Source organism: Macaca thibetana, chromosome 3 (genome assembly GCF_024542745.1).
Source record: "Macaca thibetana thibetana isolate TM-01 chromosome 3, ASM2454274v1, whole genome shotgun sequence".
Taxonomy (NCBI): domain Eukaryota; kingdom Metazoa; phylum Chordata; class Mammalia; order Primates; family Cercopithecidae; genus Macaca; species Macaca thibetana.
This window is the reverse complement of record NC_065580.1, coordinates 145,091,724-145,203,372: the sequence shown is the minus strand read 5'-3', so window position 1 is coordinate 145,203,372 and position 111,649 is coordinate 145,091,724. Positions and strand designations below refer to the sequence as shown.

The 111,649-nt window shown below is 46.0% G+C and overlaps 3 protein-coding genes across 3 annotated transcripts; 2 read left to right on the top strand and 1 right to left on the bottom strand.

Moving 5' to 3' along the window:
• Positions 1-26,622: 26,622 nt before the first annotated feature.
• LOC126950502 (E3 ubiquitin-protein ligase RNF216-like) lies at positions 26,623-52,351 on the top strand. The gene is given in 11 exon segments (XM_050784141.1): positions 26,623-29,826; positions 30,966-31,130; positions 35,116-35,230; positions 39,431-39,570; positions 43,436-43,446; positions 43,448-43,484; positions 45,192-45,311; positions 48,096-48,244; positions 49,156-49,234; positions 51,100-51,166; positions 52,266-52,351. Coding segments are annotated over 11 exon segments (1,101 nt in total). The 5' UTR covers positions 26,623-29,667; the 3' UTR covers positions 52,325-52,351.
• A 2,988-nt stretch (positions 52,352-55,339) lies between these two features.
• LOC126950514 (putative speedy protein E7) lies at positions 55,340-65,008 on the bottom strand. Its single transcript, XM_050784153.1, has 7 exons — positions 64,179-65,008; positions 62,988-63,206; positions 61,968-62,026; positions 60,670-60,755; positions 58,066-58,309; positions 57,843-57,946; positions 55,340-56,992 (listed from the first exon to the last, which is right to left on the bottom strand). The coding sequence occupies exons 1-6, from the start codon at positions 64,312-64,314 to the stop codon at positions 57,863-57,865; spliced, it is 828 nt and encodes a 275-aa protein (XP_050640110.1). The 5' UTR covers positions 64,315-65,008; the 3' UTR covers positions 55,340-56,992; positions 57,843-57,862.
• Positions 65,009-71,940: 6,932 nt separating this feature from the next.
• On the top strand, positions 71,941-99,258 carry RBAK (RB associated KRAB zinc finger). Its single transcript, XM_050783967.1, has 8 exons — positions 71,941-72,089; positions 72,336-72,471; positions 74,085-74,143; positions 83,594-83,720; positions 83,983-84,078; positions 89,799-96,250; positions 98,407-98,542; positions 98,959-99,258. Exons 3-6 carry the CDS (start codon positions 74,129-74,131, stop codon positions 91,706-91,708), a joined length of 2,148 nt encoding a protein of 715 aa, XP_050639924.1. The 5' UTR covers positions 71,941-72,089; positions 72,336-72,471; positions 74,085-74,128; the 3' UTR covers positions 91,709-96,250; positions 98,407-98,542; positions 98,959-99,258.
• The last annotated feature ends 12,391 nt before the right edge of the window (positions 99,259-111,649 follow it).

Sequence of the window (111,649 nt, the reverse complement as noted above, 5' to 3'; positions counted from 1 at the left end):
CTTGGAACCCTTGGGGGCTGATGGAGGGAAGAAGCCTTCCATGCCAAAGACATGCCAGCCACACCTGGGGAACCCAAGGATTGGTCCACAGATTGAAGGCCCTTCCTTTGCACGCACACTTCACCCTCCTTCCCAAGCCCCAGCCCCTGTTCCTTTTTATTAATATAGCAATGCTTTATTTGAGATCTTGCTGAACATTCAGAAGATAACCCCACCCAATCCCCCTGCCCCCAGGGAGCTAGGACCAGAAGTGGGAAAAAGACAAAGGACTTCATCTTGTTTTCTTTTTTTTGAGATGGGGTCTTACTCTGTCACCCAGGCTGGAGTGCAGTGGCGCCATCTCAGCTCACTACAACCTCTGCCTCTCAGGTTCAAGTGATTCTCGTGCATCAGCCTCCCAAGTAGCTGGGACTACAGGCATGCACCACCATGCCCAACTAATTTTTGTATTTTTAGTAGGGATGGCGTTTCACCATATTGGCCAGGCTGGTCTCTAACCCCTTGACCTCAGGTGATCCGCCAGCCTCAGCCTCCCAAAGTGTGGAGATTACAGGTGTTGCTGACTCCATCTAATTTATTTTGGTATTCCCGCTGGGGAGGACCAGAGGGTTATAAGTAGATGCCTTCAGAGGCCACGGCAGGGCTGAGGGCTAGGGGTGGGATGGGGGATGGCTGAGCTGGGGACCAGAAGAGGGGTCAGGAATGCTTAGGAGGCAAAGCCCACCAGACCACCCTGATGATGGATTAGAAGTGGCAGATGCAGCCAGGCGTGGTGGCTCACGCCTGTAATCCCAGCACTTTGGGAGGCCGAGGCAGGCGGATCACGAGGTCAGGAGATTGAGACCATTGTGGGACTATAAGTCCCAGCTACTCAGGAGGCTGGGGCAGGTGAATCACTTGAACCCGGGAGGCGGAGTTTGCAGTGAGCCAAGAACACACCACTGCACTCTAGCCTGGGTGACAGAGTGACACTCCATCTAAAAAGAAAGAAAGAAAGTGGTAAATGGTCTCTTTCTCTCCTGGAGCCGAGACACTCTTCCACCCTGGGACATGAGAACTCCAGGTTTTCCAACCTCTGCCTCCAGGATCTCAACCTCCGTCCCAGCCTCACATATCTATCTATCTATCAATGTATCTATCTATCTATTTTTTTAAGCCAGTCAGGGCAAGCCACTGCTCATGCCTGTAATCTCAGCATTTTGGGAGGCCAAAGCAGAAGGATTGCTTGAGGCCAAGAATTCAACACCAACCTTGGCAACATGGTGAAACCCCATCTATACAAAAAATTTTAAAATTGGCCAGGCATGGTGACATGTGCCTATAGTCCCAGCTCCTCAGGAGGCTGAAGCAGGAAGATCGCTTGAGCCCAGTAGTTGGAGGCTGCAATGAGCTATGATGGCACCACTGCATTCCAGCCTAGGTGACAGAGTGAGACTCTGTCTCAAAAAAAAAAAAAAAAAGACAAGGGCCAGGCGCAGTGGCTCACGCCTGTAATCCCAACACTTTGGGAGGCCAAAGCAAGTGGATCACCTGAGGTCAGGAGATTCAGACCAGCCTGGCCAACATGGTGAAACCCCACCTCTATTAAAAATAAAACAAATGAGCTGGGGGTGGTGGTACACACCTGTAATCCCAACTGTTTGGGAGGCTGAGGCATAAGAATCGCTTGAACCAGGGAGGTGAAGGCTGCAGTGATTGTGCCACTGTCCTCTAGCCTGGGTGATAGAGCAACACTCTGTCTCAAAAAGAAAAACAGAAGAAGAAAGAAGAAGAAGCAAAAGAGGAGGAAGAGGAGGAGGAGAAAGAGGAAGAGGAGGAGGAGGAAGAGGAAGAGGAGGAAGAGGAAGAGGAGGAAGAGGAGGAGGAGAAGGAAAAGGAAGAGGAGGAGGAGGAAGAGGAGGAGGAGGAGGAGGAAGAGGAGGAGGAGGAGAGAGGAGGAAGAGGAGGAGGAGGAGGAGAGGAGGAGGAGGAAGAGGAGGAGGAGGAGGAGGAGGAGGAGGAAGAGGAGGAGGAAGAGGAGGAGGAGGAGGAGGAGAGGAGGAAGAGGAGAGAGAGGAGGAGGAGGAGGAGGAGGAGGAGAGGAGGAGGAAGAGGAGGAAGAGGAGGAGGAGGAGGAGGAAGAGGAGGAGGAGGAAGAGGAGGAGGAGGAAGAGGAGGAGGAGGGAAATGAAACAGAAGAAATGACTTTTTAGGCATTGGTGCATAGTGAGGAGGAGTCACATTCTTTAAGCCCTGTTTCCGCTGTGCGTCTGGCATCTGCATTTTCGTGTCCCAGCTGGGATGCTGTGCATCACAAGTCACGAAACAAGTGAGACCTGGGGTAGGACAGACAGGTGCCTCCTATCCCCTCCTGCCAGTGAGGGAAACTGAGGCTCATGGTCTGGGGACCTTCCCAAGGCTGATTTCCCGACACAGAACTCCTGCTCTGGTGATTTCTCAGACCTCCAGGAGATGGAAGTCAAACAGAAGTAGTAAGCAAAGTCAAATCCTGCATACCATGGCGTCTGCCCTGACCTTGACCTCTATGGCCCTTGCTCTGACCCCGCAGGTCCAGACCTCACTGTCCACTGCACCGGGACACACCTGTCCCCAGGTACCAGCGACACCTCTGCCCCAGCCAGGTCCAGGCAGCCACTGGTACCCACAGCTCCCAGGAGGCTGGGGCTGGGCCTGTCCAGCGTCCACGGCCTGCCGCCCTCTTCCTGGCCCCAGCCTGCTGTTGACCTTCAAGCAGACCTTGGCAGTGGAATCTTTAGGGCCCCAGAGGGGACCCCCGAAGTGAAACTCAAGCCTAGAAATGGATTTTCTTTTTCTCCAAGAGCAAAAGAAGTTGAATAAAAAATTAGTTACTATTTTTACTGCCGGGATCCAGTTGTTATGGCAACTGAGAGCCTGACTCCTGCTCAGGAGGAGGCGAGGTTGGAGTGTGATGAGGGAGAAGGCAGGGATGGGGCTCGGGGCAGGCACTAGCTGGGGGACAAGCCTGGGGCAGGCGGCAGGTCTGCCCCTCCAGACAGAAGTCTCCCCCTCTGCTCTCCTGATTGTGCTTACCTGACTGTGTTCCTAATGACCCTGTCTCCCTTTAGCCACACTCACCTCCTGCCACTTCTGAGGGCTCCAGCTTGGCCCAGCCTGGTCACCTCAGCTTCTCTCTCCACTACCTCTGGGAGTGGGTGACTGTGCCTTCATTTCCAGGTGAAAACCGAGGCCCCTGCCTCAGGGGCAACTCACACTGAGTAGATCAGCTCCATCAAACTCATCTGGCCAAAACCCTCCCTCCATCCCTGCTCTCTGTCTCAAGGTAGCACCAGTAGCCACCAGGGCCAGGTTGATGGCAGCTGAAAGTTTTGCAGGTTTGCTGGGCGTGGTGGCTCACACCAATAATCCTAGCACATGGGGAGGCCAAGGTGGGAGAATTCACTTGAGGCCAGGAGTTCAAGACCAGCAGCATAGTGGCGCCCCATCTCTGCAAAAAATTAAAAATTAGCTAGATGTGGTGGTGCACACCTGTAGTCCCAGCTACTTGGAAAGCTGAAGTAGGATCACTTGAACCCAGGAGTTTGAGGCTGCAGTGAGCTACAGTCGTGCCACCACACTCCATCCTGGGCAGCAGAGCAAGACCCTGTCTCTAAAAAAATTAAAGGCCAGGCACAGTGGCTCACACCTGTAATCCCAGCACTTTGGGAGGCTGAGGCAAGCAGATCACTTGAAGTCAGGAGTTTGAGACCAGTCTGGCTAACGTGGTGAAACCCCATCTCTACTAAAAATACAAAAAATTAGCCAGGCATGGTGGTGTGCACCTGTAATCCTAGCTACTTGGGAGGCGGAGGCAGGAGAATAGCTTGAACCTAGGAGGTGGAGGTTGCAGTGAGCCAAGATCACGCCACTGCCACTCCAGCCTGGGCGACAGAATAAGGCTCTGTCTCAAAAATAAATAAACAAATACATTTTTTGAAAAGGAGAAACATGGAAAAGGGAGAGGGTGGATAGGGCTCAGGAGGATCGGGGAGTGAAAAAGCATGAAGCAGGCATTGGTCCACGTGAAACCATCTGGGTTTGGGTTTGCTAACGTGCTTATCAAAGTTAGGTTCCTGCCCTCCCACGGAGGCTGGGACACAGGGGTCCTCTCGTCCTGTGTTGTTGGAACAAACTGTAACTTCTGGCAACCTTGAGCGTTCTCAGGCAGGCACTTTACGAGGGACAGGGGCCATCCTAGGGATGCAACCTTGAGCGGCTGGAAACGAGGTTTGTGTTTGTTCAAGTCTTTATGGGCCAAGGCTGAGGCCCAGCCAAGAAAGGCTCAGAAGAGCCTGGCTGGAGTTTGGCCAAGGAGAGTGTCTTTGCCGGGGGTCTGAGGGTGGCCCCAGGATGGGGAAACAACGTTGCCTGGGGTATTAGGGTCTGAAGGAAGTCAGGGAAGTCTTCTCAGCTGAGAAGGCAGGAGGACAAGAGGGGGCAAGTGAGAAAAAGGCATCCAGGTGAGGAAGTGAGTTCCAAGTGAAGGGAATAGCATCGACAGCACCTGTGGGCAGGCATGGTGGCTCACTCCTGTAATCCCAGCACTTGGAAGGCCAAGGCAGGCGGATCACTTGAGGTCAGAAGTTCAAGACTAGCCTGGTCAACATGGTGAAACCCCATCTCTACTGAAAATACAAAAATTAACCAGGCATGATGGCAGGTGCCTGTAATCCCATCTGCTTGAGAGGCCAAGGCAGGAGGATCACTTGAGGTCAGGAGTTTGAGACCAGCCTGGCAAACATGGAGAAAACCCATCTCTATTAAAAATACAAAAATTAGCTGGGTGCGGTGGCACGTGCCTGTAGTCCCCCCAGCTACTTGGGAGGCTGAGGCAGAAGAATGGCTTGAATGCTTGAACCTGGAAGGCAGAGGTTGCAGGTCATGCCACTGCTCTCCAGCCTGGGGGACAGAGAGAGACTCCATCTCAGAAAAAAAAAAAAAGAAACGAAAAAGAAAGAAAACAGAATACCACATTTGTGTCAGGTTATGGCATACAGAACCTGAACTGACACTGATACTAAGTATAATAGTCTAACTCCTCCCACCCATTTTTTTGAGACGGGGTCTTGCTCTGTTGTCCAGGCTAGAGTACAGTGGCATAATCATGCCTTACTGCAGCCTCGAACTCCTGGTCTCAAGCAATCCTCCCACCTCAGCTTACCAAGTATCTGGGATTACAGATGCACACCATGACACAACGCTAATCTTTTAATTTTTTATAGAGACAAGGTCTCACTATGTTGCCCAGGCTGGTCCCAAACTCCTGGGCTCAAGCAATCCTCCCATCTCGGCCTCCCAAAGTGCTGGGGTTATAGGCATGAGCCACCCCGCCTGGCCTTGACTCCCTTTTTGATGTTTAACTGCTTGTGATATTGTTATATAATAAGAAATATATATTTGGTTCCTGCCCTTGGTTCCTGAGGCAGAGCTTCTAAAACCTTTGTAGATGGGGGCACTAGGAGAATCTTTAGTTCTAATATTTGATACTTGACTGTTACCTGACACAGAGTTCCTAAGATCTCCGTAATGTCCTGAGTGATAGGAGCATCTTTTGTTCTAATGTGGTGACTCCTGGGTGGGCTCCTGGGTAGCCTCAGGATGTGGGGGCTAGTTGCCAGGTGAACCAACCATATGATTAGAGGGTTAGAACGTTTACTCCTGCTGACTTCCAGAGAAGGCAGAGGGACTGGCGGTTGAGTTCATCACCAATGGCCAATGATTCAGTACATCATGCCTATGAAATGAAGCCTCCAAAAAACCCAAAAAGGGCCAGGCATGGTGGCTCATGCCTGTAATCCCAGCACTTTGGGAGGCCGAGGTGGGCAGATCCCCTGAGGTCAGGAGTTTGAGACCAGCCTGGCCAACATAATGAAACCCCGTCTCTACTAAAAATAAAAATAAAATTAGCCAGGCATCGTGGGGTGTGCCTGTGGACCCATTTAGTGGAGAGGCTTAGGCAGGAGAATTGTTTGAACTCAGGAGGTGAAGGTGCAGTGAGCTGAGGTCATGCCACTGCACTCCAGCCTGGGCAACAGAGCAAGACTCTGTCTCAAAAAAACAAAACAAAACAAAAAAGGACAGCACTCAGAGAGCTTCGATGCTGAACATGTGGAGGTGCAGAGAGGATGGCATGCCCAGAGAGGGCATGGAAGCTCCACCCCTTCCCATAAAACTTGCCCCATCAGCCTTGGCATCTGGCCATTCCTCTGCATTTTTTGTAATGCCCTTTATAGTAAACTGGTAAACAGGTCGGCCATGGCCATGGTGGCTCACGCCTATAATCCCAGCACGTTGGGAGGCTGAGGCAGGTGGATTACTTGAGGCCAGGAGTCCAAGACAAACCTGGCCAACATAGCAAAACCCTGTCTCTACTGAAAATACAAAAATTAGCCGGGAGTGGTGGTGGGCACCTGTAAACCCAGCTACTCGGGAGGCTGAGGCAGGAGAATCGCTTGAGCCCGGGAGGAGAAGGTTGGCTGCAGTGAACCGAGATCACACCACTGCACTCCAGCCTGGGCGACAGAGCAAGACTCCGTCTTAAAAAACAAACAAACAAAAAAAAAGTGCTTTGTGTTAAGTATTGAGGGGTGTGAGAATAGGCAACACACTTTGGTCTTATTTTATTTTTATTTCAGAGACAGGGTCTGGCTCTGTCACCTGGTATGATCATAGCTCACTGTAGCCTCAAACTCCTAGGTGCAAACCGTCCTCCCACCTCAGCCTCCCTAGTAGCTTGGGCTACAAGTGCACACCATCATGCCTGGCAATTTTTTTTTTTTTTTTTTTTTGGTAGAGAATGAGGGTCTCACTGTGTTGCCCAGGCTGGTCTCAAACTCCTGGCCTCAAGTGATCCTTGTGCCTCAGCCTCCCAAAGTACTGGGATTACAGCCATGAGCTACCACACACTGCCTATTTTTATTTATTATAAAAAAAAAATTTTGGCCGGCCATGGTGGCTCGCACCTGTAATCTCAGCACTTTGGGAGGCTGAGGCAGGTGGATCACTTGAGAACAGGAGTTCAAGACCAGCCTGGCCAACATGGCAAAACCCCATCTCTATTAAAAGTACAAAAATTAGCTGGGTGTGGTGACACATGCCTGTAATCCCAGCTACTCGGGAGGTTGAGGCATAAGAATCACTTGAGACTGGGAGGCAGAGATTGCAATGAGCCGAGATCATGCTGCTGCACTCCAGCCTGGGCAACACAGAGAGACTCTGTCTCCAAAAAAAAACATATATATATATATATATTTTTTTTTTTTTTTTTTTTTTTTTGTAGAGAATGAAGTCTTACTTTGTTGCCCAGGCTGGTCTCAAACTCCTGGTCTCAAGTGGTCCTCCCACCTCGGCCTCCCACTGGGATTACAGTCATGTCAGTGTACCCAGCCTATTTTTATTTTTTTGTAGAGACAGGGTCTTGCTATGTTGTCCAGGCTGGTCTCAAACTCCTAGTCTCAAACAATCCTCCCATCTCAGCCTCTCAAAGCACTGAGATTATAAGTGTAAACCACCATGCCTGGCTTTGTTCTATTTTTAAATCTTTTTTTTTTTTTTTTTAACAGAGTCTTCCTCTGTCACCAGGCTCGAGTGCAATGGTACGATCTCAACTCACTGCAACCTCCGCCTCCAGGGTTAAGTGATTCTCCTACCTCAGCCTCCCGAGTATCTGGGACTACAGGTGTGCACGACCATGACCAGCTAATTTTTGTATTTTTAGTAGAGACGGGGTTTCACCATGTTGGCCAGGCTGGTCTTGAACTCCTGACCTCAAGTGATCCACCCACCTTAGCATCCCAAAGTGCTGGGATTCCAGGTGTGAGCCACCGCGCCTGGCCAAATCTTATATAGTGCTGAAGGCTTTTAAGTATCATTTTCCCTCTTCCCCTGTGACTGACACCTGGGGAAATTGATAAGAAGCCTCAGTGCTCCCTCCTTTGCCGCCAAGGGGAGGTTTAAACCACACAAGACCCTGAGCGCACACAAACCCTCACCCAGTTGCACCCACCAACCACCATAAAAACCCAAAGCCAGTCTCCTTTCCCTGTTCTCGCAAGACATTTTTTTTTTTTGAGACAGAGCCTCACTGTCACCAGGCTAGAGTACAATGGTGTAATCTTGGCTCACTGCAACCTCCACCTCCCGGATTCAAGCAATTCTCTTGCCTCAGCCTCCAGAGTAGCTGGGATTATAGGTGCCCACCACCACGCCCAGGTAATTTGTGTATTTTTAGTAGAGATGGGGTTTCTCCATGTTGGCCAAGCTGATCTCGAACTCCTGACCTCAAATGACCTGCCCATCTCGGCCTCCCAAAGTGCTGGGACTACAAGCATAAGCCACCACGCTAGGCCAGTTTTATTTATTTATCTATTTAGGTTTTTTTTTTTTTTTTTTTTAATGATTTTTCTTTTAGACTTCTAGGCCAGCAGTAAGTTTTTAAAAATAGAGACAGGGTCTCGCTATATTGGCCAGGCTGGCCTTGAACTCCTGGCCTCAAGCAATCCATCAGCCTTGGCCTTCCAAAGTGCAGGGATTAGAGGTGTAAGCCACCATGCCTGGCTCCAGATGGCATTTGATTTTGTTTTTGTTTTTGCTTTTTGAGATAGAATCTTGCACTGTTGCCCAGGCTGGAGTACAGTGGCAAGATCTCTGCAACCTCTGCCTCCCAGGTTCGAGAGATTCTTCTGCCTCAGCCTCCCGAGTAGCTGGGATTACAGGTGCATACCACCATGCCCAGCTAATTGTTTGCATTTTCAGTAGAGACAGGGGTTTCACCATGTTGGCCAGGTTGGTCTCAAACTCCTGACCTCAGGAGATCCACCCTCCTCGGCCTCCCAAAGTGCTGGGATTAGAGGCATGAGTCACTACACCCAGCCTAGGATGGCAGTTTTTGGTGTTCCTTTGATTGAGAGAGAGCTCTGCAGCAGGTTCTGGTGTGCTCCAGATGGCCCCGCTGCCTAAAGCCACATTATGTGGTATATCCCACAATGCCACATATACCCACAGAACATGCCACGGTGCTAGAGATAACAATGGTACGTGGAGTCTCTGGCACGCTCTAATAGAAAAGCTGCAGCTCTGGGCGTGGGGCTCACGCCTATAATCCAGCACTTTGGGAGGCTGAGATGAGAGCACAGCTTGAGCCCAGGAGTTCAAGACCTGCCTGGGTAACATAGGGAAATCCTTTCTCTACAAAAAAATACAAAAAATTAGCTGGGTGTGGTGGCACATGCCTGCAGTCCCAGCTACTCGGGAGGCTGAGCGGGGAGGATCACCTAAGCCCAGGAAGTGGAGGCTGCAGTGAGCCGTGATTTTACCACTGCACTCCAGCCTGGGGGTTGGAGTGAGGCCCTGTCTGGAAAGAAAGAAAGAAAAGAGGAAGGAGGGAAGGAAGAACGGGAGGAATGAGGGAAGACAGGAAGGCAGGAAGGCAGGGAGGGAGGGAGGGAAGGAAGGACGGAAGGGAGGAAGGGAGGGAGGGAGGATGGAAGGAAGGAAGGGAGGAGGAGGGTAGGAGAGGGGAGGAAAGGAGAGGGAAAGAAAGAAAAGAAAGGCTGTTGCCACAGTGGAGATGCCGAGGATTATAGAACAAAAGCCCCATTCTTTAGCACATTTATGATTCAAAATGCAGCTCTTTGCATGCCACAGGGTCCTGGTGGAGACTAAGCACTTGACCATGGGGCATCAAGAGACAACCAGACTGCAGCTGTGTGTTACCAGAACCATCAAATTATAATGTTGAATGAGCAAAGCAGCAATCCGTTATGCAATGGAGATGGCATATTCTACGTAAGGCCTCTGTCCAGAGGGCAAAGTAAGTTACATTTGTAGGGAACCTGGACCTCCATGTCATTTACCTTCATTGAAACAATGCTTCTCCAGGCTGGGCATGGTGGCTCACACCTGTAATCCCAGCACTTTGGGAGGCCGAGGTGGATCACTTGAGGTCAGGAGTTCAAGACCAGCCTGGCCAAAAAAAAAAAAAGAAAAAGAAGAATATCAGTTTCTCGAATTCTAATTTCCCATGACTATACTGATATGCGCACAAACAAATGATCAGTAAAACACAATCCAATTACTTTGGCAAGAAATAAGCCCCAAGAGCATCCAAATGCAAACAGGTGCTTTCCTCTCTCCATTAGTTAGGCTTTTTTTTTTTTTTTTTTTTTTTTTTTGAGACAGAGTCTCGCTCTGCCACCCAGGCTGGAGTGCAGTGGCACAATCTCGGCTCACTGCAATCTCTGCCTCCTGGGTTCAAGCAATTCTCCTGCCTTAGCCTCCCAAGTAGCTGGGACTACAGGTGTCCATCACCATGCCCGGCTAATTTTTGTATTTTTAGTAGAGACGGTTTCACCATGCTGGCCAGGCTGGTCTCGAACTCCTGACCTTATGATCCACCCTCCTCGGCCTCCCAAAGTGTTGGGATTACAGGCGTAAGCCACCGCGCCCAGGCTAAATGGGCTTTTTCAACAAGCAAATGAAATTTCCCAAATTGAGAGGGGCCAATCCCACCGTCTGGTACCCACAAAAGACACTCACTAAAAAGACACTCACTTGCGGGACACACACACAATTACAAACAAGCCCCCCAGAACGTCCAAACTGAAACAGCCAGGGTGCCTCCCTCTCTCAGTCAGCTTGGGTTGATCAACTTGAAAATGAAAATTCCTTAATTTTTTTTTGTTTGTTTTTGTTTTTGAGACAACGTCGCACTCTGTCACCCAGACTGTAGTGCAGTGGCACAATCTCAGCTCACTGCAACCTCTACTTCCTGGGTTCAAGTGATTCTCGTGTCTCAGCCTCCCCAGTAGCTGGAACTACAGGGACATTCCACCACACCCAGGTTATTTTTGTATTTTTAGTAGAGACAGGATTTCACCATGCTGGCCAGGTTGGTCTCGATCCTGGCCTCAATTGATCTGCCCGTCTCAGCCTCCCAAAGTGCTGGGATTACAGGCGTGAGCCACCCCGCCTGACCCCTTGGCTATTGTTTTAGGCTACTATTATCATCTTGCTTATCAAGATAGTGCTCAGGGCTTCCCAGATGCCTGGAATTTTCCTTGAAGGAACTCAGAATTTTTCTTTATTTCCATACTTGGGGGACTCAACAACCCCTTAAGGGGAGGCCTGCTTGGTCTCAGCTCTCATTGGCCAAACCCAACCAGAATCCACAGGGCCCTGAAGCCAGATGACATGGTAGTGTTCACATGCTGGCCTCCAGTGTAGACAACAAGGTAGAAAAAGGTTGAGAGTGGATCTGGAGGGACAAATGGTAGCTATGGAGGACGTTCAACCCAAAAAGATGCACATGTACACTCATAAGGTGCATTAGATGAAATGCACACAGGTGGTCGGGTGCAGTGGCTCACACCTGTAATCCCTGCACTTTGAGAGACCAAGGCGGGTGGATTGCCTGAGCTTGGGAGTTCAAAACCAGCTTGGGCGATATAGTAACATCCCCGTCTCTACAGAAAAGTTTTAAAAAAATAGCTGAGGCTGGGCAGGGTGGCTCATGCCTGTAATCCCACTTATTATTATTCTCACTTATTTGTGGGACCTAAATATCAAAACAATTGACCTTATGGGCATAGGGAGTAGAAGGACGTAAAGTTATCACAGGCTGGGAAGGGTAGTGCGAGGATGGGTAGGGAGTGGGGATGGTTAAAAGGAACAAAAAAATAGAAAGAGTGAATAAGACCTAGTATCTGAAAGCACAACAGGGTGACTATAGTCAATAATAACTTTTTCTTTGAGGCGTAGTCTTGCTCTGTCACCCAGGCTAGAGTGCAGTGGTGCAATCTCGGCTCCGTGCAGCCTCTGCCTCCCTGGTTCAAGTAATTCTCCTGCCTTGGCCTCCCAAGTAGCTGGGATGACAGGCACACGCCACCACGTGGCTAATTTTTTTATTTTTAGTAGAGACAGGGTTTCACCGTTGGTCTCAAACCTCTGACCTCAGGTGATCCACCCACCTCAGCCTCCCAAAATGCTAGGATTACAGACATGAGCCACCGCACCCAGCCTCTTTTATTTATTTATTTATTTATTTATTTATTTATTTAGAGACAGAGTCTCACCCTGTGGCCCAGGCTGGAGTGCAATGGTGCGATTCCGGCTCACTGCAAACTCTGCCTCCTGGGTTCAAGCGATTCTCCTGCCCCAGCCTCCCGAGTAGGTGGGATTACAGGCACCCTCCACCCAGCACCACGCCTGGCTAATTTTTTGTATCTTTAGTAGAGACAAGGTTTCACCATGTTGGCCAGGCTGGTCTCGAACTCCTGACCTTGTGATCCTCCCGCCTCGGCTTCCCAAAGTGCTGGGATTACAGGCATGAGCCACCGCACCTGGCCTCTTTTAGTTATTTTTAAATGTACAATTCAGCCGGGCATGGTGACTCACGCCTGTAATCCCAGTACTCACTATGTTGCTCTCATCAAAATCAAGAGACTCCATGTCTACTAAAAATACAAAAATTAACTGGGTGTGGTGGCGCACGCCTGTGGTCCCAGCTACTTGAGAGGCCTAGGTGGGAGGATTGCTTGAGCCTCGGAGGTTGAAGCTGTGATGAGCCGAGATTGCACCACTGCACTCCAGCCTGGGCAACAGAATGAGACCATGTCTCAAAAAAGGGAAGGAAAGAGGAGAGGAGAGGAGAGGGGAGGGAGGGGAGGGGAGGGGAGGGGAGGGGAGGGGAGGGAGGGGGGAGGGGAGGGGAGGGGAGGGGAGGGGAGGGGAGGGGAGGGGAGGGGAGGGGAGGGGAGGGGAGGGGAGGGGAGGGGAGGGGAGGGGAGAAAAACGTGGCATAGGACAGCCTTGGAAAATGAAAAATTAAAAACAAAATTAAAAAAGGAAATGAAAAGTAAGCCAGAGGAAATGTATGCAATACTAAAATCTTACATCCAAACTATAAGAAGAATGCTTACAAGTCAACTATGAGAAGAGAAAAAAAAATTCAATTTTTAAAATGGGATTTTAAAAATTTGAACATAAATTTCACAAAAGAAAATATACAAAAGGCCAGGGCTGGGCACAGTGGCTCACACTTGTAATCCTAGTGCTTTAGGAGATCAAGGTGGGAGAATCGCTTGAGGCCAGAAGTTCAAGACCAGCCTGGGCAATATAGCAAGACCCCATCTCTACCAAAAAGAAAAAAAAACATATAAATTAGCCAGGAGTGGCAGCATGTGCCTGGAGTCCCAGCTACTCAGGAGGCTGAGGTGGGAGGATTGCTTGAGCTCACGAATCCAAGGCTGCAATGAGCTATGATCATGCCACGGCACTCCAGCCTAGACAATGCTGTGTCTAAAAAGGAAGATATTCAAAAGGCCAATAAGCACAAGAAAAGATGCTCAACATCATTAGCCACCAGGGAAATGCAAATCAAAACCACAGTGATATACCATCACACATCCGTTACAACAGCTGAAATTAAAGACTAGAGATACCAAGAATGGCAACTGGACTCTCATTCAGCACCAGGGGGAAAGTAAACTGATGTACCAGTTCGGGAAACAGTTTGGTTCTTACCATATGATTTAGCAATTCCACACTTAGAGAATGAACATGTACTCACCCAACAACTTGTACATGAGTGTGCATAGCAGTTTTATTCATAACTGCCCCAAAATGAAAGAAACTCAATGTGCATCGACTGGTGAATGGATGAACGGTGTCATATCCTTATGGTCAAATACTACTCAGCAGTAAAAAGGAATGAACTACTGATACACATAACATTGAATAATCTCAAAAGCATGAGGAGGCCAGGCACGGGGTTCACGCCTGTAATCCCAGCACTTTGGGAGGCTGAGGTGGATCACTTGAGCTCAGGAGTTCGAGACCAGACTGGGCAACATAGCAAAACCTCGTCCCTATTAAAAATAAAAAAAATTAGCCAGGCATGGTGATGCGTGCCTGTAGTCCCAGCTCCTCAGGAGGCTGAGGCAGGAGGATGGTTTGAGTCTGGGAGATCAAGCCTGCAGTGAGCTAAGATCATACCACTGCACTCCAGCCTGGGCAACAGAGTGAGACCCTGTCTCAAAAAACAGAAAACATGCTGAGCAAAAGAAACCAGACACAAGAGTGCATGCCATACGATCCCATGTATGTGAAACTACAGAAAGAGAAATTCTAGTCTAAAATGAGAAAAAGGGCCAGGCACGGTGGGTGGCTCACGTGAGCCTGTAATCCCAGCACTTTGGGAGGCCAAGGCAGGCAGATCACCTGAGGTCAGGAGTTCGAGACCAGCCTGGCAACTTTAGTTGGCCACCTTTTTAGTAGAGATGGCAAAACCTCATCTCTACTAAAAATAAAAAAATTAGCTGGACATGGTGGTGGATGTCTGTAATCCCAGCTACTTGAGAGGATGCGGCAAGAGAATCGTTTGAACCTGCGAGGCAGAGGTTGCAGTGAGCCAAAATCATGCCACTGCACTCCAGCCTGGGCGACAGTGAGACTCCATAACACAAAATAAATAAAATAAAAATACAAAAAATTAGCTGGGTGTGGTGAGGGGTGCCAGCTACTCAGGAGGCTGAGGCAGAAGAATCACTTGAACCTGGAAAGTGGAGGTTGCCGTGAGCCCAGATCGCACCACTGCACTCCAGCCTGGGTGACACAGCGAGACTCCATCTCAAAACAAATAAATAATATAAAGTGACAAAAGGCAGGTGCCCAAAAGCAGGTGGTTGCCTAGCGCCAGGGATGGGGGTTATGGATGGACTAGAAGGAACAGGAAGGAATAGTTTGGGGTGATGGAATTAATCTCTATCTTGATTGTGGGGGGTTATGAGGATGTATAAATTTGTCAAAACTGATAGAAACGGGGTGCCTAGTGCCACATATAAATTACACCTCAATAACATTGATTTTTTTTTTTTTTTTTTTGCAAGTGATGGGCCAAAATGGCAGGAAATTACTTCTTCTGAAAGCAGACTGAGTTTGGGAATAATGTCCTCTATGACAACATCAGCACACCGTCATGTAGATATGGCTGATGACAGTTCTTGGGAACAAAATGATGATGGGCAAATTTTGAATAACGGCGGTCCTCCACTACCGTCCATGATTTCACAGGTCAGATGCACATTAAACTAACTGTAACCAGAAAATGCAACGAAGCCATGCTGTGATGACTCACAGGGCGGGGAGTTACAGCCTCGGCTCTCTGGCAGGCTCAAGGGGTGAGCGCATGTTGCACGCCTTTGGCCATAACTGCACGGAATTACAGCCAGCATGGATCATATGGATTTTCATAGATGGAACTTCCATGCTCTTCCCAGGAAAACAGCAAAACATCACTTGTCGACAATAGTTTACTCTGCAGGTAGCTATCTTGCCCTTTCTGATTGTTGGTGCTGGTTAACATTAAGACAAAGAAAACAGGCTGGGCACGGTGGCTCTCGCCTGTAATCCCAGCACTTTGGGAAGACGAGGCAGGTGGATCACCTAAGGTCAGGAGTTCAAGACCAGCCTGACCAACATGGAGAAACCCTGTCTCTACTAAAAATACAAAATTAGCTGGGCATGGTGGCACATGCCCATAATCCCAGCTACTCGGGAGGCTGAGGCAGGAGAATTGCTTGAACCTGGGCGGCAGAGGTTGCAGTGAGCCAAGATCACACCATTGCACTCCAGCCTGGGTAACAAGAGCGAAACTCCATCTCAAAAAAACAAACAAAAACAGGCCAGGTGCGGTGGCTCAAGCCTATAATCTCAGCACTTTGGGAGGCCGAGGCAGGAGGATCATTTGAGGCCAGCAGTTTGAGACCAACCTGAGCAACACAGGAGACCCCATCTATACACAAATATTAAAAAATTAGCCGGGCGTGGTGGCACACACCTGTATTTCCAGCTACTCAGGAGGCTGGGATGGGAGGTCACTTGAGCCTGGGAGGTCAAGGCTGCAGTGAACTATGATTGATTGAGTCCCTGCACTCTAGCCTTGGTGACAGAGTGAGACCCCAACCCCACCCCCCCCCCACAAAAAAAAAAGAAAAATAGGGCTGGGCACAGTGGCTCATGCCTGTAATGCCAACACTTTGGGAGGCGGAAGCAGGCAGATCACCTGAGGTTAGGAGTTTGAGACTAGCTTGGTCAACAATGGTGAAACCCTGTCTCTACTGAAAATACAAAAATTAGGCGGATGTGGTGGCAGGCACCTGTAATCTCAGCTACTTGGGAGGCTGAGACACGAGAATCACTTGAATCCGGGAGGCAGAGTTTGCAGCGAGCCAAAATCATGCCATTGCATTACAGCATGGGCGACAAGAGTGAAACCCTGTCTCAAAAAAAAAAAGTCAGAGGCTTCAAAATTAACCAGAATGATCCAGACAACCTAGAAGGAGGGAATAGCTTACTCTCGCCCTCACTGGGAAATATGCAGAGATAGGATAATTGTCTTTATGACTCCGAAAATGCTTAAGACACGAACAACTCCTTCGAGAGCTTCTGAATTCACACATGATCCCATTTCATCCTTGCAACAACACTGGGCAATAGATAATATCTTAAAATTCCCATTTTACAAATAAAAATTTCCCAGGCAGAGGTGGCAGTTCACACCTGCAATGCCACCACTTTAGGAGGGCAAGACAGAAGGATCACTTGGAGCCAGGAGTTCGAGACCAGACTCGGCAACAAAGTGAGATTCTGTTTCTTTTTTTTTTTTTTGAGACAGGAGGGCGTTGCTCTGTCGCTCAAGCTGGAGTGCAGTTGCATAATCTCGGCTCACTGCAAGCTCCGCCTCCTGGTTTCACGCCCTTCTCCTGCCTCAGCCTCCAGAGTAGCTGGGACTACAGGTGCCCACCACCACTTCTGGTTAATTTTTTTTTTTTTTTTTGTATTTTTAGTAGAGACTGGGTTTCACCGTGTTAGCCAGGATGGTCTCGATCTCCTGACCTCATGATCCGCCCGCCTCAGCGTCCCAAAGTGCTGGAATTACAGGCGTGAGCCACTGTGCCCAGCTGAAAGTCTGTTTCTATTATTATTATTATTATTATTTTTTGAGACAAAGTCTTGCTGTGTTACCCAGGCTGGGGTGCAGTGGCGCGATCTCGGCTCACTGCAACCTCTGCCTCCTGGATTAAAGTGATTCTCCTGCCTCAGCCACCTGTGTTGCTGGGACTACAGGCGTGTGTCACCACACCTGGCTATCTATTAATATTTTTTTAAATTAAACTTCAAAATAAAGGCTTGGCATGGTGGCTCACACCTGTAATCCCAGCACTTTGGGCCAAGGCAGGCGGATCACCTGAGGTGAGGAGTTCAAGACCAGCCTGGCCAACATGGCGAAACTCCGTCTCTACAAAAACTATTTTAAAAATTAGCCGGGTGTGGTGGTGGGTGCCTGTAGTCCCAGCTATTCGGGAGGCTGAGCCAGCAGAATCACTTGAACCTGGGAGGCAGAGGTTGCCATGAGTCGAGATCGTGCCACTGCACTCCAGCCTGGGTGATGGAAGGAGACCCCGTCTCAAAAATAAATAAATACATACATAAATACATAAAGTCTCTCTTCTCATTGCCATCATGTCTGAGTCAGAGTCTCCAAAGAGCCCAAACAAATAAAAAATTCAAGACTCAGAGAGGTTACTCGAGCTTACTTGCCTTGGATGTGACACCAACCACAGAGGGGTTCAGGGGTCCAGAAAGAACCTTGCACTCCTGCTAAGATCACCAAGCTCTCCTTCCAATACTGCCTTCTTCCAACATCTCAAAGGGCTTATGAGGACCATCCTAAGAAGAAGGCTGTAACTGACAGCGATTATCCACCTCCCCCAAGAGGACCAGCATGGAGAATAAGCTCATCAAGGCCAATGTCCTCGTTTTAGATGCCTTCCAGATTATTCCAGGATCTCATCTCAGATAAGTGTCTATCTTAAGCTCTCTCTCCTGTTCACCATCTAACGTCTCCCATGCACTGCACCCTCTAACTCAGGGCCTGACATCTGTAAGATCCCTAGATCCTCATCCTGTTCTGTAAGCAGCCCTTCAATTTTTTTTTTTTTTTTTTTTTTTTTTTTTGAGATGGAGTCTCGCTCTGTCGCCCATGCTGGAGTGCAGTGGCCGGATCTCAGCTCACTGCAAGCGCTGCCTCCCGGGTTCACGCCATTCTCCTGCCTCAGCCTCCGGAGTAGCTGGGAATACAGGCGCCCGCCACCTCACCCGGCTAGTTTTTTGTATTTTTTAGTATAGACAGAGTTTCACCGTGTTAGCCAGGATGGTCTCGATCTCCTGACCTCGTGATCCACCCGTCTCAGCCTCCCAAAGTGCTGGGATTACAGGCTTGAGCCACCGCGCCCGGCCCGCAGCCCTTCAATTTCTACTTCACCGAAACATGACTATTCCCTCAGGACACTGCTTCCCCAGAGCACTGTAAGCAGTGGTCTTTTTCTGTCCCATGCAAGCCCCCATAAGCCACACTCTACTGTCTTAAAGAAGGAACACACATTGCCACATCAAGACTCTTGTTCCTCTCATTTCCCTGTTTTGTTTTTGTTTGTTTCTTTTGAGACAGGCTGTTGTTCTGTCATCCAGGCTGGACTGCTGTGGTGCGATCATAGCTTACCGCAGCCTCGGACTCCTGGGCTCAAACAATCCTCCTGCCTCAGCCTCCTGAGTAGCTGGGACTACAGGTGCACACCACCATGCCTGGCTAACTTTTATTTTTGTACAGCTGGGGTCTCACTCTATTGCCCAGGATGGTCTCAAACTCCTGGCTTCAAGCCATCCTCCCACCTCTATTTCCCAAAGTGTTGGGATTACAGGTATAAGCCACTGTGCCCAGCCCAGACTCATTTATCTAATTACTGACTTGACGACATCTCTACTTAAAGGTGTACTTGGCAATTTTTTTTTTTTTTTTTTTTTTTTTTTTTTTTGAGACACAGTCTCACTCTCTTGTCCAGGCTGGAGAGCAGTGGCCTGATCTTGGCTCACTGCAACCTCCCCCACCTGGGTTCAAGCAATTCTTGTGCCTCAGCCTCCCTAGTAGCTGGGATTACAGGCACGCTCCACCATGCCCAGCTAATTTTTGTATTTTTAGTAGAGACGGGGTTTCACCATGTTGACCAGGCTGGTCTCGAACTCCTGACTTCAAGTGATCCGCCTGCCACAGCTTCTTCCCAAAGTTCTGGGATTACAGATGTGAGCCACCACACCTGGCCAGCAATTATTTTAAGAGTTGGGGTCTTGCTATGTTGCCAAGGCTGGTCTTGAGCTCCTGGCCTCAAGCGATCCTCCTACCTTGGCCTCCCAAAGCACGGGGGTTATGGACATGAGCCACTGTGCCCAGCAGGAGCAGTATTTTAGTCAGTTATTCACTTGCCCACTAAAACCTAAACTTCCTGAGGCCAGAAGCACATTTCTCTCTCTCTCTCTCAATTTCTCTCTCTCTCTCTCTCTCTCTCTATATATATATATATATATATATATTTTTTTTTTTTTTTTCTTTTTGAGATGTAGTGTAGCTCTGTTGCCCAGGCTGGAGTGCAGTGGCACCATCTTGGCTCACTACAATCTCTGCCTTCCCAGTTCAAGTGATTTTCCTGCCTCAGCCTCCTGCGTAGCTGGGATTACAGGCATCCGCCACCAAGCCTGGCTAATTTTTTTATTTTTGGTAGAGACGAGGTTTCACCACGTTGGCCAGGCTAGTCTCCAACGTCAGACCTCAAGTGATCCGTGCCTCGGCCTCCCTAAGTGATGGGATTACAGGCGTGAGCCACTGTGCCCAGCCACGGGACCCACTTTACTCTTAATTTCCCCAAATCCTAGAACAGTGCGTGGCCCACAGGAAATCCACAGAATATATCTGCAGAATGAATGAATGACTTGCCAAAGCAATTAGGACAAATAAGTAGATATCGAGTAAACGTCCACAACCACCTGCCCCATACCCTTTTAAGCTCTGGGGAGACGGCGGCTCCTGTGGGTTCTGGGATGGGGGAGTCAAGGCTCCGCAAGCGGAGAGCCCGGATGCAGGCGCGGCTAGGCGGCCCTCTCTATGGTGAGCCCCCGGGTCGCTCCTCCACAGCACCCGTAGTGCCTCTATGGTTCTTCCTGTCCTTAGTCGGGAGGGGGCGCTGTGCGCAGGAGCGAGGTAACGGCGCGGCAGGACCGCAAGGAGTGTAGCTGCTGATTCAGCGGCGGCGATGGAGCTTGCCGCTGCGGCTTCTAAAGAGTAAGCGGCGCGGTAGGGAAAGCCGCTGAACCCACCTGGCTAGCCGGCGAGTTGAGTGGCGAGTGAGTGTCGGTCGCGGGGCGCACTCGAGCTCCTGGGCGGGTCTGTGAGGCGAGGCGGCCTCTCTGCGGGACGCCTCCGTGGAGCTGAGGGGCGCGGGCCGAGGTCCGGGCGGGATCGGGCCAAAGGACTGGGCTGGGCGTCTCGAGCCCCGTGCGGAGGCGAGGCGGGAGCGACAAAGGCGCTGAGCGGCCGGGCGACCCCCTCCCGCCTCTTCGCGAAGTTTCGCGGGCCGGCCCTTTGGGTCGGCTGCGCGAGCGCGACAGCCCGGGAGACCCCGCTTCCCTCCCCAGGGCCCGAGGCTGCCACGCAGGCGGGGTCCGTGCACCCGAGCGCGGCCTGGAGAAGCGGCGGGAGGCGGCCGGTCCCTGTGAACCCCAGCCCAGGCGGGCGGCGTTTTTCCACCTCTCCCCTCACATCTGGAGCGGGTGTTGTTCCGCGAAAGTTGGCGACTGTCACCGGGCACTCGCGAGGGCGCCGCAAGTGCGTCAAACCCTTCTACGGGGCGCTGGGGGCTGGCCCGGCTCGGGTGCCCGGGCGCTGGGCAGGGAGCGAGGCCGCTGTCCCCGCGTCGAGGTGGCCCGGCTCCCGGTGTAACGGGACCAGGGATCCAAGACTTTGGGCCACTTGCAACCAACCCTGTAGCGTGCGCGGCGTGCGGGTTACAGAAATTTCTGACAAATCCGCCAGGGCTCTGTGCATACCTGAGGGCCTGGATAGCAGTTGTCCCAGGTACTTCGATCGTGCAAAGAGAACGTTCTTTTTTCTTTCTTCTTCTTTTTCTTTTTTTTTTTTTTTTTTTTTGGAGACGGAGTCTCACTCTGTCGCCCAGGCTGGAGTGCAGTGGCGCGATCTTGGCTCACTGCAAGCTCCAGCTGCCGGGTTCAAGCGATTCTGCCGCAGCCTCCCGAATAGCTGAGACCACAGGCGCCCGCCACCGCACCCGGCTAATTTTTTGTATTTTTTGGTAGAGATAGGATTTAACCATGTTAGCCAGGATGGTCTCGATCTCCTGACCTCGTGATCCGCCCGCCTCGGCCTCCCAAAGCGCTGGGATTACAGGTGTGAGCCGCCGCACCCGGCGTTTGTATGTGTGTTTTTAATAGAGTTGGGATTTCACCGTGTTGGCCAGGCTGGTTTCGAACTCCTCACTTTAGGTAATCCATCCGCCTCGGCCTCCCTAAGAGCTGGGATTACAGGTGTGTGCCACCGCACCTGGCTGTATTTTTTAATTTAATATTTAAATATAATGTATTTTAAATTTGTGTAAGAATTTACATAAATGGTATCACACTTGTTTTCATTTAACATTAGTTAATTTAACTGTGTTGTATCCTCATATGAATTTTATTTATTCCTTTACTGATGTCCAGTAAGGCCATTTCAAGTTGCTTTTATTACATATTTGCTGTAATGACCTTCCTTGTCCATGTATTCGATTATGCATATTTCTTGGAGAACACACAGAGGTTTCTTTAGCTAATATATCTGGAAGTGGAATTGCTAAGTCACAGGGATGTACATTTGTAATTTAGGGTGTATTGCTAATTGCTATTTAGAATATCTTTTCCAAGTTACTCTCCAAACCAGCAATGTAGAAGATTCCCCATTTCTTACATGCTTGCCTTTTTTGCCACACCAGTGGTTTGAAACATAATTCTTTTTTCTTTTTGAGAAGGAGTCTCACTCTGTTGCCCAGGCTGGAGTGCAGCCACGTGATCTTGGCTCATTGCAACCTCCGCCTCCCTGATTGAAGCGATTCTCCTGCGACAGTGTCCTGAGTAGCTGGGATTACAGGTGCGTACCACCATGCCCGGCTGATTTTTGTACTTTAGTAGAGCTGGGATTTCACCATGTTGGTCAGGCTGGTGTCAAACTCCTGACCTCGTGACCTGCCCGCCTCGGCCTCATAAAATGCTGGGATTACAGGCGTGAGCCACTGCGTCTGGCTGAAACATAATTCATTTTCTGATTTGCCTTTCCCTGATTATTAGTGAGGTTGAGCATCTTCTGTGTTTTCTTGTTTGTGAATTGCCTATTAGTACCCTTAGCCCATTTCTTTGTTAGCATATTTGTATGAAGATGTAAATTATCTGTCTGTACTTTGTCTGTTTAATATGTGTATTTTAAAAATATGTTTTAATGACATACGTCTTGAGTTTTTGTGGGTTTTCTTTTTTTTTTTTTTTTTTTTGACGTACTTCCTTGGATGTGTTTTCCCAAGGAATGTTTTCAGCATAAGCTTCAGATGTTCCCTGACCAGATACATGGCAAGAGTTTTGATACTCGCGCTTTCTTACTGTTCCTCTTTGCTTCCTTTTCAGACCTTTTGAAACAGATGGTCACCATGTTTAGATATTAGCAGTCCTGTATGTGCAGGTCTGCGTTTGAAAATGGCAGAGGGAAACAGCAATGAAGAGGTGATTCACTTGAACAACTTTCACTGTCATCGGGGACAAGGTAAGTTGTTTGCTCTCACTTTATCCCTTTACCTATGGCTTTTTCTTTTAGTATCACAGTTATTTCTTTTGAAATGATCCTATTTTGTACCATTTAGAATCCAGGGACATTTCATTTTGAGACGTAAAAAGACTAGTTAGACCAGAATTATATCAGATAATGATATTGCTGGCATGAATGAAGTGTAAGACTCATTCATTACAACGAGATTAATAAGCTATTAATTTGCTGATAAGACGCTGTTAATGTGCAGTCATGGAGTCTTAAGAGAGAGTGTCAGCATCAATTTTTGAAGGCGTGTTGATTATAAAGGAGTGCTCCACTAGGCCTTTATGACCTGAAATACTACAGGTGATGCTGAACTGGTCTTGTCTTCCCATGATGCTTAATTTCTTTTTTGCCAGAAGATTCTGGCTTAGCCTTGAGGGGAATTTTGGAACATGTATTTTTTTGTTCTGCAGTTTTGTTTTGTTTTTTTCTTTTTTTGAGATGGAATTTCACTAAATGCCCAGGCTGGAGTGCAATGGCATAATATTGGCTCACCTCAACCTCCGCATCCCAGGTTCTAGTGATTCTTCTGCCTCAGCCTCTCAAGTACCTGGGATTACAGGCATGTGCCACTACACCCTGCTAATTTTGTATTTTTAGTAGAGATGGGGTTTCTCTATGTTGGTCAGGCTGGTCTTGATCTCCTGACCTCAGGTGATCCACCTGCTGTGGCCTCCCAAAGTGCTCGGATTACAGGTGTTAGCCACCGCGCCTGGCCACATTTCTTAATTTTCATTATAAAAGGGATAAATATGGGCCAGACACATGGCTCACACCTTTAATCTTGGCTCTTTGGGAGGCTGAGGCAAGAGGATTGCCTGAGTCCAGGAATTCAAGGCTGCCATGAGCTATGTTATGCTCCTGCACTCCAGCCTGGGAGACAAATAGACTCTTTCCCCTCCTTCTGATCTGCAGAGGTGAAATAGTTGTAAATTTTTTTTTTTTTTTTTGGAGATGGAGTCTCGTTCTTTTGCCCAGGCTGGAGTGCAGTGGTGCAATCTTGGCTCACAGTAATCTCTGCCTCCTGGGTTCAAGCAATTCTCCTGCCTCAGTCTCCTGAGTAGCTGGCATTACAGGCGTGCTCCACCGCACCCAGCTAATTTTGGTATTTTTGGTAGAGACAGGGTTTCACCATGTTGGTCAGGCCGGTCTTGAACCCCTGACCTCGTGATCCGCTCACCTTGGCATCCCAAAGTGCTGGGATTGCAGCTGTGAGCCACCGTGCCCAGCCTGGTGGTAAATTTAAACAAAATAGACGGTTCACTAAACACCTTTCCTCTGAGTTCCTATCTTATAGTGTAGTTCTCAGTCAGGGGTGCAGGTGGGTTTCTTCCCTGCCAAGCTGAGAAGGAAGGACCCTTTTCCAAGTGCATAACCCAATGTAGGTACTTTTTTCTAATTTGTACAATGACTCTGTTGGAGCCAGTAGTGGCCTTGTCTGATCCCACCTCTGTACAACCACTGTCATCAGATATTTACTTATTTATTTATTTTTGAGATGGAGTCTCACTCTGTCACCTAGGTTAGAGTGCAATGGTGCGATCTCAGCTCACTGCAGCCTCCATCTCCCAGGTTCAAGTGACTCTTCTGCCTCAGCCTCCCAAGTAGCTGGGATTACAGGGATGCGCCATCATGTCTGGCTAAATTTTGTATTTTTAGTAGAGATGGAGTTTCCCGTGTTGGCCTGGCTGGTCTTGAACCCCTGACCTCAGGTGACCCACCTACCTCGGCCTCCCAAAGTGCTGGGATTACAGGTGTGAGCCACTTCACCTGGCCTTCCCTTAATCTTTATCAATTTTACTTAACATGCTTCTCAGTAAGGCAAAACCATTAAGAGTATATACTACCAGGCCATAGATTGGTGATATTGTCAGTTCTGGAAATTTTGTAGCTGTTTCCTGTCTTCTGTAACTCTTCTCCCACAATCTCTATGTCTCTAAGTCCACCTCTTTGTCTCTGAGATGTATTCTGGATAATTTCTTCACAGGTGTCTTCTAGCCCACAAATTTCTCTTCAGCAGAGTGTAATCTTTTAACTCATCCACTGTGTTACTGTTTTTCAGTTATGATGTTTTAGCTTTTAATTCTCTTGGTTATTTTCCTCGAGTTTTGCTCTTTGACTTTATTTTTAGTCTTTTTTTTTTCTTTTATCTCTTTAAACAATAAGCCTAGTTTCTTTGTGAGTTTGATTGTTCTGATGTGTTAAGTTCTTGGGAATCATATTCTGTTCTTCCTGCTGGCTCCCATGGTGCCTCATTTTCTTGTTTGACTCTAAGCTCATGTCTTGAGTTCTTGATATAGTTGGTTTCTCTTTTTTTTTTTTTTTTTTGAGACGGAGTCTCGCTCTGTCGCCCAGGCTGGAGTGCAGTGGCGTGATCTCGGCTCACTGCAAGCTCCGCCTCCCGGGTTCATGCCATTCTCCTGCCTCAGCCTCCCGAGTAGCTGGGACTACAGGCGCCCACAACCGCACCCGGCTAATTTTTTGTATTTTTAGTAGAGACGGGGTTTCACCGTGGTCTCTATCTCCTGACCTTGTGATCCGCCCACCTCGGCCTCCCAAAGTGCTGGGATTACAGGCGTGAGCCACCGCGTCCGGCCGGTTTCTTTTTTTTTTTTGAGACGGAGTTTTGCCGTTGTCGCCCAAGCTGGAGTGCAATGGCATGATCTTGGCTCACTGCAACCTTAGCCTCCCATGTTCAGATGATTCTCCTGCCTCAGCTCCCGAATAGCTGGGATTACAGGCATGTGTTACCTCACCCAGCTTGGATTACCCAAGCATTTTTTATTTTTCAGTGAGAGACTCTACCTGGGTATTTAACCTTCCATACAGTGAGGAAAGAAAGCCATTTTGTTATTTACATGCCAGTTACTCACTCTTCTCAAGGCTTTCCACATATTCTTTATTGTGTATAGTTTTTAAACTTGGTTATTGTATACCAATGTGTTTATAATATACGTAAAGAAAAAAGAAAAATAAATAAATTAAAGATGCACAGCTCAATAATTTATCACAATCCAAAAATTTATGTAACCACAACCCAGAAATCTTCAAGAAATAGAACATTGCTATCCTCTCTGAACACTACATAAAGATTTTGTATAGTCTATAGTCTTTTGAGTCTGACTTCTTTTCGCTCAGCATTATGTTTGTGAGGTTTATTCATGTTGGGTAGAACCATAGTTTATATATTTTTCATTGCTAAGTGGTATTCCATTTATACCACTTAGCAATGAAATTTTCCATCTACTTTTGATAGGGATTTGAGTTCTGACTGTCACAAATAATGTAGCTGTGAACATTCTCCTGCTTGTCTCCTGAACTCTACTTACCCCACGCCCTGGCATCCACCTTCCTGTTGGCTATGTTTGCTGTCTTCCAGCAGAATTGTTTGTTGGAGATTTTTTTCCCTCCTAAGCTTTTAAAGTACTTTCTTTTTGGGCTTCTAAGTGGCATGATAATAACTACATTTTTTAAAATTACTAAGCTTCATTTTTTAGAGCAGTTTTAGGTTTACAGGAAAATTGAGCAGCAATGACTACATTTTTACAATGAAAACTTTCTCGTAGACTTCCACTCATTTAAAACAACTTAAATGTGTGAATTGCTTTAACAGCTCTTCGACATTACTGAGTTATGATGTTATTTTTTGTAGTTAACTAGGGTAGGCATAAAGTAGCATAAGTGACGTTTCTTTGATAATTGGCTGTGTTTTTCATATATTTGTTTACTAATTGTATTTCCCTTGTGTGTGAATTGTTTACATCTCTCTTCTCTTTGAATTCCTTTTTTTTTTGGTTAATGTTTTCCTGGCTATGAAATGGAATACTGGTTTATTCATTACAGAAAATGTAAATGATAGAGAAAAGTATAAACTTAGCTCATTTATAGAACAATGATTTGAATACCAGATACCATATTTTAGTATTTTTTAACAATTTAACCTCATCAAAATTGAGTATACTTCAATGTTTTTCTCTCCTTCTGCAAATGAACATCATGTTTAAATATATCTTCAAGATTGTCTATAAAAATCACTAAAATGTAATCAAATTGACACCTTCTGTTACAGTTCTGTTCTCCTACTTCCTGAGTCTCACACGTGTACTTATTTTTAGGGACTTGCTGACCCTCTGTGCTTTTTGTGTCACTCAGAAGCAAATATTGATCCTTAAACACATAAAAATTCTTGTGAAATCCAAAAAGCAGGGGAATGTACAGTCCGTGTATTGCTTTTTTTCAAGCCAATCTTGTTTTCCTGAGACTGCTTTCCTTTCCATTAGTCTCTGGACTCCTAGGGCAATGTTAATTCCACAACTAAACTAAAATGTTAATGGAAACTGGAAATAAGACCCAAAGCTGGGTTGAGCAGCCTGGGATTTTCTTGTAGCTCAGTCTCAGTTGCTTTATTTGTGTGTCTTTAAATGGCCTTCAAATGGAATCATCTGGACACTTTAAGCAGGAAGGGCCTGTGGAGAACCACATGGCAGGTAATCTACTCTGGCTGGTTAACTTAGACCTTTCACTCACACGGGGTCAACTTCAGTTGGATGAAGGCAGCAACAGCTATCTAAGGGTTGAAAGGTTGGAGTACAGCTGGGTGCGGTGGCTCACGCCTGTAATCGCAACACTTTGGGAGGCCAAAATGGGCGGATCACGAGGTCAGGAGATCGAGATCATCCTGTTTAACACGGTGAAACCCCGTCTCTACTAAAAATCCAAAAAATTAGCCAGGCGTGGTGGCAGGTGCCTGTAGTGCCACCTACTCGGGAGGCTGAAGCGGGAGAATGGCATGAACTTGGGAGGCGGAGCTTGCAGTGAGCTGAAATCACACCACTGCACTCCAGCCTGGGCAACAAAGCGAGACTCCATCTCAAAAAAAAAAAAAAAAAAAAAAAAGGTTAGAGTACTAGCCTGGCTTACTTTGCAGGAGTGCCCTCTTTAGATCTGCTAGCATGTCAAATCAGCTTAAGCGTGACATCATATGAAGAGGTGGGCAGATTGAAGTCTGACAGGCTTCCCCACTGCTTTTGCCCCAGGGTGCAGATATTAGAACAGAGGCTACCACTTGTTTCTGTCCTTCATTTGTCCTGTCCTTTCTTTGTCCTTCATTTTCTGGGCCTCCAAATATCACTTAACCTCCAGAACAGTTCTGTTGGTAAGCATAATGAAGGGATTAAACTAGAAATGAATTCTTACAGTTTATAGTGAGAGCTTCTGATTTCTGCCATGTGGAACTTCGCATCTGTAGCATTTCAGTGTTTGAAGTTCTTAGTATTGTTGAAAATATAAAATGAATTGGGGAGAGATGAACCTCTCAAACATGTTTGTTTTTTCAAGAAATCATATCTGCTGTTCCACCTGTATTTCATGTAGAGGTGTACTTATGTATCGTGTACTTAAGAAAACATGTGAACACAGACCATTTTAAAGCTAGTTCGTGTCTGGTTTGTCGCCACGTTAAATATGCACATGTAATGAGTTGTCTAGAACTCAGGACTTTCCCTACAGACAGGATTTTTGCTGGTGGCTAATTCTCAGGTCAGCCTTCAAAGGTTTGCATAACCTCAGTGCACACCAGTGAATTCTAGGACAGAGAATTACCACTGATTACAATGGTTTTAAAGGAAAATGTACTCTGAATTCTTGTCTCCCTCTGTAATAGGAGGAGTTTCCTGCTTTTTTTTGCTCTCTTTGGGCCTCTAGTGTTGTGTACCATAGACTGGGCAGGCTGTGGTGGTAGGGAAGCGGGGAGCTTAGAGACAAAAAGTGTATGGGACTCCCAGAAGTAATGGCAAAAGGAAATGCAGTGAGATGTCAGGATGAGCGAGAGCACTTTGATATGGGTCCCCGGCGGGGGTTGCAGAATAAACGAACCTGTGCAAACCAGTCCCCAAACACTGGCACCTGGGTGAGAAAAGGAGCCAGAGCTGGACACTTTTTCTCTGCCCTCTTTCTGCCAGACCTCCTGTCCTACTATTATAGGCCTTACTATTGACATCTGGCAAAAGAGAATCAGTGGAAAGGAGGTGTGTGAGAATTGCAGGTATAGCACCTAGGGGTTCATCCTAGGAATCTACTGGAGCAAGAGAAAGAACAGAGAAAAGGGGAAGTCCCCATTAACCTCTGAGCAAAGGAACTTCCTTGCTACTGAATGTGGCTAGAGCTGTACCCCACTCACTCTGTCTTCACTACTGTGCAGTCATTCCAAGGTGGTTGTCTGATTTGGCTGTGAAGAGCCTGAATAGTTAACATTTGTTGGGTCTGGGTGGTGATACGTCAATGTGTGTTATCTCACTCTATATATCCTTACTTTGGAAGTATTTCATGATGATAGTAGACAAAGCTAATGGGTTTGGTGTGTAGAGTGTCTGTTCGTAGGAAAACATGGTCTGTTCATCAGTCTTGCTTAACAGCTAGCTAAATAAACTCGAGTATAACTCAGTGGCTCATAGAGCTTTATATTACTGTAGAGATTTATGTTACCAGAGGGGTATAAAAAGTATTAATGAATTAACAGAAGATCTTTTATATTTCATTTATTTATTTAATTTCTTAGCAGACTGTTTTTTACTGTAAATGTGAATAGTTTTCCACTTCTTACTTGTTCATAGTTTTCTTGACAAAGAATAGCTACTTTTCTTACAAATTTTCCAATTTTGAAGTTTAACCAATAATAGTTTCAGTGACTTCATTACATTAACACCTAACTGATACATAAACTTCAGAGGAGTTTGCCTTAATCAGTATGTTCATTGCTTTTTAAATTTTTTCTCTTCCACAAAGATAGGAATTCAATGCACTTGTTTATTTATCTGTTTAGTTTTTCTGGGCTGCACACATCTTAATTTCTTGATAGGCCAGTTGTAATGTGTGATTAAGGACTATATTCTTCAAACATTGCATTTGAAGCAATGGGCAGGTGTGGGATTTGGAAGCAGTATGAAAGTAACATCATTTGTTTTTGCGGACTTTGTAATTTTCTTCTGGAAAACCCAGATTATCCAAAGAGAGAAGATAGAATCATCATAAATCCCAGTAGCAGTCTGCTGGCCAGCCAGGATGAGACAAAGGCAAGTGTCGTGTTCTTGTTTTGCAGTCGCTACCTGGAAATGCCCTGGTTTTTTGTTGTTGTTGTTGTTGTTGTTGTTGTTGTTGTTGTTGTTATCTGTATGGGAAGAAAGTGCTTTGTTGGGACAAGTTTTTAAAGACTAGCAGAGGGACATAGGATTTCAGAATATGTCTATACTTCAGTGCGATCTCCCATTCTGAGCCACTTTGAATTCTGTCTTTAACTTCTATCTTTCCTTGTAATTCTTATCTTCCTTTTCCCACAAAGAATTAAACGAATCCTCCATATCTTTAATCCTACAAAGCAAATTCCAAGAATTGGCCAGGACACTAACATTTTATTATGAAAATTTTCAAACCTACAGAAAAGTTGAAATATTTTACGTCGATCACCTATATCCCTACCACTGGTACTACTAGAAAGTTAACAGTTTACTCTGTCCTCTTTATCATACATATGTCCTCTGTCTGTCCATCAGCACATCTTTGTTATGTTTCATTTCATTATAATGCATTTCAAAGTAAATTGCAAAAACATCAGTACACTTCCCTGTAAATACGTCAGCATGCAGATCGTTACCTAGAGTTGAATATCTTTTTTCTTCTAATGTGAGATTTGTATACAGTGTATACTATACATCTAATTAACCAGATCTCATATCAAGATGTAAAGAGTTTGGTTTTTAAAAACTTTAATCATTGTCATTATTTGTGATCCAAACTGGCATTTAGTGTATTATATGGTAAAGTATGGTTGAGAACTAACTTTATTAAGATCTGTTGCTTGATCTTCCAACTCCCCATAGATTCTTTGATTATATCTCTTACATATTCTATAATAGAAAAAAATAGTTGTTTGTAAATATGTTATGGAAAGAAGATGGCTGAAATATTGGTTTAAATCCCCAACTATACTTCTTTACTAGTTATAACTAGTAAAACTAGTCTGTCGGCTCCAGACAGGTTCGTTTAACCTCTCTGAGCCACCATTTTCTCATCTCTCTTATAGGGCTGGTAACTTCCTTATAGAGTAATTAGAACAAACGTTATTCTTTTCTACACATGTAATTCTTAAAATGATTTCACTTACATGGGAAATGTACTGCCTGGCCTCTGATTTTATGCTTCTCTCTCGTTTCAGTTGCCTAAAATAGACTTTTTTGACTATTCTAAATTGACTCCTCTTGACCAGCGCTGCTTCATCCAAGCTGCTGACCTCCTCATGGCAGACTTCAAAATGCTCAGTAGTCAGGATATCAAGTGGGCCCTGCACAAGCTCAAAGGACACTATGCAATCACCCGAAAGGTGCTCTACTTGGTCTTCCTCTTGGGGTCACACCTCTTGGCTACATCTTCCCATGATAACAGAATGAACAGTCCAGCTTGTGGAAATTGGGATGGTTTATGATTGCTAAGGAGTTAGGGTGAAAATAAATAGGTATTTGCTGGTCATGAAGGGCTAAATGAAAAGAAATAATAGATAGATGAGAAGCAGAGAAGCTCTAGTTTGACCATAAAAACATGGAGGGTAATACATTCTACTGTGGAACGCAGGAGTATGAAAGATGCGTTCTAATCCTGCTCCTTCCTGATTTGCTTTCCGACTTGGGACAGGTCACACGACCATCCATCCCCCAGATGGCTCAGTTATCAGTGATAGGACGTAAGGTCTGTAAAGAGTCCAGGAACAAGAATGGGCAGCTACTGACAGCTCCTAGCATTTTCCCCCCAGGATCCTAAAATAGATAGCACTTAAAGGCCTTTGTTAAGGGTGAGAAGGGTGCTGGTTCGTGGTGGGTAACACAGACATCTTCCATGAAGGACAGCACACGGTGCCCGCTTTGTAGCTGTGGCCAGAACAGGAGTGCATGCACTAGCAGAGACCTTGGCTTACTCCTCTTGGTCGCTCTTACTGCCATTAAATTCTATTCTACTGAAATTCTTGTGATTCTCAGCAAACACTGTAATGTTTCTTTTGTCCAAAGGACAAACGTGGAATTATCGTAGTGGTTAAAATACTCATTGGGTTTTACCTGTAGGAAGGGAAGAACCAAGCCGAGGACTGTGGCTCATGCTGAGGTAGGCCAAGCCCCTTCCACCTTTTTTTTTTTTTGAGATGGAGTCTCGCTCTGTCACCCAGGCTGGAGTGCAATGGCGCGATCTTGGCTCACTGCAGCCTCTACCTCCCCAGTTCAAGCGATTCTCCTGCGTCAGCCTCCTGAGTAGCTGGGACTACAGATGCTCACCACCACACCTGGCTGAGTTTTGTATTTTTAGTAAAGATAGGGTTTCACCATGTTGGCCAGGCTGGTCAGCAACTCCTAACCTCAGATGATAACGCCTGCCTCAGCCTCCCAAAGTGCTGGGATTACTGGCATGAGCCACCATGCCCGGCCAAAAAAAGACTGAAAGAAAAATAGAGGGGCTTTGAAAGGGTAAAACAGGAGGCAACCTAAGGTAGACCAAGGGTCTCCAGAAGGGCCTCCCTGAGCAAGGAACATTTAATCACAGACCCAAGTAGGAGTTTGGTGGAAGATGTTGGTATCATTTGTTGGGGTGAGAACTAGTATAAACATCTGCTTTGGAGGGAAATAATCATGAATTCAGTCTGGGAAACACTGGTTGCCAGTGTGCTGAGAAGGGCCTGTGAGACATCTAAGTAAAAATAATTCACTGGAAGGTTGAATGGACTAAAAAGTTTGGAAAATACAGACTGTAGAAAAGTTTTTAGGTTTCTGTGTGTGTGTGTGTGTGTGTGTGTGTGTGTGTGTGTGTGTGTGTGTGTCTCCTTGGGTTTTATGGTGATAGGACTTTGAGAGTCATTAGCATATGGAAAATCTCACCAGCCAGGATGAGGTACCCAGAGATATCAGGTGAGAAGAGAGGACTGGTGACATGTGAAGAGCAAGCGGAGGAGGCAGGCAGACAGGAAGGAGGAAGTTGTGAGACTGGAGCAGTCTGTATTATCATCATCATCATCATTGTTATTCTTGTTTAGTAACAGGGTCTCTCTCTGTTACCCAGGCTGGAGTACAGTGGCACAATCATGGCTTATTGCAACCTTGACCTTCTGGGCTCAAGCCATCCTCCTGCCTCAGCTTCCCATGTAGCTAGGACTATAGGTGCATACCACCACACCTGGATGATCTTTTTATTTTGTTTTTTGTAGAAATGGGGTCTTGCTAGATTGTGCAGGATGGTCTTGAACTCCTGACCTTAGGCTGTCCTCCCACCTCAACCTCCTAAAGCACTGGGATGCCACCATGGCCAGCCTGTTATTAAATACTGCTAAGAGATTGTGCAAGATGAGGACTAAAATGCAGATGGTAGACTTGTAGACTTGGCCACTCAATAATAAGCATAGATTAGTAAGTGCAAAGGCAGGGTAGATGCCAGATTAGAGACAGCTGGAAAGCTTGTGGTCATAAGGGTGAGGTGGTGAAACAGAAGATAAACAGCTCCTTTGATAAGTTTCTTTACAAAGAGGGGAAGAAGAAAGAGGGGCTGGCATTGAAAGAGAGATGAGATCACCTTCTCAACACTGCCACACTGGGGATTAAGTTTCAGCAGGAGTTTCAGACAAACATTGCCATCATAGCCACCCCCCTTCTCATGCCGCCCAGGCTTGGACCCCAGCCTGCCCTGCACCCTAACAACGTAGCCACAGGACATGAGCCCCAGGGCCTCCTACCCCCTGCCACACTCAGGAGTCCCACCCGGTCTTCCTGAAAGGTTCCCACTCTTCCTTCTTCTCTTCCAGGCAGAATGGCCCTAGCTCACACACCCCTCCTTCCTGTTCAAATCAGGTACCCCTTCTCTGTCCCTTTTTTAGGATGGCAAAGACTTGAGCACTTTTTTTTTTTTTTCCAGACAGAATCACGCTCTGTTGCCTAGGCTGGAGTGCAATGACACAATCTCAGCTCATGCAACCTCCGCTTACCAGGTTCACCGATTCTCCTGCCTCAGCCTCCCAAGTAGCTGGGATTACAGGCGCATGCCACAACGTCCAGCTAATTTTTTTGTATTTTTAGTAGAGACAGGGTTTTGCCATGTTGTCCAGGCTGGTCTCAAACTCCTGACCTCAGATGATCCACCTGCCTCAGCCTCCCAAAGTGATGGGATTACAAGCATGAGCCACCCTGGGCGTGAGCCTCCCTGACTTGAATGCATTTAAATCCTGATAAGCAAAATCTAAGAGGGAGAAGCTGAAGGTAGGAAAGAAAAGGGATCCTCACCAGTGGAAGGATTTTATACTTCAGCATCCTGTCCAAGGGTGGGGTGGATATAGGTACACGCAGAGAAGAGTGTGGGGGAAGCAGGTTAGGGGAGAGTAAAGAGGAGCATTAACCAGAGAAACAACATGGAGATTTACCTACAGAATGGAACTCACCAGCCCATTGTGTGATTTAACCTGTACTTATTCAAGGAGAGCTTGGACAGTTTTGTTTTATTTGAGACTGGGTCTCCTGTGTTACCTAGGATGGAGTGTAGTGGCACAATCATGGCTCACTGCAACCCTGCCTCTCAGGCTCAAGTGATTGTCCTACCTTAGCCTCTGAGTACCTGGGACCACAGCTGTGGACCACCACTCCCAGCTGTCTTTTTGTATTTTTAGTAGAGATGGGGTGTCCCCATGTTGCCCAGGCTAGCCTTGAACTCCTAAGCTCAAGCGATCCATCCCCCTCAGCCTCCCACAGTGCTAGGATTACAGGTGTGAGCCGCTGCACCCTGCCAACAGTTTTTCTTTTCCCTAGTTACTCTTTAATCTGTCATTAAGTGTTTTGCTTCCACCACTGTACCAGTTTATGAAAGTCAGAGAAAATGAAAATAAATTCTGCCTATTTACCACTGCCTATTCTTTTGTTTTTGTTTTTGTTTTGAGACATAGTCTCACTCTTTCACCCAGGCTGGATTGCAGTGGTGCAGTCTTGGCTCACTGCAATCTCCGCCTCCCGGGTTCAAGCCATTCTCCTGCCTCAGCCTCCTGAGTAGCTGGGATTACAGGCGTGCACCACCATACCCAGCTAATTTTTGTATTTTTAGTACAAATGGAGTTTCACCATGTTGGCCAGGCTGGTCTTGAACTCCTGACCTCAAAGGATCCACCCGCCTTGGCCTCCCAAAGTTTTGGGATTACAGGCATGAGCCACCGCACCCAGCCGCCACTACCTGTTGTTAGCCGTGCTGGGAAGAAGGCTGAAGATGTGTTAAAATGGCATTTGGGGATTGCCTGTCTTGTGTATTCTTACTTTCCATTTACAGAAGTAACCTCTCACTTTCTCAATTTTTAGGCCTTTTCTGATGCCATGAAAAAATGTCAGGAGCTATCACCAGAAACCGGTGGAAAAAGGAAGAAGAGAAAAGAAATGAACCAGTATTCTTACATCGATTTCAAGTTTGAACAAGGTAATGTAAACTGTGTTGCTGGCAGTGTGTAGCTGCAAAACTGTATCTTTTCTTCTTCACAGTCAGTGAAGGAAGCCGTGCTACAGGTGTCTGCCATCTGCTGAGCATCTGGCCAGGCCAGTCCAAGGAGTGACTGACAGGAACTATTTTCTAAGCACATCAAAATTTTCAGAAAGTGGCTGCACTTGTTGGCTTCCTTCTTCCTACTTAAGATAAACCATGGCAGGAAAATTTTGTGTGGTAGAAAATTCATGTGTGAGAAAGTATTTGAGTATGCTGTTAAGCTTGGGGAAAAAACTGGTCTTGAAGGTTTGATGAGAATTGGCTGTGTTGTTAGGTAAAAACTGCCCAGACTTATGAATGAGGCCTTACTGCAGAGGGTCACTTATGCAACTGAGAGAATGGCCAATAGCCACATGTTTCTCCAAAATTCTGTCATTCTTATTGATGAAATAACTGCTGAAAACCCTTTCGAAGAGGTTACTTCAGGTCTCATCCCCAGAAATGTAAACTTGAGTTTTATAACAACTCAGATTTTATCTGAGTTGCTTCTACCCAGTAAAGGAGTTACTACAACTTTTCTAGAGATCATCCCTTTCTGTTATGTGTGCACTTAATTACCACACTTGATTTCAGGTATGACTAAGTGGAAACTCAGGTGACTATATAAAGCTGGAAAGTATTTGTATTTGCTTTTTATTTATTTATTTTTTTTGGAGACAGAGTCTTGCTCTGTCACCCAGGCTGGAGTGCTATGGCACAATCTCAGCTCACTGCAAGCTCTGGTTCCTGGGTTCACACCATTCTCCTGCCTCAGCCTCCCAAGAAGCTGGGACTACAGGTGCCTGCCACCACGCCCAGCTAGTTTTTTGTATTTTTTAGTAGAGACGGAGTTTCACCATGTTAGCCAGGATGGTCTCGATCTCCTGACCTCGTGATCCACCCGCCTTGGCCTCCCAAAGTGCTGGGATTACAGGCGTGAGCCACCGTGCCCGGCAGTATTTGTATTTACTATGAACTTTTCAGGATCTAAAAGCAAATCCCTTAGGCTATGACTCCTGAGGTTCCTAAGCCAGTCTGTGGAGCAGTGCCCTGCTGACATGACATTCTCCTGGCCTGTGGCAGAATGTAGAACTAGGGGCACTGTGCGGGTGGTTTTTCATTCAGCCAAATTTACCCACAGTTCAGAACAGGCATCCTTGTACATAGCCATACAGCGTTTGTTTCTGACTTCAGTGGTGGAGAAAGTGCTACTTTGCAAGATAGTTGACTCCCTTGTTGGTCAGCTCCGTCTTTTAGACAGTTCTTCCTTTGTATTAAGTCAGCATGTACTTCCTGAAGTTTCCAGCTGTGGTTGTAGTTCTTGCCTATGGAGAGACAGATTCTGGCTGTTGCCCCTTTGTCAGCCTGACTGCCCTTCTCCCTGTCCCTACGTGCCCTTCTCTAGCTTGTCAGGGTCTTTTTGAAAGCTGGGGTGTAGAAGACTGGACATCATACTCCACATGAGGTCTGCTCACATTCAGCCTTGCTCTTTTCACCCACATTGCTGTCAGGTCATATTACTCTCTCAGTTTCGCTGCATCTCACATTTTTCCCCGTTAACTTCATTTTATTTGATTCAGTCCCTTGTTTTAGGTATAGCACTTTAATTTAGATGCTGAGTCTTAAATTTAATTATCAGATGATCTTTAAGGACCCTGTAAGTATGAGATAAAAAATACACTTGATTTATGTTAGTAGTTTAATGTCTATGACTCATACTTAGCCTTTTTTAACAGCTTTTTATAAGGACACAGGCTAAGAATCCCTTATCTGTTCCAGGCATCCCATTTTTTTCCTATTCAGTTTGTTTTCCATCTAAGCACTGCTCTTTGGGCTATAATTGCTTGACTCAGAGTGAGACAGGGTTCTCCCTCCTCTGTCCTTTTTATGGTCCTTCAGGAAAATAAATTAGAGGGAAGTGTATAGACTTAATTGCATTTATTTTTAAAAATAAAGGACTGAGGCCAGGCGCAGTGGCTCACACCTATAATCCCAGCACTTTGGGAGGCCGAAGCAGGCGGATCACAAGGTCAGGAGATCGATACCATCCTGGCTAACACAGTGAAACCCCATCTCTACTAAAAATACAAAAAAATTAGCCAGGCGTGGTGGTGGGCACCTGTAGTCCCGGCTACTCGGGAGGCTGAGGCTGGAGAATGGCGTGAACCTGGGAGGCAGAGTTTGCAGTGAGCCAAGATCACGCCACTGCACTCCAGCCTGGGTGACAGAGCAAGACTCTTGTCTCTAAAAAAGTAAATAAATAAAATTAAAGGACTGAAAATAAATCTTACTACTTTAACATGATAAACTACAAAAAGAACTGAGTAAAGACAAAAGAAATAATAGAGGGTGGAATTTTTTAATTTGTAGCATTGATAATTATAATAACTAACATTTATTTAGCACTTAATATGTACCAGTCACTTTTCTAAGTGCTTTAATGGATTAATTCGTTTATGTTTCAAATAACCTTATGAGATGTATGTGCCATTATTATCATTTTGTAGAAAAAATACTGAAACACAGAGAGGTTAAGTAACTTGGCACATGTTACACAGCTAGCGAGTAACCGAGCTGGGAATCTGGCTTCAAAGCTTACTCTCTAATCATGTGCTTTTCTATTCTCATAATACCAAAAACTGGTTTTGTTTTGTTTTTAATTTTGAGATGGAGTCTGCTTCCCAAGCTCAAGCAGTTCTCCTGCCTCAGCCTCTCAGGTAGCTGGGATTAATTACAGGTGTGTGTGCCATCACGCCTGGCTAATTTTTGTATTTTTAGTAGAGACGGGATTTCACCATGTTGTACAGGTTGGTCTTGAACTCCTCACCTCAGATGATGTGCCCTCCTTGGCCTCCCAAAGTGCTGGGATTACAGGCGTGAGCCACTGCGCCTGGCCCCAAAAACTGGTTTTCTGAAGAAAAAGTTTGAATTAAAAAAAATGTGAGAATGAGCAAGAGAAAAGGAGAATCAAAATAAAATGTATTAGGAACCAGATAGTAAATGTTAAAATCAAGAGATTACCAAGAAAAGACAAGAGTACATTGAAAATCTGGATGAGATAAAGTTTTCTAGGAAAATATAAATTGGTCAGGCATTGTGGCTCACACCTGTAATCCCAGCACTTTGGGAGGCCAAGGCTGGTGGTTGGGAGGCCAAGACTGGCGGATGGTTTGAGCGCAGGACTTCAAGACCAGCCTGGACAACACGGGAAAAATCCCATCTCTAAAAAAATACAAAAAAATTAACTGGGCGTTGTGGCATCTGCCTTTATAGTCCCACCTCCTTAGGAGGCTGAGGCGGGAGGATCACCTGAGCCCAGGAGTCGAGGCTGCAGTGATCTATGAATGTGCCACTGCACTCCAGCCTGAGCAACAGAGTGGGGCTCTGTCTCCAAAAAGAAAATCATAATTTGCCAAATCAGCAAAAGAAATACAGAACCTAAACAGATCAATTATATGTCTGATATTTGTCATTCTGCTTTCTTTTATTCTCATGTTATAATATATTGTGGTGAATCTAGGTACTATTCCTTCCACCCCTTATATATTTGAATGCTTTCAAAATAAAAATGGTTGAAAAACATATGGCACATTTGCACCCATCAGAATGGCTAAAATTAAAAACCGATGATAGGTGTTGTAAGGACGTGGGAGAGACTGGAACTCACATGCATTGCTGATGGAGGAAGGGTGTAAACTGGTACAACCACTTTGGAATACTGGCATTATTTTCTAAAGCTGGAAGTAACCCTATCCCATGATCTAGCAATTCCCAGCTAAATTGCGGACATACATTCACCAACACATGGCTATAAGCAGCACTATTCAGATTAACCCGAAACAGTAAACCCAAATGTCCTCAGTAGTGAAATAGATAATAAATTGTGGTACATTCACATAGTACACTAGTGACAGAATAGGAGATGCCTTCCAATGGAGCATAAACAGAGGGAAAGAACCAGAAAGGTCAAAAAATGGATAGTAGGTTGGCAAATGGTAAGAAGCCCAGTCTTCCCAAATGGTAGAGTGTGATAGAGAAGTCATGAAACGAACCGCCAGAGAGAAGAGGGAGGATGAGGCCGGGAAGAATGGACATGGCTGGCCCAGATTCCTAACACACAGTTGTCTGCATGCTTTTGCATTGTCGTATATCTTCTAGGTGACATAAAAATAGAAAAGAGGATCTTCTGTTTTGAAAATAAGCGACGACATTGTAGGTCCTATGACCGGCGTGCTCTCCTTCCAGCTGTGCAACAAGAGCAGGAGTTCTATGAGCAGAAAATCAAAGAGATGGCAGAGGTAGGAAGATGTGCTCTGGTCTTGGGGTATGTTTCCGGGATTCTGGTTTGCTGTTAGGGTTTAGTTAGTACAAAACTGTCTTTTAAGATTTCCCTTTTCTTCAGAGTGATGAATTTGGATATATGCAAAATTTTTAAAAGAAAAAACCTGGGTTTTGTCATAATACTTATGTTTGTGGTTTCATAAATCAGCTTTATGTTAGAAAATTTTAATTGGAGCTTAGTGTATCTGTTTCACCTCCTCCCTCAGCCTCGGTTCCATTTCACCCTTTGATTTTTCTAAATACAGTATCAAATGTGCAAGTCAGCTGGAGTGTATATATTGATTGTTTAATAAGTATCTTCTAAACCAGTGGCTCCCAAAGTGTGACCCAGAGATCCCTGGGTTTCCCAAGACTCTCTTGGGGGTCTACGAGGTCAAACCTCTTATAACTATACTAAGACATTACAGTGACCCTTGAACAACATGAGAGTTAGGAGTGCTTCCCCCTGTGCAGTTGAAAGTCTGCATATAATGTTTGATTGCCCCAAAACTTCACTGTGAACAGCCTGCTGTTGACAGGAAGCCTTACCCATAACAGTCGATGAACATGTTTGGTATGTTTTGTGTATTACATGCTGTATTCTTACAATAAGGTAAGCTAGAGAAAAGAAAATGTTATTAAGAAAATGATAAGGAAAATATGTTTAGTATTCATTAAATGGTACTGTGGATCATCATGAGAAGGTCTTTATCTTCATGGTCTTCACGTTGAGTAGGCTGAGGAGGAGGGGTGTGCTGGTTTTGCTGTCTCGGGGCAGAAGCAGAAGAAAACGAGCACATAAGTGGGTCCCCACAGTTCACACCTCTGTTGATCAAGGTCAGCTGTATTTGCTTTTTCACCATATTGAATTTGTACCAGCAGAAGCAAAGCATTGGTTCCTTGGCATAAATCAGACCAGTGGCATAGAGCCATCCTCATAATCTTTGTTTTCTTCACCACCATGAGCTTACATTTTTAAGACACACCAGTTTCACCTAAAAATGTCTTTGATAAAGCAGTAAAAATTATTTTACCAAATTTTGACCCTTGAAAACATCTTTTCAATATTCTGTGTAATAAAATGAAGTCTTCATAAAGTGCTTCCTCCACATCCCAGAATATGAAGCTTGTCTTATATCCAGGTATGAGGAGAGTGCTTGTGCAATTGAGACGCAAAGCAGCTGCACTGGCCACTTTTTACTTGGAAAAAAGTGACAGAAAAACTGTGATTATTCAAAATTAGGTATTTGGCAGGCATTTTCTCAAAAATGAATGAAGTGATTATTTTTGACCAAAATTCTAGATTTTAAGCAGAAATTAGAATTTATTATCTTAATCTGTTACAGAATGACATTCATTAATATCACCAATCTTATTAGATTAAGTATTTTTCCATAAAATAAGGAAAGATAAACCAAAGACTAACAATAATGGTTATATATAAACAAAGTCGGGGGCCAGGTGCAGTGGCTCACGCCTATAATCCCAGCACTTTTTTTCTTTTTTTTTTTTTTTTTTGTACAGCCTGGATTTCCCCATGTTGTCCAGGCTGGTCTTGAACTTCTGGCGTCAAGCCATCCTCCCGACTCAGCCACCAAAATTGTTGGGGTTATAGGCACGCACCACCATGCCCTGCTAACTTTGTTTTCTTTTCTCTGATGCTAAAAGTCTTGGTTCTTAATAACATTATTGTCAGATTATATCTGAGAATATAAAATTCAAATATCTTAAAGTCACTTGAAGTAAGTCTTGGTGCTTGTGCCATTAACTTGATAAACAAGTTTATTTGTTTCTGGCTAGGCATGGTGGCTTATGTGTGTAATCCCAGCACTTTGGGAGGCCAAGGCAGCCGATCACTTGAGGCCAGGAGTTCAAGACCAGCCTGGCCAACATGGCAAAACTCTGTCTCTACTAAAAATACAAAAATTAGCTGGGCATGGTGGGACATGCCTGTAATCCCAGCTACTTGGGAGGCTGAGGCACGAGAATCGCTTGAACCTGGGAGGTCAAGGTTGGTTGCAGTGAGCCAAAATCATGCCACTGCACTCCAGCCTGGGCAACAAAGCAAGACTGTTTCAAAAAAAAAAGTTTATTTCTTTCTGTTTATTTTGAACTTTTAGAGAATTGGTTTTGTTTTTTTAACTAATTTTGTAAAAAAAAAAATTTAGTTCTGAAATCAAAACTATAAAACAAGGAACATTCAGAAAAATCTAGCTTTTGTGCTGTCCTTTTCTCCCACTTTCCTTTGTTTGTTTTTTGAGACGGAGTCTCACTCTGTCACCCAGGCTGGAAGTGCAGTGGCAGGATCTCGGCTCACTGCAACCTCTGACTCCTGGGTTCAAGGGATTCTCCTGCCTCAGCCTCCTGAGTAGCTGGGATTACGGGCACACGGCACCATGCCTGGCCAATTTTTGTATTTTTAGTAGAGACAGGGTTTCGCCACATTGACTAGGCTGGTCTCAAACTCCTGACCTCAAGCGATCCATCCAGCTTGGCCTCTCAAAGTGCTGGGATTATAGGCGTGAGCCACTGCACCTGGCCCCCCACTTTGTTTATATATACCCATTATTGTTAGTCTTTGGTTTATCTTTCCTTATTTTATGGAAAAGCAAATATGTATATTTTTATTTACCCATCTTTCTTTTCCAGATAGTAGCAGAGTTTTCCAGGCATATTAACTCACACCTGTAGTCCCAGCCACTCGGGAAGCTGAGGCGGGAGAATCTCTTGCGCCTGGGAGGTTGAGGTTGCAGTGAGCCAGGATCACACCACTGCACTCCAACCTGGGCGACAGAGTGAGACACTGTCTCACAAATAATTTAATGTAATCCCAAATGGTGGCAGACTCTTCTGTGACTGCATTTTTCGTTTAACCATGCATCCTGGCAATCACTCTATGGCAATTCATAGGGATTTTTCTCTTTCCTTTTTGAAACTGGCTGGTATACCATTTTATGTAATACCACAGTTTATTCAGTCATTCCCCTGTTGATAGACGTTTAGGGTTGTTTCCAGGTTTTCGTGATAATAAATAGCGCCATGATAAGTTTATACATACATCATTCCCTGTTTCTGCCCAGGTGCATCTTTGGGCTAGACTCTTGGAAGTGGCATTGATGACTCTGTGCCAGTGTCCCGCCAGTGTGGTTGTCCTGCTTTGCATTTTCACCAGTAATGTGTAAGGGTGCCTACTACCACACAGCCTCACCAATGAAGTCTATTGTCAAACATAGTTTTCGTTTGTTTGTTTGTTTTTTGAGACGGAGTATCACTCTTGTTGCCCAGGCTAGGGTGCAACAGGGCGATCTCAGCTCACTGCAACCTCTGCCTTCCGGGTTCAAGTGATCTTCCTGCCTCAGCCTCCCAAGTAGCTGGGATTACAGGTGTACACCACCATGCCCAGCCGATTTTGTATTTTTAGTAGAGACGGGGTATCTCCATGTTGGTCAGGCTGGGCTCAAACTTTTAATCTCATGTGATCTGCCTGCCTCAGCCTCCCAAAGTGCTGGGATTACAGGCATGAGCCATCCCACCCAGCCAAACTTAGTTTTTATTTGTTCAGTTTGTTTTTGTTGATGCTATTCTTTGCTATTCAAAGTGTTTTATGTGTCAACCTTTTCCCTTATTTATTCTACATTTTGAGTCATACTGAAGAAAAATTGTCCTGTATTTTCTAGCTCTCTCGTCCACTTACAGTTTATTCATAGGTAACTTTTTGAACTGCTAAACTGTGTAATCGAAGAGATCACAATACTGGAGTTATGTTTATGGAAATGAATACTAAATGGTTAATGTCATTTTTACTAAATTTGTGTCTGAGTGTGTGCTTTTTCTGTTCTTCAGCATGAAGACTTAGCTTGCCCTGCAGATGAATGAAGAATAGTATCAAAAGGTAGTTTGAAATCTCACTTTGTTTATTCTGGATATTTTCATGGGCTGTTTTCTCTTACTATGTTTTGTCAGCATTTTTGATGGCAAATTTGTTTTTGGATAACCTCCTGTTGATTTGCCGAGTTTGCAGTTCAGCCAAGTTATAGTCAGATACATGATCTAATGTAGTCACTCTTATATCACACTGAATCAGAATTGAAGGGAGATAATAGATGTTCCCGTTAAAAATCATTACCTGACGTTCATTAGATAGACTCATAAAGGAAAGTTTACAACTTAGATATCACTTTAGAGTTAAAAGAAAGAGATATGTCTAACCTCAGGGCAAGATGGGTTTCTGTATGGTGTCTGCCGCCCTCATACAGTGAGTTTTCTTTTTCTTTTTTTTTTTTTTTTTTTCCAAACAGCGTCTTGCTCTGTCACCGAGGTTGAAGTGCAGTGACGCTTTCTTGGCTCACTGCAACCTCTGCCTCCTGGGTTCAAGCGATTTTCCTGTCTCAGCCTCCCGAGTACCTGGAACTACAGGCATGTGCCACCATGTCCAGCTAATTTTTGTATTTTTAGTAGACACGGAGTTTCACCATGTTGGCCAGGCTGATCTCAAACTCCTTACCTCAGGTGATCCACCCATCTCAGCCTCCCAAAGTACTGGGAACAGGTGTGAGCCACTACGCCCAGCTAGTGACCTTTTCTAATGTGGCATTAAGAATGGGTTAGTGGCCGGGCACCCTGTCTCGTGCCTGTAATCTCAGCGCTTTGAGAGGCTGACATGGGAGGATTGTTTGAGCCCAGGAGTTCAAGACCAACCTGGTCAACATAGAAACACCCCATTTCTAATAAAAATAAAAAATAAATAAATAAAAGAATGGAACTGGATGCAGTGGCTCATGCCTGTAATCCCAGCACTTTGGGAGGCCAAGGTGGGCAAATCACAAGGTTCGAGACCAGCCTGGCCAACATGGTGAAACCCTGTCTCTACTAAAAATACAAAAAATTAGCTGGGCATAGTGGCAGGCGCCTGTAACCCCCACTACTCGGGAGGCTGAAACAGGAGAATCACTTGAACCTGAGATGTAGAGGTTGCAGTGAGCCAAGATCGTACCACTGCACTCCAGCCTGGGCAACAGAGTAAGACTCCGTCTCAAAAAAAAAAAGAATGAGTTGGTGATTGGATCAGTTGATATAGTTAATAAAAGGAGTCAATAGCCTGGTACATTACTTGAGGTTGCTGCTTTAGTTATAGCTTCAATAGTCCCTTAAAATAAAGCTCAGACTTGGATATGACCCGTTCACACTCTTTATGACAAGAACAAAATTAAACTTTTGAAAGCATTTTGGGTAACATCTCTCGTGCCCCTTATCTTTGCTTTTTATAATCACATTAGCATCTGAGTGCAGATGTTCTAGTTCCCTTTGCACCATGGGATGCATATCAAATATGATAACTTTATACAAAGAATTACTCTAAAGAATACCAGACAAAACCCATGAAAACGTCGCTGGTTTAGGTATGGATTACTATTGTGCTAGTATCTTGAGCTGAATTTATATAGCGTGAAACAGCATATCATTGTTTTATGGCCCCTAAAATGGGTTGCTTTTTACCTCAGAATTTGTGGGGGGGTGGGAGAGAGATGAGGATGGGAGACAAGGCTCCCCCTCTGCTTAAGTGCAGGACATTTCATATGTGTTTCTTGACTGCCTACAGGACGGCCAGCTGATTGAGTGTCGCTGCTGCTATGGGGAATTTCCATTCGAGGAGCTGACGCAGTGCACAGATGCTCACTTGTTCAGATACACCCAAGAGGCAGTCTTTGGATCTGGAAAGGTAAGAACTGTGTAATATGTCCCATGTATGTAGGACACATTCCTGGAGTCTAAGAAGACCATGTTGATAGATAAGTGTAAGTGCCTCTTTCAGGGTGAGGTGGAATTCTGCTGGTGTGCTTATGTGTGCATTACCTGTTGTGTGTGATTATGTGGGTTCTCTAAGCACAGCAGATTTCTTTTCAGGTAGCAGTAGAATTCTTCCACGTCCCCATGCCTAGCTACAGAGGAGCACCCGCTTCACTCATCTTCCTATTCATAATCAGAGGGAAGCTTACCTCCGAAAGAGAGAACCTTGCAGCCTATTGGATTAAATATATGTTAAAATAACATAACTTACTTTACACAAGATCATATTTCTCTCTCCAAAGTCAGTTTCTCTGGACACCAGCATAACAAACACAGTATGGGAATTTTACATTGTTTTACACCACTAAGTTTGTGATATTTTGTTCCAGCAGCAATAGAAATCTAACACAGTGATTAAGCATATGACTTTTTGCCCGGGCGCGGTGGCTCACGCCTGTAATCCTAGCACTTTGGGAGGCTGAGGCAGGTGGATCACCTAAGGTCAAGAGTTTGAGACCAGCTAGTCAACATGGTGAAACCCCGTCTCTACAAAAAATACAAAAATTACCTGGGCATGGTGGCTCACACCTGTAGTCAAGCTACTCAGGAGGCTGAGGTGGGAGCCACTGCATTTCAACCTGGGCAACAGAGTAAGACCCCATCTCAAAAAGCTGGGGGGCTTTTTACATCCCCAACCATACATAAGACACATTGACATCTGTCTGGCGTATGCTGAGAACTTGCCAAAAAGTGCCTAACTTAGGTCTAATCATGAGACAAATCAAATTGAGAGACACTCTACAAACTTACTGGCCAGTACTTTTCAAAAGTGTCAGGGCTGTAAAAGACCAAGAAATACTGCGAAACTCAGGTTGGAAGAGATTGAGGAGACATGACGACTAGATGCCTTGTGGAATCCTGGGCCAGAAGAGAAGATATGAGTGGAAAGCCTGGTCCCATTAATGGTAGCAGACCACTGTCAACTTCCTGGTTTTGACATAAGATGTTAACATTAGGGGCCGGGCATGGTGGCTCATGCCTGTAATACCAGCACTTTGGGAGGCCAAGGTGGGCGGATCACCTGAGGTCAGGAGTTCAAGACCAGCCTGACCAACATGGAGAAACCCCGTCTCTACTAAAAATACAAAATTAGCCAGGCCTGGTGGCGCGTGCCTATAATCTCAGCTACTGGGAAGGCTGAGGCAGGAGAATTGGTTGAATCCGGGAGGCACAGGTTGTGGTGAGCTCAGATTGTGCCGTTGCTGTCCAGCCTGGGCAACAAGAGGGAAACTGCATCTCAAAAAAAGAAAAAGACATAGGCCAGGTGCGGTGGCTCATGCCTGTAATCCCAGCACTTTGGGAGGCTGAGTTGGGCAGATCATGAGGTCAGGAGTTTAAGACCAGCCTGGCCAACATGGTGAAACCCAATCTGCTCTAAAAATACAAAAATTTGCCAGGTGTGATGGTGGGTGCCTGTAATCCAGCTACTCAGGAGGCTGAGTGAGCCGAGATCGCACCACTGCACTCCAGCCTTGGGGACAGGGCAAGACTCTGTCTCAGAAAAATTAATAAATAAATAAAGTTTCTGTTTTTTCAAAGAGCATGACCTTTGGAGTCAAGCAGAATGCATTGGGCCATGCCCCCCGTCAGCCATACCAGCTCTGTGATCTTGAGCAAATTAAATACCTTAAGCCTCAGTTTCTTCCTCTGTAAAATGGAAATAATCATGGCATTGTTTTGAAAGCTAAATGAGGTCATGAATTTAATAAACTTACTATTTGACACATGGTAAATGCCTCATAAATTTTAGCTAGTTATTTTTAGGATGTGTTTTTCCATTTGTTTTCTTTGGTGTCTGTCTTTCATTCATGTGGGACGCATTCCTCATGTCTGACACTCTTTGTTCATGTTAAAGAGCTGTTGGAAAGCTGTGTGAATAGTGGGGCTTATAGAACAGTAGGTTTGACTCTAGGTGCCTGGGAGCCAGTTAGCTTTTATATTATAAACCTGAATGGCCCTTAAGTCTCTTCCCTGGGGTGATTCAGTCTGCCTCCTGCCTAGTGGGTGTGAGCCCATTTTCCAGCATTCTGAAACTGAGTGGGAGGAAGGAGCTGGAGAATTCTCTGTTCATTATGCAGACTTCATTTCAGACCCTGACTTGTTCTCCTCAAGTCAGAGCCCCTCAGCTCTGCTCTCCTCTCTGACTGGTTCCCAGGCCAGAGCCTTGTGGTCCAGCTGTTCAGATCTTCCTCATTTCTCTCAGAGTCAGCCAGTTCCTTCTGAAGGGGGTAGGAACTACAGGCTCCACCCATCTCCTTGTTTTCAGTTTATTACTTTGAGTCCCCACCCCTCCCCACCACTCAGCTCTGCTTTCCAGAGGGTCTCCAGCTTTCTAACATCTGTAGAGGGGACCAACTTCTCCCCAGCATCTCCTTTTCAGACCCTAAGCTATGGGCTTCTCTGTCTGGTCTGCTAAGCCATTTACCCTTCCTCCACTTTCAACCTCTGTGGATTGTGATTTGGGCTAATAGAGATCCTCTAGTGATATCAAAGATGTACTGGATTTTTGTTTCATGGTTTTCGTGATTTAATTGTGATTTCTCAGAGAGATCTTTGCTCTACTGTCTCAGGATCTATGTTTTTAACCACTGACGCTTTTTATTTTTCTATAAACGGTGTTGATTTTTTTCTTCTTTGCCTGTTCACCTTTTTCTAGTCGGAGCTCAGCTGCATGGAAGGCAGCTGCACGTGTTCGTTCCCAACCAGTGAGCTGGAGAAGGTGCTCCCCCAGACCATCCTATATAAGTACTATGAACGAAAAGCCGAGGAGGAGGTTGCAGCAGCCCACACCGATGAGCTTGTCGGGTTCGTTCTCAGGCAGAGCGTGCCATCTGCCAACCTTTCCCCATTGTGAAAACTACCTGGGCACTTGTGTCAGATGATGAAAATTGAGTATGTCTTCCAGGTTTTTTGGCATTTCTTGCTGAGAAATAAGATTATCAATGATTTTATTTATTTATTTTTATTTTTTAACACCTTGAAACCATTGAGTAACCAGTAATTTTGTTAATGGAAAACTCTGCAGCTCAAATTTTTTTCTTTTTTTTTTTTTTTTTTTTTTTTTTTTTTTTGAGATGGAATCTCACTCTGTCACCCAGGCTGGAGTGCAGTGGCGCAGTCTCGGCTCACTACAACCTCCGCCTCCCAAGTTCAAGCAGTTCTCATGCCTCAGTCTCCCGAGTAGCCTGGATTACAGGTGTGTGCCACCATGTCCAACTTTTTTGTTTGTTTGTTTTTTTGATAGAGACAGGGTTTTGCCATGTTGACCAGGCTGGTCTCAAACTCCTGACCTCAAGTGATCCGCCCACCATGGCCTCCCAAAGTGCAGGGACTACAGGTGTGGGCCACTGCGCCCGGCCTGCAGCTCAAACTTCTGTCTACATGTCTTGGCACCCCCGATCTTCTGGCCCGTAGATACAATCATGGTGCCCTGGGCTGGAGGGAAATCGATATATGCAAGGAGTTCTCATTGAGATTGAGATGTGTTTATTGAGTGGTTTATAGTGAGTCAGGACCGCAGGTGGTGTTTATGTTTCCTGATAAGAGCCAGCACAAAGAAGAGGCTCAATCTGTGTTTTCAGGAAAACTTAACAAGTATAAAGGGGATATGAATGTCCAGCTCAAAACTCCATCTTCATATGAACAGCCACATGGAGGTGGAACCAAGTCAGTCTTTAATGTTTGAAGTAATGTCACTTCTGCTGTTCTGACTGTAGGTGCCCCTCCTGTAGCTTTCCTGCTCTGTTGGACAGTGATGTGAAGAGGTTCAGCTGTCCTAATCCTCGCTGCCGAAAGGTAGGGAGGCAAATTTTTTTTAGATGTATATTATGGTATTATGGGCTGCCCTCATGGCCCAGATATCTGCTGTTTACCTGACCGCTGATGTATAAGAAGGATTTGAGTGCTTTCCTTTTCATAAGCAAATGAGGATGAGTACTTTGTGAGTAACGGTTGACATGGTTACTGAGATGGCAGCTACTTGTGGCACTCCAGTTACAAAGCTCTGGATTCTTGTTTTATATCATCTTCTTTAGGACAGATACTGTAATGTAAAGTGGGAAGTGTTTAGTTTCTTTTCCACTGTGTCAATATTTTTCTTGCTCTTTTCACCACCTGTGCTCAAATAACCCCCGCTACCCCCTCCCCAAACACCTTTTGCCATTTTCAAAGTCCGGATGACGCTTCTTTGTTTAAAGAACTGGGCATCATAGTGGCATCTCCATCACATCTAGTAGGTTATTTATTTAACTGTTTCTCCTCATAAGAACTGACTGTATCATGTGGGAACAGGTCACTGCACTCAAGGGCAGTGATCTGTATTGTCTGTCTGTGGCAGAGTTGTATCAGTGTCATTGCTGTGAACTGTCCAATGCCAAGCATGTTTTCTATTAGGACGTTTTAAGCAAGACTCTTAAGTTTATGTGAGAATTACAGTTTCTCAATTATATTTAAGATTGAATTAGATTTTGTGTTCGTAACCTCCATCTGAATACACATAGCTAGCAACCTCCTGAGAGGAAACTCAGAGTATATTGTACCTACTAGAAGTGGGAGGAATTACATGTTCTTTCACACTACTAACTGCCCTGAGTTTAAAACCTTAAAGCTTGTCCCCACTCACCCACCCAGTCCCCTTCATCTCCATCACGTGCACATACACCACACATGCACTCACACCACATATGCACACACACCACACATACACACACACCACACATGCACTCACACCACCCATGCACTCACACCACCCATGCACACATACCACACATGCACACATACCACACATGTACAGCACACATGCACAGCACACATGCACAGCACACATGCACTCACACCACACATGCACACACACCACACATGCACTCACACCAATGCACTCACACCACACATGCGCACATACCACACATGCACACACACCACACATCCACACATACCACACATGCACACACACCACACATGCACTCACACCACACATGCACACACACCACACATGCACAGCACACATGCACTCACACCACACATGCACACACCACACATGCGCTCACACCAGTGCACTCACACCACACATGCACACACACCACACATGCACTCACACCACACGTGCACACACACCACACATGCACACACACCAGTGCACTCACACCACACATGCACACACACACCTGCACACACACCACACATGTGCACACACCATACAGGCACTCACACCACACATGTGCTCACACCACACATGCGCTCACACCACACATGCACACACATCACATGCACACACGCCACACATGGAAATAGATCTCCCTTACACAACTGGGGGCTGTGTCAGGTTTTATAAGCATATGGTAATGAGGTGTGATTTGATTGGATCTTGCAATAAAGTCATGCTGGGCTGTGTGATCTGACTGGATCCTGCCATGGGGGACACCAGAACTCAATCTGATTGGATCCTGGCTCCTGCCATGGGGTGTCCGATTCTTAAATCGGTCCCAGCTCTTCAGGCTGAGCTCTTAGTTTCCACTCTGTGGTGGCATGCTTGGTTAACCTGAGAATGCACAGGGTACATGACCTTTAACCTGCGGGTCCATGGCAATTGAAAAGCAACTGACAACTTCATTACATAAAAGTTGAACTGAGCCAGGTGCAGTGACTCATGCCTGTAATTCCAGCACTTTGGGAGGCCTACGCAGGTGGATCACCTGAGGTCAGGAGTTCAAGACCAGCCTGGTCAAAATGGTGAGTACCCTGCTAATCCCAGCTATTCCGGAGGCTGAGGCAGCAGAATCGCTTGAACCTAGGAGGTGGAGGTTGCAGTGAGCTGAGATTGTGCCATTGCACTCCAGCCTGAGTGACGAGAGCGAACTCCGTCAAAAAAAAAAAAAAAGTTGAACTAGATTTGGTCTGATGCAGTTACAGATTTACAAACCGTGCCCCCACCCTCTTGCCTACACCTTCCACTCTTCATTGTTGAGGGATTAGGGATGGAGGTCATGTTTCCGTACTGACTTCATGCTGACCAGGGGCACTGAGTCCCCTAAAGTGAGAGGAAAGTGAGAGGAATGAAACTCTTGAGCTTCTGAGTTTAAATGAGTTCTGGGGTCACCTGGAGTAGCTTGAAGGGCTGGTATTGTTGTAATACAAGCTGAAGATGGAAGTGTTGGAGCCTGGAGGGCAGACAGCTCACCATCCATTTAAATAAATAGGACCGAAAAGTAACAGAACAGTGGCCACGAGGGGCCCCATCAGAGGAAGAAACCAGGTGAGGTGTGGTATAGTGGACTCGACTGCCTTCTAAATCTCAGTGGTTGGCCGGGTGCAGTGGCTCATGCCTGTAATTCCAGCAAAAGAAAAGCCAGGACAGGCTGATCATGAGGTCAGGAGTTCAAGACCAGCCTGGCAAACTTGGTGAAGCCCCGTCTCTACTAAAAATACAAAAATTAGCCAGGCATGGTAGCGTATGCTGTAGTCCCAGCTACTCGGGAGGCCGAGGCAGGAGAATTGCTTGAACCTGGGAGGCAGAGGTTGCAGTGAGCCAAGATTGTGCCACTGCACTCCAGCCTAGGTAACAGAGTGGGACTCCATCTCAGTCAATCAATCTCGTGGTTGAACTACCGTTGATATGGTTCAGCTATGTATCCCCACCCAAATCGCATGTCAAATTGTAATTCCCAGTGTTGAGGGAGAAACCTGGTGGAAGGTGATTGCCTTATGGGGGCCGACTTCCCCGCTTGCTGTTCTCATGATAGTGAGTGAGGGCTCATGGGATTTGGTTGTTTAAAAGCATGCAGTACCTCCCTCTTCACTCTCTCTGTCTCTCCTGCTCCACCATGGCCAGACGTGCCTGCTTCCCCTTCGCCTTCTGCCATGATTGTCAGTTTCCTGAGGCCTCCCTAGCCATCCTTCCTGTACAGCCTGCAGAACTGTGAGTCAATTAAACCTCTTTTCTTCATAAATTACCCAGTTTCCGGTAGTTCTTTATAACAGTATGAAAACAGACTAATGGACCCTTCTGGTTGAGGGAATACAGCCATCTCTACTTGTTTGACTATTTCCTTTCTATTCATCTCTATTTCCCAGGAAGTGTTTATCCCAGTGCAATAGGAGGTATTGGGGACCACACAGTCCCCTCAGTGTTCTGTTAGTGAATAGTTGAAGGTTGATCAGTGATCTCCTGCATTTTCAGTCTGGCATGGAAAAGCCCCCGTGTAACTGGTAAAGGTATCAGTGAGCACCAGGAGGTATCTAAATCCACTAGGAGCCATAGGCATCACGTTGACGTCCATTTACCAGTCTTCCCTGGCAAGATTCTTCTGAATTGTACTGCCTTGGCCAAAAGAGGTATGGGAGGGGCTGGGCGCAGCGACTCACACCTGTAATCCCGGCATTTTGGGAGACCAATTTGGGTGGATCATGAGAGGTCAGGGGTTCAAGACCATCCTGGCCACATCCCATCTCTACTAAAAATACAAAAAGTTAGCTGGGTTTGGTGGTGGGTGCCTGTAATCCCAGCTACTCAGGAGGCTGAGGCAGGATAATCACTTGAACCTGGGAGGAGGAGGTGGCAGTGAGCCGAGATTGCGTCATTGCACTCCAGCCTGGGCAACAAGACAGAAACTTCACCTCAACAAAATAATAAAAGAAGTCTGGGTGCGGTGGCTCACTCTTGTAATCCCAGCGCTTTGGGAGGCCAAGGTGGGTGGATCACGAGGTCAGGAATTCAAGACCAGCCTGGCCTAGATGGTGAAACCCTGTCTCTACTAAAAATACAAATATTAGCTGGGCATGGTGGCACGCACCTGTAATCTCAGCTACTTAGAAGTCTGATGCGGGAGAACTGCTAATACCTGGGAGGGAGAGGTTGCAGTGAGCTGAGATTGCACCACTGCACTCTAGCCTGGGTGACAGAGCAAGACTCCATCTCAAAAAAAAGAAAAGAGAAGAGGAAATTTCCCAGGGAAGTACTTTGTCTTATTTCCTAAAGAGGTACTGAAGGAAGCAGAGGCATGTGGAGGACTTCCCCACCCCGTGCAGCTATTTGGGGCCATGGTGTCTGAAATTTGTTATTTTAGAGTTACCCCTTTGATGACCTTGGAAATGGACTGACTGCAGTAATCTGTTTAGGCCTCTCCATGGCTCACATCAATGTTAGTATTTCTGTTTGTTGCACATTTGATTTCCTTGTTGTTGGCATTTAGAAGGCCCCATTTTCCAGATCGCACCATGGGCGTGGACCACAGAGATTGCGTCTTGTCAGTCTGTAGAAACAGTCAAGGCCTTGTCTTCTTGAACCACATCTCTGTTATTGAAATTCTAGAAGTCGGCTGGGTATGGTGGCTATGCCTGTAATCCTAGCACCTTGGGAGGCCAGGGTGGGCAGATCACCTGAGGTCAGGAGTTCAAGACCAGCCTGGCCAACATGGCAAAATCCCGTCTCTAATACAAATACAAAATTAGCCAAGCGTGGTGGCCACTGCACCCCAGTGACAGAGCAAGACTCCATCTCAAAAAAAAAAAAAGAAACTGCTTTTCTGAGTTCTGTGAGTTGTTATAGTGAATTATTAAACCTGAGGGCACCGTGGGAACCTCCAGATTTGCAGGCAGTTGGTGAGAAGTACATGTGGTCTGAGGACACCCAAGCTTGCGGCTTACATCTAAAGCGAGGGCAGTCTAGTGGGGGCTTGTGGCCTTAACCTGTGGCATTTGATGTAACATCAGGGAGTTGACATCAGAATTGCATCACACAGGCCAGGTGCAGTGGCTCATGCTTATAATCCCAGCACTTTGGGAGGCAAGGTAAGAGGATGGCTTGAGCTTGAGTCTGAGGCCACAGTGAGCTATGACCGCAGCACTGCACCCCAGTCTGGGTGACAGGACAAGACCCCAACTCCAAAAAGAAAAAAGAAAAATTGCAAAGAATTGCATGGCAGACTGCCTGTCTTTAACAGCTTTAACTGTTGCAGGAACTTTTTTTTTTTTTTTTAAGAGGGGGTGGGGAGACACAATCTCTGCTGGTGATTCTCCTGCCTCAGCCTCCCAAATAGCTCCGATTACAGGCATGCACCACCACGCCTGCCTAATTTTTGTATTTTTAGTAGAGACAGGGTTTCACCATGTTGGCCAGGCTGCTCTTGAACTCTTGCTGGGATCACAGGCATGAGCCACCATGCCTGGCCACCTTTAGAGTTTTCTTACCACCTGGTTTTTCTCTTAATATATTTCTCTCATTTCCTGCTTTAAAACTCTAGCTTGGAGTCTAGGCGCAATAGCTCATGCCTGTAATCCCAGCACTTTGGGAGGCCGAGGTGGGCGGATCACTTGAGGTCAGGAGTTGGAGACCAGCCTGGCCAACATGCTGAAACCTTGTCTTTACTATTTTTACAAAAGTTAGTCAGACGTACAGGCGGGTGCCTGTAGTCCCAGCTACTTGGGAGGCTGAGGCAGGAGAATTGGCTTGAACCTGGAGATGAAAGTCACAGGGAGCCAAGGTTGTGCCACTGCACTCCAACCTGGGAGACAGAGCGAGAGTCTGTATCCAAAACAAACAAACCCTGTAGCTTGGGATCAGCCTTCTCTTCTATTGTTTTTTTTAAAAAACTAAAAATTGCCGGGCGCGGTGGCTCAAGCCTGTAATCCCAGCGCTTTGGGAGGCCGAGGCGGGCGGATCACGAGGTCAGGAGATCGAGACCATCCTGGCTAACACGGTGAAACCCCGTCTCTACTAAAAATACAAAAAGAAATTAGCCGGGCGTGGTGGCGGGTGCCTGTAGTCCCAGCTACTCCGGAGGCTGAGGCAGGAGAATGGCGTGAACCCGGGAGGCGGAGCTTGCAGTGAGCCGAGATCGCGCCACTGCACTCCAGTCTGGGCGACAGAGCGAGACTCCGTCTCAAAAAAAAAAAAAAAAAAAAAAAAAAACTAAAAATTAAAAATAGATGTAAATGCTATGTTGCTGAGGCTGGCCTCAAACTCCTGGCCTCAAGTGATTCTCCCGCCATGACCTCCAAAACTGCTGGAATTGAAGGTGTGAGCACTGCACCCAGCCTTGTGTTTTATTCTACGTAAAAAACAGTACAGGATTATCTTCCAGAGCTAATTAATATGTTCAAATAACCACCAACCCCATTAAGGAAAAATGTCACTCGACAGCAAATAATCAATGCAGACCAATATGATCACACTTGCTGTGAAGGTGAGAAAAGTTCATCTTTATTACGTTTCCCCAAGAGATGCACTGCACTGTTCTCTTGAAAACACACAGCTCATGTCCTTCTTTAGAACACACATCCTCTTTAAAGTAACATACAAACATGCCAATACAAGGTAAAAAATTACATCTGAATTCTCACATTTCAAACGTACACTAAATATCAAATAAAAATTTATTTTTACAAGAATTTAGGGGAACTACCGCATAGCTATAAATGTAATACATACATTAACCAAGTATCACAGATAAAAAGTGTGCTCCCTTCAGCAGCACATGTAATAATAGATAAAAAGATTGAAAGGTAAACGATTTAGGATAAAAAGAATCCTCTCTTAAAAAGGAAAACAAAATGATATTTATGTGTGTATAACAGTTATAACACCCATCACACAACTTTATAGAAACAGCTTCTATTCAAAAATACCAGTATTTACAAAATATTTAAAATAAATGTAGTAATAATTCTATGCCCATCTTTTTCAAAATAAACCAATAAAATATATAGTATATATTAGACATGTTAGTATATATATCTAAGACATGTTAAAAATCACAACTTGAATTCTCACAATTCAGTCACAAACCTAAACAGCAAATAAAAATGTCTATGATGAAAACTTAGGGGAACTACCAATAGCTATAAATAGAAGAGATTATTATGTAAGTATCATAGATAAAAAGTGTACTCGCTTCAGAGGTACATATAATAATACAGAAAACAACTTAAAGATAAAAGATTTAGGATAAAAAGAATTCTGTCTTAAAAATGAAAAGAAAATTATCTTTATGTATATATAACAGCTATAACTCTCATCAAAAAACTCTACAGGAACAGTATGTTTTCAAAAGTACAACAATTTCCAAACTATTTAAAACAAACCTATTAATAATTCAATGGCCCACATTTTCCAAACAAACCAATAAAATGCATAGTGTGAATGAAGCTATCTGTTACGGTCTATGGCACTCATATTTCACAAAGAATTCCGTGCCAATCTGAGTATCTGCCATGTGCCTTCAAATGCTCCAGGACTGTGGCAACCAAGTCCATAGGAAACAGGACCTCCAGGTTTGGCCCCAGGGAGGTTGGAATTCAGCAATATCAAAAGGGAGGTGGTGCTGCAGGAAGGGGTGGAACCAGAAACACCCTTGGTTTCTCACTGTTCTCTATGGATTCCTAGAAGTAGCCCCCCAGTCCTTAGAGGACAACATGATCACTGTGTTCAGCTCCATCTAGAACAGTCCAGGTTCTTCTAGATGATCTGCACAAATGGCTGCTGTCTTCCTTCGTGGTGTCTCCCATTAGCATTGGAATAAACTTTCTGCTGAAAATCCGCATCTCCCTGGGCCCGGTGTTCTGGAAGTGAGAGAGAGGATGTCACACTTCAGGGAGGCAGCTCTCTAGACAGGAAGGTTATTCACGTCCCACGTCAAGTCTAACTAGAGTTCAGAGCAATTGGGAAATGCAATTTTATCTCCTGACTTTCATTCTATACCCTGCTTCTGAACCATTGTGTTCAACTGTGATACTTGCACTTTGGTGACCCTGACTCCAAAACTCAGTACACCCAAGGTCAGCCCCAGTGATCTGCTTTATAGCAAGGACTTTGGGTGGGTCTGCCCAGGGAGTAGGGCACCCTCAGAGAATGTGGCTTTGGACCTCATCACAGCTGGGGCCTTTTGTGTCACTTCAGAGCTAAACTTGTAACCATGCTAGATCCGTTTCTAATGTGACAACATCACGAACCACGAGTCCAGAAGCCTAATCCATCATCCTACCTCCTCATGATGAAGTCTCATGCTCTGCTCAACGTGGTCAGCTGCACAAGATGTAAACCAAAGCTCCACTGAACCCTCAACCCAAATCGGTAACTCAAGTGCATCAATCATAATGAAGCTCCCCAAACTCAGTATTTGTGATTATTTTTGAGTCAGGGTCTCACTCTGTTGCCCTGGCTGGAGTGCTGCGGCAGGATCAGGACTCCCTGCAGCCCCAACCTCCCAGGCTCCAGCGATCCTCCCGCCTCAGCCTCCTGAGTAGTTGGGAGTAGAGATGCCTCCCACATCGCCTAGCTAATTTTTGTATTTTTGGTGAGAGAGAATCTTGCCATGTTACCCAGGCTTGAAGCTGGATCAAGCAATTGGTTCCTCGGATTTCCGAATTAGACCCCAATATTCTTTCTTTACCCCGGAGGACGCAGATGTACCTTCTCTCAGGCCGATGACCTCAGGCCTCCATGGTCCCTGGAGCTCTAGGAAAGGTGGCACGATCTCGCGCCCACACCCAGTGCTCTGGGTCGTAAGCCTGGATCTGGAAAAACAAATGCCCTTTGAGAAGATGGGGACTCGCCAGGATACCCCTCCCTCCCCTCATCCAGCCTCCAACCCACCCGATTCCCCCCCATCTCCACCTCCCCATGCCCCACCCACCTCCTCCAACTCCTCCAGGGAAACCCAGGCCCTGCAGTGCATGGAATGGAAGAACTGGAACCGAAGCTTATGGAACAAGGCTTTCTGAGAGGGTTTCTTCTCGGCCCCCGAGCGCATGGAATAGAAGAACTGGAACCGACGCTTATGGAACGAGGGTATCTGAGAGCGGTTCTTCCTGTACAGGAAGTAGATGATGTTTTGTTTGGGGGTCTCGCTGTCCTCCTCCATGTCATTGGCCAGGTAGCTGGGGACAGAAATCAGGTTACTGCTTAGGGGTACCACCAGGAGAGACCTCCGGCTGAGGTCAGCTTCCCAGAGGAGGGCAGGGGACCGTCCTCAGCTAAGGACTGACACCCACCCTGCAGAGAGTCACGCCTTCCTCAGAGGGCTCTGCTGGACAGAGACCTGCTGAAGGGCGTCTCCCACTCCTTCAGGATAGAGACAAAAACCCAACTGGTGACCAAGAGTGATGGCTTACGCTTGGAATCCCAGCACACTGGGAGGCCGAAGCAGGAGGATCACTTGAGGCCAGGAGTTTGAGATGGGGCTGGGCAACATAGCAAGACCCTCGTCTCTATTAAAAATATAAAATATACGCCGGACGTGGTGGCTCATGCCTGTAATCCCAGCACTTTGGAAGGCTCAAGCCGGTAGATTGCTTGAGACCAGGAGTTCGAGACCAGCCTGGTCAACATGGAGAAACCCCATCTCTACTAAAAATGCAAAAATCAACCTGGTGTGGTGGCACAGCCGTTAGTCCTAGCTACTCAAGAGGCTGAAGCATAAGAATTGTGTGAACCCATGAGGCAGAGGTTGCAGTGAGCTGAGATTGGGCCACTCCATTCCAGCCTGAGAGGCACAGCAACACTGTCTCAATAAATAAATAAATGTCCAGGTGTGGTGGCACAGCCCTGTAGTCGGAGCTAATCAAGAGGCTAAGGTGGGAGGATCCCTTGAGCCCGGGATATAGAGGCTGCACTGAGCTTTGATCTCAACACCACTCCAGCTTGTGGGACAGGGCAACTCTGTCTCAAAAAAATAAAAGAAATTGGATACATTGATATTTTGCCAGGACCCTGCCTTCTACATTCATCTAGTCTAATGAGACTGGGAGAAATCAGGGCAGATGACCTAATCCCAATGTCACATTATCATAGGATGTAACTGGAGAGCTACGGGCATGCCGAAGTTGGAAGATGACGGAAGGCATGACAGAGGCTGTGGGGTGAACTGACTTCAAGGACTGTGTCCTTCCCTTCAGAACCACACGTGTGCGGGACACCCAGACAGAAAACACAAACACAAAGTCAGTGGAGGGCATTTGGAAGGAGCAGTGAAGCCAAGCCAGGAAACACCAAGATGGCGAGCCAGTGTGGTTGTAGAGATTGTAGAGAGGGTGGAATTGGCACTGTGGACCCTGGCCTCGATTTAGAAAGACATCAGCTAGGCCGAGCGGTGTGGCTCATGCCTGTAATCCCAGCACTTTGGGAGGCCGAGGCAGGCGGATCACAAGGTCAGGAGATCGAGATCATCCTGGCTAACACAGTGAAACCCCGTCTCTACTAAAAATACAAAAAAAAAAAATTAGCCGGGCGTGGTGGCGGCGCCTGTAGTCCCAGCTACTCGGGAGGCTGAGGCAGGAGAATGGTGTGAACCCAGGAGGCAGAGCTTGCAGTGTACCAAGATTGTGCCATTGCACTCCAGCCTGGATGACAGAGTGAGACTCCATCTCAGAAAAAAAGAAAGACGTCTGCTAAGGAAGTTGTTCAGGTGGGCAGTGAGGGCGTTGTGCTTTGGAAAGATGCTCAGGCTGCACTAGGAAGCCCCCTGGCTTAGGGAGAGACTCCAGGAGACCCCGTCAGGGAGCATTTGACAGTGGATTCGAGTGATGCAGGGGGTACCTGAACTGTGGTCTCCATCATGGGAACCCGGAGGAGGTCGATGGCGTTTGTGGTTGATGTGGGAAGGAGAGAGAGAAGAATCAGAAAGGCTGCTTGCTGGGGGAAGTGTTGTGTCCGCCTCTCTGCTCCTTTTCCCTTTTCTTCTCCCCTTAGGAGTGGTTTATGGTTCTTTTTGTTTTATTCTTTTATTTGTACACCGGTGTTGGAGTTTTTTTTTTTTTTTTTGGCTTTTTTTTTTTTTTTTTTTGGGAAAAAGTCTCACTCTGTCACCCAGGCTGGAGTGCAGTGGCTCAACCTTAGCTCACTGCAGCCTCCCCCTCCTGGGTTCAAGCAGTTCTCCCACCTCAGGCTCCTGAGTAGCTGGAATTACAGGTGCACACCACCGTGCCTGGCTAATTTTTCTATTTTTAGTAGAGACAGGGTTTGGCCATGTTGGCCAGGCTGGTCTCGAACTCCTGACCTCAGGTGACCCGCCTACCTCGGCCTCCCAAAGTGCTGGGATTACAGGCATGAACCACCGCGCCCAGCCTGAGTTTCTTTTTAGAAACAACAGTCTAAGAACAAGATAGTATAATCCTGTCTTTTTTGTACACAGAGTAAAGAGGACAAATAGGTGAAAGGATAAATGAAAGGCTGGAATCCCACTTCCCCCGCTGTCCCAGGGCATTGGATATTGATGGATAGGAGGAAGCAAACCACTCACAGAGCCAGGAAGAAATGAATGCGTTGGTATTGCCAGGAGAAGAGGCCGGCCCGGCTAAAATATGCTATGACCATAGCCAGGAGATACTGATGGAGACAAACGAACACAGAGAGGGAGAGGTCACATCTTGGAAGAGGAAGATTGTGGAGAGGGGGAATGAGGGTCTGGGGAAGGGCTGCACCTCAGAGAAGGGACCTCAGTATTGGGGTAGCTGTACTTATTTGGAAGTGGCGGGGTGGAGGGATATTCGAAGGTTGGATGCAAATCTGAGAAGCCGGAGGAAGGGTTTTCGGTGATGCTCCCAGGATGGTGGACTCCAGATGGGATCTTTGGAGGGGGTGTGTCTAGGTGGGCTGGTGTCAGGAGGGTCTTTTGTGTGCCAGGCAGAGAAGTGTCCCAAAGAGCTGAGAGTAGAGGGGCCAGGAGCTCCAGGACTGCGGCCAGACTGTGGCCCAGGGCTCAGATCCCAGAGGACCCGTAGGAGAGATGGGCTATTCATTCACTTGGCAAGAGACCAGCAGAGTCCTGAGAGAGATGCTGACAAATCATAAAAAGACCTAGAACAGCTGGGAGTGGCGGCTCAAGCCTGTGATGCCGGTACTTTGAGAGGTGGAGACAGGAGGATCACGTGAGCCCAACAGTTCGAGAACAACCTGGGCAACATAGAGAGACCCTGTTTCTACAAAGATTTCAAAAATTCGTTCAGCATGGTGGCATGTGCTAGTCCCAGCTCCTCAGGAGACTGAGTAAAGACGATTGCTTGAGCCCAGGAATTAGAGGCTTCAGTGCGCTGTGATCATGCCACTGCACTCCATCCTGGGGAGCAGAGCTAGACTCTCAGAAAAAAAAAAATATTTGAGTGCCAAGACTCAAGACTGTGGGAGCTGGTCGGGCACAGTGGCTGACGTCTGTAATCTCAGCACTTTGGGAGGCCAAGGTGGGTGGATCACCTGAGGTCAGGTGTTCAGGACCAACCTGGCCAACATGGCAAAACCCCGTCTCTACTAAAAACACAAAAATTAGCCAGGCGTGGTGGTTCACGTCTGTAATCCCAGCTGCTTGGAGGCTGAGGCAGGACAATCACTTGAACCTGGGAGGCGTCGGCTACAGTGAGTCAAGATCAAGACACTGCCCTCCAACCTGGACAACAGAGCAAGACTCTGTCTCACAAAAAAAAAAAAAAAAAAAAAGAGCATCTGGTGGGAGGTGGTGGAGGGAGAACTGTGAGTTTGGAAGCGGTGCCCTCCCCCAAGCCATGCATTAGAACAGGAGCACAGTTACATGGAGAACAACCTTACCTTGTCCGACATCCTCAGATCTTTGTCCCAGGCCAGGAATCTTTTAATGACAGGATCCTCTGTGATTAGAGAGCAGATGTCAGCGTGAGAAGCAGGGCAGGGTTTCCGTGGGAGCAGCAGGGCAGCGAGGAGAAGTGTGCCTCCCGGGGGGAAGTCTCAGGATTGTGGCCACGGGTGAGGGGGATGGGAGAGGGGAGAATGACTTTCACTGGGCAAGGGAGAGAGGCTCCTGCTCTGAGACTCCCCTGGGAAGAGGCCGAAGGAGGCCCTGGGTGTGAGAATCTACAGGATGTAGGGCTGGGAATAAGCCAGGACACCCTCCCAGCAGACCCGGAGGGACCGCTGCAGAGTCATAAAGGAATTCCCATCATTTCCTCATGAGACAGTCACATCAGGGTGTGACCATGGCCTTGGTATCCCCCACTATGGATGGAGACACTTAGGTTTAGAAAAGTTAGTAAGAGACATTAAGTTTCAGAGGGCACAGCTGAAACCGCTGTCTTTGTTTATTGATTTTGTTTTTCTTTATTTGATTTTTATTTTTATTTATTTATTTGTTTTGAGACACAGTCTCTCTCTGTGGGCTAGGCTGGAATGCAATGGCGCGATCTCGGGTCATGAGCTACCATGCCCAGCCTTGGTTTTTTTTTTGAGACAGGGTTTTGCTCTGTCACCCAGGCTGGAGTGCAGTGGTGCAGTCATAGCTCACTGCAAACTGAAAGTCGTGAGTTCAAGTAGTCCTCTTGCCTCAGCCTCCCAACGTGCTGGGATCTCAGGCATGAGCCGCCGCACCTGGCCCGAAACCAAGCTTTCTTATCCCAAGCGCCCATCTTTATCAAGTCTAGCCTAATCCTCTATCGTCTCCTAAGCGTCCCTCATTAGTGATCACTTCAGAGTCCTCCCACATGGAGAGCTCACCCACTGGGGGCATATTTTTCCCATTGGAAAAGTGTGGTTATTGGAAATTTCCTCTTTTTAGAAAGAACAGGATTGGAGGTGCTCTCTGGGGTGTCCTCCTACCAAGCAGCCTGTTGAAGGCCTCGTGGTGTTCAGGGAGCACGAGCGACACTCGCCGTCGCTTCAGCTTCATCTTGAGGCCACACAGCGTCTCCGCCACCCAGGTCTCCTCAGGTTCAGGGGAGAGCTCCTTCTCTGGCTCCTCATCAGATTGATCCAACCACTCCCTCTTCCTTTTCCAGCAAAGGGACCTACATGAGGGGCTGGGATCTACCCCAAGGGCTGAGTAAAGAAACCAGACTAGCGTGTAATGCTTCTGCAATTGATCACCTTAGACCCCGACCCCAAACCCCAAAGCACTCTCCATCCTCCCCAGCCTTGCAGACTGCTGGCTTCTCCAAGCCATCTTTCTGACTTTCTCCTCTGTCAACCCCATGTGCTGCTCCTTCTCCTCCCCATTCTTCCATTTCTCTGTCCTCAGAACATTTCCTCACGTCCTTCCCTGGTCCCTGGCTTTCTGAGTCCCTCTTTTTTTTTGTTTTGTTTTGTTGTTTTGTTTTGTTTTCAGACAGAATCTAACTTTGTCTCCCAGGATGGAGTGTAGTAGTGCAATCTCAGCTCACTGCAACATCTGTCTCGCGGATTCCAGTTATTCTCCTGCCTTAGCCTCTCTGGTAGCTGGGATTACAGGTGCCTGCCATAATGCCCAGCTCAATTTTGTACTTTTAGTAGAGATGGGGTTTCACCATATTGGCCAGGCTGACCTCAAACTCCTTGCCTCAAGTGATCCGCCTGCCTTGGCCTCCCAAAGTGCTGGGATTACAGGTGTGAGCCACTGCATGGCCTGAATTTCTCCATTCTTCCCACACACCCTCCTCAGGTTCTCCTTCCTGACCTCTGACCCTTCTTTTTTTTGAGACAGCATCTCACTCTCTCACCCAGACTGGAGTGCAATAGCGCAATCTCGGCTCACTGCGACCTCTTCCTCCCAGGCGCAAGCGATTCTCCTGTCTCAGCCTCCTGAGTAGCTGGGATTATAGGCACGCACCACTACTGCCCAGCTAATTTTTGTACTTTTAGTAGAGATGGGGTTTCACTATGTTGGCCAGGCTGGTCTTGAACTCCTGACCTCAGGTGATCTGCCTGCCTCGGCCTCCCAAAGTGTTGGGGTTACAGGCGTGAGCCACTGCACCCAGCCCCCTTTCTTCGTCTTAATCAATCCTATCACACCTCTTCTTGCTCCAGTCACCTCACCTGATGGTCCCGACACTTCATCATCCACCACCTCCTGGAGGGAGTACCCCGAGGTGTTTGACTGGGGGCTCTCCTCCTTATCCTCGGGCAGCAGGGTCGTGATCTTTCCCAAAATCTGTTCCATCCCACAGAACATAGTCTCTGTTCTGTCCAAGGCCTTTTTCTGGACTCTGCTAGGAGCCAGAAGTGTGTTATGAATTCTCAAGGCTGGGAGAAGTCAGGAGTGGCGAACAGCTCTGAGAAGATACTGTTGTCCACCTCAGCTCCCAGGCGCCCACGGAGTCCGGTCCTCCAATCAGGAAGGTTGGAATCTCTGATGTCATTGGCCATTCCAACCTGGCAACCAGTTTGAAGAAAAACACATGTAACTGCCAGGCTGATCTCTTGTCCCGGAGATGCTGAGTGAATGGTATCTCCTGCCACTGTCCCGACCTCAGACCACTGTCCAAAAGCATCTTCAGGGTCTCCGTTATCCCTTTGTTCCCTGTCCCAGCAGAGGCTGTGTTCTCTCCACTCAAAGCCTGAAGCATGTTGGGGTCTCCTCTTCTCTGTACATGCCCATTTCAGAGAACAGGGTGGGAAAGAACTAGGGTAAGCAGAAACGATGAAACCTTACAAGAGTGAGATGATCATGTACAAGAGATCCCAGGAACATTGACTTGATGAAAAAGTCACATCAGAACACTCAATTTGGCAGAGCTTTTCTGCTGAATGTTCACTGACATTCACTGTCCGAGATTCTGTACTGGCGGTACACGCATCCTCTGCCCTAAGAGGAGACATTTTGAGGCCTGAAAATCATAGGAATCTGCCCATGAGCTCACACATATTTCTACTGGTGTCCCCAATTTCAGGGAGTCCGTGGATTACCTAAAGCCAGCCCCTCCAGTTCGGCTAAGCAACTCTAGTCTATATATCACATTTTCTATCATATGTATTGCTCTAAACTCAGAAATTTCCCTACCATTTATGGATTCTATTAATATCACATGTACAAAAAGACTAAATCGAAAAATCTCAGCTGTGTGCAGTGGCTCGTGCTTGTAATCCCAGCACTTTGGGTGGCCAAGGGAGGAAGATTGCCTGAGGCCAGCAGTTCAAGACCAGTGTAGGCAACATAGCAAGACCCCATCTCTAAAAAAACAAAACCAAACAAAATTAGCCAGGTGTGGTGGCTGGCACTTATGTTGCAGCTACTTGGGAGACTCACGCGACAGGAAGATGGCTTGAGCCCAGGAGTTGGAAGCTGCAGTAAGCTATGATCTGGCCACCGCACTCCAGTCTGGGCAATACAGCAAGATGTTGTGTCAAAAAAATGTTTTTGATAAAAAATAAAAGTTGTATGACATTCAGAGACCATCCGAAAAACCTGGGGGTTCCTGGCCAGCCTCAGTGGCTCACGCCTATAATCCTAGCACTTTGGGAAGCCCAAGTGGGTGGATCACTTGAGGTCAGGAGTTTGAGACTAGCCTGGCCAACGTGGTGAAACCCCATCTCTACTAAAAATACAAAAAAATTAGCCAGGCATGGTGGCGGGTGCCTGTATCCCAGCTACTTGGGAGTGGTGGGCTGGAGAATCACTTGAACTCGGGGTGCGGAGGTTGCAGCGAGTCAAGATCGCACCATTGCACTGCAGCCTGGGCAACAAGAGCAAAACTCCGTCTGAAAAAAAAGAAGCTGTGAGTGAGTCCCACACGGCTTCCTAGCGGGCTGCGGCTCTCCTGGGAGTCTCTCGCTCATGGGAAAGGCACAAACTGAACGAGGAAGCAGATCCCAGTGCTGTGGAAGTCCCATCGTTAGGAAGCTCTGCTTTTCTAGAGTTCAAATTTGCATTCATGACCCTTTAAACCGTCAGAGCTGGGTGGGTCTTTCTACAACAAAACAGTTTGCTGTCTCTCTCCTGGTTAAAAGGCTTTCAAAGATTAGAAGATCAATGTTCTGACGCCATTAAAATTTCTCTTTTGTGGAATGAAACGCTCTGATTTAACTCATCTTCAAGCCTGGTTTGCATATTCCTCTCTCTTCTGGCCACCTTGTCTAGACACACTACACTGAGGCAGTGCCCATCTTACGTGATGTTGACACATTGTCAAAAAATGGGCAAACCAGGCACGGTGGCACATGCCTGTAATCCTACCACTTTAAGAAGCCAAGGCAGACAGATCACCAGAGGTCAGAAGTTCGAGACCAGCCTGGCCAACATGTTGAAATCCGTCTCTACTAAAAATACAGAAAAAGTCAGCCGGGTGTGGGGGTGCACATCTGTAATCCCAGCTACTTGGGAGTCTGAGGCAGGAGAATCACTTGAACCTGGAAGGCAGAGGTTGCAGTGAGCCGAGATTACGCCACTGCATTCCAGCCTGAGTGACAGAGCGAGACACCATCTCAAAAAAAAAAAAAAAAAAAAAAAAAAAAAGGCTAGCCCAGATTTGGTCGGTCTGATACATTCAGAAAAAAGCAAAACAGCCACCTCTGACCTTTTCTTTTCTGGCAATGATGCAGTTTCATACAACAATGGCTGTAGGTATGCTGCCAAAATATCATTCAAGTGAAACAGAAGGGCTTTCCTGGCCAGACACAGTGGTCACTCCTGTAATCCCAACACTTTGGTTGGCCAAGGTGGGAGGATTTGTTGCGGCCAGGAGTTCAAGGCTGCAGTGAGCTGTGATCCCACCACTGCATTCCAGGCTGGGCATCAGAGTGAGGCCTGTCTCTAAAAAACCCTTCGCTCCCCAAAAGGATTTGCAAATACCAGCCTTTCGGGATGACACGAAGGAACATTAAGATGCAGATGCTGGGACCCAGCCCTATTGATTGTAGTTCAGAAACTGAGGTGGGGCCTGATTTAACTCCCTCACTGGAATCCATTCAGGTTTGGAACTTTCTTGGTTGGACAGTGCAAGAGAGATCATAAAGCAAAGCCGCTGTGGACTGAAATGAGCAGACAAGGTTTTCTGAGCGTGGTGAAATATGATTTGGGCCTCACTTGGGAGGGCTGTGGCCAGGCCTTGAGTCCTCGGCTCAGTGGGACCTTCTGAAACAGCCTCCAAGCCGCGCCCCCGCTTCCTTTGCTGTTGGATGACCCCCTCCAGCGGCTTTGGTGCCGATGGGAATAAGTCGACCTGCAGCAGAAGTTCAGCCCGAGTCTCAGCCCAGCAGCCTCCCCGCACCTGACGGGGCTCTGGTCATGCTGCCGTCTCTGCGGTTCTCTGCGGAGTCATGGTTTCTGTACCTTGAAGAGAACTTCCCCTTCTGGGACCCAGAAACCCTGGAAACCCTGAGGAAAAAAGCGAATGAAATTACTGAAGACAACTCTGTGGCGGGGAGATGGAAAAGAGGCTCTTTGGGGTTTTTTTTTTTTTTTTTTTTTGAGACAGAGTCTCGCTCTTGTCCAGAGTGGATTGTAATGGCTCAATCTCAGCTCACTGCAACCTCTGCCTCCCACCGCACAAGCGGTTCTCATGCCTCAGCCTCCAGAGCAGCTGGGACAATAGGCACAAACCACCATGCCCAGCTAATTTTTGTACTTGTAGTAGCCATGTTGCCCAGGCTGGTTTCGAACTCCTGGTCTCAAGCAATCCGCCTGCCTTGGCCTCCCAAAGTGCTGGGACTACAGATGTGAGCCGCCATGCCCAGCCCTCACTGTATGGATTTTCTAAAAAAAAAAATTAAATTTATCTTATTTGACCAAAAAGTAAATTAACCTTTTCTCCTCTCTTTTAAACAGTATTTCCTTGATAAACCTTGTAATATAAATAACTTATTTTGTGCCTTTGATATGTATCTAAATCTTTTATGTAAACGAACTTCTTGCCAAGATTACAACCCAGGAATTTTTTGTTGTTGTTGGAGACAGAATCTTGCTCTGTCACTTAGGCTGGAGTGCAGTGGTGCGGTCTTGGCTCACTACAACCTCCCCTTCCCGGGTTCAAGCAATTCTCCCATCTCAACCTCCTGAGTAGCTGAGACTACAGGCGCCTGCCACCATGCCTGGCTAATTTTCGTATTTTTAGTAGAGACGGGGTTTCACCTTGTTGGTCTGGCTGGTCTTGAACTCCTGACTTCAGGCGATCCAACGGCCTTGGCCTCCCAAAGTGCTGGGATTACAGGCATGAGCCACCACTCTGGATCACAACCCAGGAATTTTTTTCTTAAGAGCCTGAGAGTCTCGTCTTTGAAATGTAAACCTCGAGGAAGGTAGTGTCCCTATCTTCCTGTTGCCTAGGGAGTTTAGCCTAGGCACCTTGAGCTGTTACTACCTGCTCATCAAGGAGATATGAGAAGTTTTATTTTTTCATCGGATACAGGTAATTAACTAGCATGGATGGCCACCTTGATTTCCAGGTGGATTTAGGATGAGTGTTTAAGAATGCATAGCAGGTCAGGCGCGGTGGCTCACACCTGTAATCCCAGTACTCTGGGGGAGGCTGAGACGGGCGGATCACTTGATGCCACACAGAAATCGAAAGGAGTTTGAGTCCAGCCTGGCCAATATGGTGAAACTCTGTCTCTACTAAAATACCAATATTAGCTGGGCATGATGGCACATGTCTGTAATTCCAGCTACTCGGGAGGCATAGGCATGAGAATCACCTGAACCTAGGAGATGGAGGTTACAGTGAGCCAAGATCATACCAGTACACTCCAGCCTGGATGACAGAATGAGACCCTGTCTCAAAAAAAAAAAAAAAAAAAACGCATAGCAAGTCCTTTTACATGAGGATGAGTTACTGTTTATCTTGAGAGCATGTATGCAATGGATTGTATCTGCCAGGCTATATAAAAAGGAGGCTTTGGCCAGACGCCATGGCTCACGCCTATAATCCTAGCACTTTGGGAGGCCTAGGCAGGCGAATTACAAGGTCAGGATTTCGAGGCCATCCTAGCTAACATGACGAGACCCCGTCTCTACTAAAAATACAAAAAAATTAGCCAGGTGTGGTGGCACATGCCTGTAGTCCCAGTTACTTGGGAAGCTGAGGCAGGAGAATCGCTTAAACGGGGGAGGCAGAGGTTACAGTGAGCTGAGATCGCACCACTGCACTCCAGCCTGGGCGACAGAGTAAGACTCTGTCTTAAAAAAAAAAAAAAAAAAAGGCTTTATTTCTCTTTGCATCTCATTAATGGATCACCTGTGATGGGCATCACAGTCTGGTTTAACGCTTATTCAGTAATAAAATTGTTTTATTTTCTGAATTTGTGGAGAGAATATTCTAGGTTAACAGAATTATTTATTTTATTTATTTATTTATTTATTTTTATTTTGAGATGGAGCCTTGCTCTGTTGCCAGGCTGGAGTGTAGTGGCGTGATCTCCACTTCCTGCAATCTCCACTTCCTAGGTTCAAGTGATTCCCCTGCCTCAGCCTCCCAAGTAGCTGGGACTACAGGGGTGCACCACCACACCCAGCTGATTTTTTGTGTTTTAGTAGAATTGGGGTTTCACCATGTTGGCCAGGATGGTCTTGATCTCCTGACCTCATGATCCACCCACCTCGACCTCCCAACGTTCTGGGATTACAGGTGTGAGCCACTGCGCCTGGCCTCAGAAGAATTTATTTTTAGTCTTTTCCTTACCAGTTTTTATGAAACAACTGGGCAAGAATACTGTTAGATTTCACCAAAAAATTGTGATGAAACATTGTCCTTATGATCCCATGTTTGAAAATTGACATTTTAATTGTAAACCAAAAATAAAATTCTAAGCCCCCACAACTGACTGAATGGACTCCCCTGTTGGCCAACAGGATCCAAAATAAACATGAAAAACTAATTCAGGTTATGACGGGAAGGAGGGGATCGGACATAACTTGTCATACTCTCCTCCCGTCAGAGTTTAGGCACAGCTGACCAACATTAGCATTAGAATACAGGTCATAAGACTGACAAAACAGGCTTTTTGTATCAGTAAGATACCCAACTCCAACAGACTCTGATATAGCACCACATGACAGATAGCAGTCCCTGAAGGAAATCATAGTATTTTACCCTATAATATATTTTCTTTGACACACTTTAAGATAGTCCTGCAAAGCCATCTCTTTGGGGGAAATTTGCATTCTGTAGAGAATCTCCTTCTCTTACACTTTTCTGGAGAGTCTGACACCTTTTAAGATCCAATAAGAGATATTTATCATCTATTCTCTCTGAAGCCTGTTCTGAGGCTTCACCTACATAACAAGAACCTTGGTTTCCACAATCCTGATTATCTTAACTCATGCTTTTCTTTTCTTTCCCTCCCTCTTTCTTTTCCTTCCTTCCTTCCTTTCCTTTCTTTCCCTTCTTTCTTCCCCTCTCTCTTTTTCTCTCTGTTTCTTTCTTTCTTTTGTTCTCTGTTGCCCAAGCTGGAGTGCAGTGGCACCATCATGGCTCACTGTAGCCTCAACTTCCCAGGCTCAAGCGATCCTCCCATCTCAGCCTCCTGAGTAGCTGGGACTACAGGCAGGCACCACCACACCTGGATTTTTTTTTTTTTTTTTTTTTTTTTGTAGAGGTGGGGGTCTCGCTGTGTTGCCCAAGCTGTCCTTGAATTCCTGGCCTCAAGGGATCCTCCCAGCTCCCCCTTCCAAAGTGCTGGGATTACAGGTATGAGCCATCGCAATGGCCCATTTCTTTATGTAGTCTTCCAGCTGTTCAGCCAATGCTTAACTCTGAACCAACTGCCAATCTTTGAATCTACTAGTGACCTGAAACCTTTTCCTGGCTGACCCAATGTATACCTCCCATGCACTGATTGATGTCTTTGCCTGTAACTGCTGTCTCCCTGAGATGTATAAAACCAAGCTGTAACCCAACCACTTTGGGCTCACGTTTTGCGGACCCCCTGAGGCTGTGTCACCAGCCATGGTCACTCAAACAGGCCCAGAATAAAACTCTTTACAGACTTCGACTCTTTTTGGTCAACATAACCTAACCCTAAACATAATCTTCCTGGGGAAGGTAAGATCACAGGCATCTCTTTTCTTCGTTCGATTTGTGTGTGTATTTCCTGATTTCTCTACAGTTTTTAGGCATGCGCTGTGTGATCTAGAAAAGCTATGGAGTCTCGCTCCGTCGCCAGGCTGGAGTGCAGTGGCATGATCTCGGCTCACTGCAACCTCCGCCTCCCGGGTTCTAGTGATTCTCCTGCCTCAACCTCCCGAGTAGGTGGGATTACAGGCACGCGCCACCACGCCCAGCTAATTTTTGTATTTTTAGTAGAGACAGTGTTTCACCATGTTGAGCAGGATGGTCTCTTATCTCTTGACCTCGCGATCCGCCGCCTCAGCCTCCCAAAGTGCTGGGATTACAGGCGTGAGCCACCGCGCCCGGCCACAAATTGTTTTCTTTTTCTTTCTTGGAAAGCATCGCTGAGCATTTATCCTGTCCTAGTATTTGAGTGAAACTTAATCTTAGCATTTCAGCGCAGTAACCATGATACACCCTTTCCTTTCCTTCTCCTTATGGGAAACTCGGTTCTAACCCAGAGGCTTTGGGCTCCAGGACCCAGTCAGGCAGCCCTGGACTTGACCCTAAAAGGGAATAAAGACAAATGCGAAGTTCAGTCCGGGGTTCAGGGCTGCCAAAGCTCATAGCCTGGAGCTTCTTACCCTTTAGGCGGGGTAGAGACATTTAAAACGGCCCCTAAACTTGGGGGGCGCATAGGCTCCTGGGAAATAGAGTCCGATACTTGTCCTGGGCCCAGCGGCGGGCCCTGGGAGGCGGACTTCCGGTGCAGTGCTGCGCGTGTGCACTTCTCCCTGTGTGCGTGTTCGCGCATGCGCGCCGCCCCCGCACTGCCCTCGCTTCCTGTGAGTCCTCAGGTCACCGCTTACTCTAGTTCCCAGGCTTTGGCCTCCAGTGGACGAGAATCGCGGAGCTTGCGGGACTGGACGCTGACCGCCAGGGCCAGCACCTAGGCGGGCGCAGAGCTGTGCGGGGCAGGGTTCGCGCGTGCCGGGTGGAGGCTCGAGCGGGGACCCCGGAGCGTGAGCCCCGGAGCCGGCGGCGCTGGGGCCAGAGGGACCGGGCGGGAGGTGGCGGAGGCGAAGGGGCGGTGGGACCCGGGCCTGGCCCGTTTGTGTCCTTGGCGGCCTGGACCAGGCCGCTGCTGTACGGTGAGCCCCAGGGAGGCGGATCTGGGCCGCGGGAAGGACACTCGACTGGATTTGCCCTGTAGGCCCGGCCGGGGTCCCTCGGGAGCAGAACAGCCTTGGTGAGGTGGAGAGGAGGGGACCTCGCGAGCAGACGCGCGACAGCAGGCCCGCCCCGGCTTCTTGGGAGCCGTGGGGCAGAGGCTGCGGAGCCGCAGGCGGGTAGGTCTTGGGTTTTCGGGCCTGGAGCGAGAAGGGCCTGGGTAAAGTCACCGTGCGTTGGGGACCTTAGAGTGTAGGGCAGGGGGAGGGTCCCGATCGCTTGCAGGAGAGACGCGTGTTTCGGTTTGAAGGCAGGGTCCGGCTGCACCGAACAGGCGCTACATGGGAAGATCTGGGAGGACGAGGCTTACGGGGACGTGGAGGGTGTCCCCAGCCTCAGCTGCGGACGTCGTCTCCACTCCCCACTAACCCCTAATAGCCCTTCCTCCTCCTCTCCGTGCTCCAGATTTCTACCGCCTCTAAACGTCTGTCAGCACCTCTTCTCTCATTTAAGTGTCTGCTGGTTCCCCCCTTAGATCTGCCCTGGAGAATGGTAGTAATACAGGAACAGTATGCAGGGATTCTCTCTTGCTGCCTCAGTTGCTAGGGGAAGAGGCTGGGCCTTAGCAGGTGGACGACTTGACCAGGTCACCGGCTTTGTGGGTAGAGGTGCTCATAGTAGAACTCAGGAGTCTTATCTCCCAGGCCAGTGTTCTTTCTCCCGTATCCTAGTTTTCTTAATAGAAGATTATTAGGTGCAGCAATAACCAAATTCAGTTAGATAATTTAGAAACAAAACCATATTTTATACATATTCATTTCTGAGAGCTCACATACTCGATTCCTATGGCTTTTTTGATTTTAAGCAGTTTAAAGAGACAATAAGGAAATGCGGGCGGATACAGTGGCTCACACCTGTAATCCCAGCACTTTGCGGGGCTAGGGCAAGAGTATCCCTTGAGACCAGGAGTTAGAGACCAGCCTAGGCAACATAGGGAGACCCTGACTCGACAAAAAATACAAAAGTAGCCAGGCATGCTGGGATGCACCTGTGGTCCCAACTACTCAGGAGGCTGAGGTGGGAGGATCGATGGAGCCCAGGAGGTCAAGGCTGCAGTGAGCTGTGAATGCAACACTGCACTCCAGCCTGGGTGGTAGATTGAGACCCTGTCTCAACAAACCACAAAAATCACGAGCCGTATGATGGGATTTTTTTTTCTTTTTGCATGTTGTATTTGATGATGGCAGACTATTTGTAAAAGGAGTCATGTTACCCATGAGAGTCTAACTCGTCTAATTACTACCTGATTATCTTAGAGTTACAAAGTTACAAGTGCATGCTTCCCCATCACTGTGTGTGTGTGTGTGTGTGTGTGTGTGTGTGTGTGTGTGTTGAGACAGTGTCTCTCACCTAGTCTGGAGTGCAGCAGCGTGGTCTCGGCTCACTGCAACCTCCAGCTCCCAGGTTCAAAGGATTCTTGTGCCTCTGCCTCCTGAGGGACTACAGGCATATGACACTACGCCTGGCTAATTATTTTGTTATTTTTAAGTAGAGAGGGGGTTTCACCATGCTGGCCGAGGCAGGCTGATCACTTGAGGCCAGAATTCGAGACCAGCCTGGCCAACATGGCGAAACCCTGTATCACTCTTTTAGGCCCTTCTGAGTGTTTGCAGGCTGAGTGTTCAGAGGGTGTTAGCCTATTGAGCTTTCTTTTGTGGTTCTTACACACAAGATTTCTGCCTTTGCAAGCCAGAGCACTTACGACTTCAATGACGTGCTTCTCCCCCTCTAGGTCTACCAGCCACAGTCTCTGCACGTTTCCAAGAGCAGCAGAAAATGAACACATTGCAGGTGAGTTTTCCTGCTTGTGTATATGTCCAACTACTTTATTTTATGATGCATTTTCAGAGATTTGTAAGAATTCATACTTCTTTTTTTTCTTTTTTTTGAGATGGGGTCTTGCTCTGTTGCCCAGGCTGCAGTGCAGTGGCATAACCTCGCTTCACTGCAACCTCCACCTCCTGGGTTCGAGCGATTCTCCTGCCTCAGCCTCCCAAGTAGCTGGGATTACAGGCATGCACCACTATGCCCAGCTAATTTTTTGTATTTTTAGAAGAAACAGGGTTTCACCATGTTGGCCAGGCTGGTCTCAAACTCCTGACCTCAGGTGACCCCGCCTCAGCCTTCCAAAGTGCTGGGATTACAGGCATGAGCCACCGCGCCCAGCCAGGATTCATACTTTAAAATGGGAATGTGGAACTAGACATTACCCTGTAAAATGTAGTGAGTGTGGCAGATCAGCACCAAAAGTGATTTGTGAAGCTTGTATGTATGGGTAGTATATTTTAAGGCTGTTGAAATTGAGCCGCACCCAGGGCTGATATTCTTTGCAGTCATCACAAAAGGAAAATGCCGTTTGTATTAGTCCATTCTCACACTGTATAGAGAAATAACTGAGACTGGGTAATTTATAAAGAAAAGAGGTTGAATTGGCTCCCACCTGCAGGCTCTGTCATAGGAAGCGTGGCTGGGGAGGCCTCAGGACACTTACAGTCATGGAGAAGGCAAAGGGAAAGCAGATACAGCATCCATCACCAGAGCAGGAGGAAGAGGGAGCAGGAGGCGCTACACACTTTTAAACAACCACGTGTTGTGATAACTCACTCAGTATCAGGAGAACAGCACCAAGAGGGAAATTGCCCCCATGATCCAGTCACCTCCCACCAGGCCCCACCTCCAACATTGGGGAATACAATTGAACGTGAGATTTGGGCGGCGGCACAAACCAAAACCATATCACCATCCGTGACATCGTTTGCATTGTCACCATCCATGACATCATTTGCATTGATTATAAGGAGAAACCAATTTTGTTACTTGTGGATTTAAAATATTTTCTAGGACTTGGAAAAATTTCTTCATTCAAGTTGATATAATTATGGATAGCTTTCCTGATAACAACCATTAAATTACCGTAACTTATGGCTTATTCTTGGTGCTTAGGTAAGCAGAGGGCCTGCTGCCCAAGGAGAACTTGGTGCATATCATTTTTCCAGGGATGGAAATACTGTGGTCCAAGTAGACAGAATTCTGTTTTTACTCTTGAGTCCTAGATCATGGAGGGAATGAATGACGTGGTCATCCTTCAAATACTTGTTCTTCTTTTTGTTTGGGTTGCATAGCAAGCAATATAGTTACTCTCTTGTGAAGATTTCCTCATTTCTGTTTCTCATTTCAGTTCTCAGAGTTTTAGTTTTGTCCTTTTCACGTTGCTGAGTCAGTCAGTAAACATTACCGGTGATTTAATTGCAGTCAAATCCAGCGGGCATTTCCTAGCCCTACCTCACAGGACCCTTTGTCTGCCTTTGACATCTGTTACTTCCAAACTGATATTTCTCCATGGAGTCTCTCTTTTCTTGGCATTTAAAATGATTCATCTGTAAGTATTTATTTGTCTTTAAATGATGAAGTCTGTTTTGTTTTGTTTCCTTTTCTTCTTTTTTTTTTTTTTTTTTTTTTTTTTTTTTGAGACAGTCTCACTCTGTTGCCCAGGCTGAAGTGCAGTGGCGTGATCTCGGCTCACTGCAAGCTCCGCCTCCTGGGTTCACGCCATTCTCCTGCCTCAGCCTCCTGAGTAGCTGGGACTACAGGCACCCACCACCATGCCCAGCTAATATTTTGTATTTTTAGTAGAGACAGGGTTTCACCATGGTCTTGATCTCCTGACCTCATGATCTGCCCGCCTCCGCCTCCCAAAGTGCTGGGATTACAGGTGTGAGCCACTATGCCCGGCCTTCTTTTTTTCTTTTTTTGAGATAGGGTCTTGCTCTGTCACCCATGCTGGAGTGTAGAGACGTTCTCACAACTCACTGCAGCCTCAATCTCCTGGGCTCACACGATCCTCCTGCCTCAGCCTCCCGCGTAGCTGGGACTACAGGTACACGCTGCCACACCCAGCTAATTTTTTTGTATTTTAGTAGAGACTGCGTTTCACCGTGTCACCCTGAGGCTGGTCTCGAACTCCTGAGCTCAGGCAATCTGCCCGCCTCGGCATCCCAAAGTACTAGGATTGCAGGCGTGAGCCACTGCTCCCAGCCTAGAGATGTATTCTCACTGTATTGCTCAGGCTGGTCTCAAACTCCTGGCCTCAAGCAATCCTTTCACTTTGGCCTCCCAAAGTGCTATAAGATTACAGGTGTAAGCCACCACACCTGGCCAATAAGGAATCTTTTTAAAAGGGGCTAGGAATAACCCATAATATTTCTTAATACATGTGGCAGTTGAGTTAAATCTTTCAATAGTTCCCATAGTATGTCTCTTGCGTGCTCATTGTTTTGAAGAAACTGAGTTGGTTATCCTCAGTTTAGATTGTGTTACCCTTGTTTCACCTTTAGCACATTTAAAAAAAAACATCTTGTATGCCTTGTAAAATTGGTAGTTTGATCTGGAAGTCTAATCAGGTTTATGTTCAATTCTTTTCACACAGCTGTACCATACGTGGCATTTGTCTACTTCTGGAGGCACGTGTTACCTTCTTTGTTTTTGTGAACTTAAGAACTATCGACTATTGATTATTGCTGTGATTTACTAGTTCATTAGGGGAGGCAAAATGGTGATCTGCTAATTCTACCATTTCTTTATTTACTAGCCAAAATAACTTTCTTTTCTTTTCTTGTTTTGGAAACAGAGTCGCACTATGTTACCCAGGCTGCACGTTTATGGCTCACTGCAGCCTCAAACTCCTGTGCTCAAGTGATCCTCCCACTTCAGCCTCCCAAGTAGCTGAAAGTATAGTCATGTGCCACAATGCCCAGCTAATTTTTTAATTTTCAGTAGAGACAGGTTTCGCTATGTTGCCCAGGCTGGTCCTGAACTCCTGGGCTCAAGTGATCCTCTTCTTTGACCTCCCAGTGTTGGGATTATAGGCCTGAGCCATCACAGCTGGCCTAGAATACTTTTCTGAAGATAAATTTCTATTCTCTATTTGGTTATGTAATTCATGCAGGAAAGACAGTTTCTAAAATATTGAGTAGGCTTCTAAGCAGGAAGGTTTTTTTGTTTTGTTACCATTATGAGCTCGTGGGTTTAAACAGATAGTAAATATTTCAGTACATCGAAGTTGTGATTCTTTTAGAAAATTAAATGGCTCCATCTTTGGCCAGATGGAATCCCTTTAAGTTGGTTTCTGAGTCCTTTTGAAATATATTTGATATATTTGATAGCAAATATATACATGTAATATGTATTTGATAGCATTATTTTCTGTTCAGCATTTCGTTTTGAAATCATTTCAAATTTTCAGAAAAATTGCAAAGATTTTACAAAGAAATACCAGATACTTCCTTTTGTTCAGATACTTCATTCTTAACATTTTCCCACATTAATCATTTATATGGATATATACATATATGTGTGTATATGTATTTATATTTTTTTTCTGAACTATTTGAGAGTGTCATGTCTCTTTACCCTATAAAGTTTTACATTATATCTCATAAAATCAAGAACATTCTATTAAATATCCATAGCACGATAATTGAATTCAGGAAATTTGTCATTGATTTAATACTTTTATCTCAACTATAGTTCATTTTCCAGTTTTTGCCAATTTCCCAATAATTTCCTTAATAGCAATTTTTAATTTTTGGTAGAAGATTCAGTCTAGGACTGTCAATTGCCTTTAGTTTTCATGCTTTTTAAGTCTGTTTAATATGGATTTGTTCCTCAGTGCCATTATAAATTTAAGAATACAGGCCAGTGATTTTATAGAAGTCTTTAAATTTAGGTTTCCCTGATCTTTCTTCATGATTAGATTTAGATTGTGAATTTTTGTCTGGAATGCTACATGGAACCTCTTAAATTTATGGCGTAGAATAGGATCTGTCTTGGGAAAATTCTACGCATCTTGAGAAGATGGCTTGTTCTGCTCTGGTTGGGTAGAGTGTTTGATAAATGTTAATGAGATCAAGTTGGTTGGTTGTGTTGTTGAGGTGTACTATATCCTTGTTTATTGTGTGCCTATTTGTATCAGGCACACAGGGAGAGGGGACTGAAATCTCCTGCTGCAATTGTGGTTCTGTTTCTCTTTGCAATTTTACCACTTTTTGCTTTATGTGTTATATTAGATACATAAATGTTCAAGGTTGTTACGTCCTGTTGATTAATAAACCACTTTGTAAAATGGCCTTCCTTATCCCTGCTAATATTCCAGGCTGTGAAATGTACTTTGTTATTTATGTAGCATTCTTTTTAGTAATACATGCATGGTATATCTTATTCCATCCTTTTACTTTTAACGTATTTGCATCTTTATATATAAAGTATTATTTCTTGTAGGCAGCAAGATTTAGATCTTGCTTGTTTTCATCAGTCTATTTCTGTCTCATAATAGGGGATGTATAGACTGTTTACATGTAATGTGATTATTGATAAAACTAGTTAGGTTATAGTCCATTGTCTTTGCTTTCTTTTAGTCTCATCTTCTTTGTTTCTTTTTAAAATGTCTTTGTTTGTCTTCCTTCCTTTTGATTAATTGAGAATGTTTTATGATTCTACTTTTATGTCTTTTGTTGGGTTTTTAGCTATCACACTGTTTTGTTATTTTAGTGAGTTAGAATTTATAGTGTGCAACTTTAATTATCATAGTTTATTCTTAAGTAATGTACCATTTTTCTTAGAGTAAGAGAAGCTTAACAATAGGATACTTCCATTTCTCTCCTCTTGGTCTGTACACCATTGTTCATTTTATTTTTACAGGTGGTATCAGTGCCACACAGAATCTGTTACATTGTTGTTAATTAAACTGTTATCTTTTATTTGTTTGTTTGTTTGTTTATTTATTTATTTTGAGACAGAGTCTCACTCTGTCCCCCATGCTGGAGTGCAGGGGTGTGATCTCGGCTCACTGTAACCTCTGCCTCCTGGGTTCAAGTGATTCTCCTGCCTCAGCCTCCCGGGTAGCTGGGATTACAGACACCCACAACCATACCTGGCTAATTTTTATATTTTTAGTAGAGACGAGGTTTCGCAATGTTGGCCAGGCTGGTCGCAAACTCCTGACCTCAGGTGACCTGTCTGCCTCAGCCTCCCAAAGTGCTGGGATTACAGGTGTGAGCCACCACACCCGACCCAGTTATCTTTTAAAGAGATTTAAATAATGAAAGAAAATAGGCAGTTACCATTTCTGGTACTCTTCATTCCTTTGTGTAAATCTAAATTGTTATTTGCTGTCATTTTACTTCTGCCTGAAGGACTTTCTTTAACATTTCTTCTAGTTGATGATGAATTCTTGTATGTCTGCAAATGTCTTCATTGTCTTTCCTTTTAAAGGTGTTTTTGCTGGATTTTTCTCCGCAGTGCTTTAAATATGTTTCTCTATCGTCTTCCTGCTTACATTTTTTTCTAAGAGAAATCTGATGTCATACTCATCTTTGTTCCCCTGTATATAACATGCCTTTTTGTCTTCCCTCCCTTATTGTTTTAAACTTTTTATCATTAGTTTTGGGCAATTTGATTGCAATATGTCATGGTATCATTTTTTTCATGTTTCTGTTTTGGGGATCATTGAACTTCTTGGATCTTGGGTTTATGGTGTCATCACTTTGGGAACATTTTTATCATTTTTTCTTCAAATATCCACCACCTCCCCTCCATTGATTCTTGTTGCCTGTATATTAGGCCACTTGAAATTTTCCCACAACAGACTGTTGCTCTTTATTTGCTTTTAATTGTTTGTTCTGTTTCATTTTATGTAACTTCTGTTGCTATCTTTATATTCACTAATGTCTTTTTTCCACGATGCTGTTAATCTTGTCCAGTTTAATTTTCATCTCAGATATTCTAGTTTCTATCTGTAGAAGGTTCACATGGGTCTTTTTTACATCTTGCCTGTCTCAATTTTTTTGAACATTTGGAATAGAATGATGAACTCTCTCAGTGCTCTGTGCCAGTTGTAAACTCTGTGTCAATTCTGGGCCAGTTTTGATGGACTGATTCTTTTCTTCCTTATGGGTTGCAATTTCCTGCCCATTTTCCCATCTTGCAACTCTTTCTCCTCACATCTGCCTCTGTTCTTCTTCCCTGCTCCGTGGCCTGGAAATGCTCAAGGCAGAAGTTGATTGGTTCACCTTGTTTATTTCCCATCACTCATAGATAACTCTACTGCCTGATAGTCAGTGCCTTGAAAACCATTGCTTCAGCCCAGGCGTGGTGGCTCATACCTGTAATCACAGCACTTTGGGAGGCTGAGGCAGGTGGATCACGAGGTCAGGAGTTCGAGACCAGCCTGGCCAACATGGTGAATCCCCGTCTCTACTAAAAGTACAAAAATTAGCTAGGCGTGCTAGTGCACACCCATAATCCCAGCTACTCGGGAGGCTGAGGCAGGAGAATCACTGGAACCCGGGAGACGGAGGTTGCAGTGAGCCAAGATTGTGCCGTATCACTCTCGTCTTCGAGACTTCGCCAAAAAAAAAAAAATTGCTTCATATATGTTCTCCGTTTTATGTTTCTTTCTGTTTTTGTTTTTTTGTTGTTGTTCTTTGGTATGTGCTGTTTCAGGTTAGAGGGTATATCCAGTACCTGTTAGTTTATCACAACTGAGGGCAGAAGTCCTAATGTCTCTCTATATATATTTTTTCTAATATACGTATTTTTTTCTTTGTAGAGATAGGGTCTTGCTATGTTGCCAAGACTGGTCTCAAACTCCTGGCCTCAATCAGTCCTTCTGCCTCAGCTTTCCACAGTGCTGGGATTACAGGCATGAGCTACCGCACCTGGCCTGGATCCAGTTTTATCCATGTCCAAATGATTTTTTTCCCTGAGCTGTTTTTGATTTTCTTCCACCTCATATGAACTGTAGTGTCAGTTTATCTAGTTCCAGGAAAAAGCTTTTTGGTATTTTTATTGGGATTGCATATTTATAAAGTAATTTAGGGTAACTGATTAAGTTGACCTTAATAATACAACTAATTTTTTTTTTTTTTGGATTTTTAATAGAGATGGAGTTTCACCATGTTGACCAGGCTGGTCTCAAACTCCTGACCTCAGGTGATCTGCCTGTCTCGGCCTCCCAAAGTTTTGGGATTACAGGCGTGAGCCACCATGCCCAAGCACTTTTACTTTTTCTTATATTCCTCTATTGTTTTCTCTTCTCTAATTGTAGATAGTGAGCATTTTATTAATACCTTGTTCTTGATCTTAGTGGGAAGGTATGTCATTTTTCCCTGTTAAGTAAAATCCTGACTTTTGGACCAAGAAGACTGAGGTGTAAATTGTGTGTGTGTGTGTGTGTGTGTGTGTGTGTGTGTGTACACGCAAACTGTATACATGTGCTTGTGTGTAATTGAAATATGTATGTCACATATATATCATACGTACTATTGCATATTAGGGTACAATAGTTATATTTGTGTATATACATAATATTGATGTTAATGAAGTTTCTATTTTCTTTAGTTTGTTTTTTTAAATCAGCTTTTTCTGTCAAGCTTTTTCAAGTATCTTTGTGGATACAAGACTTTTCTTCTTTGCTGTGTTATAGTGGCTTGTCATATTAATAGATTTCCAAATATTAAACTAGTCAAATGGGAATAAGTCCCATTTGGCTGTTGTATATTATGTTTTTAAACTGATACTGGATTTTGTTTGGTTATGTTTCATTTTGGGTATTTGTATTGATGTAAGTGGTATTGGCATGTAATTTTATGTTGTTTATTGGTTGATCTGTCTTCTAACCCCTACCGCTTTCTTACATTCTGGACTAACTTAACCCAGAAGGTTATAGCTCTCTCTCAGTGATTTTATCAGCTCCTGTGGCCTGCCTATGGATAAGCTTGGGTGTCCTGCTTTAGTTTCTCAGCCCAGCAGCCTAATGGCTCTGCCTCTGCTATCTCTTGGGATCTACCTGGTCCTAGCTGTATCACTGGGTTTGAACCCCGTGTTGATATGTTCTTTATAAATAATAGGATAATGCAACATGCTTACTGGGCACTTTCTTTTTCTAAACTACAAGTTTGGGCAGGGCATGCTGGCTGAAGCCTGTAATCCCAACACTTTGGGAGACCAAGGCAGGTGGATTGCTGGAGCCCAGGAGTTTTTTATTTTTTTTTTTTTTTTTTTTTTTTTTTTTTTTTTGAGATAAGGTCTCGCTCTGTTGCCTAGGCTGGAGTGCGATGTTGCGTTCACAGCTCACTGAAGCCTTGACCTCCCAGGCTCGAGCGATCCTCCTGCCTTCGCCTCCCAAGTAGCTGGAACTACAGGCATGTGCCATGATGTCCAGCCAATTTTTTAAAAAAATTTTATTTTTAGCAGAGATGAGGTCTTACTGTGTTGCCCAAGCTGGTTTCGAACTCCTGAGCTCAAACAATCTTCCCACCTCAGCCTCCCAAAGTGCTAGGATTATAGGCATGAGTCACCATGCCCAGCCCCAACCTCTTAAAAATTGAAGCTGCTTCATGTTTGCCATTGGTACTTTTTACACCTCATCATATTCTTCCCCTTCATCCCATAGAATACACAGTGCATCTTTAAGGACTTCCAGTTAACTGAGTCTGAAGCCTAATATGATGGCATAAAGTTAAAATAATTTGATTCTCTTTTTTTAAATCATTCTGCACCTTGTCTGCATTACTCTAATAACAGCTTTGGGCATTCATTCATTTAATGAATACTTATTGCTGTAAGATTGAGATGTTTGAGATAAAACTCTGCCATGCAGATAGCCAGAGGCCACTGGCCATGAGAATAAAAGAGCCAGAAGAACAAGGAGTTGAAACTAGGTGAGAGCCCCAAAGCAGTGAGTTAGGAAGAAGAAGACCAGGAACTGAGTGGTGGACACTCCAACATGAAGAGGTCCAGGAGAAGGGGAGGGTCTGGCAGCAAAGAAGACTAAAAGAAGTGACCAGGAGTAAAATGCATATGTTTGTTTACATGTTTATCTCCTTATTAGGTTGTCCACTTTTTGAGAGCAGGCATGATGTTTCACTCATATCCCCAAAACTCAGTTCAGTTTCAAAATAGGAGTTCAGTTGTGTTTGGGGTTTTTGTTTTTGTGGGTAATATATATTTTTTTTATATATATATGTGTGTGTGTACATATACACACGTATATATACGTGTATATACATGATCCCAAAGGATATATGTTTCCAATATGATTTCCAATATGATTTCCCTTCCATAATCTGTAACATAAAATAAGGTATACAATGTTCATGGTTAACTTTACCAGTGAGCTTTGTAAAATGTTATCCCCCCATCCCTTTTCCATATTTCCCAATTCTGATCATGTTGCCATTACAGGGGCCAGTGTCATTCAAAGATGTGGCTGTGGATTTCACCCAGGAGGAGTGGCAGCAACTGGACCCTGATGAGAAGATAACATACAGGGATGTGATGTTGGAGAACTATAGCCATCTAGTTTCTGTGGGTGAGGATAGCTTGCTTTCTGAATGCTCTCGGTTGAATGAGGTTTTATCCTTGAATTTGAAGAAATAAGTGATGACACCATTTAATTCCTTGTGGGCACTAGCTGGAGTATTTATATTACTATTCATTAAAAGGTTCTAACTTTGATAAGGTAAAAAATGGAGCACTTCTGTTATGCAGCTTATGAGGTAGCAACATCTTGTACTTTGGAGATTCTGAAGCCAAGCAGCTTGCCCAAGTCCTCCTTCTTTTCCCATTAACAGGGTATGATATCACCAAGCCAAACGTCATCATTAAGTTGGAGCAGGGAGAAGAGCCGTGGATAATGGAAGGTGAATTTCCATGTCAACATAGTCCAGGCAAGTTAGTAGAGTATCAAATGTTAAAAAATGCTCATCCCAGACCTTTGGGAGTGACTAAAGAGTTGTTGACATGTATTCAGTACCCTCAGGCACACCTCCCAACCCCCAAATATCACTTTCCTTCCCACACACATACATGAACTCTTCTGTTGATTTTACATTTGATTTACATTGGTAGGGATTTTTTCCATTCTAACCTGTACTGGAGACCTATTCACTTCCTCTTTCTCCAGCATTATTGGTAACTTACTCCCTCGCCATTACAGAATTGTTGTGGGGTTTTGTTTGTTTGTTTGTTTTGTGGAGACAGAGTCTTGTTCTGTCACCCAGGCTGGAGTACAGTGGTGCGATCTCAGCTCACTGCACCCACTACCTCCCAGGTTCAAGCAATTCTCCTTCCTCAGCCTCCTGAGTAGCTGGGATTACAGGTGCATGCCACCATGCCTGGCTAATTTTTGTATTTTTAGTAGAGACGAGGTTTCACCGTGTTGGCCATGCTGGTCTTGAACTCTTGGCCTCAAGTGATCCACCCACCTCAGACTCCCAAAGTGCTAAGATTACAGTCCTGAGCCACTGCTCCCAGCCTTACAGAATTGTTTTGTTTTGGGGCATTCAGAAGTCTGACATAAAAATTAACTTGAGACTTTTATCTTCATTCTTTTTTATCTTCCATTTTCTTTCCTTCCTTCCTTTAAAAATACCTTGGACTTATTTTCTGCCCTTAATTTTATTTACGTCTTTAGGCATTCAGATACCAAAACCTCATCTTCCACCTATGCTTATGAATTCAGTCACAGCTTGTAGTGTACGTCATTTCCCAAAGTCCATGCTCAGTTGATGTGACAATATAGCACTCCTCAGCTTTCCTCTCTTTCCCCAGTGCTCATTTATCACCTGTCTGTGTGTTCATTTCCCCTTCCCCATAACTGGAATCATGCTCTGTCCGTAGTAGACATTCAGGAAGTGTGAATTTCATAAGTGAATATCTGTTCCTTTTCTTGCCTTTTCAGGAGTGTCACCCTAGGACCTGTTTTCCACTTTTTTAGTTTTCTTTGTATCCCTTAAAAGAGTTTATCTGATCTCAACTTCTAAGACCTTTTTTCCTGTGTATTTTTGCAGCTTGCCTCCAAATTGATATGTCTAACACTTTTAACCAGAAGTCTAGTTGAATATTTTGCTTGATAACAGCAGTACCAGTGAGACAGTTCACTTCCTTCCTTCTCAGAATGTCTGATGATAAACTGTGCACATTCCAAAATCATGAATTCTGTCTACCTTCCTCACCTCCCAGTATTTGATTGTGCTAGTCTTCTCTCCATGGTTTGTATTCTTTGTCCTTTGTGGAATGCTTTGCAGATCATCAGCACATTCAGTTCCTTTTGACATTAATGTTCACTATTCTCCCATACCTGGATTACAGTGGATCCATCTTCCATTCAAATGATCATTGTCGTTTTCCTTCATCTGCATTTTACTTGCCCAGATAATACATATTTTCTCTCCCTCCCTCCCTCCCTTCCTTCCATTTTGAGATGGAGTCTCGCTCTTGTTGCCCAGGCTGGAGTGCAATGGCACAATCTCGGCTCACTGCAGCATTCCTCCCCCAGGTTCAAGCGATTCTCCTGCCTCAACCTCCCAAAGTAGCTAGGATTACAGGCACATGCCACCATGCCTGGCTAATTTTTATATTTTTAGTAGAGATGGGGTTTCACCATATTGGTCAGGCTGGTCTCTAACTCCTGACCTTGTGATCCACCTGCCTCGGCCTCTCAAAGTGCTGGGATTACAGGTCTGAGCCACTGTGCCCAGCCTATTTATTTATTGAGACAGAGTCTCTGTAACTGAGGCTGGAGTGCAGTGGTGCAATCTTGGCTCAGGATAACCTCTGCCTCCCAGATTCAAGTGATTCTTGTGCCTCCGCCTCCCGAGTAGCTGGGATTACAGGCATGCACCATCAACGCCCGGCGTGTTTTTGTTTTTTTGTTTCTGTTTTTGTTTTTTTTTTTGAGACGGAGTCTCGCTCTGTCGCCCAGGCTGGAGTGCAGTGGCCGGATCTCAGCTCACTGCAAGCTCCGCCTCCCGGGTTTACGCCATTCTCCTGCCTCAGCCTCCCAAGTAGCTGGGACTACAGGCGCCCGCCACCTCGCCCAGCTGGTTTTTTGTATTTTTTAGTAGAGACGGAGTTTCACCTTGTTAGCCAGGATGGTCTCGATCTCCTGACCTCGTGATCCGCCCGTCTTGGCCTCCCAAAGTGCTGGGATTACAGGCTTGAGCCACCGCGCCCGGCCGATTTTTGTATTTTTAATAGAGACAGGGTTTCAGTCTGTTGGCCAGAAGTTCAACAGAGTGATCTGCCCTCCTCAGCTTCCCAAAGTGCTGGGATTACAGGCATGAGCCACTACACCCAGCCCCTTCATTTAATTTTAAATTGTGGTTTAAAAAACACATAACATGGCCCAGCACGGTGGCTCACGCCTATAATCCCAGCACTTTGGGAGGCCGAGGCAGGTGGATCACGAGGTCAGGAGATCGAGACCATCCTGGCGAACACGGTGAAACCCCATCTCTACTAAAAATACAAAGAAATTAGCCAGGCATGGTGGCAGGCATCTGTAGTCCCAGCTACTTGGGAGGCCGAGGCAGGAGAGTGGCATGAACCCGGGAGGCAGAGCTTGCAGTGAGTGGAGATTGCTGCTGCACTCCAGCCTAGGCGACAGAGCAAAACTCCATCTCAAAACAAACAAACCAAAAAAAACACGTAACATGCAATTTACCATCTTAACCATTTTTAAGTGTACAGTAATGTTAACTGTATTTGCATTGTTGAGCAATAAACTTTAGAACTTTATGCTTTACATTTGAGCTTAAAAGGTTAACTCCTTGAAGTTTCCTTCATGATTTGTTGACCACTCCAGTCTTTCCTTCTCTTAATACCTATTCCACTCAGCGATTGTTTCCACAAAAAGTTAGATATGATTATATACTCCAATATGATTATACACTCTGATAGGATTATATATTCTGAGATTGTGTGTTCTGATAGGATTCTATGCTGTGATAGGAGTGGTATATGCTCTGAGTATAAGCTCTGATAGGAGTATATGCTCTGTGATTCTGTGCTTTGATAGGAATATATGCTCTAAATGATTATATGCTCTGATAGGTAGGTACATATATTTGTTGCTTGAGCTTCTTCTACCAGAATTATAATCCTCCAAAGAGGAAAGACCTTTTTACTTTTCTTGCTTTGATAATGCAACATACAGTTGGTATTCAGTGGGTTTTTTTATTGACTTGCCAAGGAGCTAGGTAAAAGAAAGATCTTTATCATTAATCCATTGAGAGATCATTTATTCTGAACCATAGATTCTGATAAAACAGATAGGGGTTAGATTAGAACCTGTAAGCACCCATCAGATTAGGAACTACTTTAATTTCTGTTCAGAGAGATACAAAGAAAATATGAATACTTTCCAGGGGCATAGGTTTTGGTTAGGAAATAGGATCATAGCTGCATGAACTATAAAATTCAGCTTTCACATGGAAAATTTATACTCCAATGCACATTGTGCAACTTTATGTAAAAGCTATTTTAAAATGTAAGGGAAAGAGATTCAATGAACTGGGAAGAGATTTGATAAGTGTCTTCGACTTTCCCCCAAAGTATAGATAGATTTTGAGTATAGCCAACACCAGAAGTCAAACTGAGCGGGGAAGATCACTAGCACAGACTTGTGGCTGAGAATATGCAAGGCATAGCCTAGGCTTCCAGGAGCAGAAGATGTTGGCAGATTAGTGGAATGCTAGCTTGGATATATATCATGAATCCAGGTAGTGAAAAATATCATTAATAACCTTTCTGTTTCTTCTGTTGGAGTTTGGGGTGCTGGAGCTCAGAGATGTTGTAGATTTCTGAGCAGAGTACCATCAGGGTTGCTTTGAATGTGGGTGATAGCAGCTAACAATAGTTTAGTGGATCCAAAAATGTGTAAGATACATAAAAATAAAAGTACATCATAGGGGCAGCTTTAGGAATCTGAGATACAAGATTTTACACCAAATGAAACCCAGGAGTTTGGGAACTCTTGTTTGTATTCAGAATTAGGTAAAAGAATTATAGAGACATGAATGGTTTTAGGAAATTTAAGTCAGCAAATTGAAAGAAAATTAATGGCTGAACTTAATGATCATTTGTTTTATGTTATAAACTGTTCTAAGCAGTTTACATGTACTAATTCAGTCCTTTGACAACCCCATGATTTAGGCACTCGTATTCACACTGAATTCAGATGAGGGAAACTGCATCACAGTTACGTAACTTGACCACGGTGCCTTAGTTAGTAAATTGTTGGGGGTTTGAACTGAGGTGGCCTGCTCTGGTGTTCATGCTCTTAACCACTGTGCTTTATTGTGCAATCAGGGAAAGCAGAATTTAATGGCTAAGAAGGTTAGCTAGTATTAAATACGACTTTCAGAACACTTCAAAGATCTGATCTTGGGTTTTTTGTTTTGTTTTTTATTTTTCTTTTTTTAGTAGAGACAGGGTTTTGCATGTTGCCCAGACTGGTCTCAAACTCCTGAGCTCAGGCAATCCACCCGCCTTGGGCCCCCAAAGTGCTAGGATTACAGGCGTGAGCCACCATGCCCAGCATGATCTTGTTTTTAAGATACCCGCTGGCTGGCCACTGTGGCTCATGCTTGTAATCCCAGCACTTTGGGAGGCTGAGGTGGGTGGATCACCTGAGGTCAGGAGTTCAAGACCAGCCGGGGCAACATGGTGAAACTCTGTCTCTACTAAAAATACAAAAATTAGCTGGGGGCGGTGGTGTGTGCCTGTAATCCCAGCCAGTTGGGAGGCTGAGGCAGGAGAATCACTTGAGCCTGGGAGGTGGAGGTTGCAGTGAGCCAAGATTGTGCCATTGTACTCCAGCCTGGGTGACAGAGTGAGACTCCATCTCAAAAAAAAAAAAAAAAAAAAAAAAAAAGATACCTTGCCCTCTGGTCTAGCTTACATTTCTTTTGGACATTCACTTGCCTGGGTCTCCTCCAGATGAATGCGGATCTTCTCTGTAAACATGAAGAAATCAGAGCATTCAGAATGTTTATTTGCATTTGTATGCAGACTAGTAAGGCACAGATTTTGGAAGGGTCTAGGCTAGTGGGGATGCTACCATCGTATCTTGATATGAAGCAATATCTTGCAGTTTAATATAAATTGTAATAGATGTCTCCCAAATGTAATCCATAATGGATTTCCTTTGTATGGAGACCTAGCACCTGTTTTTGTTCCTCCTGATTCTATTTGATCTAAATCCTCCCATCTTTGCCTGGATCTGGCACACTTTCAGCCACTTCTCTTCTCATCATTTGGTTTTATTTCACCTTTTCTACCAAAGTTTGAAACATAATATTTGTAAAGCAACAAAGTTACCTGTATTCAATATGAGGTTGCTCTTCTATTTTCTACCACTATCTCATCTTTATCCTTTCACCGTGTGTGTGTGTATGTGTGTGTGTGTGTGTGTGTGTGTGTGTGTTTATGTTTTGTATTAGAAATCAAAGGACAAAGAGAACTATGCATTTGTAATTATTTTTATTTATGGAGATTGGCTCTAAAGCCAGAGTCAACCCCACAATGGGGGCTCTTGAGTACCAGTACCTTTCCATGGCTAGTGTGTTTAGATTTACAAAGTTTGTTTACTATTTTTCCTTTTTAGAAGTCTGGAAATTTGATGACCTGATAGAGAGAATCCAAGAAAATGAAGATAAACATTCAAGGCAAGCTGCTTGTATCAACAGCAAAACCCTGACTGAAGAGAAAGAGAATACATTTTGTCAAACTTATATGGAAACAAGCCTTGTTCCTTCAAGCATAATAGCTCATAATTGTGTCTCATGTGGAAAGAATTTAGAATCTATTTCAGAATTAATTAGTAGTGACGGAAGCTATGCCAAGACAAAACCTGATGAGTGTAATGAATGTGAGAAAACATATCATGGAGAGAAAATGTATGAATTTAATCAAAATGGGGATACCTATTCTCAAAATGAAGAAAATATTCTTCAGAAAATTAATATTTTGGAGAAACCCTTTGAATATAATGAATGCATGGAAGTCTTAGACAATGAGGCTGTTTTTGTTGCTCATAAGAGAGCTTACGTGGGGGAGAAGCCCTATGAGTGGAATGATTCTGGACCAGACTTCATACAGATGTCAAATTTTAATGCATATCAGAGATCACAAATGGAAATGAAGCCTTTTGAATGCAGTGAATGTGGAAAATCCTTCTGTAAAAAGTCAAAATTCATCATCCACCAGAGGGCTCACACAGGAGAGAAACCTTATGAATGTAATGTATGTGGGAAATCCTTCAGCCAAAAGGGAACCCTCACTGTACATCGGAGATCACACTTAGAGGAGAAGCCCTATAAATGTAATGAATGTGGGAAAACCTTTTGTCAGAAGTTACACCTCACTCAGCACCTAAGAACTCATTCAGGAGAGAAACCCTACGAATGTAGTGAATGTGGGAAAACCTTCTGCCAAAAGACACATCTCACCCTACACCAGAGGAATCATTCAGGAGAGAGGCCCTATCCATGTAACGAATGTGGGAAATCCTTCTCCCGCAAGTCCGCACTCAGTGATCATCAGAGAACTCACACAGGAGAGAAGCTTTATAAATGTAATGAATGTGGGAAATCCTACTACCGAAAGTCTACCCTGATTACACATCAGAGAACACACACGGGAGAGAAGCCCTATCAGTGTAGCGAGTGTGGGAAATTCTTTTCTCGGGTGTCATACCTCACTATACATTATAGAAGTCATTTAGAAGAGAAACCCTATGAATGTAATGAATGTGGCAAAACTTTCAATTTAAATTCAGCCTTCATTAGACATCGGAAAGTACACACAGAAGAGAAATCCCATGAATGTAGTGAATGTGGAAAGTTCTCTCAGTTGTCATATCTCACCGACCATCATACAGCTCATTTAGGAGAGAAACCCTATGAATGTAATGAATGTGGGAAAACCTTCCTTGTAAATTCAGCCTTTGATGGGCACCAGCCACTTCCAAAAGGGGAGAAATCCTATGAATGTAATGTATGTGGAAAGTTATTCTCTGAGTTATCATACTATACTGAACATTATAGAAGTCATTCAGAAGAGAAACCTTATGGATGTAGCGAATGTGGGAAAACCTTTTCCCATAATTCATCCCTGTTCAGACATCAAAGAGTACACACAGGCGAGAAACCCTATGAATGTTACGAATGTGGAAAATTCTTCTCTCAGAAATCATATCTCACCATACATCATCGAATTCATTCAGGAGAGAAACCCTATGAATGTAGTAAATGTGGAAAAGTCTTCTCTCGGATGTCAAACCTCACTGTCCACTACAGAAGCCATTCAGGAGAGAAACCCTATGAATGTAATGAATGTGGGAAAGTCTTTTCTCAGAAGTCATACCTCACTGTACACTATAGAACTCATTCAGGAGAGAAACCCTATGAATGTAATGAATGTGGGAAAAAGTTCCACCACAGATCAGCCTTCAATAGCCATCAGAGAATTCACAGAAGAGGAAATATGAATGTACTTGATGTGGAAAGTCTCTGAAGTCAGATCTCAATTTTTAGAACACTCTCTGAATATAATGAATATGGAAAATCCAATAGAAAGTCAAAGTGTTTATCTGAGGGTTCATGTCCTGAATGGTGAGAAGCATTTAGGCGTTAGATTCATTTTAATCTGGATTTTCACAGAGAAGAATCCCGAAGAATGTAACAAGAAGCAAAACCTTCAGCAAGATCATACGACTCATCAGACACTAGATAATTTATGCAGAAGTGAAGTTTTATAAATATTTAATATTTATTTTGGATTCAAATTGTATTTACATATCAGGGAATCATACAAAGGCAAAATCTGTCAATATGGTGAATGTGGAAAATATATTGTCTTGGAAATTTGTTCTACTAAAAGCCATATTTCTAATGTAAAATCAGGTGTTTATAGGAAAGATCTCAGAGGCTATAAGCTCTGAATAAATCTTCGTTGTATAAAATGAAGTTTTTAAATTATCAGGAGTTGATCATGAGGACAGTAGCATTAAATAAGTGTATGGCCATTTTTTATCATGTCTTTAAAATGCAATCTAATGGTAATTCTATGCAAGTTTGGAATTGGGCAACTTGTGAAGAGGCAGTTTTCTTATTTGAATATTAGGATGGCAAATGTACTAAGACAGGATATATTGTTGGTCAGATAATATTTAGTAGGTATAAAATGGTAAAATACCTAGTTTTCTATTTAGAGGAATTTACAAATGGGTTTTTAACAAATGCCTCATTAGTAGAAGAGGCAGTGTTTTTGTAAAGTTTTCAACTGCATCTGAGCAAGATAAGATTTTCTAAAAGACTATTTTGATAAACTATACATAACATAATTTGGAATTAAGTCTGTTTCAGTGAAAGAGAACAAGCATACTGCCCATACTCTAAAATATCCCCAGCTCTCACACCACCCATGTTTTTTAACCCATAGTTTTCAGTGTGCCTAGTGCCAATATTTTGTAATTTAGAAATTTTATTCAGAAACTTCTCTTTGATACAAATACAGTGTCATTGTTGTGTGCATTCCCCTTTTTCCCAGTATTTTGGAACAAATTGATTCAAGTTTCTAGCAGATATTTTTTGGTCAATTAATGTCCTCACTCCATTTCTTGCTGGAACAGTTTAGGTAGCTACTGCTTCTTCACATTACACAGGGGAATCCTGATTAGTCAAAATAATAATGATTCCATTCTCTTTGCCAGTAACTTGTTTTATAGTGGTCATATGACCAGATACTGGGTAAACAAAACAAAGATCGTTTGTTCTGGAAACAGGTAAAATGGTAATCAAATAGATTGTGTTCCAGGAGTGCAAAGGTGGCTTAATATTCACAAATCAGTTGCTATTGTACACCACCTGTAGAAAAGTAATCTGGCATGCAGAACATTCTTATGGTAAAGTTAATGTTCATTTATGATCTTAGCAAATGATGGATTGAAAGGGACTTCCTTAATTGCATAAACAGACTTCAACAAACAGTATGATGAAATAGTGAACATTTCTCCTAAGATTATAAAAATAAGACAAGGATATCTGCTGTCAATGATTTTATTCAGCATTGTTCAGAAGGACCTAACCAGAAAACTAATGCAAGAAACAGAAACAAAAGGCATAAAGATTAGAAAAGAAGTAAAATTTTAAAAAAGAAAAAGAATATAAATCTCTATTTGCATATGCCATGAGTAAATTTGGTAAGTTCCCTGCATAAAAGTTATGCAAAAAGCATTTTATGATATACCAGCAAAAATCAAGGAAAATGAAATTTTGAAAAGCAGTGCCACTTAAAAGATCCCTCAAGTGCCTAGGGGGGAAAAATGAGTTAATAAGCTTTGAAGAACTGTATCCAGAAAAGAAAATTACAAAGGAGGAGAGGGATAGGATTCCAGGACAATCTCAAAACCGTTGCTTTTTCCCTAAATTCATTGCAACCTTAATTAAAATCCTAGCAAATTCTTTAATGTAAATAAACAAGCTAATTCTAGAATTCATATGCATATTCAAAAGGCCAATAATTGTCAAAGCTATCTTGTAGAATGGACAGAGAGGACTGATATTTCCAAATATCAAGACCTGTTATAAAGCCACATAAATTATGATGGTGTTATTTTGGCGCAAGGATGAAAAAACTGACTAGTGGAATAGCATACAGATTCAAAAGTAGACCCACATGTATACCATCACCTGACTTTTGAGAAAGGTGACATTGAAGTGTAGTGGGGGAAAGGGTGTTCTTTCCAGTAAATGTGCTTTGCCAATTAAATTTTGTAATTTAATAAAAAGTCAGTTGAAGGTGGATTGCACATCTGAATATGAAATGTGAAAGCTTTACAAAGAAATCTTGGACAATTTGTAATCTTGGAGTAAGCAAAGGTTTATTGAGACCCAAAAAAGCATTAACCCATAAAATAGAACTTAATAGTAAGTTTGAGAACTTCTGTTTATCAGAAAGACCACCAGTAAGAAAATGAACAGGAAACCATGAGGAGGAAAAGATATTTGCAGTTCATGTATGTGACAACAGCACTGAGTATAGCAAAAGTGTTGGCAAACTTTTTAGCAAGGTACCAGATGGTGAAAATTTTTGGCTTTGTCACAAATGCTTATCTTTGCTATTGTGTGAAAGCATCCATACACCATGCATTTTAAAAAATGAGCATGACTGCTTCCCAGTAAAACCATTCATAAACCCAGGTGGCAGTCTGGATTTGGTCTGCACTTATAGTTTTCTGGCCCCTGATCTCGAATATGTAAAGAGCACCTACAAATCAAGGGGGGAAATGGAAAAGGCAAAAGATTTTAGAGGATATCCACTCATTTTAGAGGATATCCAGACGGCCACTAAGCATGAAAAGATGTTAGCTTTATTAGTAATCAGGGAAATGCACATTTAAAACACCATGTAGTACTGCTACCCATCCATGGAAATGGTTAAAATGAAAAGCATGAAAAAGCATCCTTTTGGCAAGGATGTAAGCAAGAGGAACTGTACGCTACTGGTGGAATTGCTCATCCATAAAACCATTTTTGAAAGCTGGCACTTAAAACCAAGTATACCCTTTTACCCAAACCCAGCAAAAAGGCATGTGTCTCCACCAAAGGACACGCAGAATATAGCATAAAACTGCACAAAACAGAACTATCTTAAGGCACATTGCAATGGAATGAATAAACAAGTGGCATTATTTCCATGGAATACTGTAAAACAGCACGAATGAACTAGAAGTTCATGTAATAATGTAGCTGAACTTAACAAACCTTGCTGAATGAAAGACTCCAGACACAAAAGCCAACATGCTGTATGATTCCTTCTGTATAAATTATAAAGACGGGCAAAACTTGTCTATGTGGTTTGAAATTAGGATAGTGGTTAGTCTTGGCCAAGGCTGAAAGGGGGCATTTATCTGGTGCTGGGAATAATCTGTTTCTAAACCTGGGTGCTAAATATCTGAGTGTGTTCTGAGCTGTGCACTTAAGGTATGTGTATTTTTCTGCATGTGTGTTACACTTTCCATAAAAGTTTTTTAAAATCACAAATGGCTAACATTTGTGTTACTCGTCACTCTACTCATATTTTTCTAGATGTGTATGAATATGCTGCATAACAGGAATTAAATGGTAGGTTTTGCATAATTCTGTGCAGAAAATACATATTTATAGTAATTTTGATGGCAACTACTAAGATTTCCTATGCTGTCCTTAAGGCTTAGCATAATATATATTTTAAGTGAAATATTTGAGAAGGTTAAAGAATCATTACATACTTTGTCATCCTATACTTTTGCATATATAAATGGGTCTGAGCTGCCTCTTCAATAAAGAAGCTAGTATGTAACATTTCATATTTCCCTAAACAAATTGTTCTTCCGCATTTCTAAATTCGGGATTCATCTTAACTTTTACCTTAGAGGTGACCTTTCTTGGCAGTGAATGAATATAATGCTGAGTTTGATTTGATGGAAAATTATTTAAAAAGTATTCAGTTAAACCTTTGAGGAAATCTCAGTTACACAATTAACAGCACAGATGTAAGTGAATGAAAGAAACGGGTCACGAAGACTTTGCACCATTAAAAAAAAACACTTTGGGGGCTGGCTGAGCTTGTAAAAGCACAGCAAAAAGGACGTGACATTGGATGGCATAGACTATGTGTGCCTAATTTTTTTTGGTGGGGACGCCTTTTTTTTTTTTTTTTTTTTTTTTTTTTTTTAGAGTCAGGTTCTCACCATAGCCTGCAGTGCAGTGGTGCAATCACAGCTCACTGCAGCCCCGCCTTCCTGGGCTCAAATGATCCTCCCACCTCAGCCTCCTGAGTAGCTGGGACTACAGGTGCATGCCACCACACCTGGCTAATTTTTTAATTTATTTTTTATTTTTTTTTTCATACAGACGGGGTCTTGCTGTGTTGCTGGACTCAAACTCCTGGGCTCAAGTGGTCCACCCAACTTGGCCTTCCAAGGTCCTGGGATTCCAGGAGTGAGCCACCTCGCCTGGCCGTGTGCTTTTCATTCCACCCTACTCGTTGAGGGTTAAGCTGAAGTGTGAACAGGTGACTTAATGCTTTGCGAAGGAGGGGGAATCTGGGAGTTGGTTGCGACTTGGGGGTGTGATTCCCCCACAGTGGCTCACTTTGCTCTCTCAGTCCTTTGGGCAGAACTACCAGGCAGTGTTAAGCAAGGCAGGGGCTCACCCTTCACCCCCACCGGAAGTGCCCATTTCACAGGAGATTTTCTCCACCCACGCCCATATTTGCTGGTGCTTGGCTTGGGGTTGGCGAACTTTTCAATTTTGTCTTTTATGTCAAAAGATACAAACGCAAGACTACTTCTTTATACCTGAGGCCAAAAATTCATCCACTGTTCCTTATTCCATCCTAAATTATGTCCAGATACGAGGAAGCCAAGCTCTTCAAAGAAGGGAAGCAGGCCAGGCACACCTGTAATCCCAGCACTTTGGGAGGCTCAGATGGGAGGATCTTGAGCTGAGTTCAAGACCACCCTGGGCAGCACAGCCAGGCCCCTTCTCTCTTTATTTTGTTTGTTTTTTGAGACGGAGTTTGGCTCTGTCGCCCAGGCTGGAGTGCAGCGGCGCAATCTCGGGTCACTGCAAGCTCCGCCTCCCGGGTTCACGCCATTCTCCTGTCTCAGCCTCCCGAGTGGCTGGGACTACAGGCGCCCGCCCCAGCACGCCTGGCTAATTTTTTTGTATTTTTAGCCGAGACGGAGTTTCACCGTGTTAGCCAGGATGGTCTCATCTCCTGACCTCGTGATCCGCCCACCTCGGCCTCCCAAAGTGCTAGGATTACAGGCATGAGCCACCGCGCCCGGCCCTAATTTTTGTATTTTTAGTAGAGATGGGGTTTCACCATGTTGACCAGGCTGGTCTCAAACTCCTGACCTCAGGTGGTCCACCTGCCTTGGCCTCCCAAAGTTCTGGGATTACAGACGTGAGCCATTGAGCCCGGCCAACATCCTCTATAAAACCCTTCTAAGAAGCAGAAATGGGGTTAACCTCCCAACCAGGAAGTAGCTATGTGATTGGTTTTTCTTTCCAGTCAAGATTGCAGCACTTCCCTGGAGAAAATGAGTTCTGACAAAAATAACCAGACATTTGAGGAACTCAATCACCAAAGAAAAAACTGTACCACCTATACTAAAGATTCTCAAAGAAATAAGAATATATTGGTAATGTTTGGGAGACTGAGGTAAGAGGATCTGTTGAGGCCTGGAGTTCAAGACCTGCCTGGGCAACAGAGTGAGACTCCATCTCTACAAAAGATAATTTTAAAAATTAACTGGGCATGGCTGCGTGCACCTGTGGTTCCAGCTACTCAGGAGGCTGAGATGGGAGGATCGCTTGAGCCCAGGAATTAACAGTGAGCTATGATCATGCCACTGCATTCCAGCTCGGGCAACAGTGAGACCCTGTCTCGAAAACACAAAAGCAAAAAAACAGGCATGCAAAGAAGCAGAAAAACAGAACCCATAATGAGTAGAAAAATAAAGACCCAGAAGTGGCACAGATGATGGAATTAGTGATCCGGACCTTAAAACAGCTACTATGAATATTCCCCGTATGTTCAAGAAAAATGGAGAATGAACAGGAGTGAGGGACCCGAAACGACTGTGTTCCATGCTGAGGGTGGCAGAGGCTGGCCCGGATGCTGGATGAGGCTCAACTTGGGGGCCCGGGCCGTTGCACTGGGGCTGGACTGGGGATCACAGAAGAGGGCCAGGCCCGCGTGGGTCTCCAGGGCCGTGCTCAGGGGCGTGGCCTTTTGCAGTGGGGGCATGGCTGGTGAGTGGAGACTCTGCGGGACTCTGGGGGCGTGGCCGGGAATGGGTGTGGCTATGTGTGGGGGCGTGGTCATTGCGTAGGGGCTTGGGTGAAGCGTTAACAGTTGGTGGGCAAGGCTTGGGCTCGAGGGCGTGGCCAGCACGCGGGGGCGTGGCTCTGGCTTGTGTAGGCGTCCGAGCTCCAGGGCAGCTCTGGGGCAGAACTGTCTGGATCTAACAATCCCTGGGGAGCCGGAGACCGGTGACCGGTCTGTGGGCTGACTCAGGGCTGCTCGAGAGACACAGGCGGGCCGTGGTGGCAGGTGAAGGGTGCTGGATGTGCAAGCCTGGCACGCAGAAGTGAGAGGGCAGAGAGGAAAGGGCGTGGAGAGGGGGCGGGGCTTCTAACGCCCACCTTGTCCCGCCACAGCCGCCCGGCCCGCAGGCCATGTGGCCCCCGCTGTTGCTGCTGCTGCTGCTGCTCCCCGCCGCCCCGGTCCCCACCGCCAAGGCCGCTCCCCTCCCAGATACTAACACCCAGGAAGGCCTTCAGAACCTGCTTCAAGGTTTCAATCGCCCCAAGCTGCAGGGGAGGGGCGGGGAAGGGGACTGGGGGCGGGGGGATGAACGGGAAGAGAGGAAGTCAGGGACCTGGAGAAAGGAAGAGACGGAGACAAAGATGAGGCACTACAGACCCAGCACAGGGACCTGGATAAGGACGGGACCAGACAGGGGTGGGAGGGTGACTGGTTGGGCCTCGAGGGTCAGAGGGTGGAGAACACGGGGTGGGCCTGCTGGGCCCCTTGGCTTGAGGCCGGCCACACACCTGGAACCCCCAGGGCACCTGCTGCGGGACAGGGACAGCGTCCCCGATGCCCCCCTAGGCACAGCTACAGCACAGAGGACCAGGGGGCTGCCTGGCTGGAGAGCATCACGCTTTCTAGCCAGCACCAGGAAGCCCCCCTTTTATCCCCTTTCCCAGGAGTCCAGGCTGGCGGAGACGGAGAGCTGCAGGCCGACTCACACCTGGCCCCGGGCTCTGGCTGTAATAATGGGGCTGTGGTGGCCACGCGACCAGAAAGCCGGGGAGGAAGACCTGCGGCTCCGTGAGAGGCATCCAGGGCTGCAGGCCACGGCGACAGGCTCCGGGGAACATGGGGCTTCCCCTGTCCCCTCCCAAGGAGTGTGGGCCTCAACGCATTGACAGGGGACAGCTGTGTGCCCTCTCCAGACCCCACCCTCAGCACCATTTATTAGAAATAATAAAGTTCTTTGTTAACTAGCGGTGCTCTTTCCTTTCTGGATGGGCCCGTGCCTGGTAGGCCAGGCTGTCTTGGGTTCCTCCCAGCTCCAGGCCTGGCCCTGTCGCCAGGAGGCACCTGCACTGGTTGAGCTCTTGAGGCCCGGTGTTCCTATTCAGGCACTGTCACTGTCTTCTGACGAAGCAGCTGTGTCCCCCAGTCCCTGATGCTGACATCCCCAGACGCTTCTCTGCACTCAGTCCGCCCATGTCACCTGAAGCCCCATATGTGTACTTGATCCCTCAATGTCATCTGCAGTCCTATTTGTCCACCAGGTCCCTGTCACCTGCAGCCCCGCCTGTGCATCTGGCCCATGACTGTCACCTGCAGCTCCAGCCGTGTACCTAGTCCCTGACCTGTCACCTGCAGCCGCTCTGTGCTCTGTCCTTGACTGTCACCTGCAGCCCTGTCTGAACACTCTGCCCCTGACTCTGTCATCTCTAGATGCTGCAGCCTGTGGATGTCCCATTTGCTGGTCCCTAACGTCTCCAATGGTGGGGCACTCAGCTCTTGCTCAAGACCACCTGAGATCTCAGAGGAGCGTGCTGACTTGGGCACAGTAAGCATGTCTAGTCCTGCTCCCCCACGGGGCACTGCTCACCACACTGAGCCTCCTGGCCCCAGCCTTAGTAACAGCACACGCCAGAGCCACCCTTGTTACTTTCTGTCTCAATGATTTCAAAAATATCAGCCCTGGTGGGTGTTTTTTTGTGTTGTTTGTTTTTGGGTTTTGTTTTTTGTTTTTTGTTTTGGGCAGAGTTTTGCTCTTGTTGCCCAGGCTGGAGTGCAATGGTGCCATCTTGGCTCACTGTAACCTCTGCCTCCCAGGTTCAAGTGATTCTCCTGCCTTAGCCTCCTAAGTAGTTGGGATTACAGGCATTTGCCACCATGCCCAGCTGATTTTTGTATTTTTAGTAGAGACGGGGGTTTCATATTGGTCAGGCTGGTCTCGAGCTCCTGACCTCAGGTGATCCAGCCACCTCGGCCTCTCAAAGTGCTGGGATTACAAGGGTGAGCCACCGCACCCGGCGGGTTTCTTAAAATGTTAAACCCACACCTGCCTACGACCCAGCCATTCCATGGTCTAGGCACTTACCCAAGAGGCATGAAAGCATGCCTCACAAACACTTGTGCACGAATGCTCATGGCAGCTTGATTTATAATTGCCGAATTTTAGAAACAACCCAAATATCAACAGGTAGAATGGATAAACACCATGATACAGCCTCATGAGGGAATGTTCAACAGCAATAAAAAGGAAAGAATTACTGACACATGCAACATGAATGGGTCTCAGAAACGTTACCCTGAAAAAAAAAAAAAAGCCAATAAAAAATGCTACATATAATTATTTTTTTTGAGACAGAGTCTCACTGTCACCCAGGCTGGAGTGCAGTGGCATGATCTTGGCTCACTGCAAGCTCCGCCTCCCAGGTTCACGCCATTCTCCTGCCTCAGCCTCCCGAGTAGCTGGGACTACAGGGGCCCGCCACCGCGCCTGGCTAATTTTTTTGTAGTTTTAGTAGAGACGGGGTTTCACCGTGGTCTCGATCTCCTGACCTCGTGATCCGCCCACCTCAGCCTCCCAAAGTTCTGGGATTACAAGCGTGAGCCACCATGCCCAACCAAATACTGCATATAATTCTATCCTTGATGAAATCCTAGAAAAGGCAAAATCTCAGGCCAGGTGCAATAGCTCATACCCGTACTCCCAGCACTTTGGGAGTCTGAGGCGAGTGGATTGAGGTCAGGGGTTCAAGACCAGCCTGATCAACATGGTGAAACCCTGTCCCTACTAAAAATACAAAAAAAAATAGCCAGGCATGATGGTGCACACCTGTAATCCCAGCTACTTGGGAGGCTGAGGCAGGAGAATTGCTTGAACCTGGGAGGGGGAGGTTGCAGTGAACCGAGATCCAGACTGGGCAACAGAGCAAGACTCTGTCTCAAAAATAATAATAATTAATTAACGAGGTGTGGTGGTGAGCTCCTGTAGTCCCTATTCAGGGGACTGAGGTGGGAGGAACACTTAACCCAGGAGGTTGAGGCTGCAGTGAGCCATGATTGCACCTCTGCGCTCCAGCCTGGGCAATAGAGTGAGATCCTGCCTCAAAAAAAAAAAACTTGAATCTACCCTGACAGCAGATCCGAGGTTGCCTGGGGATGAGGGTGGGCGAGGATGGGGTGACAGGGGCACAGGGAAGCTTCTGGGGATGATATGGTTTGGCTGTGTCCCCACCCAAATCTCATCTCAAATTGTAATCTGAATCGTAATCCCCAGGTGTCAGGGGAGGGACCTGGTGGGAGGTGATTGAATCATGGAGGTGGCGTCCCCCGTGCTGTTCTCATGATAGGGAGTTCTCACGAGATCTGATGGGAGTTCTCACGAGATCTGATGGTTTTATAAGTGCCAATTCCTCCTGCCCAAGATCATGAAGAAGGTGTTTGGTCCACCTTCTGCTCTGACTGTAACTTTCCTGAGACCTCCCAGCCATGCAAACCGTGAGTCAATTGAGCCTCTTTCCTTTATAAATTACCCAGTATCAGGTATTTCTTTATAGCAACACGAAAACAGACTAGTACGGGGGGCAATGGATTGGCCCATCTTCTTTGTGGCAACAGCTTCACAGGTGTACATATCTATGTCAAAACTCATGGAAACCACACAGTTAAATGGATGCAGTTCTCTATATCCATCAGACCTCAGTAAACTAACAATGCCAGCTCTGTGCTCGGAGCGCCGCCTGGCAGGAACCCTGCAGCCTTTTCAGGTCCTTGTCTGTTCCTCCCAGTCCCCTCGGTCTTCATGAGAACCTGGGCCAGGTTCCCTCTGCACCATGGAGAATGGCGAGTGGGTGGAGGCACCCCCCACCATCGTCCCTGCCCGTCATCATGCCTGGGAGGATGTCACTGCCACTGCCCCTGCACCCCAAGAGCACTGAGAGTGGCGTAGCCTTTGCTCCCTCTGTGTGGCATGCCTCACCTTGCAGGTCTGCCCTGGCCTCCTGCCTGGCCGCTCTGGCACTGCACAGTCAGTGTCCAAGGAGGGATGCAATTTAAGGGACCTGCCTTGAGGTCTGGCATCTCCTGGTGTTGTCTATTTGCTTCATATGGTTGCTAATTGGCATTCCGTTTTTAGGCCTGATATAAGTTATTTGAGACCCAGTTGTATCCCATCATCTTTGGCCCAGGTAAAGCTTCCACTCCCAAGTGGTTGATTGTGATGCAGCTCATCTGTTCCTCATCCCAACAACCCCAAACCCAACACACCCACAGCTGCTGACCATGCTGAAACCTTCGGGCCAACACCCGCGTCATGAATGTTCTTTTCTCCTTCTCCCCTTTCCTTTTCCTGTTTCTCTCAACAGAGTCTTGCTCTGTCACCCCGGCTGGAGTGCAGTGGTACAGTCATGGCTCACTGCAGCCTTAAACTCCTGGGCTCAAGTGATTCTCTTGTGTCAGTCTCCCAAGTAGCTGAAATGACAGGCATGCGCCACCACCCTCAGCTAATCTTTAAAAAAAAATTTTGTTTTCTTTTTTTTTTTTTTTTGAAGCGGGGGTCTCATAAGTTGCCCAGACTGGCTCAAACTCCTGGCCTCAAGTGATCTGCCCACCTTGGCCTCCCAGAATGCTGGGATTGCAGGCGTGAGCCACCACACCCAGCCCTGTTGTCCATTTTAACTGAAATGTCCTGACCAATAGTTTGCAGAAACGGCATTTGACTATTGTAGCCACAAACCCAGGATAGGATGTCTTCTGCATACAAGTGTGTGTGTGCACGAAAATGATTGCTTTCCTTTGCCATAAACCGTCTTACAAGCTCCTGATGGCAGGAATGGGCCGTGTTTCCTGCTGTGTCACACGACGCTCAGCAGAGAGCTTGGCAGACCTTCAGTTCTCAAAGGCTTTTTCTCCCACCGGGGACAAGCACTCAGGTGACTGTGTCTGCCATACACTGTGCAGAGAGGCTGTTCCCAGATGCTCCAGCCCCTATTTCCACGTTACTGTTGCTCCAATGGTGATTGCGTGGGACTGCGTAGAATGCTAGAGTCCTCTTGTTCAAAGGCTGAAAAGCGAAATTTACACTCATGGATAGATGGGTGAGTTGGCAGTGACAGAAAATTAATGGGGCTGGGTGTGGTGTCTCATGCCTGTAATCCCAACAGTTTGGGAGGACGAGTCGGGCAGACCACCTGAAACCAGGAGTTCAAGACCAGCCTGGCCGACATGGTGAAACACCATCTCTACTAAAAATACAAAAATTAGCCAGGCGTAGTGGTGGATGCCTGTAATCCCAGCTACTTGGGAGGTTGAGGCAGGAGAATCGCTTGAATCCAGGAGGCAGAGGTTGCAGTGAGCCAGTTGCGCCACTGCACTCCAGCCTGGGTGACAGAGCAAGACCGTATCAAAAAAATAAATTGACCACTCACAGGAGCACATTGATCTCTCCTGGGAGGTAAAGAACCACTATTTCTTTACAATTCTTTTCAATAGAGTCAGGGTTTTGTCACGTTGCCCAGACTGGCCTGGAACTCCAGGTGATCCACCTGCCTTGGCTTCCCGAAGTGTGGGGATTACAGGCACGCCCAGCCTACAACCAACCAACCTTCCTTTCCTTCCTTTCCTTCCTTTCCTTCCCTTCCTTCCCTTCCTTCCTTTCATTCCCTTCCTTCCCTTCCTTCGCTTCCTTCCCTTCTTTCTTTATTTTCCTTTTTTTTCCTTTTTTTTTTTTTTTTTTTTTTTTGACAGGATCTTCCTCTGTCACCCAGGCTAGAGTGCAGTGGCATAATCTTAGCTCACTGCAACCTCTACCTCCCAGGTTCAAGTGATTCTCCTGACTTAGCCTCCCGAGTAGCTGGGATTACAGGTGTGTGCCACCATGCCTAGCTAATTTTTCTATTTTTACTAGAGACAGGGTCTCACTATGTTGGTCAGGCTGGTCTGGAGCTCCTGACTTCAAGTGATTTGCCTGCCTCGGCCTTCCAAAGTGCTAGGATTGCAGGTAAGAGCCACAGTGCCTGACCTAAAACCACTATTTCTTAAAGCTTTGTGGTTAAAGTGATGACACCTTCTCCTCCTGCTGTGTCCTGGACATCGCTGGGGGCATAGCTGGGCATTTCTACACTGCCACAGGCTCACTGTCTAGTAGGTCTTCACTTGAGCCAAGCCAGAGGAGCAGGCCCAGGGTGACATTGGCCTTCACCAGGCTCAGTAGCAGAGCAAGGGAGATGTGGGAGGATCTAGAAAAGGGGTTTGGCTGGGCGCAGTGGCTCATGCCTGTAATCCTAGCACTTTGGGAGGCCAAGGCAGGTGGATCATTTGAGGTCAAGAGTTCGAGACCAGCCTGGCCAACATGGTGAAACCCCGTCTCTACCAAAAATACAAAAACTAGCTGGGCGTGGTGGTAGGTGCCTGTAATCCCAGCTACTCGGAGGCTGAGATGGGAGAACTGCTTGAACTTGCGAGACAGAGGTTGCAGTGAGCCGAGATCGTGTCACTGCACTCCAGCCTGGGTGATAGAGTAAGACTCAGTCTCAAAATAGAAAAGAAAAGGGGTAAGTATAGTGGTCACACCTGTAATCCCAGCACTTGGGGAGGCTGAGGTGGGTTGATTGCTTAAGTCCAGGCATTTTGAGACCAGCCTGGGCAACATAGCAACACCTCATCTTTATAAAAAAATAATACTAAGCCTGGTGTGGTGGCAAGGGCCTGTAGTCCCAGCTACTCGGGAGACTGAGGTGGGAGGATTGCTGGAGCCCAGGAGTTGGAAGCTGCAGTGAGCTATGATTATGCCATTGTACTCCAGCCTGGGCAACAAAGCAAGACCCCATCTCTACATAAAAATTTAAGAATTAGCTAGGCATGGTGACCTGTGCCTGTAATCCCAGCTACTCAGGAGGCTGAGGCAGGAGGATTGCTTGAGCCCAGGCATTTGAGGCTAGAGTGAGCTATGATCATGCCACTGCACTCCAGCCTGGGTTACAGAGCGAGACTTGATCTCTTTTTAAAAAAAAAAAAAAAACTTAGAGAGGGCAGAACTGTGCACAGGCAGGGCTGGGACAATCAGCTGAGCTCAGGTGGGGCAGGTGGGGCTGGTGGGGCTGGTGGTGGAGGAGCAGCCCGCACTGGGCCTGGGTGAATATGCGTAGTGCAGACATCAGGAGCAAGGGGAGACCCTGAATGGTGCAAAGAGAGGCTTCAGGAGATGTGACAGCTTCCCTGTCCCTTGGCTTCAAGAAACAATGTGGCTTAGGTGGCACTTTGTTTGCCTCCATGACCCCAGGCTGATAAAACCACCCAATCATATGGCAGCTACTTCTACCAGCAGGTGAATGCCATCAGGTATCAGCAGGACCTGGCACTGGGACCCTCCTCTGCATCCCCGGTGTTTGCCTAAACCCCCAGACGGGCAGGGCCAGCTGCTGTTCCCACGTTTGTGCTGGAGCTTGGCTCACACTGTTGCACTGCTTGGAATGCCAGCCTCTGTCCTCACCTCTGGTCCATTAGGAAGGAGAAAAGTGAGACATCATTGCAGAGCCTATAAGATAGCATCAACATTCTATGTCAATTTTTCTTAATGTTTTAATTTGCTTTTAATTTTTTTTTTTTTTTTTTTTGAAACAGAGTCTAGCTCTGTCGCCCAAGCTGGAGTGCAGTGGCATGATCTTGGCTCACTGCAACCCCTACCTCCCGGGTTCAACCAATCCTCCCACCTCAGCCTCCCAAGTAGCTGGGACTACAGGCATGTGCCACCACGCCTGACTAATTTTTGTATTTTTAGTAGAGACGGGGTTTCACCACGTTGGCCAGGCTGGTCTCAAACTCCTGACCTCAAGTGATCCACCCGCCTGGGCCTCCCAAAGTGCTGGGATTACAGGTGTGAGTTACCGTGCCTGGCCATGCCAATGAATTTAAATATTTGGATAAAACCAACAACTTTCTAGAAAATTACTGAAACTGACACAAGAAATTGAATCTGTAACTTAAAATCCCCCCACGATGGCCCAGCTTGGTGGCACATGCCTGTAATCCCAGCAGTTTGGGAGGCCAAGGTGGGAAGAACTCATGAGGCCAGGAGTTCAAGATCACCCTGGGCAATATGGCAAGACCCCCTCTGTCTCTACAAAAAATTTCCAAATTAGCCAGGCATGGTGGTGCATGCCTGTAGCCCCAGTGAGGAGGGAGAATTGTTTGAACACAGGAGGTTGAGGCTGTAGTGAGCTGTGATTGCATTGCTGTGCTCTAGCCTGGGTGACAGTGAGACCCTGTCTCTTTTTTTTAAGACTTTAGAAAATGGCCTTCTGAGGACCTGGCTCTGAACGAATGGGGGAACCTCTTCACCCTTCAGACCCACAGAATGGCAGGTTCCCTCTCCCCGTGGGTATTTCTGCTGGGGCTCTCTCTGTGGCCACCTGAAAGGTATGGAGCTCCTCAACTCCCTTCCAGTCTTCAGAAAAGACATCCCTCGGCCGGGCGCGGTGGCTCAAGCCTGTAATCCCAGCACTTTGGGAGGCCGAGACGGGCGGATCACGAGGTCAGGAGATCGAGACCATCCTGGCTAACACGGTGAAACCCTGTCTCTACTAAAAAATACAAAAAACTAGCCGGGCGAGGTGGCAGGCGCCTGTAGTCCCAGCTACTTGGGAGGCTGAGGCAGGAGAATGGCGTAAACCCGGGAGGCGGAGCTTGCAGTGAGCTGAGATCCGGCCACTGCGCTCCAGCCTGGGTGATAGAATGAGACTCCACCTCAAAAGAAAAGACATCCCTCCCCACAGCCTGAGTCCACTGAAGCACACAGTTGATGACTTTTAGGCTGCTGATATTTCTTTGTTAAAGCGTTGTGTTTATTTTTATTTTTACTTTTTTATTTTTATTTTCTGAGATGGAGTCTCACTGTGTTGCCTAGGCTGGAGTGCAGTGGCACAATCGTAGCTCACTGCAGCCTCCACCTCCTGGGCTCAAGCAATCCTCCTGCCTCAACCTCCGACGTAGCTAGGACTACAGGCACATGCCACCATGCTGGCTAATTTATTTTTTGTACAGACAAGGTCTTACTCTATTGCTCAGGCTGGTCTCAAACTCCTGGGCTCAAGCGATCCTCCCACCTTGGCCTCCCAAAGTGCTAGGATTATAGGCATGAGCCACCATGCTGGGCCTCTTTGCTTAAAAAAAAGTCACTATTTGCTGTATCCCAGTTTCCCTTTACCATGTGTTTGGGGTGCGTCATGCCCAGTCATCTGAGAAGAAAGTGCCAGGGATTCAATTATTTCCAAAAACTGGGTTTCCAGGTTTTGCCACTGAGAAATAGGATTTGGGTCAGGCGCAGTGGCTCGTGCCTGTAATCCCAGAACTTTGGGAGGCCGAGGCAGGCAGATCACTTGAGACCAGGCGTTCAAGACCAGCCTGGCCAACATGGCAAAACCCCATCTCTACTTAAAATATATTTAAGAAAAAGGAGGAGGAGGAGGAGGAGGGAGGAAGGAAGGAAGGAAAGAAAGAAGAAAAACAGAGGAAAGAAAGAAAGAAGAGAGAGAATTAGCCGGGCATGGTGGTGGGTGCCTGTAGTCCCATCTACTCGAGAGGCTGAGGCAGGAGAATGGCTTGAGGTGGAGGTTGCAGTGAGCTGAGATTGCGCAACTGCAATACAGCTGGCCTGGGTGAAAGAAACTGGGATTTAGAAATGCCTCAGGTGATGGGCTTCTGTCTCCCGCTGGGGAGGGGTGGGGGTTATTTTCACGCCTTCCAGGAAGCAGGGGGTGTCTCCAGTCCCTTAGTCCTCTTCTCACCTGGATTCACCATGCTGGTGAGTGCTGCAAAAGTGCCAAGTGAGCAAGCAGACCTTGTCCCCTCCCTAGCTGGTCTCTCTGGGATAGCCTTGTCCACAGTTCCTTCTGCTTTTTCTAACAGAATTTGTGTTTTTCTAACTTCACCTGTGACTGGCAGGTGCAAAGTGCTGGGAAACCCACGCGCCACCCCCTGCCCCCAACCCCAGTCCCTCTACTTCCTCCAATTCAGTATCGTTCATAATAAAACAGATTTTGACTTCTATACATCTGACGCTGGTGTTCATGGCTTGGGGGATTACAAAGTTAGGAAAGGAAAAGGGGTTGGTATCAACCCCCAAACTAGCATGCTTAAGTGAATTGCAATGAGTCCAGCATGATGATATGCGCCTGCAGTCTCTCAATGCGTCCATTATGTGTGCTTGCCTTCATCCAGCGTGGTTATCTGCACTTGCAATGCGTCTGGCATGGCTGCCTGCACTTTCAATGGGTCCAGCATGGTTATGTGCACTTGCAGTGCCTCCGGCATGGTTATGAGTGCTTGCCATGGCTCCTGGCATGGTTATCTGTGCTTGCAATACATACGGCAAGGTTACGTGTGCTTGCCTGCATCCAGCATGGTTATCTGCACTTGCAATGTGTCTGGCACGGTTATGTGTGATTGCAGTGTGTCTGTTATGTGCTCTTGCACTTGCTGGGGATATGGACCAGCTGCATCGCCTTTGCTTCTCTCCATCCCACTGCCTCACGATAATCACCAGGCCAAAGCGGCAACTGTCCCCCAGAATCTGAGGGACGTGACATCGAAGCTTCCCCTGAAACCTACTGAGGAGCTTGTAAGAGACTGATTTGGCACAAACAATCCCCCACTGCATCTCACTCAACCCACAACCAGGACTTTTTTTTTTTTTTTTTTTTTGAGACAGAGTCTCGCTCTGTCACCCAGACTAGTCTTGAACTCCTAGGCTGAAGAGATCCTCCTGCCTCAGCCTCCTGAGTAATAGGGACTACAGGCACACACTCCGCACCAAGCTATTTTTTTTAATTTTATTTTGTAGAGACAGGGTCTTGCTATATTGCTCAGGTTGGTCTAGAGCTCCCAGGCTCAAGTGATCCTCCTGCCATGGCTGGGATTACAGGCATGAGTCACTGCATGCAGTCCCCATCCCCCTTTTTTGGCTTAACCCCACCAAGATAAAGGGAACATGAATACAGTTGAAGGTAGAAGAGAAATGTCCACACAGTGTTAGGAGAAACACTGCTAATGGCAACGCCTGGCAGAGCAAAACTGAAGCCCAGGCTGGGTGCAGTCACTCATGCCTGTAATCCCAGCACTTTGGGAGATTGAGTCAAGTGGATCACGAGGTCAGGAGTTCAAGACCAGCCTGGCTAAGATAGTGAAACCTCGTCTCTACTAAAAATACAAAAATTAGCTGGGTGTGGTGGCGGGTGCCTGTAATCCCAGCTACTTAGGAGGCTGAGGCAGAGAATCGCTTAAACTCAGGAGGCAGAGGTTGCAGTGTGCCGAGATCACACCACTGCACTTCAGCCTGGGCAACAGAACAAGACTGTCTCAAAAAAACAAACAAACAAAAAAAAAAAAACCCAGAAGCCCAAGTTCTGCAGAGGTAAACACTCCTTGGGAGGGGAGTCAAAGAGGAAAAGGCTCTGGGATTGGAGGAAACATGTATGCCAGAGGGTGGAGATGTGCAGTGGGCTGCAAACAGGAGACCTGCTCAAAGTCAGAGTGAAGGCTGGGCACAGTGGCTCATGCCTGTAACCCCAGCACTTTGGGAAGCCAAGGCAGGAGACTCTCTTGAGCCCAGGAGTTTGAGACCAGCCTGGGCAACATAGTGAGACCCCCATCTCTACAAAACATAAAAATAGAAAAATTAGCCAGGTGTGGTGGTGCACACCTGTAGTTCCAGCTATTCGGGAGGCTGGGGTGGGAGGATTGCTTGAGCCCAGGAGCTGGAGGCTGCAGTGAGCTATGATTGCACCACTGCACTCCAGCCTGGGAGACAGAGCCAGACACCAGACCCTATGTCTTTTTTTTTTTTTTTTTTTTTTTTTTTTTTAGACAGAGTCTTGTTCTGTTGCCAGGCTGGAATGCAATGGCGTGGTCTCAGCTCCCTGCAACTTCCACCTCCCGGGTTGAAGCAATTCCGCCGCCTCAGCATCCTAAGTAGCTGGGATTACAGGTGCCGGCCACCACACCCGGCTAATTTTTGTATTTTTAGTGGAGATGGGGTTTCACCATGTTGGCCAAGATGGTCTCCATCTCCTGACCTCGTGATCTGCCTGCCTGGGGCTCCCAAAGTGCTGGGATTACAGGCATGAGCTAACCCTATGTCTTAAAAAGAAAAAAAAAAAAAAAAAAAGAATGGCAAGAAGACATGAGACCCCTTTTACACTGTGGGCTGGGTGGTCGCTCGCCCCAGCCTATAAGAGGGAAAGAAAATGTCTGAACTTGGAGGTATGAAAGTGGAACCTCTCTAGAAAGCTTCATCCTGGCCAGCGACACCACAGCTGTGTCTCCTGGAGCTGGGAGCATCCCTACTCACACCTCAGGGAGAGAGTGGAGTGCAGGTAGGAAACCAACCAAGGGAAAAGCCCCCAAGGTGAGGGTCCTCCTGCCTCTGTCCCCGGGACAAGTGTGAGGCAGCCCTGCCACCTGGTGGCAGCACTCAGAACTGCATCAGCAGGTGGGCTGCCTTAGGATCTGGAGACACCACGGCAACACAAGTGCCCTTGTGGGTTACAGTCTAATAAGAAAGATGGTCAATCATCTTATTAAAATAATCGGCCAGGCGTGGTGGCTCACACCTGTAATCCCAGCATTTTGGGAGGCCCAGGCGGGCGGATCTCCTGAGGTCAGGAGTTTGAGTCCACCTTTCTCTACTAAAAATACAAAAATTAGCCTGGCATGGGGGCCTATAATCCCAGCTACTTGGGAGGCTGAGGCAGAAGAATTGCTTGAACCCGGGAGGCGGGAGGTTGCAGTGAGCTGAGATGGCATCACTGCACTCCAGCCTGGGCGACAGAGGCAGACTCTGTCTCAAAAAAAAAAAAAAAAAAAAAAGAAAGAAAAAGAAAATTACTACTGTGAAGGGAACAAGGGGCTGAAGGAAGTAATTACAGAGGGGCCAGGGACACAGTGGCATCTATAAGAGGTTTGGGATGAGATTTTGAAGATGGTCTCTGGGTTCCAGGCCAAGCTCACTCTGGTTCTCCTCTGGGCAGTGGAGCGGGGCTCTTAGCTGGGCTGCTTATTTCAGGCTCTGAACTCTGGGCGGTGGGCTCAGGCTCTCCCAGGGATGTCGGTGTGTCTGAGGTGGCCACTGCCCATTGGCCTGGGTTCCGCTTCTCCTCTGAACTCAGGTTCTCTCTGGGGCTGACAAGACCCAGGTGGGCAGAGAATGAGATGAAGGCTTGAAGACCAGATCGTGGGAGATGCCGGGAACGGGCGTTGCAGCGTCTGCCTGGCAGCAGCCCTGGATGGAAGGCACTTGTGGCAGCGGTGTATCTACCCTGACCGCAATTTCCCATCAACATCCAGACCTGTGCCTGCAATATCCAGACCTGTGCC

Bases quoted from the DNA above. Each gene is read 5' to 3' on its own strand.
- LOC126950514 (XM_050784153.1), bottom strand. From the start codon at position 64,314: ATGTTCTGTGGGATGGAACAGATTTTGGGAAAGATCACGACCCTGCTG. The intron at 63,207-64,178 runs GTGAGGTGACTG...TTCTTTACTCAG, and splicing joins TGAAGTGTCGGGACCATCAG to CCCTTGGGGTAGATCCCAGC. The intron at 57,947-58,065 runs GTGGGTGGGGCA...TTGTTTTTCCAG, and splicing joins CCCTGGAGGAGTTGGAGGAG to ATCCAGGCTTACGACCCAGA.
- RBAK (XM_050783967.1), top strand. The intron at 83,721-83,982 runs GTGAGGATAGCT...TCCCATTAACAG, and splicing joins TAGCCATCTAGTTTCTGTGG to GGTATGATATCACCAAGCCA. The intron at 84,079-89,798 runs GCAAGTTAGTAG...TTTCCTTTTTAG, and splicing joins TCCATGTCAACATAGTCCAG to AAGTCTGGAAATTTGATGAC.